The sequence below is a fragment of the Staurois parvus genome, unplaced genomic scaffold (assembly GCF_062004578.1).
Source record: "Staurois parvus isolate SC_StPar_1 unplaced genomic scaffold, SC_StPar_1.0 ptg002327l, whole genome shotgun sequence".
Classification (NCBI taxonomy): domain Eukaryota; kingdom Metazoa; phylum Chordata; class Amphibia; order Anura; family Ranidae; genus Staurois; species Staurois parvus.
In genome coordinates, this window is record NW_028320123.1 from 134,823 (window position 1) to 279,001 (window position 144,179).

The 144,179-nt window shown below is 54.8% G+C and overlaps 3 protein-coding genes across 4 annotated transcripts in view; all 3 read left to right on the top strand.

The window, feature by feature from the left end:
* Positions 1-18,461: 18,461 nt before the first annotated feature.
* On the top strand, positions 18,462-79,613 carry LOC149431250 (matrix metalloproteinase-21-like). The gene is made up of 9 exons (XM_089665755.1): positions 18,462-18,742; positions 58,128-58,159; positions 61,182-61,492; positions 63,797-64,511; positions 66,315-66,454; positions 66,993-67,134; positions 68,932-69,183; positions 70,460-70,632; positions 77,920-79,613. Exons 3-9 carry the CDS (start codon positions 61,343-61,345, stop codon positions 78,217-78,219), a joined length of 1,872 nt encoding a protein of 623 aa, XP_089521881.1. The 5' UTR covers positions 18,462-18,742; positions 58,128-58,159; positions 61,182-61,342; the 3' UTR covers positions 78,220-79,613.
* Positions 79,614-98,763: 19,150 nt separating this feature from the next.
* Positions 98,764-126,244, top strand: CCDC142 (coiled-coil domain containing 142). 2 transcript variants are annotated; one of them, XM_089665760.1, is made up of 10 exons: positions 98,764-98,857; positions 101,673-101,762; positions 104,281-105,579; positions 112,171-112,257; positions 114,350-114,723; positions 116,022-116,132; positions 117,391-117,505; positions 117,586-117,763; positions 124,137-124,345; positions 124,988-126,244. In XM_089665760.1, exons 2-10 carry the CDS (start codon positions 101,738-101,740, stop codon positions 125,212-125,214), a joined length of 2,625 nt encoding a protein of 874 aa, XP_089521886.1. In that variant the 5' UTR covers positions 98,764-98,857; positions 101,673-101,737; the 3' UTR covers positions 125,215-126,244. The 2 variants fall into 2 exon arrangements, with proteins under 2 accessions (XP_089521886.1, XP_089521887.1); XM_089665761.1 differs by lacking the exon at positions 98,764-98,857 and adding an exon at positions 101,467-101,600.
* A 4,768-nt stretch (positions 126,245-131,012) lies between these two features.
* TTC31 (tetratricopeptide repeat domain 31) overlaps positions 131,013-144,179 on the top strand; it is a 19,183-nt gene continuing 6,016 nt past the window's right edge. Inside the window, exon 1 of the mRNA XM_089665753.1 lies at positions 131,013-131,198. Within this exon, the coding sequence (XP_089521879.1) occupies positions 131,195-131,198 (4 nt within the window). The 5' untranslated portion in view covers positions 131,013-131,194. The remainder of the gene's footprint in view (positions 131,199-144,179) is intronic.

A 144,179-nucleotide genomic window follows, 5' to 3' on the forward strand; every position in this document is an offset into this window, starting at 1 on the left:
GAGCAGACCCGACCAGCAGAAACCACGGAGCAGACCCGACCAGCAGAAACCACGGAGCAGACCCGACTAGCAGAAACCACGGAGCAGACCCGACTAGCAGAACCCACGGAGCAGATCAGACTAGCAGAAACCCCGAAGCAGACCCGACTAGCAGAACCCACGGAGCAGATCAGACCAGCAGAACCCACGGAGCAGACCAGACCAGCAGAACCCACGGAGCAGACCAGACCAGCAGAACCCACGGAGCAGACCAGACCAGCAGAACCCACGGAGCAGACCAGACCAGCAGAACCCACGGAGCAGACCAGACCAGCAGAACCCACGGAGCAGACCCGACCAGCAGAACCCACGGAGCAGACCCGACTAGCAGAACCCACGGAGCAGACCCGACTAGCAGAACCCACGAAGCAGACCCGACTAGCAGAACCCACGAAGCAGACCCGACTAGCAGAACCCACGGAGCAGACCCGACTAGCAGAACCCACGGAGCAGACCCGACTAGCAGAACCCACGGAGCAGACCCGACTAGCAGAACCCACGGAGCAGACCCGACTAGCAGAACCCACGGAGCAGACCCGACCAGCAGAACCCACGGAGCAGACCCGACCAGCAGAACCCACGGAGCAGACCCGACCAGCAGAACCCACGGAGCAGACCCGACCAGCAGAACCCACGGAGCAGACCCGACCAGCAGAACCCACGGAGCAGAGCAGACCAGACCAGCAGAAACCACGGAGCAGACCCGACTAGCAGAACCCACGGAGCAGATCAGACCAGCAGAACCCACGGAGCAGACCAGACTAGCAGAAACCACGGAGCAGACCCGACCAGCAGAACCCACGGAGCAGACCCGACCAGCAGAAACCACGGAGCAGACCCGACCAGCAGAACCCACGGAGCAGATCAGACCAGCAGAAACCACGGAGCAGACCCGACTAGCAGAACCCACGGAGCAGATCAGACCAGCAGAACCCACGGAGCAGACCAGACCAGCAGAAACCACGGAGCAGACCCGACCAGCAGAAACCACGGAGCAGACCCGACCAGCAGAAACCACGGAGCAGACCCGACCAGCAGAAACCACGGAGCAGATCAGACTAGCAGAAACCCCGGAGCAGACCCAACTAGCAGAGACCACGGAGCAGATCAGACCAGCAGAAACCACGGAGCAGATCAGACCAGCAGAACCCACGGAGCAGATCAGACCAGCAGAACCCACGGAGCAGACCAGACCAGCAGAACCCACGGAGCAGACCAGACCAGCAGAACCCACGGAGCAGACCCGACCAGCAGAACCCACGGAGCAGACCAGACCAGCAGAACCCACGGAGCAGACCCGACCAGCAGAACCCACGGAGCAGATCAGACCAGCAGAAACCCCGGAGCAGACCCGACTAGCAGAACCCACGGAGCAGACCCAACTACCATAACCAACAGAGCAGCACCCACGGAGCAGACCCAAATAGCAGAACCCACGGAGAAGACCCAAATAGCAGAAACCATGGAGAAGACCCAACTACCAGAACCCACGGAGCAGACCCGACTAGCAGAACCGACTAGCAGACCCCACAGAGGAGACCCGACTAGCAGAACCGACTAGCAGAGCCCACGGAGCAGAACCGACTAGCAGAACCCACAAAGGAGAACCCTCGGGATTGCAGAGCCGTTCCCGACCCTCGGGGTGGCAGAGCCGTTCCCGACCCTCGGGTTGGCAGAGCCGTTCCCGACCCTCGGGTTGGCAGAGCCGTTCCCGACCCTCGGGATTGCAGAGCCGTTCCCAACCCTCGGGAGGGCAGAGCCGTTCCCGACCCTCAGGATGGCAGAGCCGTTCCTGACCCTCGGGATTGCAGAGCCACCTACAGAGCTCTCCTCATTCCAGGAGCAGCTGCTGGAAGATCTCATCATTCCTCCCACACCGCCCTTCCAGCATGACGGCCCCCACCTGACATCACTCATCGCTAATCACCTGCTGCCCTCTCACCCCGCCACAGCTACTGTGTGCATCACTCCACCCCAACATACATGTGTAATAATGATGGCGTGTGACTGCGGGGGAGGGGGCATTAGAGTGTCAGCTCCTCTGGTACAGAGACTGATGGGACTGCGGGGGAGGGGGCATTAGAGTGTCAGCTCCTCTGGTACAGAGACTGATGGGACTGCGGGGGAGGGGGCATTAGAGTGTTAGCTCCTCTGGTACAGAGACTGATGGGACTGCGGGGGAGGGGACATTAGAGTGTAAGCTCCTCTGTACAGAGACTGATGTGACTGTGGGGGAGGGGGGACATTAGAGCGTAAGCTCCTCTGTACAGAGACTGATGGGACTGTAGGGGAGGGGACATTAGAGTGTAAATTTTTTGTTTATTAAAATCTTGCAAACAAAAAACATCATAAAAATCATATTTACATATATACAGAATAAAAATATGTATTTTTAAACAAAACCAGCTTACTGCAGCAAAATAACAAATCCTGACCGTCACCTAAACCCCCCCTCAGGCTAAGAAACGATTAAACATTCACCCCATACATTCATCCCACACATTCATCCCACACATTCATCCCATACATCGATCCCACACATTGATCCCACACATTCATCCCATACATTGATCCCACACATTCATCCCATACATCGATCCCATGCATGCAGCCTTTCTTCAAAAATCTGATGTTACAAAATCTAGGGGACGTGAAAGGACAGAAAGAGAAGCCACGCCCCCAGAGACTGACAGACAGCAGCTACAGGGACCTGACATTCCTCCACGCCTTTGTCCAGGCTCCCGGCCGCCATCTGTCCTTCTCAAGACCCCGAATCTTCCCAACCTCACCCAGAATGTTGTTCACCACCACCTCGACAGGAAGGACTTTTTTGCGAATGGAAACCTGACACCGTGCATTCCACGTGTGGTAACGGACTACTATGCTAACTAGAAAAAGTGTCTCAAAATCAAAATCCCGGTGAGTCTGAAAGGCACCGTAAGACCACTCCGCGTAACTCAAGCGGGAAAGGAAAGGGATCCCCAGAGCCCCACCCACCCGCTTGTAGACTTCTATATTGAAGGGGCACTGAAGCAAGAAATGGTCCATCGTCTCCTCCACCCCACCGCACTCCACTCTTGGACAACCACGGTTCTCCGCAGAGCGATGCTTCAGGTTGCCCTTCACATAGAGTCTGCCATGGAACGAGAGCCAGGCCAAATCCCGAAACTTTAAAGGGATTCTCTCCAGATTCATCAAACGCAGACCCTCCCTCATAACCGGGCCTGGGCAATCCGTCCCTCATAACCGGGCCTGGGCAATCCGTCCCTCATAACCGGGCCTGGGCAATCCCTCAAGGCCAATGGCTCACTAAAGGCAGATTCAACAACCCTCCTCTCCAGGGCCTTCCTAGGAAGAGATTTAATTTCCTCCGCCGTCACTCGCCATTGCCGAAGCATTTTCAGACACGGGGCAACATAAGCCGGGAGCTTACCATGTTGGACCCTCAGGCTTTTCACTGGCCCACCATTCTCCCAGCTCCGTAGAAAAGGCCTAAACCAGGACTGAAAAATACCAACCCACCCAGGCGGTTCCTCTGCCAGCATGCTACCAAAATTATGTTTCAAAAACATCAGAGAAAAGAAAACCACCGGGTTGACCATACCTAGGCCACCCATCCGCCTGGGAAGGTAGGTTACAGACCTCTTAATGAGGTTCAGTTTGTGCCCCCATAACAGCTGGAAGAAACAACTGTAGATCCTCGCATAGAGAGACACTGGCAAAACACAGACAAAGCTGACATACAGAAATACCGGGATCAGGTAAGTTTTAATCAGGTCAATCCTTTCCCTGTAAGAGAGTTTCCAATCCTTCCAGCTGGCCACCTTGGCATCGGCATCTTGTAGCCTGCTTACCCAATGTGCCGTAATCACCGGGACCAAATCTGATGCCTAATACTTTAATTTCCTGCTGGGGCTCTGGGAAGGCGTCCGGAAGGGTAAAGCCTTCGCCTTCCTCTCCCATCCAGAAAACCTCCCTCTTATCCTGATTGATCTTTGAGCCAGATGCCTCAGCATACTGTTCCATCACCGAGACCACCTCCTCTGCCTCCTGCCTCAGCATGCTGTTCCATCACCAAGACCACCTCCTCTGCCTCCTGCCTCAGCATACTGTTCCATCACCGAGACCACCTCCTCCGCCTCCTGCCTCAGCATACTGTTCCATCACCGAGACCACCTCCTCCGCCTCCTGCCTCAGCATACTGTTCCATCACCGAGACCACCTCCTCCTCCTCCTGCCTCAGCATACTGTTCCATCACCGAGACCACCTCCTCCACCTCAGCATACTGTTCCATCACCGAGACCACCTCCTCCGCCTCCTGCGTCCCGGAGATGAAAACAGACACGTCATCAGCATAGGCCACGACCCTCAGAGGGGGCTCCCCAGGAATGCCCAAAGGAACTCCACACAACGGTCCGCTCTCTAACCTCCGAATGAAGGGATCGATTACAAACGCATATAGCAGAGGACTCAAAGGACACCCCTGACGCACACCTGAGCCAACCTCAAAGGGTCGTCCAATCCAACCATTCACAAGCATGAAGCTTTCAGCCCCTCTGTATAAGGTCTTTAGCCAATCGATAAAGCCCCCCTCCAGGCCATACTTGCCAAGAAGCAGCCATAGGTACTCATGATTGACTCGATCAAAAGCTTTGGCCTGATCCAATGCCAGCAGGAACTTTCCCCAGCCTGCAGCCCTGCACCGCTCCAGGGCCTCCCGGACAGCTAACACCGCTGAAAAAGTGCTTCTTCCCTGAACCGAACAGTGCTGATGGCGAGAAAGTAAATTGCCCGCAACAGACGATAAACGCCAGAAAATAATTTTTGCCAATATCTTCCTATCAACATTGAGAAGGCTAATGGGCCGCCAATTCTCAATTCTCGAGGAATCCTTACCCTTTGACAGAAGAATCACTGCAGATTGTCGCATGGAGGGAGAGAGCGAACCCTCTCTCAGACAGCCATTAAACACCTCCACCAAATATGGGGCCAGAGTCACCTTAAAGTGCTTATAAATCTCGGCTGTCAATCCGTCTGGCCCAGGCGACTTCTTCATGGCAAGCTGATCAATAGCTTTCACCACCTCATCTGCCGTGATGTCCTCTGTCAAACTCACAAGAGAACTGCCATTTCCCAATCCTGGAGTAGAGTCCAGAAAACCCATCATGCTCGCCCGATCGAGGTCCCTCCTACCCAGGAGGTCAGCATAATATGACCTGGAGGTTTCCAGGATCCCTGACTTGGACTTTGTCAGGGAACCCGTACTGTCAACCAGGCCTACAACTGACTTAACTGCTCTACCTTGTTTGCAGTTCTGGTAAGGGTCGGGTGAGTGATATTTCCCATAATCCCTTTCCAGAACCAAAGAGGCATGCCTGTCATATTGACACTGCCTGAGCAAGAGTTTGACCTCAGAGATCGCTTCTGGATCCCCATTATTCGAGACAAGCCGATCGAGCTTCCTCCGCAGACGCTGGTAGGTGACATACTTATCAAGCTGTTTATTCCTTCCTATGGCCTTGAACCCAACGATCCTTCGTTTTGTAAGCTCCCACCACTCGGACTTACTGCTGCAAACGTCCATGATGGATACCTGTGCCTGAAAAAAATCCTCAAAGGATTGACTCACCTTCTCATCGTCCAGGAGTGCCGAATTCAGCTTCCAGGTACCCCTCCCCTTAGGTGGTGTATCGGGGCCACTCAGAGTCACAGACAGAATACAGTGATCGGAAAACTCCACCGCCTGACACACTGGTGCCGAGAAGGCGGAGTTCCCCTTTAAAAAAAACCTATCTATTCTACTCTGACTGGAACCTCGCTGAAAAGTGAATCCCGTGTCGTCTGGGCAGCAATGAATGTGCACATCAACCAGACCTGCCTCTCTAGGCGTCACAGTCCAGCCTGACTCCGGTCCCTCTCCTGTCCTTAGTCCTAGTGACGGTGTTAAAGTCACCACCGAAGACAACTTGCTGGGCTGTAAAAAGGAAAGGCTTGATCTTCATGAAGAGGCATTTCCTGTCCCATTTTGTCTGGGGCCCATAGATGTTAATCAGGCGCAGGTCCTGCCCCCCCATGGAGACGTCTAAGACCATGCATCTCCCCATTTCTACCTCAATAATCCGCCGACAGGTTACCATGCCGGAAAAAAGTACCGCAACTCCAGTGTAAGGCTCGGCCGCAAGAGACCAGAAGGAGGGGCCGCGCCTCCACTCCTTCTTCGCCATATGAACATCCCCCAAACTGGACAACCTGGTCTCCTGCAAAAAGAAAATGTCAGCATCAAACCTGCTGAGCAAAAATAAGGCCATGTTACGAGCGCTTACTGATTTTATGCTGGCGACATTAATGGTCGCCACCTTCAAAGGAGTGGGAACCGCCATCAGGATGATCGAGGTACCCGTTTCTTAGCCTGCTTACCCCCCTCCCTACTTGGAGACCCTACACGCTTCATAGTCCTCTGTGTTTCCTCCTCCATGGAAACCAGAGACTCATCCCCTGAAGATCCCTCATCCTCCACCTCAGATAACACTTCAAACGTGTTTGACACCTCCACCCTCCCAGGGTCAGGTACAGGCACATCCTTCTTCCGCTTCTTCTTCCCAGACTTCCTTTTTGCCTCCAACCACTCCATATCATCATTTGATAAACCGGCCCGCAAAGCCCCCTCCCCTTCCCTTCCACCATCACCTGACATCATCCACCCCACTCTCTCCACTCACCACAGCAGTCCCCCCAACCTTCACCCCAACACCCCCACCATCATTCACTCCACCCCCCAGCGCCTCACGCGCTCTGACCCTCTGACGCCGGGGAGGGGGGGTCGGTGCAACCATACACATTGGTCCAGTTCCCTCCACAGCCCCCACTACCTCTGGGGAAACTGACACAGGAGGATCAGACACAACATCCACGGACACTGACTCAGGGGGCACAACACAAGGAGATGACACATTAGAGGGACCATCAGACACTGGGACCACAGGGACAGAGACATTGGGGACCCCTGGCACAGCCTCCCTCTCCTCTGCCTCCTCCATGTCCAGACGAAAAAACTCTTCCACCAAAGCTGACTGGTTGTGCATGGCCTCAGGGCACCGGTTGTACGAATGGCCAACCTTATCACACAGATTGCACCTGATGATATTACAATCCTTAGCCAGGTGCCCCAGATCCTGACATAGGGAGCACTTCATCTCTGGACATGAGGGGGCCAAGTGACCCCGAGAACCAGATGTCCCAGATCCTGACATAGGGAGCACTTCATCTCTGGACATGAGGGGGCCAAGTGACCCCGAGAACCAGATGCCCCAGATCCTGACATAGAGAGCACTTCATCTCTGGACATGAGGAGGCCAAGTGACCCCGAGAACCGCACTTATTGCAGAGCTTGGGCTGTCCAGGGTAGAACACCACAATCCTGTCCTTCCCAATGAAGGCTGAGGAGGGCAGATGCTGGACCACATTCCCACACACATACAACCTCATCTCCACCGACCACCCACCAGTCCATATCCCTCTCTCATCCACAATCTTCTTCAGGAGTGCAAGTAGCTCCCCAAACCTCCTCAGCCAGACAGCCAAGTCAGTCGAAGGAATGGACTCATTCCGTACTAGAATGGTGACCGTCTTCACTAGAGGTTGGCGTGAGACAACCTTTGGGACGAGTCCCCTCCACTCCGGCAGACCCCCATACATGTGTTCATACTTCTCCCAGAATATATCCAGAGACTCGGGGCGCACAAAGGACAGATCATATTCATAGGATCCTACAGGGCTGATCAAGGCGAAGATGTCATCCGCCCTAAACCCCATCTCCAAAATCCTGTCCACCACCGACATCCTGACCGGGGGAGCACCCCCACCTTCCCATCTGAGCTGCACCAAATTCCTCCTCCTGAAGGACAGGGGTGCAGATGGCAGACCTGCAGCAGACCTCCCCCCAGCGCTGACAACATGATGTGACCCCCTCCTCCCAGCCAGAGCCCCAGCATAGGTCTTATTTGCAGCATTAGATGTAGTGGACCTTAAAGCTGCACCCCGCCCATTGGTTGCAGGAACCTCAGAGCCCCCGCTCTGCAGACCACCATCAGAGGCAGCAGCAGTCCCTCCATCCACCAACACACAGGCATTCCCCTTTCCAGCATTGCAAGCACTCTTATCATCCATATGTTTCCTTTCACTCGTGGCACTACTGCTCCCAGCAGACCCACTCACACCAGATGCTCCTGTCTCCCCCTCCCCCAACATACTCCTCTTAGGCAAAAGCCTTCCACTCCTGGTCACTCTCCCCTGGGTTTCAGCAACACCTTTCAGAGTGCTGCTGACAATTTCCCTCCCACCATTTTCTGCTGCATTTGCAGCCATCAGCAGGGATTGTCCAGCAAGTGTGTCAGATCCCTCCTTTACCTTCCCCCCAGCAGAGTCCACAGTCACAGGGTTCCTGGTATCAGAGTCCACAGTCACAGGGTTCCTGGTATCAGAGTCCTCAGTCCCAGCAGAGTGCAGTCCTGCAGGCACAGCAGCCATCTTCCCTGCAGAGCTCTGTGCACACACAGGAGGATTTCCCTCCAAAACACTGCAGTGCACATGGCTGTCCACACTGGAGTCCAAAATGGCACTTTTAATAAAGCGTGGCTTTTCTGTTTTTTTCTCCTTTACAGGACCAGGTACAGAGTCCTCATCGTCATCCTCATCCTCAGAGTCCTCAGAAAAGCGGAAAGTTCTTCCAATTAGGGAAGACTCCAATTTCTCAATGTATTTTAGCAGCCCTCCGCCATATTCCTCTACCTCCTGTGCTGATCCTCCAGCTTGCTGTGGAGGGAGGGGGGCAGAGGCTGACATTTCCTCCAGGGAAGCAGATCCTGAGGTGGATGGGATAGCAGGGGCAGCATCCAGGACCCCCTCCTCACTCTCCACCCGTACTGCCACCGCCGATGCTGGATCCTTACCGGAGTCTCCCTTCATCTTCCTGAACCTTTCCTCATTCCGGAACTTTTCTCTGAAAGCTCCGCTCTTCTCCTTCAGCGTCTTTACCAGATTCTGCTGCTTCTTGATGGCGACCTCCAGACCCTTCATCTCCGGCTTCATACTCTGCCTCTTGCTGCTCCATGACGTCCTCCAAACCCTTCATCTCCGGCTTCATACTCTGCCTCTTGCTGCTCCATGACTTGTCATGGAGAACTTTCTTCTTCTTGTAGTCAGTTTTCAGACTCACCAACTTTTCCTCCTCCTTTGCGATTCTCACCAGATAATCAGCAACCCGCTCTCTGAAGACAGGGAGGGATTCCCCACTTTTAGGGCCACAGCCAAGGTCTTCAGGTGCTGGTAAAGTATGGGAAGGCAAGCTGGGTCCCTCAGGGGGAGCATGGTCTGAGCCTAGCCCAGAAGAGGCCATGTTTCTGGGGCCAGGCGAGCAGGCCTGGCCCCCTAGTGCCTGGAGAGGGAGAGCACCTGCAGCACAACCTCTCTGGTGCAGAGTGGAAGCTCCTCTGGTACAGAGACTGATGGGACCGTGGGGGAGGGGACATTAGAGTGTAAGCTCCTCTGGTACACAGACTGATGGGACTGTGGGGAAGGGGACATTAGAGTGTAAGCTCCTCTGGTACACAGAGTGATGGGACTGTGGGGGAGGGGACATTAGAGTGTAAGCTCCTCTGTACAGAGACTGATGTGACTGTGGGGGAGGGGGGACATTAGAGCGTAAGCTCCTCTGTACAGAGACTGATGGGACTGTAGGGGAGGGAACATTAGAGTGTAAGCTCCTCTGGAACAGAGACTGATGGGACTGCGGGGGAGGGGACATTAGAGCGTAAGCTCCTCTCTACAGAGACTGATGGGACTGTGGGGGAGGGGACATTAGAGTGTAAGCTCCTCTGTACAGAGACTGATGCACTAAATGGGCTACAGTGAGACAACCCCCAAAACAGGAATGGTTTCCCAGGTGGAGGCCACTGACATTTTTTCCCTCCGCATCTTTTTTGACTGTTTTTCAATGGTTTTGCATTTGGCTCGGGTCAGTGTCACTACTGGTAGCATGAGGCCATACCTGGACCCTACAGAGGTTGTACAGGCAGCCCAACTCCTCCAGGATGGATCAATACCTGCCATTACCAGAAGGTTTATTGTTCTCTTAGCACAGTCTCAAGAGCACGGAGGAGATTCCAGGAGACAAGAGCATGGAGGAGATTCCGGGAGACGAGAGCACGGAGGAGATTCCGGGAGACGAGAGCACGGAGGAGATTCCGGGAGACGAGAGCACGGAGGAGATTCCGGGAGACCAGCGCACGGAGGAGATTCCAGGAGACGAGCGCACGGAGGAGATTCCAGGAGACGAGAGCACGGAGGAGGTTCCAGGAGACAGGCAGTTCCTCTAGGAGGGCTGGACAGGGCCGTAGAAGGTCCTTAACCCATCAGCAGGACCGGTATCTGCTCCTTTGTGCAAAGAGGAAGAGGATGAGCCCTGCCAGAGCCCTACAAAATGACCTCCAGCAGGCCACTGGTGTGAATGTCTCTGACCAAACAATCAGAAACAGACTTCATGAGGGTGGCCTGAGGGCCCGACGTCCTCTAGTGGCCCTGTGCTCACTGCCCGGCACCATAGAGCTGGATTGGCATTGGCCACTGAACCCCAGAATTGGCAGGTCCACCACTGGCTCCCTGTGCTTTTCACAGATGAGAGCAGGTTCCCCCTGAGCACATGTGACAGACGTGAAAGGGTCTGGAGAAGCCGTGGAGAACGTTCTGCTACCTGGAACATGGTTCAGCATGACCGTTGTGGTGGTGGGTCAGTGATGGACTGGGGAGGCATATCCATGGAGGGACACACAGACCTCTACAGGCTAGACAATGGCACCCTGACTGCCATTAGGTATAGGCATGAAATCCTTGGACCCATTGTCAGACCCTACGCTGGTGCAGTGGGTCCTGGGTTCCTCCTGGTGCAGTGGGTCCTGGGTTCCTCCTTGTGCAGTGGGTCCTGGGTTCCTCCTGGTGCAGTGGGTCCTGGGTTCCTCCTGGTGCAATGGGTCCTGGGTTCCTCCTGGTGCAGTGGGTCCTGGGTTCCTCCTGGTGCAGTGGGTCCTGGGTTCCTCCTGGTGCAGTGGGTCCTGGGTTCCTCCTGGTGCAGTGGGTCCTGGGCTCCTTCTGGTGCAGCGGGTCCTGGGTTCCTCCTGGTACACGACAATGCCAGGTCTCATGTGGGGAGAGTATGGAGGCAGTTCCTGGAGGATGAAGGAATTGATACCATTGAATGCTCACCTGACCTAAATCCAATAGAACACCTCTGGGATGTCATGTTGTGGTCCATCCGACACTTCCAGGTTGCACCTCAGACTGTCCAGGAGCTCAGTGACACCCTGGTCCAGATCTGGGAGGAAATCCCCCAGGACACCATTTGTGGTCTCAATAGTAGCCTCCCCCGACGTTGTCAGGCATGCATACAAGCACGTGGGGGCCACACAGACTACTGTGGACCATTCTGAGTTGCTGCAATGACATTTCAGCCAAATGGACTCGCCTGCTGCATCATTCCTTCACTTTGATTTTCGGGGTGTCTCTGAATTCAGTCCTCTGTAGGTCGATCATTTTCATTTCCATCAAACGATGGGGCGTCCTTACGTTCCTCACCCATCCCCCGTCCATGTCAGGATAGAGATCCAGCAGGAGATTCCTCCCCATTGAGGTCTGATGGGTTCTCAGAGTCTTCCTTCCATTGTTGGAGCCGTGTGTTATTATATAGGATTTACTGTATATATCGCCGACAGTCTGCGCAGGGCTGTACAATATAAGGGGGGCGGTACAATTACAATACATTTCAGTACAGAGGGAATAGGAGGACCCGGCCCATGGAGTTTACAATCTAAAGGGTATAATAGATTAAAAGGCTGGAAAACTGCAAAATCCCGACTAGGAGGGGGGGGGGGGGGCGGAGCTACAAAAAGACTGAAAGTGAATATAAGAAGCTCCTTCTACAAACTTCGAGGGTGAATGATAGAGGTCAGGGGGGTCTTTGATAACCGTGCCATCCAGCCTAGATGAGGAGGCACAAGCCACTTTTTGTAAATAGAGCTCCAGCCCTCAGCAATGGGTAGGCTAGCATTGGCCAGTGGCCCCAGTTTATTGGCAGTGCCAACAGACCTAAATGAGCACACATAAGCCTCCAGGAACTGTGGTTATACAAGCCACCAAGAGTCTTTCTAAAAACATAAGGTCATGGGTGGCTGAGAATTTGGCCACATTTCTTGGCAGTATCACTATAACGATCAGCCATGAGCCTCCTCCATGTGCTGGCCAAGTGTCTGCAGTGCACACCTATACCCTAATCAAGAATGGTTAGACTGAATGCTGGGAGGTCTTTGCTTGGTCAACACGCTGTGTTGTCTATCTGACCGGCTGCCTTATGTTTGTCTTGCTTTCTGGATCTTGGTCCTCAAGCTTCTGTCTGCTGCTGGTCACTTGGCTGTCTGATCACTTTTCTGTCCTTTCCATTTGGTACTCTGCCCGGTTGTCCTTTATTGCTCCCATTACTTGCCTGGAACCTGAACATCAGCCTATTGACTCTACGACTGTCCGACAATTTGTCTGAGATTTCCCATCAAAGAGGGTCTACTGAAGCCAACAGGCCTGACTGCAGACAGAAGTCACAGGAAGAGTATGGGTGGTGTAGGAGGACAGGCTCATGGGATAAAGCTCCCAGGAACAGTCCAAGCAGTTTTTCCTGATTTTTTTTATTCATGGCAAGCAGTTTCTATGCAGGAGGGCTTCCTAGAACGATATAAAAAACAACAAACATCTGCTCAGGTCATCTCCTGCCTATCAGTGCTGGGGTCCCCCCACACAAACATGGCAGTGTACGTTATCAGTGATAGGGTCCCCCCACACAAACATGGCGGTGTACGTTATCAGTGATAGGGGCCCCCCACACAAACATGGCGGTGTACGTTATCAGTGATAGGGGCCCCCCACACAAACATGGCGGTGTACGTTATCAGTGATAGGGGCCCCCCACACAAACATGGCGGTGTACGTTATCAGTGATAAGCGGATTAGGTGGTTGGTGATCTGCTGAGTTCTTCTCCTGGTAGTTGGAAACTTGCCGGGATGTAAATCAGCAGAATAGACAGGAATATTTCATTCATTATATAATCGAGTAAATAGGACTCGTGACCTTCATATCTCGGGTGCCGTACATTCCCGCCCTGTATTGTCATGTGATGATGTGTAATTACCACCGACAGGCGCTCACAGTAATAATGGTAATAATGACGTTTTCAGTAACACGTTGGCGATGGATCAGTCTGGATCGTGTTATGATCACTCATCGGATTCATCTGTTGGAAGGAGTGACCCCATATCTTCTCCTTCTTTCATCTCCTTCTGCAGATTATAACATAAAGCTGCTATCTCTCCTTCATCCTCCATCCAGACCACCATCTTGGAGGTCTGTAGGGGAACCAAAGACCATTAACCCTTCAATTCCTGGATCACATGACCTGGGAGGGTGCCTTGTCTTTCCATTGAGGGCCACCAGATCCCTGACGTTTTTCCCACATTGGCAAGTACGTAGAATGAGGGTGAGGTCCTCACCCACGCTGCCCTTTTCACACCTGATTTACAGCGCGGCGTCTCGTGTTACTCACCTCGGAGGTGTGTCTGGAGAACATCGGAATCTCCAGCATAAACATCCAGTGGCATGTTCTATTTTAGGAGGAAGAAGTTTGTTATTGTGCTTCCTTCACAGAATTTCCTGGAGATATTCCGGGGATATCCTTCTAGAACCACCAGCTGCCATATAGATAATAGGATGTTTGCGCTCATCGTAATAATCCTTTTCTTCGAATTCATTGAGGGACACGGGAAGACTTAAACCTTCAGGCTATACTGCCGCCTACAGGAAATTGGACACTGGCAAACAAAAAAAAAAACTGTAGGCCAGCCCAGGATAACCCTGCCTACTACCAGCATGCAAAGCAGAACCTAGAGCATGATCATAAAGCCAAATAGTGGTCCAGTGTCCTCAATGGACTCCAAGAAATAGATTTTACTGTGAGTACATCAATTCTGTTTTCCTCATTCACTGAGGGACACATGAAAACTTAAACCTTCTGGAAGTTCAAAAGTAGTCCAACTCTGAGGTGGACAACAGCAACCAATGCTAACACAGCCAAGAAAACAACAAAGAACTGGGGACAGCATGCAGCTAAAAAAGTTGCCTGAAGGACCTTACACCCAAAGCTGGCATCAGACAAGGCCTGAACACCTACGTGGTAAAACTTAGGGAAGGTGTGAACAGAAGACCGGGTGGCAGCCTTGCAATTCAGGCAAACAGCAGCCTGATGGCGGAAAATCTAATAGGCACTCACAGACCTAGTAGAATGTGCCTTGACAAGGAAGGGTGGAATCCAATCCTTGAGACTGAAAGATTAGAGACTGGTCTGTCTGAGCCACCAATGGTAGAACGAAAGGCTGGTGCACCTGTAGGCAAATGGTAGTGTCCCCTTTTAGGTGTCTCCTCCCCTTGGCTGGAAGAATAGGCAGGTCCTAGGAGGGAGTAGGGCAGTTTGGGGAGGAAGAGGAAGAGGCAACCTCGTCTGCTGTTTTCCTGCTCCCCCCCCCATGGGAGAGGAAAGGGAGACCTGGGGCTCCCTGCCCGAGTTTTAGGAGAGAGCCAGGGAGCTGGTGTATCCCTCTGTTTCCCCCATCCTGGGTCAGGAAGAACATAGACCCATCTACTGTAGGGACAATGAAGCCATGTATAGATTGAGATTTTCAGTAAAAGGATGTTAACCACATCCAGCCTTTTAGTGCCTTTATTCGGTAAGAATGCTGCTCTGAGGAGTGAGTTCCGCTGGTGTCCCCTGGCTGTTGGACCTGTAGAAGGTGCCCAGTGTCTGGAACCCCTGGGAGTAAAGGAGATGAAGCCCACAGCCAGGAAGGTGGATTGGGGGTTGGTTTACGGCCACCACTCATAGATTGGGGGTGAGTTCTGTATTGCTTAGAATGTCAGTGTTATGTTGGTGGTCGGCTCAGCTGCTCGCTTAGGCCACACACAAGGCAGCCCACCACCCGGCAACACACCCCTACGGGTTCATGAGCAATAATGACAAGTCAGTCTATATGTGAATGAAGGAGTAGTTGACAGATGGGCCACCACAGCCCGAACTCCATCCATGCACTGAAGGGAAATCCACTTCTGGTGAACTGGGGTAAAGGGATGGATAAAAGATATCCTGATTAAGATGAAAGGCCTAAAAAGTACCCTAGGAAGGAAGGCAGTTCTGGACCTCAACATCACCTTGTCCTTGTATCAGACCAAAAGCAGTTCTTACAGGATAAGGCCACCAGCATTCTTCGGCTGTTTCCAATCTACATATAGGATGCCCCAATACAGTGAGGAAAGGCATCATTTTTGGTGGTCTTAGGCGCTTTAAAGTACACCAGACTAGGACCGACATTGGTGTAAGCAGTGGGCTACTCCTCGAACTTCAATGTGCTGTACATCAGGTCAATCAGAGCTGAAATGGTCTCCTACAGTTTTGGGGTGATGGAAGAACACTGTAAACCCTGGCAGCATGTTTATCCAGTAGGGACTGTAGAGACTCAACACTAGACAGAGTCTCAGAAGCTGATGGCTAACAGACCACCAATGCCCCAGGTAGATCTAATACCGAACTCTGTAGGGTAAGGCATGAAAGAGCCCTTGTGGCTTCTGTATTAAGTTTCAACAACTAAATGGGCAAAAAGTCAAACATGACTGAAGTAAAAACCTCCTTGGACAAGCAGAAGAGGCAGCCATGGCCAAGACTGCCAAGACTGCGAAGATGGCTCATACTCCCGGACCAGAGGGCAAGAAGATTCCAGACTGTAGATGTCAGGCAGATAAGCAGAAGTGCTACAAGTGTCACCAGAGCTGCTGGTAGAGTCTGAGACAGTCTGGAAGCAGATATGTTGCAACCATGTGGCAGTGAAGCAATGTAACTAATGGTTTCATTCAAGGCCTCAGATACCTCAGATCGCTTTAAAAAGTCCTGGATTCTTTCTTGGATACACAGAATATAACTGGATAGAACATTTATAGGGAAAGGTGATCCAGGGAATATCCGGTTGCCTCTCGAGGGGATCAGGAAGGATTTTTTTCCCCTGCAGGAGTAAATTGGATCATTCTTTGCCTTCCTCTGGATCAACTGTGGGTGTAGGATTATTAACTTTTTTTTTATGGTTGCACTGGATGGACTTTTGTCTTTTTTAAGCCAAACTAACTATGTAACCTATAAAACCCAACCGTTGGTAGTAGGTGAAGGTTGGATTGCTGAAGGTGACCATGCCACTGTAGCTGGGCAGTAGGAACGGAACAAATATTGGACTTCGATGCGGCTCTTGACAAAGCAGGAAGTTACTTTCTCAATGCTGCTTGGGAAAGAGAGTGAAGAGCAACAGTCCACCCAGCAGATGACATCCGTGCTAGATCCTTAGCATTAACCCCCATCACTGGATTTATGTCCATTCAGGTCACAAGCTTCAATAAGGAACATAATACCTTCATCCAAATCCAATTCCATCTGGACTTTTGTAACCCTCTGCTTCACCACATTCCACAAAGGAACATCTGATATCCAACCCATTCTCCCAAACTGGGCTATTGTAACCCCCATTCGGCCATTATACACATCTGTCATGTCCATCCCTTCCTCACACATACATTCACCAAAACCATAGAACAAGCTCTTATCACCTTACCTATTGTAACCAATACCCCCACTAAGGAACATTTATGACATCCATTCTTTCTGCATGGAATCATCTCCCTCCTGGACTACGTTACCCTGTCCTCAGCCCCTTTCTCATATATGAGGTTCTCCTAACTCCCACCTGGACTACTATAACCCTGCCATCAATCCCATTATCATATAGGAGGTTCTCCTGATCTCCCACCTGGACTACGTTACCCTGCCATCAATCCCTTTCTCATATATGAGGTTCTCCTCATCTCCCACCTGGCCTACTATAACCCTTTCCTCAGCCCCTTTCTCATATATGAGGGTCTCCTCATCTCCCACCTGGACTACTATAACCCTTTCCTCAGCCCCTTTCTTATATATGAGGTTCTCCTCATCTCCCACCTGGACTACGTTAACCCTGCCATCAATCCCTTTCTCATATGAGGTTCTCCTCATATCCCACCCGGACTACTATAACCCTGTCCTCAGCGCCTTTCTCATATATGAGGTTCTCCTCATCTCCCACCTGGACTACTATAACCCTTTCCTCAGCCCCTTTCTCATATATGAGGTTCTCCTCATCTCCCACCTGGCCTACTATAACCCTTTCCTCAGCCCCTTTCTTATATATGAGGTTCTCCTCATCTCCCACCTGGACTACGTTAACCCTGCCATCAATCCCTTTCTCATATATGAGGTTCTCCTCATATCCCACCCGGACTACTATAACCCTTTCCTCAGCCCCTTTCTCATATATGAGGTTCTCCTCATCTCCCACCTGGCCTACTATAACCCTTTCCTCAGCCCCTTTCTTATATATGAGGTTCTCCTCATCTCCCACCTGGACTACGTTAACCCTGCCCTCGGCCCAGTCCTCATATATGAGGTTCTCCTCATATCCCACCTGGACTACTATAACCCTGCCCTCGGCCCAGTCCTCATATATGATGTTCTCCTCATATCCCACCTGGACTACTATAACCCTGCCCTCGGCCCAGTCCTCATATATGAGGTTCTCCTCATATCCCACCTGGACTACTATAACCCTGCCCTCGGCCCAGTCCTCATATATGAGGTTCTCCTCATATCCCACCTGGACTACTATAACCCTGCCCTCGGCCCAGTCCTCATATATGAGGTTCTCCTCATCTCCCACCTGGACTACTATAACCCTTCCCTCGGCCCAGTCCTCATATATGACATTCTTCTCCACTTTCATGTAAACTTCTGTAAGGGTGCCCTCGGCCCAGTCCTCATATATGAGGTTCTCCTCATCTCCCACCTGGACTACCCTGGGTGCCCTCGGCCCAGTTCCTATTTAGGACCCTCTTCTCAACCCGTCTATAGTTATAGCCCCTCTGAGGTCTCGGGAGACGTTCTGGACCTGCTCATATCTGGTGGTCTTGTCCTGTATGAGGATAAAGTCTACAAAGGTATCAAGAGTTGAGTTCATACGCAAAATCCCAAATCTAAGAGAACCTGTCCTCACGTAGTGGGTGTGGTCAGGGCCTGAACGTTGCCTTGACATTGGAGGACATGGAGATGGTGAGATATCGCAGAATTCCTCTGTAAATGGGGCAGAAGAGACATTAAAGGACGATTTTCCCTCTTTGAAGAGAAGACATTGTGTTGTTGGCCGGATGTTTCTGCTGAACATTTCGATGATCTCCAGATGCCGCCGAGGTGAGTAACGCAGAACCCGCGCTGTAAATCCGGTATGAAAAGGGCAGCGTGGGTGAGAAGACGCCATCCTTCTACGTAATGCGGGGAAAGACGCGGCGTCAGCGAGACCCACCTGAGTCAGGTGATCTGGGAGTGAAAGTGTTAATGAGAGATAAGAAGATCCCAGATGATTGGACCAAGATCTCCGACCTCCTCCCTGGCACCACGTAAGAGACGATTTCCAGATGTGCCAAACCAGAGGAAAGAAGACTGCCCGAGACATACACGGCTCCGAGAGGGGGGCTACGAGACACCGCAGAGACAGGTGAGAGACTGCCGGGGGGCTACGAGACACCGCAGAGACAGGTGAGAGACTGCTGGGGGGCTACGAGACACCGTAGAGACAGGTGAGAGACTGCCGGGGGGCTACGAAACACCGCAGAGACAGGTGAGAGACTGCTGGGGGGGCTACGAGACACCGCAGAGACAGGTGAGAGACTGCTGGGGGGCTACGAGACACCGCAGAGACAAGTGAGAGACTGCTGGGGGGCTACGAGACACCGCAGAGACAGGTGAGAGACTGCTGGGGGGGCTACAAGACACCGCAGAGACAGGTGAGAGACTGCTGGGGGGCTACGAGACACCGCAGAGACAGGTGAGAGACTGCTGGGGGGCTACGAGACACCGCAGAGACAGGTGAGAGACTGCTGGGGGGCTACGAGACACCGCAGAGACAGGTGAGAGACTGCTGGGGGGCTACGAGACACCGCAGAGACAGGTGAGAGACTGCTGGGGGGCTACGAGACACCGCAGAGACAGGGCAGAGACTGCTGGGGGGGGCTACGAGACACCGCAGAGACAGGGCAGAGACTGCTGGGGGGGGCTACGAGACACCGCAGAGACAGGTGAGAGACTGCTGGGGGGGCTACGAGACACCGCAGAGACAGGTGAGAGACTGCTGGGGGGGCTACGAGACACCGCAGAGACAGGTGAGAGACTGCTGGGGGGGCTACGAGACACCGCAGAGACAGGTGAGAGACTGCTGGGGGGGCTACGAGACACCGCAGAGACAGGTGAGAGACTGCTGGGGGGCTACGAGACACCGCAGAGAAAGGTGAGAGACTGCTGGGGGGCTACGAGACACCGCAGAGACAGGTGAGAGACTGCTGGGGGGCTACGAGACACCGCAGAGACAGGTGAGAGACTGCTGGGGGGCTACGAGACACCGCAGAGACAGGTGAGAGACTGCTCGGGGGGGGCTACGAGACACCGCAGAGACAGGTGAGAGACTGCTGGGGGGGCTACGAGACACCGTAGAGAAAGGCGAGGGACTGCTGGGGGGCTACGAGACACCGCAGAGAAAGGTGAGGGACTGCTGGGGGGCTACAAGACACCGCAGAGACAGGTGAGAGACTGCTGGGGGCTACAAGACACCGCAGAGACAGGTGAGAGACTGCTGGGGGGCTACGAGACACCGCAGAGACAGGTGAGAGACTGCTGGGGGGGCTACGAGACACCGTAGAGAAAGGTGAGAGACTGCTGGGGGGCTACGAGACACCGCAGAGAAAGGTGAGGGACTGCTGGGGGGCTACGAGACACCGCAGAGAAAGGTGAGGGACTGCTGGGGGGCTACGAGACACCGCAGAGACAGGTGAGAGACTGCTGGGGGGCTACGAGACACCGCAGAGACAGGTGAGAGACTGCTGGGGGGCTACGAGACACCGCAGAGACAGGTGAGAGACTGCTGGGGGGGCTACGAGACACCGCAGAGACAGGTGAGAGACTGCTGGGGGGCTACGAGACACCGCAGAGACAGGTGAGACTGCTGGGGGGGCTACGAGACACCGCAGAGACAGGTGAGAGACTGCTGGGGGGCTACGAGACACCGCAGAGACAGGTGAGAGACTGCTGGGGGGGCTACGAGACACCGCAGAGACAGGTGAGAGACTGCTGGGGGGCTACGAGACACCACAGAGACAGGTGAGACTGCTGGGGGGGCTACGAGACACCGCAGAGACAGGTGAGAGACTGCTGGGGGGCTACGAGACACCGCAGAGACAGGGCAGAGACTGCTGGGGGGGGCTACGAGACACCGTAGAGAAAGGTGAGGGACTGCTGGGGGGCTACGAGACACCGCAGAGACAGGTGAGAGACTACTGGGGGACTACGAGACACCGCAGAGACAGGTGAGAGACTGCTGGGGGGGCTACGAGACACCGCAGAGACAGGTGAGAGACTGCTGGGGGGGCTACGAGACACCGCAGAGACAGGTGAGAGACTGCTGGGGGGGCTATGAGACACCGCAGAGACAGGTGAGACTGCTGGGGGGCTACGACCACCGCAGAGACAGGTGAGAGACTGCTGGGGGGCTACGAGACACCGCAGAGACAGGTGAGAGACTGCTGGGGGGCTACGAGACACCGCAGAGACAGGTGAGCGACTGCTGGGGGGGCTACGAGACACCGCAGAGACAGGTGAGAGACTGCTGGGGGGCTACGAGACACCGCAGAGACAGGTGAGAGACTGCTGGGGGGGCTACGAGACACCGCAGAGACAGGTGAGAGACTGCTGGGGGGCTACGAGACACCGCAGAGACAGGTGAGAGACTGCTGGGGGGCTACGAGACACCGCAGAGACAGGTGAGAGACTGCTGGGGGGGCTACGAGACACCGCAGAGACAGGTGAGAGACTGCTGGGGGGGCTACGAGACACCGCAGAGACAGGTGAGAGACTGCTCGGGGGCTACGAGACACCGCAGAGACAGGTGAGAGACTGCTGGGGGGCTACGAGACACCGCAGAGACAGGTGAGAGGCTGCTGGGGGGCTACGAGACACCGCAGAGATAGGTGAGAGACTGCTGGGGGGGCTACGAAACACCGCAGAGACAGGTGAGAGGCTGCTGGGGGGCTATGAGACACCGCAGAGACAGGTGAGAGACTGCTGGGGGGGCTACGAGACACCGCAGAGACAGGTGAGAGACTGCTGGGGGGGGGCTACGAGACACCGCAGAGACAGGTGAGAGACTGCTGGGGGGGGGCTACGAGACACCGCAGAGACAGGTGAGAGACTGCTGGGGGGCTACGAGACACCGCAGAGACAGGTGAGAGACTGCTGGGAGGGCTACGAGACACCGCAGAGACAGGTGAGAGACTGCTGGGGGGCTACGAGACACCGCAGAGACAGGTGAGAGACTGCTGGGAGGGCTACGAGACACCGCAGAGACAGGTGAGAGACTGCTGGGGGGCTACGAGACACCGCAGAGACAGGTGAGACTGCTGGGGGGGCTACGAGACACCTCAGAGACAGGTGAGAGACTGCTGGGGGGCTACGAGACACCGCAGAGACAGGTGAGACTGCTGGGGGGCTACGAGACACCGCAGAGACAGGTGAGAGACTGCTGGGGGGCTACGAGACACCGCAGAGACAGGTGAGAGACTGCTGGGGGGCTACGAGACACCGCAGAGACAGGTGAGGGACTGCTGGGGGGGCTACGAGACACCGCAGAGACAGGTGAGACTGCTGGGGGGCTACGAGACACCGCAGAGACAGGTGAGGGACTGCTGGGGGGGCTACGAGACACCGCAGAGACAGGTGAGGGACTGCTGGGGGGCTACGAGACACCGCAGAGACAGGTGAGAGACTGCTGGGGGGCTACGAGACACCGCAGAGACAGGTGAGAGACTGCTGGGGGGGCTACGAGACAACGCAGAGACAGGTGAGAGACTGCTGGGGGGCTACGAGACACCGCAGAGACAGGTGAGAGACTGCTGGGGGGCTACGAGACACCTCAGAGACAGGTGAGAGACTGCTGGGGGGGGCTACGAGACAACGCAGAGACAGGTGAGAGACTGCTGGGGGGCTACGAGACACCGCAGAGACAGGGGAGGGACTGCTGGGGGACTATGAGACACCGCAGAGATAGGTGAGAGACTGCTGGGGGGGGCTACGAGACACCGCAGAGACAGGTGAGAGACTGCTGGGGGGCTACGAAACACCGCAGAGACAGGTGAGACTGCTGGGGGGCTACGAGACACCTCAGAGACATGTGAGAGACTGCTGGGGGGCTACGAGACACCGCAGAGACAGGTGAGAGACTGCTGGGGGGGCTACGAGACACCGCAGAGACAGGTGAGAGACTGCTGGGGGGGCTACGAGACACCTCAGAGACAGGTGAGAGACTGCTGGGGGGCTATGAGACACCGCAGAGACAGGTGAGCGACTGCTGGGGGAGCTACGAGACACCGCAGAGACAGGTGAGAGACTGCTGGGGGGGCTACGAGACACCGCAGAGACAGGTGAGAGACTGCTGGGGGGGCTACGAGACACCGCAGAGACAGGTGAGACTGCTGGGGGGCTACGAGACACCGCAGAGACAGGTGAGGGACTGCTGGGGGGGCTACGAGACACCGCAGAGACAGGTGAGGGACTGCTGGGGGGCTACGAGACACCGCAGAGACAGGTGAGAGACTGCTGGGGGGCTACGAGACACCGCAGAGACAGGTGAGAGACTGCTTGGGGGGCTACGAGACACCGCAGAGACAGGTGAGAGACTGCTGGGGGGGCTACGAGACAACGCAGAGACAGGTGAGAGACTGCTGGGGGGCTACGAGACACCGCAGAGACAGGTGAGGGACTGCTGGGGGACTATGAGACACCGCAGAGATAGGTGAGAGACTGCTGGGGGGGGGCTACGAGACACCGCAGAGACAGGTGAGAGACTGCTGGGGGGCTACGAGACACCGCAGAGACAGGTGAGAGACTGCTGGGGGGCTACGAGACACCGCAGAGACAGGTGAGAGACTGCTGGGGGGGCTACGAGACACCGCAGAGACAGGTGAGAGACTGCTGGGGGGCTATGAGACACCGCAGAGACAGGTGAGCGACTGCTGGGGGAGCTACGAGACACCGCAGAGACAGGTGAGAGACTGCTGGGGGGGCTACGAGACACCGCAGAGACAGGTGAGAGACTGCTGGGGGGCTACGAGACACCGCAGAGACAGGTGAGAGACTGCTGGGGCGCTACGAGACACCGCAGAGACAGGTGAGAGACTGCTGGGGGGGGCTACGAGACACCGCAGAGACAGGTGAGAGACTGCTGGGGGGCTACGAGACACCGCAGAGACAGGTGAGAGACTGCTGGGGGGCTACGAGACACCGCAGAGACAGGTGAGAGACTGCTGGGGGGGCTACGAGACACCGCAGAGACAGGTGAGAGACTGCTGGGGGGCTATGAGACACCGCAGAGACAGGTGAGCGACTGCTGGGGGAGCTACGAGACACCGCAGAGACAGGTGAGAGACTGCTGGGGGGGCTACGAGACACCGCAGAGACAGGTGAGAGACTGCTGGGGGGGCTACGAGACACCGCAGAGACAGGTGAGAGACTGCTGGGGGGCTACGAGACACCGCAGAGACAGGTGAGAGACTGCTGGGGCGCTACGAGACACCGCAGAGACAGGTGAGAGACTGCTGGGGGGCTACGAGACACCGCAGAGACAGGTGAGAGACTGCTGGGGGGGCAGCAGTCTCACCTGGGGGGGGCTACGAGACACCGCAGAGACAGGTGAGAGACTGCTGGGGGGCTACGAGACACCGCAGAGACAGGGCAGAGACTGCTGGGGGGGCTACGAGACACCGTAGAGAAAGGTGAGGGACTGCTGGGGGGCTACGAGACACCGCAGAGACAGGTGAGAGACTACTGGGGGACTACGAGACACCGCAGAGACAGGTGAGAGACTGCTGGGGGGGCTACGAGACACCGCAGAGACAGGTGAGAGACTGCTGGGGGGGCTACGAGACACCGCAGAGACAGGTGAGAGACTGCTGGGGGGGCTATGAGACACCGCAGAGACAGGTGAGACTGCTGGGGGGCTACGACCACCGCAGAGACAGGTGAGAGACTGCTGGGGGGCTACGAGACACCGCAGAGACAGGTGAGAGACTGCTGGGGGGCTACGAGACACCGCAGAGACAGGTGAGCGACTGCTGGGGGGGCTACGAGACACCGCAGAGACAGGTGAGAGACTGCTGGGGGGCTACGAGACACCGCAGAGACAGGTGAGAGACTGCTGGGGGGGCTACGAGACACCGCAGAGACAGGTGAGAGACTGCTGGGGGGCTACGAGACACCGCAGAGACAGGTGAGAGACTGCTGGGGGGCTACGAGACACCGCAGAGACAGGTGAGAGACTGCTGGGGGGGCTACGAGACACCGCAGAGACAGGTGAGAGACTGCTGGGGGGGCTACGAGACACCGCAGAGACAGGTGAGAGACTGCTGGGGGGCTACGAGACACCGCAGAGACAGGTGAGAGACTGCTGGGGGGCTACGAGACACCGCAGAGACAGGTGAGAGGCTGCTGGGGGGCTACGAGACACCGCAGAGACAGGTGAGAGACTGCTGGGGGGGCTACGAAACACCGCAGAGACAGGTGAGAGACTGCTGGGGGGGGCTACGAGACACCGCAGAGACAGGTGAGAGGCTGCTGGGGGGCTATGAGACACCGCAGCGACAGGTGAGAGACTGCTGGGGGGGCTACGAGACACCGCAGAGACAGGTGAGAGACTGCTGGGGGGGCTACGAGACACCGCAGAGACAGGGCAGAGACTGCTGGGGGGGGGCTACGAGACACCGCAGAGACAGGTGAGACTGCTTGGGGGGCTACGAGACACCGCAGAGACAGGTGAGAGACTGCTGGGGGGGGGCTACGAGACACCGCAGAGACAGGTGAGAGACTGCTGGGGGGCTACGAGACACCACAGAGACAGGTGGGAGACTGCTGGGGGCTACGAGACACCGCAGAGACAGGTGAGAGACTGCTGGGAGGGCTACGAGACACCGCAGAGACAGGTGAGAGACTGCTGGGGGGCTACGAGACACCGCAGAGACAGGTGAGACTGCTGGGGGGGCTACGAGACACCTCAGAGACAGGTGAGAGACTGCTGGGGGGCTACGAGACACCGCAGAGACAGGTGAGACTGCTGGGGGGCTACGAGACACCGCAGAGACAGGTGAGAGACTGCTGGGGGGCTACGAGACACCGCAGAGACAGGTGAGAGACTGCTGGGGGGCTACGAGACACCGCAGAGACAGGTGAGGGACTGCTGGGGGGGCTACGAGACACCGCAGAGACAGGTGAGACTGCTGGGGGGCTACGAGACACCGCAGAGACAGGTGAGGGACTGCTGGGGGGGCTACGAGACACCGCAGAGACAGGTGAGGGACTGCTGGGGGGCTACGAGACACCGCAGAGATAGGTGAGAGACTGCTGGGGGGGGCTACGAGACACCGCAGAGACAGGTGAGAGACTGCTGGGGGGCTACGAAACACCGCAGAGACAGGTGAGACTGCTGGGGGGCTACGAGACACCTCAGAGACATGTGAGAGACTGCTGGGGGGCTACGAGACACCGCAGAGACAGGTGAGAGACTGCTGGGGGGGCTACGAGACACCGCAGAGACAGGTGAGAGACTGCTGGGGGGGCTACGAGACACCTCAGAGACAGGTGAGAGACTGCTGGGGGGCTATGAGACACCGCAGAGACAGGTGAGCGACTGCTGGGGGAGCTACGAGACACCGCAGAGACAGGTGAGAGACTGCTGGGGGGGCTACGAGACACCGCAGAGACAGGTGAGAGACTGCTGGGGGGGCTACGAGACACCGCAGAGACAGGTGAGACTGCTGGGGGGCTACGAGACACCGCAGAGACAGGTGAGGGACTGCTGGGGGGGCTACGAGACACCGCAGAGACAGGTGAGGGACTGCTGGGGGGCTACGAGACACCGCAGAGACAGGTGAGAGACTGCTGGGGGGCTACGAGACACCGCAGAGACAGGTGAGAGACTGCTTGGGGGGCTACGAGACACCGCAGAGACAGGTGAGAGACTGCTGGGGGGGCTACGAGACAACGCAGAGACAGGTGAGAGACTGCTGGGGGGCTACGAGACACCGCAGAGACAGGTGAGGGACTGCTGGGGGACTATGAGACACCGCAGAGATAGGTGAGAGACTGCTGGGGGGGGCTACGAGACACCGCAGAGACAGGTGAGAGACTGCTGGGGGGCTACGAGACACCGCAGAGACAGGTGAGAGACTGCTGGGGGGCTACGAGACACCGCAGAGACAGGTGAGAGACTGCTGGGGGGGCTACGAGACACCGCAGAGACAGGTGAGAGACTGCTGGGGGGCTATGAGACACCGCAGAGACAGGTGAGCGACTGCTGGGGGAGCTACGAGACACCGCAGAGACAGGTGAGAGACTGCTGGGGGGGCTACGAGACACCGCAGAGACAGGTGAGAGACTGCTGGGGGGGCTACGAGACACCGCAGAGACAGGTGAGAGACTGCTGGGGGGCTACGAGACACCGCACAGACAGGTGAGAGACTGCTGGGGCGCTACGAGACACCGCAGAGACAGGTGAGAGACTGCTGGGGGGGGCTACGAGACACCGCAGAGACAGGTGAGAGACTGCTGGGGGGCTACGAGACACCGCAGAGACAGGTGAGAGACTGCTGGGGGGCTACGAGACACCGCAGAGACAGGTGAGAGACTGCTGGGGGGGCTACGAGACACCGCAGAGACAGGTGAGAGACTGCTGGGGGGCTATGAGACACCGCAGAGACAGGTGAGCGACTGCTGGGGGAGCTACGAGACACCGCAGAGACAGGTGAGAGACTGCTGGGGGGGCTACGAGACACCGCAGAGACAGGTGAGAGACTGCTGGGGGGGCTACGAGACACCGCAGAGACAGGTGAGAGACTGCTGGGGGGCTACGAGACACCGCAGAGACAGGTGAGAGACTGCTGGGGCGCTACGAGACACCGCAGAGACAGGTGAGAGACTGCTGGGGGGCTACGAGACACCGCAGAGACAGGTGAGAGACTGCTGGGGGGGCAGCAGTCTCACCTGGGGGGGGCTACGAGACACCGCAGAGACAGGTGAGAGACTGCTGGGGCGCTACGAGACACCGCAGAGACAGGTGAGAGACTGCTGGGGGGCTACGAGACACCGCAGAGACAGGTGAGAGACTGCTGGGGGGGCAGCAGTCTCACCTGGGGGGGGCTACGAGACACCGCAGAGACAGGTGAGAGACTGCTGGGGGGCTATGAGACACCGCAGAGACAGGTGAGAGACTGCTGGGGGGCTACGAGACACCGCAGAGACAGGTGAGGGACTGCTGGGGGGGCTACGAGACACCGCAGAGACAGGTGAGACTGCTGGGGGGCTACGAGACACCGCAGAGACAGGTGAGGGACTGCTGGGGGGGCTACGAGACACCGCAGAGACAGGTGAGGGACTGCTGGGGGGCTACGAGACACCGCAGAGACAGGTGAGAGACTGCTGGGGGGCTACGAGACACCGCAGAGACAGGTGAGAGACTGCTGGGGGGGCTACGAGACAACGCAGAGACAGGTGAGAGACTGCTGGGGGGCTACGAGACACCGCAGAGACAGGGGAGGGACTGCTGGGGGACTATGAGACACCGCAGAGATAGGTGAGAGACTGCTGGGGGGGGCTACGAGACACCGCAGAGACAGGTGAGAGACTGCTGGGGGGCTACGAAACACCGCAGAGACAGGTGAGACTGCTGGGGGGCTACGAGACACCTCAGAGACATGTGAGAGACTGCTGGGGGGCTACGAGACACCGCAGAGACAGGTGAGAGACTGCTGGGGGGGCTACGAGACACCGCAGAGACAGGTGAGAGACTGCTGGGGGGGCTACGAGACACCTCAGAGACAGGTGAGAGACTGCTGGGGGGCTATGAGACACCGCAGAGACAGGTGAGCGACTGCTGGGGGAGCTACGAGACACCGCAGAGACAGGTGAGAGACTGCTGGGGGGGCTACGAGACACCGCAGAGACAGGTGAGAGACTGCTGGGGGGGCTACGAGACACCGCAGAGACAGGTGAGACTGCTGGGGGGCTACGAGACACCGCAGAGACAGGTGAGGGACTGCTGGGGGGGCTACGAGACACCGCAGAGACAGGTGAGGGACTGCTGGGGGGCTACGAGACACCGCAGAGACAGGTGAGAGACTGCTGGGGGGCTACGAGACACCGCAGAGACAGGTGAGGGACTGCTGGGGGGCTACGAGACACCGCAGAGACAGGTGAGAGACTGCTGGGGGGCTACGAGACACCGCAGAGACAGGTGAGAGACTGCTTGGGGGGCTACGAGACACCGCAGAGACAGGTGAGAGACTGCTGGGGGGGCTACGAGACAACGCAGAGACAGGTGAGAGACTGCTGGGGGGCTACGAGACACCGCAGAGACAGGTGAGGGACTGCTGGGGGACTATGAGACACCGCAGAGATAGGTGAGAGACTGCTGGGGGGGGCTACGAGACACCGCAGAGACAGGTGAGAGACTGCTGGGGGGCTACGAGACACCGCAGAGACAGGTGAGAGACTGCTGGGGGGCTACGAGACACCGCAGAGACAGGTGAGAGACTGCTGGGGGGGCTACGAGACACCGCAGAGACAGGTGAGAGACTGCTGGGGGGCTATGAGACACCGCAGAGACAGGTGAGCGACTGCTGGGGGAGCTACGAGACACCGCAGAGACAGGTGAGAGACTGCTGGGGGGGCTACGAGACACCGCAGAGACAGGTGAGAGACTGCTGGGGGGGCTACGAGACACCGCAGAGACAGGTGAGAGACTGCTGGGGGGCTACGAGACACCGCACAGACAGGTGAGAGACTGCTGGGGCGCTACGAGACACCGCAGAGACAGGTGAGAGACTGCTGGGGGGGGCTACGAGACACCGCAGAGACAGGTGAGAGACTGCTGGGGGGCTACGAGACACCGCAGAGACAGGTGAGAGACTGCTGGGGGGCTACGAGACACCGCAGAGACAGGTGAGAGACTGCTGGGGGGGCTACGAGACACCGCAGAGACAGGTGAGAGACTGCTGGGGGGCTATGAGACACCGCAGAGACAGGTGAGCGACTGCTGGGGGAGCTACGAGACACCGCAGAGACAGGTGAGAGACTGCTGGGGGGGCTACGAGACACCGCAGAGACAGGTGAGAGACTGCTGGGGGGGCTACGAGACACCGCAGAGACAGGTGAGAGACTGCTGGGGGGGCTACGAGACACCGCAGAGACAGGTGAGAGACTGCTGGGGCGCTACGAGACACCGCAGAGACAGGTGAGAGACTGCTGGGGGGCTACGAGACACCGCAGAGACAGGTGAGAGACTGCTGGGGGGGCAGCAGTCTCACCTGGGGGGGGCTACGAGACACCGCAGAGACAGGTGAGAGACTGCTGGGGGGCTACGAGACACCGCAGAGACAGGGCAGAGACTGCTGGGGGGGCTACGAGACACCGTAGAGAAAGGTGAGGGACTGCTGGGGGGCTACGAGACACCGCAGAGACAGGTGAGAGACTACTGGGGGACTACGAGACACCGCAGAGACAGGTGAGAGACTGCTGGGGGGGCTACGAGACACCGCAGAGACAGGTGAGAGACTGCTGGGGGGGCTACGAGACACCGCAGAGACAGGTGAGAGACTGCTGGGGGGGCTATGAGACACCGCAGAGACAGGTGAGACTGCTGGGGGGCTACGACCACCGCAGAGACAGGTGAGAGACTGCTGGGGGGCTACGAGACACCGCAGAGACAGGTGAGAGACTGCTGGGGGGCTACGAGACACCGCAGAGACAGGTGAGCGACTGCTGGGGGGGCTACGAGACACCGCAGAGACAGGTGAGAGACTGCTGGGGGGCTACGAGACACCGCAGAGACAGGTGAGAGACTGCTGGGGGGGCTACGAGACACCGCAGAGACAGGTGAGAGACTGCTGGGGGCTACGAGACACCGCAGAGACAGGTGAGAGACTGCTGGGGGGCTACGAGACACCGCAGAGACAGGTGAGAGACTGCTGGGGGGGCTACGAGACACCGCAGAGACAGGTGAGAGACTGCTGGGGGGGCTACGAGACACCGCAGAGACAGGTGAGAGACTGCTGGGGGGCTACGAGACACCGCAGAGACAGGTGAGAGACTGCTGGGGGGCTACGAGACACCGCAGAGACAGGTGAGAGGCTGCTGGGGGGCTACGAGACACCGCAGAGACAGGTGAGAGACTGCTGGGGGGGCTACGAAACACCGCAGAGACAGGTGAGAGGCTGCTGGGGGGCTATGAGACACCGCAGCGACAGGTGAGAGACTGCTGGGGGGGCTACGAGACACCGCAGAGACAGGTGAGAGACTGCTGGGGGGGCTACGAGACACCGCAGAGACAGGGCAGAGACTGCTGGGGGGGGGCTACGAGACACCGCAGAGACAGGTGAGACTGCTTGGGGGGCTACGAGACACCGCAGAGACAGGTGAGAGACTGCTGGGGGGGGGCTACGAGACACCGCAGAGACAGGTGAGAGACTGCTGGGGGGCTACGAGACACCACAGAGACAGGTGGGAGACTGCTGGGGGCTACGAGACACCGCAGAGACAGGTGAGAGACTGCTGGGAGGGCTACGAGACACCGCAGAGACAGGTGAGAGACTGCTGGGGGGCTACGAGACACCGCAGAGACAGGTGAGACTGCTGGGGGGGCTACGAGACACCTCAGAGACAGGTGAGAGACTGCTGGGGGGCTACGAGACACCGCAGAGACAGGTGAGACTGCTGGGGGGCTACGAGACACCGCAGAGACAGGTGAGAGACTGCTGGGGGGCTACGAGACACCGCAGAGACAGGTGAGAGACTGCTGGGGGGCTACGAGACACCGCAGAGACAGGTGAGGGACTGCTGGGGGGGCTACGAGACACCGCAGAGACAGGTGAGACTGCTGGGGGGCTACGAGACACCGCAGAGACAGGTGAGGGACTGCTGGGGGGGCTACGAGACACCGCAGAGACAGGTGAGGGACTGCTGGGGGGCTACGAGACACCGCAGAGACAGGTGAGAGACTGCTGGGGGGCTACGAGACACCGCAGAGACAGGTGAGAGACTGCTGGGGGGGCTACGAGACAACGCAGAGACAGGTGAGAGACTGCTGGGGGGCTACGAGACACCGCAGAGACAGGGGAGGGACTGCTGGGGGACTATGAGACACCGCAGAGATAGGTGAGAGACTGCTGGGGGGGGCTACGAGACACCGCAGAGACAGGTGAGAGACTGCTGGGGGGCTACGAAACACCGCAGAGACAGGTGAGACTGCTGGGGGGCTACGAGACACCTCAGAGACATGTGAGAGACTGCTGGGGGGCTACGAGACACCGCAGAGACAGGTGAGAGACTGCTGGGGGGGCTACGAGACACCGCAGAGACAGGTGAGAGACTGCTGGGGGGGCTACGAGACACCTCAGAGACAGGTGAGAGACTGCTGGGGGGCTATGAGACACCGCAGAGACAGGTGAGCGACTGCTGGGGGAGCTACGAGACACCGCAGAGACAGGTGAGAGACTGCTGGGGGGGCTACGAGACACCGCAGAGACAGGTGAGAGACTGCTGGGGGGGCTACGAGACACCGCAGAGACAGGTGAGACTGCTGGGGGGCTACGAGACACCGCAGAGACAGGTGAGGGACTGCTGGGGGGGCTACGAGACACCGCAGAGACAGGTGAGGGACTGCTGGGGGGCTACGAGACACCGCAGAGACAGGTGAGAGACTGCTGGGGGGCTACGAGACACCGCAGAGACAGGTGAGAGACTGCTTGGGGGGCTACGAGACACCGCAGAGACAGGTGAGAGACTGCTGGGGGGGCTACGAGACAACGCAGAGACAGGTGAGAGACTGCTGGGGGGCTACGAGACACCGCAGAGACAGGTGAGGGACTGCTGGGGGACTATGAGACACCGCAGAGATAGGTGAGAGACTGCTGGGGGGGGCTACGAGACACCGCAGAGACAGGTGAGAGACTGCTGGGGGGCTACGAGACACCGCAGAGACAGGTGAGAGACTGCTGGGGGGCTACGAGACACCGCAGAGACAGGTGAGAGACTGCTGGGGGGGCTACGAGACACCGCAGAGACAGGTGAGAGACTGCTGGGGGGCTATGAGACACCGCAGAGACAGGTGAGCGACTGCTGGGGGAGCTACGAGACACCGCAGAGACAGGTGAGAGACTGCTGGGGGGGCTACGAGACACCGCAGAGACAGGTGAGAGACTGCTGGGGGGGCTACGAGACACCGCAGAGACAGGTGAGAGACTGCTGGGGGGCTACGAGACACCGCACAGACAGGTGAGAGACTGCTGGGGCGCTACGAGACACCGCAGAGACAGGTGAGAGACTGCTGGGGGGGGCTACGAGACACCGCAGAGACAGGTGAGAGACTGCTGGGGGGCTACGAGACACCGCAGAGACAGGTGAGAGACTGCTGGGGGGCTACGAGACACCGCAGAGACAGGTGAGAGACTGCTGGGGGGGCTACGAGACACCGCAGAGACAGGTGAGAGACTGCTGGGGGGCTATGAGACACCGCAGAGACAGGTGAGCGACTGCTGGGGGAGCTACGAGACACCGCAGAGACAGGTGAGAGACTGCTGGGGGGGCTACGAGACACCGCAGAGACAGGTGAGAGACTGCTGGGGGGGCTACGAGACACCGCAGAGACAGGTGAGAGACTGCTGGGGGGCTACGAGACACCGCAGAGACAGGTGAGAGACTGCTGGGGCGCTACGAGACACCGCAGAGACAGGTGAGAGACTGCTGGGGGGCTACGAGACACCGCAGAGACAGGTGAGAGACTGCTGGGGGGGCAGCAGTCTCACCTGGGGGGGGCTACGAGACACCGCAGAGACAGGTGAGAGACTGCTGGGGCGCTACGAGACACCGCAGAGACAGGTGAGAGACTGCTGGGGGGCTACGAGACACCGCAGAGACAGGTGAGAGACTGCTGGGGGGGCAGCAGTCTCACCTGGGGGGGGCTACGAGACACCGCAGAGACAGGTGAGAGACTGCTGGGGGGCTACGAGACACCGCAGAGACAGGTGAGAGACTGCTGGGGGGCTACGAGACACCGCAGAGACAGGTGAGGGACTGCTGGGGGGGCTACGAGACACCGCAGAGACAGGTGAGACTGCTGGGGGGCTACGAGACACCGCAGAGACAGGTGAGGGACTGCTGGGGGGGCTACGAGACACCGCAGAGACAGGTGAGAGACTGCTGGGGGGCTACGAGACACCGCAGAGACAGGTCAGAGACTGCTGGGGGGCTACGAGACACCGCAGAGACAGGTGAGAGACTGCTGGGGGGGCTACGAGACAACGCAGAGACAGGTGAGAGACTGCTGGGGGGCTACGAGACACCGCAGAGACAGGGGAGGGACTGCTGGGGGACTATGAGACACCGCAGAGATAGGTGAGAGACTGCTGGGGGGGGCTACGAGACACCGCAGAGACAGGTGAGAGACTGCTGGGGGGCTACGAAACACCGCAGAGACAGGTGAGACTGCTGGGGGGCTACGAGACACCTCAGAGACATGTGAGAGACTGCTGGGGGGCTACGAGACACCGCAGAGACAGGTGAGAGACTGCTGGGGGGGCTACGAGACACCGCAGAGACAGGTGAGAGACTGCTGGGGGGGCTACGAGACACCTCAGAGACAGGTGAGAGACTGCTGGGGGGCTATGAGACACCGCAGAGACAGGTGAGCGACTGCTGGGGGAGCTACGAGACACCGCAGAGACAGGTGAGAGACTGCTGGGGGGGCTACGAGACACCGCAGAGACAGGTGAGAGACTGCTGGGGGGGCTACGAGACACCGCAGAGACAGGTGAGACTGCTGGGGGGCTACGAGACACCGCAGAGACAGGTGAGGGACTGCTGGGGGGGCTACGAGACACCGCAGAGACAGGTGAGGGACTGCTGGGGGGCTACGAGACACCGCAGAGACAGGTGAGAGACTGCTGGGGGGCTACGAGACACCGCAGAGACAGGTGAGAGACTGCTTGGGGGGCTACGAGACACCGCAGAGACAGGTGAGAGACTGCTGGGGGGGCTACGAGACAACGCAGAGACAGGTGAGAGACTGCTGGGGGGGCTACGAGACACCGCAGAGACAGGTGAGAGACTGCTGGGGGGGCTACGAGACACCGCAGAGACAGGTGAGAGACTGCTGGGGGGGCTACGAGACACCGCAGAGACAGGTGAGAGACTGCTGGGGGGCTACGAGACACCGCAGAGACAGGTGAGAGACTGCTGGGGGGCTACGAGACACCGCAGAGACAGGTGAGAGACTGCTGGGGGGGCTACGAGACACCGCAGAGACAGGTGAGAGACTGCTGGGGGGCTATGAGACACCGCAGAGACAGGTGAGCGACTGCTGGGGGAGCTACGAGACACCGCAGAGACAGGTGAGAGACTGCTGGGGGGGCTACGAGACACCGCAGAGACAGGTGAGAGACTGCTGGGGGGGCTACGAGACACCGCAGAGACAGGTGAGAGACTGCTGGGGGGCTACGAGACACCGCACAGACAGGTGAGAGACTGCTGGGGCGCTACGAGACACCGCAGAGACAGGTGAGAGACTGCTGGGGGGGGCTACGAGACACCGCAGAGACAGGTGAGAGACTGCTGGGGGGCTACGAGACACCGCAGAGACAGGTGAGAGACTGCTGGGGGGCTACGAGACACCGCAGAGACAGGTGAGAGACTGCTGGGGGGGCTACGAGACACCGCAGAGACAGGTGAGAGACTGCTGGGGGGCTATGAGACACCGCAGAGACAGGTGAGCGACTGCTGGGGGAGCTACGAGACACCGCAGAGACAGGTGAGAGACTGCTGGGGGGGCTACGAGACACCGCAGAGACAGGTGAGAGACTGCTGGGGGGGCTACGAGACACCGCAGAGACAGGTGAGAGACTGCTGGGGGGCTACGAGACACCGCAGAGACAGGTGAGAGACTGCTGGGGCGCTACGAGACACCGCAGAGACAGGTGAGAGACTGCTGGGGGGCTACGAGACACCGCAGAGACAGGTGAGAGACTGCTGGGGGGGCAGCAGTCTCACCTGGGGGGGGCTACGAGACACCGCAGAGACAGGTGAGAGACTGCTGGGGCGCTACGAGACACCGCAGAGACAGGTGAGAGACTGCTGGGGGGCTACGAGACACCGCAGAGACAGGTGAGAGACTGCTGGGGGGGCAGCAGTCTCACCTGGGGGGGGCTACGAGACACCGCAGAGACAGGTGAGAGACTGCTGGGGGGCTACGAGACACCGCAGAGACAGGTGAGAGACTGCTGGGGGGCTACGAGACACCGCAGAGACAGGTGAGGGACTGCTGGGGGGGCTACGAGACACCGCAGAGACAGGTGAGACTGCTGGGGGGCTACGAGACACCGCAGAGACAGGTGAGGGACTGCTGGGGGGGCTACGAGACACCGCAGAGACAGGTGAGGGACTGCTGGGGGGCTACGAGACACCGCAGAGACAGGTGAGAGACTGCTGGGGGGCTACGAGACACCGCAGAGACAGGTGAGAGACTGCTGGGGGGGTACGAGACAACGCAGAGACAGGTGAGAGACTGCTGGGGGGCTACGAGACACCGCAGAGACAGGGGAGGGACTGCTGGGGGACTATGAGACACCGCAGAGATAGGTGAGAGACTGCTGGGGGGGGCTACGAGACACCGCAGAGACAGGTGAGAGACTGCTGGGGGGCTACGAAACACCGCAGAGACAGGTGAGACTGCTGGGGGGCTACGAGACACCTCAGAGACATGTGAGAGACTGCTGGGGGGCTACGAGACACCGCAGAGACAGGTGAGAGACTGCTGGGGGGGCTACGAGACACCGCAGAGACAGGTGAGAGACTGCTGGGGGGGCTACGAGACACCTCAGAGACAGGTGAGAGACTGCTGGGGGGCTATGAGACACCGCAGAGACAGGTGAGCGACTGCTGGGGGAGCTACGAGACACCGCAGAGACAGGTGAGAGACTGCTGGGGGGGCTACGAGACACCGCAGAGACAGGTGAGAGACTGCTGGGGGGGCTACGAGACACCGCAGAGACAGGTGAGACTGCTGGGGGGCTACGAGACACCGCAGAGACAGGTGAGGGACTGCTGGGGGGGCTACGAGACACCGCAGAGACAGGTGAGGGACTGCTGGGGGGCTACGAGACACCGCAGAGACAGGTGAGAGACTGCTGGGGGGCTACGAGACACCGCAGAGACAGGTGAGAGACTGCTTGGGGGGCTACGAGACACCGCAGAGACAGGTGAGAGACTGCTGGGGGGGCTACGAGACAACGCAGAGACAGGTGAGAGACTGCTGGGGGGCTACGAGACACCGCAGAGACAGGTGAGGGACTGCTGGGGGACTATGAGACACCGCAGAGATAGGTGAGAGACTGCTGGGGGGGGCTACGAGACACCGCAGAGACAGGTGAGAGACTGCTGGGGGGCTACGAGACACCGCAGAGACAGGTGAGAGACTGCTGGGGGGCTACGAGACACCGCAGAGACAGGTGAGAGACTGCTGGGGGGGCTACGAGACACCGCAGAGACAGGTGAGAGACTGCTGGGGGGCTATGAGACACCGCAGAGACAGGTGAGCGACTGCTGGGGGAGCTACGAGACACCGCAGAGACAGGTGAGAGACTGCTGGGGGGGCTACGAGACACCGCAGAGACAGGTGAGAGACTGCTGGGGGGGCTACGAGACACCGCAGAGACAGGTGAGAGACTGCTGGGGGGCTACGAGACACCGCACAGACAGGTGAGAGACTGCTGGGGCGCTACGAGACACCGCAGAGACAGGTGAGAGACTGCTGGGGGGGGCTACGAGACACCGCAGAGACAGGTGAGAGACTGCTGGGGGGCTACGAGACACCGCAGAGACAGGTGAGAGACTGCTGGGGGGCTACGAGACACCGCAGAGACAGGTGAGAGACTGCTGGGGGGGCTACGAGACACCGCAGAGACAGGTGAGAGACTGCTGGGGGGCTATGAGACACCGCAGAGACAGGTGAGCGACTGCTGGGGGAGCTACGAGACACCGCAGAGACAGGTGAGAGACTGCTGGGGGGGCTACGAGACACCGCAGAGACAGGTGAGAGACTGCTGGGGGGGCTACGAGACACCGCAGAGACAGGTGAGAGACTGCTGGGGGGCTACGAGACACCGCAGAGACAGGTGAGAGACTGCTGGGGCGCTACGAGACACCGCAGAGACAGGTGAGAGACTGCTGGGGGGCTACGAGACACCGCAGAGACAGGTGAGAGACTGCTGGGGGGGCAGCAGTCTCACCTGGGGGGGGCTACGAGACACCGCAGAGACAGGTGAGAGACTGCTGGGGGGCTACGAGACACCGCAGAGACAGGGCAGAGACTGCTGGGGGGGCTACGAGACACCGTAGAGAAAGGTGAGGGACTGCTGGGGGGCTACGAGACACCGCAGAGACAGGTGAGAGACTACTGGGGGACTACGAGACACCGCAGAGACAGGTGAGAGACTGCTGGGGGGGCTACGAGACACCGCAGAGACAGGTGAGAGACTGCTGGGGGGGCTACGAGACACCGCAGAGACAGGTGAGAGACTGCTGGGGGGGCTATGAGACACCGCAGAGACAGGTGAGACTGCTGGGGGGCTACGACCACCGCAGAGACAGGTGAGAGACTGCTGGGGGGCTACGAGACACCGCAGAGACAGGTGAGAGACTGCTGGGGGGCTACGAGACACCGCAGAGACAGGTGAGCGACTGCTGGGGGGGCTACGAGACACCGCAGAGACAGGTGAGAGACTGCTGGGGGGCTACGAGACACCGCAGAGACAGGTGAGAGACTGCTGGGGGGGCTACGAGACACCGCAGAGACAGGTGAGAGACTGCTGGGGGGCTACGAGACACCGCAGAGACAGGTGAGAGACTGCTGGGGGGCTACGAGACACCGCAGAGACAGGTGAGAGACTGCTGGGGGGGCTACGAGACACCGCAGAGACAGGTGAGAGACTGCTGGGGGGGCTACGAGACACCGCAGAGACAGGTGAGAGACTGCTGGGGGGCTACGAGACACCGCAGAGACAGGTGAGAGACTGCTGGGGGGCTACGAGACACCGCAGAGACAGGTGAGAGGCTGCTGGGGGGCTACGAGACACCGCAGAGACAGGTGAGAGACTGCTGGGGGGGCTACGAAACACCGCAGAGACAGGTGAGAGGCTGCTGGGGGGCTATGAGACACCGCAGCGACAGGTGAGAGACTGCTGGGGGGGCTACGAGACACCGCAGAGACAGGTGAGAGACTGCTGGGGGGGCTACGAGACACCGCAGAGACAGGGCAGAGACTGCTGGGGGGGGGCTACGAGACACCGCAGAGACAGGTGAGACTGCTTGGGGGGCTACGAGACACCGCAGAGACAGGTGAGAGACTGCTGGGGGGGGGCTACGAGACACCGCAGAGACAGGTGAGAGACTGCTGGGGGGCTACGAGACACCACAGAGACAGGTGGGAGACTGCTGGGGGCTACGAGACACCGCAGAGACAGGTGAGAGACTGCTGGGAGGGCTACGAGACACCGCAGAGACAGGTGAGAGACTGCTGGGGGGCTACGAGACACCGCAGAGACAGGTGAGACTGCTGGGGGGGCTACGAGACACCTCAGAGACAGGTGAGAGACTGCTGGGGGGCTACGAGACACCGCAGAGACAGGTGAGACTGCTGGGGGGCTACGAGACACCGCAGAGACAGGTGAGAGACTGCTGGGGGGCTACGAGACACCGCAGAGACAGGTGAGAGACTGCTGGGGGGCTACGAGACACCGCAGAGACAGGTGAGGGACTGCTGGGGGGGCTACGAGACACCGCAGAGACAGGTGAGACTGCTGGGGGGCTACGAGACACCGCAGAGACAGGTGAGGGACTGCTGGGGGGGCTACGAGACACCGCAGAGACAGGTGAGGGACTGCTGGGGGGCTACGAGACACCGCAGAGACAGGTGAGAGACTGCTGGGGGGCTACGAGACACCGCAGAGACAGGTGAGAGACTGCTGGGGGGGCTACGAGACAACGCAGAGACAGGTGAGAGACTGCTGGGGGGCTACGAGACACCGCAGAGACAGGGGAGGGACTGCTGGGGGACTATGAGACACCGCAGAGATAGGTGAGAGACTGCTGGGGGGGGCTACGAGACACCGCAGAGACAGGTGAGAGACTGCTGGGGGGCTACGAAACACCGCAGAGACAGGTGAGACTGCTGGGGGGCTACGAGACACCTCAGAGACATGTGAGAGACTGCTGGGGGGCTACGAGACACCGCAGAGACAGGTGAGAGACTGCTGGGGGGGCTACGAGACACCGCAGAGACAGGTGAGAGACTGCTGGGGGGGCTACGAGACACCTCAGAGACAGGTGAGAGACTGCTGGGGGGCTATGAGACACCGCAGAGACAGGTGAGCGACTGCTGGGGGAGCTACGAGACACCGCAGAGACAGGTGAGAGACTGCTGGGGGGGCTACGAGACACCGCAGAGACAGGTGAGAGACTGCTGGGGGGGCTACGAGACACCGCAGAGACAGGTGAGACTGCTGGGGGGCTACGAGACACCGCAGAGACAGGTGAGGGACTGCTGGGGGGGCTACGAGACACCGCAGAGACAGGTGAGGGACTGCTGGGGGGCTACGAGACACCGCAGAGACAGGTGAGAGACTGCTGGGGGGCTACGAGACACCGCAGAGACAGGTGAGAGACTGCTTGGGGGGCTACGAGACACCGCAGAGACAGGTGAGAGACTGCTGGGGGGGCTACGAGACAACGCAGAGACAGGTGAGAGACTGCTGGGGGGCTACGAGACACCGCAGAGACAGGTGAGGGACTGCTGGGGGACTATGAGACACCGCAGAGATAGGTGAGAGACTGCTGGGGGGGGCTACGAGACACCGCAGAGACAGGTGAGAGACTGCTGGGGGGCTACGAGACACCGCAGAGACAGGTGAGAGACTGCTGGGGGGCTACGAGACACCGCAGAGACAGGTGAGAGACTGCTGGGGGGGCTACGAGACACCGCAGAGACAGGTGAGAGACTGCTGGGGGGCTATGAGACACCGCAGAGACAGGTGAGCGACTGCTGGGGGAGCTACGAGACACCGCAGAGACAGGTGAGAGACTGCTGGGGGGGCTACGAGACACCGCAGAGACAGGTGAGAGACTGCTGGGGGGGCTACGAGACACCGCAGAGACAGGTGAGAGACTGCTGGGGGGCTACGAGACACCGCACAGACAGGTGAGAGACTGCTGGGGCGCTACGAGACACCGCAGAGACAGGTGAGAGACTGCTGGGGGGGGCTACGAGACACCGCAGAGACAGGTGAGAGACTGCTGGGGGGCTACGAGACACCGCAGAGACAGGTGAGAGACTGCTGGGGGGCTACGAGACACCGCAGAGACAGGTGAGAGACTGCTGGGGGGGCTACGAGACACCGCAGAGACAGGTGAGAGACTGCTGGGGGGCTATGAGACACCGCAGAGACAGGTGAGCGACTGCTGGGGGAGCTACGAGACACCGCAGAGACAGGTGAGAGACTGCTGGGGGGGCTACGAGACACCGCAGAGACAGGTGAGAGACTGCTGGGGGGGCTACGAGACACCGCAGAGACAGGTGAGAGACTGCTGGGGGGCTACGAGACACCGCAGAGACAGGTGAGAGACTGCTGGGGCGCTACGAGACACCGCAGAGACAGGTGAGAGACTGCTGGGGGGCTACGAGACACCGCAGAGACAGGTGAGAGACTGCTGGGGGGGCAGCAGTCTCACCTGGGGGGGGCTACGAGACACCGCAGAGACAGGTGAGAGACTGCTGGGGCGCTACGAGACACCGCAGAGACAGGTGAGAGACTGCTGGGGGGCTACGAGACACCGCAGAGACAGGTGAGAGACTGCTGGGGGGGCAGCAGTCTCACCTGGGGGGGGCTACGAGACACCGCAGAGACAGGTGAGAGACTGCTGGGGGGCTACGAGACACCGCAGAGACAGGTGAGAGACTGCTGGGGGGCTACGAGACACCGCAGAGACAGGTGAGGGACTGCTGGGGGGGCTACGAGACACCGCAGAGACAGGTGAGACTGCTGGGGGGCTACGAGACACCGCAGAGACAGGTGAGGGACTGCTGGGGGGGCTACGAGACACCGCAGAGACAGGTGAGAGACTGCTGGGGGGCTACGAGACACCGCAGAGACAGGTCAGAGACTGCTGGGGGGCTACGAGACACCGCAGAGACAGGTGAGAGACTGCTGGGGGGGCTACGAGACAACGCAGAGACAGGTGAGAGACTGCTGGGGGGCTACGAGACACCGCAGAGACAGGGGAGGGACTGCTGGGGGACTATGAGACACCGCAGAGATAGGTGAGAGACTGCTGGGGGGGGCTACGAGACACCGCAGAGACAGGTGAGAGACTGCTGGGGGGCTACGAAACACCGCAGAGACAGGTGAGACTGCTGGGGGGCTACGAGACACCTCAGAGACATGTGAGAGACTGCTGGGGGGCTACGAGACACCGCAGAGACAGGTGAGAGACTGCTGGGGGGGCTACGAGACACCGCAGAGACAGGTGAGAGACTGCTGGGGGGGCTACGAGACACCTCAGAGACAGGTGAGAGACTGCTGGGGGGCTATGAGACACCGCAGAGACAGGTGAGCGACTGCTGGGGGAGCTACGAGACACCGCAGAGACAGGTGAGAGACTGCTGGGGGGGCTACGAGACACCGCAGAGACAGGTGAGAGACTGCTGGGGGGGCTACGAGACACCGCAGAGACAGGTGAGACTGCTGGGGGGCTACGAGACACCGCAGAGACAGGTGAGGGACTGCTGGGGGGGCTACGAGACACCGCAGAGACAGGTGAGGGACTGCTGGGGGGCTACGAGACACCGCAGAGACAGGTGAGAGACTGCTGGGGGGCTACGAGACACCGCAGAGACAGGTGAGAGACTGCTTGGGGGGCTACGAGACACCGCAGAGACAGGTGAGAGACTGCTGGGGGGGCTACGAGACAACGCAGAGACAGGTGAGAGACTGCTGGGGGGGCTACGAGACACCGCAGAGACAGGTGAGAGACTGCTGGGGGGGCTACGAGACACCGCAGAGACAGGTGAGAGACTGCTGGGGGGGCTACGAGACACCGCAGAGACAGGTGAGAGACTGCTGGGGGGCTACGAGACACCGCAGAGACAGGTGAGAGACTGCTGGGGGGCTACGAGACACCGCAGAGACAGGTGAGAGACTGCTGGGGGGGCTACGAGACACCGCAGAGACAGGTGAGAGACTGCTGGGGGGCTATGAGACACCGCAGAGACAGGTGAGCGACTGCTGGGGGAGCTACGAGACACCGCAGAGACAGGTGAGAGACTGCTGGGGGGGCTACGAGACACCGCAGAGACAGGTGAGAGACTGCTGGGGGGGCTACGAGACACCGCAGAGACAGGTGAGAGACTGCTGGGGGGCTACGAGACACCGCACAGACAGGTGAGAGACTGCTGGGGCGCTACGAGACACCGCAGAGACAGGTGAGAGACTGCTGGGGGGGGCTACGAGACACCGCAGAGACAGGTGAGAGACTGCTGGGGGGCTACGAGACACCGCAGAGACAGGTGAGAGACTGCTGGGGGGCTACGAGACACCGCAGAGACAGGTGAGAGACTGCTGGGGGGGCTACGAGACACCGCAGAGACAGGTGAGAGACTGCTGGGGGGCTATGAGACACCGCAGAGACAGGTGAGCGACTGCTGGGGGAGCTACGAGACACCGCAGAGACAGGTGAGAGACTGCTGGGGGGGCTACGAGACACCGCAGAGACAGGTGAGAGACTGCTGGGGGGGCTACGAGACACCGCAGAGACAGGTGAGAGACTGCTGGGGGGCTACGAGACACCGCAGAGACAGGTGAGAGACTGCTGGGGCGCTACGAGACACCGCAGAGACAGGTGAGAGACTGCTGGGGGGCTACGAGACACCGCAGAGACAGGTGAGAGACTGCTGGGGGGGCAGCAGTCTCACCTGGGGGGGGCTACGAGACACCGCAGAGACAGGTGAGAGACTGCTGGGGCGCTACGAGACACCGCAGAGACAGGTGAGAGACTGCTGGGGGGCTACGAGACACCGCAGAGACAGGTGAGAGACTGCTGGGGGGGCAGCAGTCTCACCTGGGGGGGGCTACGAGACACCGCAGAGACAGGTGAGAGACTGCTGGGGGGCTACGAGACACCGCAGAGACAGGTGAGAGACTGCTGGGGGGCTACGAGACACCGCAGAGACAGGTGAGGGACTGCTGGGGGGGCTACGAGACACCGCAGAGACAGGTGAGACTGCTGGGGGGCTACGAGACACCGCAGAGACAGGTGAGGGACTGCTGGGGGGGCTACGAGACACCGCAGAGACAGGTGAGGGACTGCTGGGGGGCTACGAGACACCGCAGAGACAGGTGAGAGACTGCTGGGGGGCTACGAGACACCGCAGAGACAGGTGAGAGACTGCTGGGGGGGTACGAGACAACGCAGAGACAGGTGAGAGACTGCTGGGGGGCTACGAGACACCGCAGAGACAGGGGAGGGACTGCTGGGGGACTATGAGACACCGCAGAGATAGGTGAGAGACTGCTGGGGGGGGCTACGAGACACCGCAGAGACAGGTGAGAGACTGCTGGGGGGCTACGAAACACCGCAGAGACAGGTGAGACTGCTGGGGGGCTACGAGACACCTCAGAGACATGTGAGAGACTGCTGGGGGGCTACGAGACACCGCAGAGACAGGTGAGAGACTGCTGGGGGGGCTACGAGACACCGCAGAGACAGGTGAGAGACTGCTGGGGGGGCTACGAGACACCTCAGAGACAGGTGAGAGACTGCTGGGGGGCTATGAGACACCGCAGAGACAGGTGAGCGACTGCTGGGGGAGCTACGAGACACCGCAGAGACAGGTGAGAGACTGCTGGGGGGGCTACGAGACACCGCAGAGACAGGTGAGAGACTGCTGGGGGGGCTACGAGACACCGCAGAGACAGGTGAGACTGCTGGGGGGCTACGAGACACCGCAGAGACAGGTGAGGGACTGCTGGGGGGGCTACGAGACACCGCAGAGACAGGTGAGGGACTGCTGGGGGGCTACGAGACACCGCAGAGACAGGTGAGAGACTGCTGGGGGGCTACGAGACACCGCAGAGACAGGTGAGAGACTGCTTGGGGGGCTACGAGACACCGCAGAGACAGGTGAGAGACTGCTGGGGGGGCTACGAGACAACGCAGAGACAGGTGAGAGACTGCTGGGGGGCTACGAGACACCGCAGAGACAGGTGAGGGACTGCTGGGGGACTATGAGACACCGCAGAGATAGGTGAGAGACTGCTGGGGGGGGCTACGAGACACCGCAGAGACAGGTGAGAGACTGCTGGGGGGCTACGAGACACCGCAGAGACAGGTGAGAGACTGCTGGGGGGCTACGAGACACCGCAGAGACAGGTGAGAGACTGCTGGGGGGGCTACGAGACACCGCAGAGACAGGTGAGAGACTGCTGGGGGGCTATGAGACACCGCAGAGACAGGTGAGCGACTGCTGGGGGAGCTACGAGACACCGCAGAGACAGGTGAGAGACTGCTGGGGGGGCTACGAGACACCGCAGAGACAGGTGAGAGACTGCTGGGGGGGCTACGAGACACCGCAGAGACAGGTGAGAGACTGCTGGGGGGCTACGAGACACCGCACAGACAGGTGAGAGACTGCTGGGGCGCTACGAGACACCGCAGAGACAGGTGAGAGACTGCTGGGGGGGGCTACGAGACACCGCAGAGACAGGTGAGAGACTGCTGGGGGGCTACGAGACACCGCAGAGACAGGTGAGAGACTGCTGGGGGGCTACGAGACACCGCAGAGACAGGTGAGAGACTGCTGGGGGGGCTACGAGACACCGCAGAGACAGGTGAGAGACTGCTGGGGGGCTATGAGACACCGCAGAGACAGGTGAGCGACTGCTGGGGGAGCTACGAGACACCGCAGAGACAGGTGAGAGACTGCTGGGGGGGCTACGAGACACCGCAGAGACAGGTGAGAGACTGCTGGGGGGGCTACGAGACACCGCAGAGACAGGTGAGAGACTGCTGGGGGGCTACGAGACACCGCAGAGACAGGTGAGAGACTGCTGGGGCGCTACGAGACACCGCAGAGACAGGTGAGAGACTGCTGGGGGGCTACGAGACACCGCAGAGACAGGTGAGAGACTGCTGGGGGGGCAGCAGTCTCACCTGGGGGGGGCTACGAGACACCGCAGAGACAGGTGAGAGACTGCTGGGGGGCTACGAGACACCGCAGAGACAGGGCAGAGACTGCTGGGGGGGCTACGAGACACCGTAGAGAAAGGTGAGGGACTGCTGGGGGGCTACGAGACACCGCAGAGACAGGTGAGAGACTACTGGGGGACTACGAGACACCGCAGAGACAGGTGAGAGACTGCTGGGGGGGCTACGAGACACCGCAGAGACAGGTGAGAGACTGCTGGGGGGGCTACGAGACACCGCAGAGACAGGTGAGAGACTGCTGGGGGGGCTATGAGACACCGCAGAGACAGGTGAGACTGCTGGGGGGCTACGACCACCGCAGAGACAGGTGAGAGACTGCTGGGGGGCTACGAGACACCGCAGAGACAGGTGAGAGACTGCTGGGGGGCTACGAGACACCGCAGAGACAGGTGAGCGACTGCTGGGGGGGCTACGAGACACCGCAGAGACAGGTGAGAGACTGCTGGGGGGCTACGAGACACCGCAGAGACAGGTGAGAGACTGCTGGGGGGGCTACGAGACACCGCAGAGACAGGTGAGAGACTGCTGGGGGGCTACGAGACACCGCAGAGACAGGTGAGAGACTGCTGGGGGGCTACGAGACACCGCAGAGACAGGTGAGAGACTGCTGGGGGGGCTACGAGACACCGCAGAGACAGGTGAGAGACTGCTGGGGGGGCTACGAGACACCGCAGAGACAGGTGAGAGACTGCTGGGGGGCTACGAGACACCGCAGAGACAGGTGAGAGACTGCTGGGGGGCTACGAGACACCGCAGAGACAGGTGAGAGGCTGCTGGGGGGCTACGAGACACCGCAGAGACAGGTGAGAGACTGCTGGGGGGGCTACGAAACACCGCAGAGACAGGTGAGAGGCTGCTGGGGGGCTATGAGACACCGCAGCGACAGGTGAGAGACTGCTGGGGGGGCTACGAGACACCGCAGAGACAGGTGAGAGACTGCTGGGGGGGCTACGAGACACCGCAGAGACAGGGCAGAGACTGCTGGGGGGGGGCTACGAGACACCGCAGAGACAGGTGAGACTGCTTGGGGGGCTACGAGACACCGCAGAGACAGGTGAGAGACTGCTGGGGGGGGGCTACGAGACACCGCAGAGACAGGTGAGAGACTGCTGGGGGGCTACGAGACACCACAGAGACAGGTGGGAGACTGCTGGGGGCTACGAGACACCGCAGAGACAGGTGAGAGACTGCTGGGAGGGCTACGAGACACCGCAGAGACAGGTGAGAGACTGCTGGGGGGCTACGAGACACCGCAGAGACAGGTGAGACTGCTGGGGGGGCTACGAGACACCTCAGAGACAGGTGAGAGACTGCTGGGGGGCTACGAGACACCGCAGAGACAGGTGAGACTGCTGGGGGGCTACGAGACACCGCAGAGACAGGTGAGAGACTGCTGGGGGGCTACGAGACACCGCAGAGACAGGTGAGAGACTGCTGGGGGGCTACGAGACACCGCAGAGACAGGTGAGGGACTGCTGGGGGGGCTACGAGACACCGCAGAGACAGGTGAGACTGCTGGGGGGCTACGAGACACCGCAGAGACAGGTGAGGGACTGCTGGGGGGGCTACGAGACACCGCAGAGACAGGTGAGGGACTGCTGGGGGGCTACGAGACACCGCAGAGACAGGTGAGAGACTGCTGGGGGGCTACGAGACACCGCAGAGACAGGTGAGAGACTGCTGGGGGGGCTACGAGACAACGCAGAGACAGGTGAGAGACTGCTGGGGGGCTACGAGACACCGCAGAGACAGGGGAGGGACTGCTGGGGGACTATGAGACACCGCAGAGATAGGTGAGAGACTGCTGGGGGGGGCTACGAGACACCGCAGAGACAGGTGAGAGACTGCTGGGGGGCTACGAAACACCGCAGAGACAGGTGAGACTGCTGGGGGGCTACGAGACACCTCAGAGACATGTGAGAGACTGCTGGGGGGCTACGAGACACCGCAGAGACAGGTGAGAGACTGCTGGGGGGGCTACGAGACACCGCAGAGACAGGTGAGAGACTGCTGGGGGGGCTACGAGACACCTCAGAGACAGGTGAGAGACTGCTGGGGGGCTATGAGACACCGCAGAGACAGGTGAGCGACTGCTGGGGGAGCTACGAGACACCGCAGAGACAGGTGAGAGACTGCTGGGGGGGCTACGAGACACCGCAGAGACAGGTGAGAGACTGCTGGGGGGGCTACGAGACACCGCAGAGACAGGTGAGAGACTGCTGGGGGGGCTACGAGACACCGCAGAGACAGGTGAGAGACTGCTGGGGGGCTACGAGACACCGCACAGACAGGTGAGAGACTGCTGGGGCGCTACGAGACACCGCAGAGACAGGTGAGAGACTGCTGGGGGGGGCTACGAGACACCGCAGAGACAGGTGAGAGACTGCTGGGGGGCTACGAGACACCGCAGAGACAGGTGAGAGACTGCTGGGGGGCTACGAGACACCGCAGAGACAGGTGAGAGACTGCTGGGGGGGCTACGAGACACCGCAGAGACAGGTGAGAGACTGCTGGGGGGCTAGGAGACACCGCAGAGACAGGTGAGCGACTGCTGGGGGAGCTACGAGACACCGCAGAGACAGGTGAGAGACTGCTGGGGGGGCTACGAGACACCGCAGAGACAGGTGAGAGACTGCTGGGGGGGCTACGAGACACCGCAGAGACAGGTGAGAGACTGCTGGGGGGCTACGAGACACCGCAGAGACAGGTGAGAGACTGCTGGGGCGCTACGAGACACCGCAGAGACAGGTGAGAGACTGCTGGGGGGCTACGAGACACCGCAGAGACAGGTGAGAGACTGCTGGGGGGGCAGCAGTCTCACCTGGGGGGGGCTACGAGACACCGCAGAGACAGGTGAGAGACTGCTGGGGCGCTACGAGACACCGCAGAGACAGGTGAGAGACTGCTGGGGGGCTACGAGACACCGCAGAGACAGGTGAGAGACTGCTGGGGGGGCAGCAGTCTCACCTGGGGGGGGCTACGAGACACCGCAGAGACAGGTGAGAGACTGCTGGGGGGCTACGAGACACCGCAGAGACAGGTGAGAGACTGCTGGGGGGCTACGAGACACCGCAGAGACAGGTGAGGGACTGCTGGGGGGGCTACGAGACACCGCAGAGACAGGTGAGACTGCTGGGGGGCTACGAGACACCGCAGAGACAGGTGAGGGACTGCTGGGGGGGCTACGAGACACCGCAGAGACAGGTGAGGGACTGCTGGGGGGCTACGAGACACCGCAGAGACAGGTGAGAGACTGCTGGGGGGCTACGAGACACCGCAGAGACAGGTGAGAGACTGCTGGGGGGGCTACGAGACACCGCAGAGACAGGTGAGAGACTGCTGGGGGGGCTACGAGACACCGCAGAGACAGGTGAGAGACTGCTGGGGGGCTACGAGACACCGCAGAGACAGGGGAGGGACTGCTGGGGGACTATGAGACACCGCAGAGATAGGTGAGAGACTGCTGGGGGGGGCTACGAGACACCGCAGAGACAGGTGAGAGACTGCTGGGGGGCTACGAAACACCGCAGAGACAGGTGAGACTGCTGGGGGGCTACGAGACACCTCAGAGACATGTGAGAGACTGCTGGGGGGCTACGAGACACCGCAGAGACAGGTGAGAGACTGCTGGGGGGGCTACGAGACACCGCAGAGACAGGTGAGAGACTGCTGGGGGGGCTACGAGACACCTCAGAGACAGGTGAGAGACTGCTGGGGGGCTATGAGACACCGCAGAGACAGGTGAGCGACTGCTGGGGGAGCTACGAGACACCGCAGAGACAGGTGAGAGACTGCTGGGGGGGCTACGAGACACCGCAGAGACAGGTGAGAGACTGCTGGGGGGGCTACGAGACACCGCAGAGACAGGTGAGACTGCTGGGGGGCTACGAGACACCGCAGAGACAGGTGAGGGACTGCTGGGGGGGCTACGAGACACCGCAGAGACAGGTGAGGGACTGCTGGGGGGCTACGAGACACCGCAGAGACAGGTGAGAGACTGCTGGGGGGCTACGAGACACCGCAGAGACAGGTGAGAGACTGCTTGGGGGGCTACGAGACACCGCAGAGACAGGTGAGAGACTGCTGGGGGGGCTACGAGACAACGCAGAGACAGGTGAGAGACTGCTGGGGGGCTACGAGACACCGCAGAGACAGGTGAGGGACTGCTGGGGGACTATGAGACACCGCAGAGATAGGTGAGAGACTGCTGGGGGGGGCTACGAGACACCGCAGAGACAGGTGAGAGACTGCTGGGGGGCTACGAGACACCGCAGAGACAGGTGAGAGACTGCTGGGGGGCTACGAGACACCGCAGAGACAGGTGAGAGACTGCTGGGGGGGCTACGAGACACCGCAGAGACAGGTGAGAGACTGCTGGGGGGCTATGAGACACCGCAGAGACAGGTGAGCGACTGCTGGGGGAGCTACGAGACACCGCAGAGACAGGTGAGAGACTGCTGGGGGGGCTACGAGACACCGCAGAGACAGGTGAGAGACTGCTGGGGGGGCTACGAGACACCGCAGAGACAGGTGAGAGACTGCTGGGGGGCTACGAGACACCGCACAGACAGGTGAGAGACTGCTGGGGCGCTACGAGACACCGCAGAGACAGGTGAGAGACTGCTGGGGGGGGCTACGAGACACCGCAGAGACAGGTGAGAGACTGCTGGGGGGCTACGAGACACCGCAGAGACAGGTGAGAGACTGCTGGGGGGGCTACGAGACACCGCAGAGACAGGTGAGAGACTGCTGGGGGGCTATGAGACACCGCAGAGACAGGTGAGCGACTGCTGGGGGAGCTACGAGACACCGCAGAGACAGGTGAGAGACTGCTGGGGGGGCTACGAGACACCGCAGAGACAGGTGAGAGACTGCTGGGGGGGCTACGAGACACCGCAGAGACAGGTGAGAGACTGCTGGGGGGCTACGAGACACCGCAGAGACAGGTGAGAGACTGCTGGGGCGCTACGAGACACCGCAGAGACAGGTGAGAGACTGCTGGGGGGCTACGAGACACCGCAGAGACAGGTGAGAGACTGCTGGGGGGGCAGCAGTCTCACCTGGGGGGGGCTACGAGACACCGCAGAGACAGGTGAGAGACTGCTGGGGCGCTACGAGACACCGCAGAGACAGGTGAGAGACTGCTGGGGGGCTACGAGACACCGCAGAGACAGGTGAGAGACTGCTGGGGGGGCAGCAGTCTCACCTGGGGGGGGCTACGAGACACCGCAGAGACAGGTGAGAGACTGCTGGGGGGCTACGAGACACCGCAGAGACAGGTGAGAGACTGCTGGGGGGCTACGAGACACCGCAGAGACAGGTGAGGGACTGCTGGGGGGGCTACGAGACACCGCAGAGACAGGTGAGACTGCTGGGGGGCTACGAGACACCGCAGAGACAGGTGAGGGACTGCTGGGGGGGCTACGAGACACCGCAGAGACAGGTGAGGGACTGCTGGGGGGCTACGAGACACCGCAGAGACAGGTGAGAGACTGCTGGGGGGCTACGAGACACCGCAGAGACAGGTGAGAGACTGCTGGGGGGGTACGAGACAACGCAGAGACAGGTGAGAGACTGCTGGGGGGCTACGAGACACCGCAGAGACAGGGGAGGGACTGCTGGGGGACTATGAGACACCGCAGAGATAGGTGAGAGACTGCTGGGGGGGGCTACGAGACACCGCAGAGACAGGTGAGAGACTGCTGGGGGGCTACGAAACACCGCAGAGACAGGTGAGACTGCTGGGGGGCTACGAGACACCTCAGAGACATGTGAGAGACTGCTGGGGGGCTACGAGACACCGCAGAGACAGGTGAGAGACTGCTGGGGGGGCTACGAGACACCGCAGAGACAGGTGAGAGACTGCTGGGGGGGCTACGAGACACCTCAGAGACAGGTGAGAGACTGCTGGGGGGCTATGAGACACCGCAGAGACAGGTGAGCGACTGCTGGGGGAGCTACGAGACACCGCAGAGACAGGTGAGAGACTGCTGGGGGGGCTACGAGACACCGCAGAGACAGGTGAGAGACTGCTGGGGGGGCTACGAGACACCGCAGAGACAGGTGAGACTGCTGGGGGGCTACGAGACACCGCAGAGACAGGTGAGGGACTGCTGGGGGGGCTACGAGACACCGCAGAGACAGGTGAGGGACTGCTGGGGGGCTACGAGACACCGCAGAGACAGGTGAGAGACTGCTGGGGGGCTACGAGACACCGCAGAGACAGGTGAGAGACTGCTTGGGGGGCTACGAGACACCGCAGAGACAGGTGAGAGACTGCTGGGGGGGCTACGAGACAACGCAGAGACAGGTGAGAGACTGCTGGGGGGCTACGAGACACCGCAGAGACAGGTGAGGGACTGCTGGGGGACTATGAGACACCGCAGAGATAGGTGAGAGACTGCTGGGGGGGGCTACGAGACACCGCAGAGACAGGTGAGAGACTGCTGGGGGGCTACGAGACACCGCAGAGACAGGTGAGAGACTGCTGGGGGGCTACGAGACACCGCAGAGACAGGTGAGAGACTGCTGGGGGGGCTACGAGACACCGCAGAGACAGGTGAGAGACTGCTGGGGGGCTATGAGACACCGCAGAGACAGGTGAGCGACTGCTGGGGGAGCTACGAGACACCGCAGAGACAGGTGAGAGACTGCTGGGGGGGCTACGAGACACCGCAGAGACAGGTGAGAGACTGCTGGGGGGGCTACGAGACACCGCAGAGACAGGTGAGAGACTGCTGGGGGGCTACGAGACACCGCACAGACAGGTGAGAGACTGCTGGGGCGCTACGAGACACCGCAGAGACAGGTGAGAGACTGCTGGGGGGGGCTACGAGACACCGCAGAGACAGGTGAGAGACTGCTGGGGGGCTACGAGACACCGCAGAGACAGGTGAGAGACTGCTGGGGGGCTACGAGACACCGCAGAGACAGGTGAGAGACTGCTGGGGGGGCTACGAGACACCGCAGAGACAGGTGAGAGACTGCTGGGGGGCTATGAGACACCGCAGAGACAGGTGAGCGACTGCTGGGGGAGCTACGAGACACCGCAGAGACAGGTGAGAGACTGCTGGGGGGGCTACGAGACACCGCAGAGACAGGTGAGAGACTGCTGGGGGGGCTACGAGACACCGCAGAGACAGGTGAGAGACTGCTGGGGGGCTACGAGACACCGCAGAGACAGGTGAGAGACTGCTGGGGCGCTACGAGACACCGCAGAGACAGGTGAGAGACTGCTGGGGGGCTACGAGACACCGCAGAGACAGGTGAGAGACTGCTGGGGGGGCAGCAGTCTCACCTGGGGGGGGCTACGAGACACCGCAGAGACAGGTGAGAGACTGCTGGGGGGCTACGAGACACCGCAGAGACAGGGCAGAGACTGCTGGGGGGGCTACGAGACACCGTAGAGAAAGGTGAGGGACTGCTGGGGGGCTACGAGACACCGCAGAGACAGGTGAGAGACTACTGGGGGACTACGAGACACCGCAGAGACAGGTGAGAGACTGCTGGGGGGGCTACGAGACACCGCAGAGACAGGTGAGAGACTGCTGGGGGGGCTACGAGACACCGCAGAGACAGGTGAGAGACTGCTGGGGGGGCTATGAGACACCGCAGAGACAGGTGAGACTGCTGGGGGGCTACGACCACCGCAGAGACAGGTGAGAGACTGCTGGGGGGCTACGAGACACCGCAGAGACAGGTGAGAGACTGCTGGGGGGCTACGAGACACCGCAGAGACAGGTGAGCGACTGCTGGGGGGGCTACGAGACACCGCAGAGACAGGTGAGAGACTGCTGGGGGGCTACGAGACACCGCAGAGACAGGTGAGAGACTGCTGGGGGGGCTACGAGACACCGCAGAGACAGGTGAGAGACTGCTGGGGGGCTACGAGACACCGCAGAGACAGGTGAGAGACTGCTGGGGGGCTACGAGACACCGCAGAGACAGGTGAGAGACTGCTGGGGGGGCTACGAGACACCGCAGAGACAGGTGAGAGACTGCTGGGGGGGCTACGAGACACCGCAGAGACAGGTGAGAGACTGCTGGGGGGCTACGAGACACCGCAGAGACAGGTGAGAGACTGCTGGGGGGCTACGAGACACCGCAGAGACAGGTGAGAGGCTGCTGGGGGGCTACGAGACACCGCAGAGACAGGTGAGAGACTGCTGGGGGGGCTACGAAACACCGCAGAGACAGGTGAGAGGCTGCTGGGGGGCTATGAGACACCGCAGCGACAGGTGAGAGACTGCTGGGGGGGCTACGAGACACCGCAGAGACAGGTGAGAGACTGCTGGGGGGGCTACGAGACACCGCAGAGACAGGGCAGAGACTGCTGGGGGGGGGCTACGAGACACCGCAGAGACAGGTGAGACTGCTTGGGGGGCTACGAGACACCGCAGAGACAGGTGAGAGACTGCTGGGGGGGGGCTACGAGACACCGCAGAGACAGGTGAGAGACTGCTGGGGGGCTACGAGACACCACAGAGACAGGTGGGAGACTGCTGGGGGCTACGAGACACCGCAGAGACAGGTGAGAGACTGCTGGGAGGGCTACGAGACACCGCAGAGACAGGTGAGAGACTGCTGGGGGGCTACGAGACACCGCAGAGACAGGTGAGACTGCTGGGGGGGCTACGAGACACCTCAGAGACAGGTGAGAGACTGCTGGGGGGCTACGAGACACCGCAGAGACAGGTGAGACTGCTGGGGGGCTACGAGACACCGCAGAGACAGGTGAGAGACTGCTGGGGGGCTACGAGACACCGCAGAGACAGGTGAGAGACTGCTGGGGGGCTACGAGACACCGCAGAGACAGGTGAGGGACTGCTGGGGGGGCTACGAGACACCGCAGAGACAGGTGAGACTGCTGGGGGGCTACGAGACACCGCAGAGACAGGTGAGGGACTGCTGGGGGGGCTACGAGACACCGCAGAGACAGGTGAGGGACTGCTGGGGGGCTACGAGACACCGCAGAGACAGGTGAGAGACTGCTGGGGGGCTACGAGACACCGCAGAGACAGGTGAGAGACTGCTGGGGGGGCTACGAGACAACGCAGAGACAGGTGAGAGACTGCTGGGGGGCTACGAGACACCGCAGAGACAGGGGAGGGACTGCTGGGGGACTATGAGACACCGCAGAGATAGGTGAGAGACTGCTGGGGGGGGCTACGAGACACCGCAGAGACAGGTGAGAGACTGCTGGGGGGCTACGAAACACCGCAGAGACAGGTGAGACTGCTGGGGGGCTACGAGACACCTCAGAGACATGTGAGAGACTGCTGGGGGGCTACGAGACACCGCAGAGACAGGTGAGAGACTGCTGGGGGGGCTACGAGACACCGCAGAGACAGGTGAGAGACTGCTGGGGGGGCTACGAGACACCTCAGAGACAGGTGAGAGACTGCTGGGGGGCTATGAGACACCGCAGAGACAGGTGAGCGACTGCTGGGGGAGCTACGAGACACCGCAGAGACAGGTGAGAGACTGCTGGGGGGGCTACGAGACACCGCAGAGACAGGTGAGAGACTGCTGGGGGGGCTACGAGACACCGCAGAGACAGGTGAGAGACTGCTGGGGGGGCTACGAGACACCGCAGAGACAGGTGAGAGACTGCTGGGGGGCTACGAGACACCGCACAGACAGGTGAGAGACTGCTGGGGCGCTACGAGACACCGCAGAGACAGGTGAGAGACTGCTGGGGGGGGCTACGAGACACCGCAGAGACAGGTGAGAGACTGCTGGGGGGCTACGAGACACCGCAGAGACAGGTGAGAGACTGCTGGGGGGCTACGAGACACCGCAGAGACAGGTGAGAGACTGCTGGGGGGGCTACGAGACACCGCAGAGACAGGTGAGAGACTGCTGGGGGGCTAGGAGACACCGCAGAGACAGGTGAGCGACTGCTGGGGGAGCTACGAGACACCGCAGAGACAGGTGAGAGACTGCTGGGGGGGCTACGAGACACCGCAGAGACAGGTGAGAGACTGCTGGGGGGGCTACGAGACACCGCAGAGACAGGTGAGAGACTGCTGGGGGGCTACGAGACACCGCAGAGACAGGTGAGAGACTGCTGGGGCGCTACGAGACACCGCAGAGACAGGTGAGAGACTGCTGGGGGGCTACGAGACACCGCAGAGACAGGTGAGAGACTGCTGGGGGGGCAGCAGTCTCACCTGGGGGGGGCTACGAGACACCGCAGAGACAGGTGAGAGACTGCTGGGGCGCTACGAGACACCGCAGAGACAGGTGAGAGACTGCTGGGGGGCTACGAGACACCGCAGAGACAGGTGAGAGACTGCTGGGGGGGCAGCAGTCTCACCTGGGGGGGGCTACGAGACACCGCAGAGACAGGTGAGAGACTGCTGGGGGGCTACGAGACACCGCAGAGACAGGTGAGAGACTGCTGGGGGGCTACGAGACACCGCAGAGACAGGTGAGGGACTGCTGGGGGGGCTACGAGACACCGCAGAGACAGGTGAGACTGCTGGGGGGCTACGAGACACCGCAGAGACAGGTGAGGGACTGCTGGGGGGGCTACGAGACACCGCAGAGACAGGTGAGGGACTGCTGGGGGGCTACGAGACACCGCAGAGACAGGTGAGAGACTGCTGGGGGGCTACGAGACACCGCAGAGACAGGTGAGAGACTGCTGGGGGGGCTACGAGACACCGCAGAGACAGGTGAGAGACTGCTGGGGGGGCTACGAGACACCGCAGAGACAGGTGAGAGACTGCTGGGGGGCTACGAGACACCGCAGAGACAGGGGAGGGACTGCTGGGGGACTATGAGACACCGCAGAGATAGGTGAGAGACTGCTGGGGGGGGCTACGAGACACCGCAGAGACAGGTGAGAGACTGCTGGGGGGCTACGAAACACCGCAGAGACAGGTGAGACTGCTGGGGGGCTACGAGACACCTCAGAGACATGTGAGAGACTGCTGGGGGGCTACGAGACACCGCAGAGACAGGTGAGAGACTGCTGGGGGGGCTACGAGACACCGCAGAGACAGGTGAGAGACTGCTGGGGGGGCTACGAGACACCTCAGAGACAGGTGAGAGACTGCTGGGGGGCTATGAGACACCGCAGAGACAGGTGAGCGACTGCTGGGGGAGCTACGAGACACCGCAGAGACAGGTGAGAGACTGCTGGGGGGGCTACGAGACACCGCAGAGACAGGTGAGAGACTGCTGGGGGGGCTACGAGACACCGCAGAGACAGGTGAGACTGCTGGGGGGCTACGAGACACCGCAGAGACAGGTGAGGGACTGCTGGGGGGGCTACGAGACACCGCAGAGACAGGTGAGGGACTGCTGGGGGGCTACGAGACACCGCAGAGACAGGTGAGAGACTGCTGGGGGGCTACGAGACACCGCAGAGACAGGTGAGAGACTGCTTGGGGGGCTACGAGACACCGCAGAGACAGGTGAGAGACTGCTGGGGGGGCTACGAGACAACGCAGAGACAGGTGAGAGACTGCTGGGGGGCTACGAGACACCGCAGAGACAGGTGAGGGACTGCTGGGGGACTATGAGACACCGCAGAGATAGGTGAGAGACTGCTGGGGGGGGCTACGAGACACCGCAGAGACAGGTGAGAGACTGCTGGGGGGCTACGAGACACCGCAGAGACAGGTGAGAGACTGCTGGGGGGCTACGAGACACCGCAGAGACAGGTGAGAGACTGCTGGGGGGGCTACGAGACACCGCAGAGACAGGTGAGAGACTGCTGGGGGGCTATGAGACACCGCAGAGACAGGTGAGCGACTGCTGGGGGAGCTACGAGACACCGCAGAGACAGGTGAGAGACTGCTGGGGGGGCTACGAGACACCGCAGAGACAGGTGAGAGACTGCTGGGGGGGCTACGAGACACCGCAGAGACAGGTGAGAGACTGCTGGGGGGCTACGAGACACCGCACAGACAGGTGAGAGACTGCTGGGGCGCTACGAGACACCGCAGAGACAGGTGAGAGACTGCTGGGGGGGGCTACGAGACACCGCAGAGACAGGTGAGAGACTGCTGGGGGGCTACGAGACACCGCAGAGACAGGTGAGAGACTGCTGGGGGGGCTACGAGACACCGCAGAGACAGGTGAGAGACTGCTGGGGGGCTATGAGACACCGCAGAGACAGGTGAGCGACTGCTGGGGGAGCTACGAGACACCGCAGAGACAGGTGAGAGACTGCTGGGGGGGCTACGAGACACCGCAGAGACAGGTGAGAGACTGCTGGGGGGGCTACGAGACACCGCAGAGACAGGTGAGAGACTGCTGGGGGGCTACGAGACACCGCAGAGACAGGTGAGAGACTGCTGGGGCGCTACGAGACACCGCAGAGACAGGTGAGAGACTGCTGGGGGGCTACGAGACACCGCAGAGACAGGTGAGAGACTGCTGGGGGGGCAGCAGTCTCACCTGGGGGGGGCTACGAGACACCGCAGAGACAGGGGGGGAAGTAGTTCCCTTTTATATGTCATGTTTTCTTCCCTCAGATCTGCTACGAACAGAAACTGAACAAAAGACGGTGAGAACCGACCTAATGCAACCATCCATCCATCCATATCCATCCATCCATATCCATCCATCATATCCATCCATCATATCCATCCATCATATCCATCCATCCATCATATCCATCCATCCATCCATCCATCATATCCATCCATCCATCATATCCATCCATCATATCTATCCATCCATCCATCCATCATATCCATCCATCCATCCATCCATATGTATCCATCCATCCATCATATCTATCCATCCATCCATCCATCATATCTATCCATCCATCCATCATATCTATCCATCCATCCATCATATCTATCCATCCATCCATCCATCATATCTATCCATCCATCCATCCATCATATCTATCCATCCATCCATCATATCTATCCATCCATCCATCCATCATATCTATCCATCCATCCATCATATCTATCCATCCATCCATCATATCTATCCATCCATCCATCCATCATATCTATCCATCCATCATATCCATCCATCCATCATATCCATCCATCCATCCATCATATCCATCCATCCATATGTATCCATCCATCCATCATATCCATCCATCCATCATATCCATCCATCCATCATATCCATCCATCCATCATATCCATCCATCATATCCATCCATCCATCATATCCATCCATACATCCATCCATATGTATCCATCCATCCATCATATCCATCCATCCATCCATCCATCATATCCATCCATCATATCCATCCATCATATCCATCCATCCATCATATCCATCCATCCATCCATCCATCATATCCATCCATACATCCATCCATATGTATCCATCCATCCATCATATCCATCCATCCATCATATCCATCCATCCATATGTATCCATCCATCCATCATATCCATCCATCCATCATATCCATCCATCATATCCATCCATCCATCCATCCATCATATCTATCCATCCATCCATCCATCCATCATATGTATCCATCCATCCATTATATGTTACTATATCTATCTATCCATGTACCAGCCATGACCTCCATGTGCTCCTCACACAATCCCCATTGTACCAGCCATGACCTCCATGTGCTCCACACACAATCACCATTGTACCAGCCATGACCTCCATGTGCTCCTCACAATCACCATTGTACCAGCCATGACCTCCATGTGCTCCACACACAATCACCATTGTACCGGCCATGACCTCCATGTGCTCCACACACAATCACCATTGTACCGGCCATGACCTCCATGTGCTCCTCACACAATCACCATTGTACCGGCCATGACCTCCATGTGCTCCTCACACAATCACCATTGTACCGGCCATGACCTCCATGTGCTCCTCACACAATCACCATTGTACCGGCCATGACCTCCATGTGCTCCTCACACAATCACCATTGTACCGGCCATGACCTCCATGTGCTCCTCACAATCACCATTGTACCGGCCATGACCTCCATGTGCTCCTCACAATCGCCACTGTACCGGCCATGACCTCCATGTGCTCCACACACAATCACCATTGTACCGGCCATGACCTCCATGTGCTCCACACACAATCCCCATTGTACCAGCCATGACCTCCATGTGCTCCACACACAATCCCCATTGTACCGGCCATGACCTCCATGTGCTCCTCACACAATCCCCATTGTACCGGCCATGACCTCCATGTGCTCCTCACACAATCCCCATTGTACCGGCCATGACCTCCATGTGCTCCTCACACAATCCCCATTGTACCGGCCATGACCTCCATGTGCTCCACACACAATCACCATTGTACCGGCCATGACCTCCATGTGCTCCTCACACAATCACCATTGTACCGGCCATGACCTCCATGTGCTCCTCACACAATCACCATTGTACCGGCCATGACCTCCATGTGCTCCTCACACAATCACCATTGTACCGGCCATGACCTCCATGTGCTCCTCACACAATCACCATTGTACCGGCCATGACCTCCATGTGTTCCTCACAATCACCATTGTACCGGCCATGACCTCCATGTGCTCCTCACAATCGCCACTGTACCGGCCATGACCTCCATGTGCTCCTCACACAATCCCCATTGTACCGGCCATGACCTCCATGTGCTCCTCATACAATCCCCATTGTACCGGCCATGACCTCCATGTGCTCCTCACACAATCCCCATTGTACCGGCCATGACCTCCATGTGCTCCACACACAATCCCCATTGTACCGGCCATGACCTCCATGTGCTCCTCACACAATCCCCATTGTACCGGCCATGACCTCCATGTGCTCCACACACAATCCCCATTGTACCAGCCATGACCTCCATGTGCTCCTCACACAATCCCCATTGTACCGGCCATGACCTCCATGTGCTCCTCACACAATCCCCATTGTACCGGCCATGACCTCCATGTGCTCCACACAATCCCCATTGTACCGGCCATGACCTCCATGTGCTCCTCACAATCATCATTGTACCAGCCATGACCTCCATGTGCTCCACACACAATCACCATTGTACCAGCCATGACCTCCATGTGCTCCACACACAATCACCATTGTACCAGCCATGACCTCCATGTGCTCCACACACAATCCCCATTGTACCGGCCATGACCTCCATGTGCTCCTCACAATCATCATTGTACCGGCCATGACCTCCATGTGCTCCTCACACAATTCCCATTGTACCGGCCATGACCTCCATGTGCTCCTCACACAATCACCACTGTACCGGCCATGACCTCCATGTGCTCCACACACAATCACCATTGTACCAGCCATGACCTCCATGTGCTCCACACACAATCCCCATTGTACCGGCCATGACCTCCTTGTGCTCCTCACACAATTCCCATTGTACCGGCCATGACCTCCTTGTGCTCCTCACAATCACCATTGTAGCAGCCATGACCTCCATGTGCTCCTCACAATCACCATTGTACCAGCCATGACCTCCATGTGCTCCACACACAATCACCATTGTACCAGCCATGACCTCCATGTGCTCCTCACAATCGTCATTGTATAGTGTATGACCCATTTCCTTTCTTCTAGAGCCTGAAAACGAAGCCCTCCAAGGGGCAGAACAAGAGAAAAAATCAGAGGAAAAGCTGTGATTTACCAACCAATAACTTCTCTGACGAAGCCTCCAAAGAACAGACAGAAAACTCCACCCACAAAGAACTGGAGCCTTGCCTCTGAGGAGCAGAATTGCCATGGCAGTACCAAGGACTTTCCTGATCCTCCTTGTCACAGAGCTGACACTCATCTCTTCAGAAAGGCTTTTCCATGCCCGGGATCGCTCTGATATCCAGACGAGGCCAAGGGATAAAGCCGACTCCATCCTTACAAGAGAATATGCTCAGGTATCCGTCTATCCATATCTCTAAATGTAGGTGTGAGTCTGCTGGAGACCTATCCAGGTACTTTGTATCCATTAAAGGACGACCCTACTCCTAACACCCCCCCCCCCTCCTACCGGGGGCACCAATCATATAAAACTAATGCCACCAGTCACAAGAAGCCAGGATTTTCCTGTGTCCACCATAGTACACCCAGAGCAGCCATCTTGTATGTCTCTAGTAGGTGATGGAAATGTAGAACAATTCATCTGATCAGTGATACTCAAGCTATAGAGCCCATCATATACCCAACAAGGCAGACCTAGGTAAGCTATCCTGCAGGCCCTCCATCTAGTGAGCGATATCTTCTGAAGGAGGAAACATGCCCGGGTCTATAAGCTGTGCTGAAGGCCCTTCATCTAGTGAGGGATGTCTTCTGCAGGAGGAAACATGCCCTGGACTATAAGCTGTCCTGCAGACCCTCCATCTAATGAGGGATATCTTCTGCAGGAGGAAACATGCCCTGGACTATGAGCTGTCCTGCAGGCCCTCCATCTAGTGAGGGATATCTTCTGCAGGAGGAAACATGCCCTGGACTATGAGCTGTCCTGCAGGCCCTCCATCTAGTGAGCGATATCTTCTCAGGAGGAAACATGCCCGGGTCTATAAGCTGTGCTGCAGGCCCTCCATCTAGTGAGGGATATCTTCTGCAGGAGGAAACATGCCCGGGTCTATAAGCTGTGCTGCAGGCCCTTCATCTAGTGAGGGATGTCTTCTGCAGGAGGAAACATGCCCTGGACTATGAGCTGTCCTGCAGACCCTCCATCTAGTGAGGGATATCTTCTGCAGCAGGAAACATGCCCTGGTCTATAAGCTGTCCTGCAGGCCTTCCATCTAGTGAGGGATATCTTCTGCAGCAGGAAACATGCCCTGGACTATTATCTGCCCTGCAGACCCTCCATCTAGTGAGGGATATCTTCTGCAGCAGGAAACACTCCCTGGTCTATAAGCTGTCCTGCAGGCCCTCCATCTAGTGAGGGATATCTTCTGCAGCAGGAAACACTCCCTGGTCTATAAGCTGTCCTGCAGGCCCTCCATCTAGTGAGGGATATCTTCTGCAGGAGGAAACATGCCCTGGTCTATAAGCTGTCCTGCAGACTCTCCATCTAGTGAGGGATATCTTCTGCAGCAGGAAACATGCCCTGGACTATAAGAATCCCAAAACTCCTGAGGGACTCTTTCTGGCTTCACCTTTCTGCCTTATAACGTATATATCATTTCCTAAAACCCATCTCCACAGCTCTGAGCTCCTACTGGAAGGATTTCACTCTTCCATGTTCCAGGCACCCCCTCATCCCGCTCCTTTGTGGAACTCCAACCTGAACATTCTTTAGTTTTGGATGGAGAGGCAAGAAGGTTGGAAGCTCTGTCCGGGTCCCTGCTAGGGGGATTTTCTCTTACTTCTTGCTTCAGTCACACCTCGTACAAGGTCAGGAAGTGAGAGGAAAACTACCTGCTGGGCAAACCAAAAGCACTAAGGATCTAACCCAGCTTTTCTCAATTTTTTAATCCACAGGAGCCCTCAAAATAATTTTCCAGGTCTTGGGGAACCTTTGCTAAATACCAAAGAATTAGTGGTCAATGGGAACATGTACAATGGTGGACAAAGTGCCACCAGGGCTGGGACAAGGTAGAAGCAGGATGGGCGGCTGCCCCTGGCGCACTGAACTCATGTGGGGGAGGGGGTACCACAGGGCGAGTTCTCACCACTACAGCGGGGGGGGATTTGGGGGAGGTTGATTTGTTCTAGGAGGGGGGATTGGGGGTAGAGGGTTTGTGCTGGAGGGAGAATTGGGGGTTTTGTGCTAAGAGGGGGGATTTGTGGGGGAAGAAATGTGCTAGGAATGGGATTAGGGGGAGCAAATGTGTTGGGAGGAGTGATTTTTAGGGGGGGGGGGGGGAGTTGTGCTAAAAGGGGGTGGGGCCGGGCGTGAATTTGAGCTGGAAGGCGTGGATTAAGAGGCAAAGATTTGGGCTGGTAGAGGGATTTCTAGTGGGGGAGAACTTTGGCTTGAAAGGAATTTATATTTAGGGGATGATCGTGCGGTGTAGTGTTGGGTGTTTTCTGGGGTGGAGGGAGGGTATTTTCCCTGAGACATGATGCTCACACAATGGGGGCGGGGTGGGGCACAGTTTATAATCTTAGTATATAACTCTCCTCCACACGGGGTGAAATCCATAGTAATTGATGATTATGAGCGGATTCCTCATCCTAGTCCCCCTCAGGTCACACTGACGTTTTCAGTCTCTTCTCATATTTCTCTACAGAACTATCTCTGGAAATATGGCTGGATTGAACCAGTCCTCTGGGACTCTTTGCCATTCCGTGGAGTTCCAGCAGCTTCAGAGGAGAATGTTGCCCCTCCAGATATTTCCACCCTTCTGAGTGAAGGACAATCACCATCTGCCCAGCCAGAGACTCATCGAGGTCCAGAACCAACACTAAACCCAAGATTTGTCGGAGCATTGCAAAGATTCCAGGAGGCCAATGGGCTGAGAGTAACGGGGGAGCTGGATGATGCCACGCGGGAGGCCATGAACGCTCCCCGCTGCGGGGTTCCTGACCGCAAGGTCACAGATGTAGAAAAATTAGATAAAGTCAACAGACTCAACAATGACCCCTCAAAGGATGAGGCTGAAGACCCAAATCTAACCAACATAGCTTCCACCATCTCTACTAATGAACTTAAGACACAAGTTCTTCCACAGGAAGAAAATAACCTGGACCTCCGACTGTCACAACATGTCAGGAAAAAGCGGAGTCACCTCCCAAAATCTGGGAAAAAAAAGGGGGCCTTTTCAAAGCCAACGATAAAGTGGAGGCTCCTGGGTGAAGGCTACAGCGTGTGGCTAACTATCGACCAGCAACGTTCCATATTAATGCGTGCATTCCGAATCTGGAGTGAGGTGGTTCCCCTCAACTTCGAAGAGGACCTGACCTCTCCGGCCCATCTTATCGACATCAAGTTGGGTTTTGGGACCCGTGAGTATTTTTCAGTTATATCTCATTACTTATACAGGGGAGGATGGCTGGGCGCACTATAGGTCAGTTGCCATTAAAGGGACAGTTTGTAAAAGTTGAAATTACTATTTTGCCATATTTTATGTCTCTTTTGCAGTTTGCCATCATAACTTTCCATATTCAATGTCAATAGAGGGACAAAAAAAAACCCAAAATGGTCAACGGCGACCATACTTTGGAAACGTTTATATATTAATAAATGGTCAACCTTTCCTGCTTTGGAGAGATGTCTGCCATACTGCCCTTGAGACAAGCCAGTCTTGGTGTCCTGGGGTCAAGCCCTGGATAAAGTCATTGTGTCCTGGGGACAAGTCATGGATGATGTCATAGTGTCCTGGGGTCAAGCCCTGGAGGAAGTCATAGTGTCATGGGGTCAAGCCTTGGAGGAAGTCATAGTGTCATGGGGTCAAGCCCTGGAGGAAGTCAGTGTCCTGGGGAGGAAGTCATAGTGTCCTGGGGAGGAAGTCATAGTGTCCTGGGGACAAGTCATAGATAATGTAATAGTGTCCTGGGGTCAAGCCCTGGAGGAAGACATAGTGTCCTGGGGAGGAAGTCATAGTGTCCTGGGGACAAGTCATAGATAATGTAATAGTGTCCTGGGGTCAAGCCCTGGAGGAAGACATAGTGTCCTGGGGAGGAAGTCATAGTGTCCTGGGGAGGAAGTCATAGTGTCCTGGGGACAAGTCATGGATGTAGTCACAGTGTCCTGGGGACAAGTCATGGATGTAGTCATAATGTCCTGGAGATAAGTCATGGATGGATGAAGTCAGTGTCCTGGAGACAAGTCATGGATGATGTCATAGTGTCATGGGGTCAATCCCTGGATGATGTCATAGTGTCATGGGGTCAAGCCCTGGATAAAGTCCTAGTGTCCTGGGGTCAAGTCATGGATAAAGTCCTAGTGTCCTGGGGACAAGTCATGGATAAAGTCCTAGTGTCCTGGGGACAGGTCATGGATGTAGTCACAGTGTCCTGGGGACAAAGCATGGATGACGTCTGTCCTGGGGACAAGACATGGATGTAGTCACAGTGTCCTGGGGACAAGACATGGATGAAGTCATAGTTTCCTGGGGACAAGTCATGGATGTAGTCATAGTGTCATGGGGTCAAGCCCTGGATAAAGTCATAGTGTCCTGGGGACAAGTAATGGATAAAATCATAGTGTCCTGGGGTCAAGCCCTGGAGGAAGACATAGTGTCTTGGGGAGGAAGTCATAGTGTCCTGCGGTCAAGCCCTGGAGGAAGTCATAGTGTCCTGGGGACAGGTCATGGATGTAGTCACAATGTCCTGGGGACAAGTCATGTATGACGTCTGTCCTGGGGACAAGTCATGGATGAAGTCATAGTGTCCTGGGGACAAGTCATGGATGAAGTCAGTGTCCTGGGGACAAGTCAGGGATGAAGTCATAGTGTCCTGGGGACAAGTCATGGATGAAGTCATAGTGTCCAGGGGACAAGTCATGGATGTAGTCATAGTGTCCTGGGGACAAGTTATGGATGTAGTCATGGTATGATGGGGACAAGTCATGGATGAAGTCAGTGTCCAGGGGACAAGTCAGGGATGAAGTCATAGTGTCCAGGGGACAAGTCAGGGATATAGTTAGTGTCATACACAGCCTCATGTTATTGTCAGATCTGATCCATCCGGTTCATTGATACAATAAAACACATCAGGTCCATTGAACTCCCATGATGGCTGAAATTCCACAAGCTGCAGATTTCTTGACGCTCAATGATATTGTCTTCCCTCTCATTTGTCCTTCAGGCCGCCATCTTGGCTGCTCTCAGCTCTTTGATGGGATGGGCAGGGAGTTCGCACACGCCTGGCAACTTGGTGACATCCACTTTGATGATGATGAACATTTTGTGCCCCCGAACAGTGAGCAGGGGATCAGTCTCCTGAAGGTGAGAGGAGCACAATGATCGTATTGCTGGTTATAGGTCCTAATGCACACACACGAGGACTGGGCAGAGATCGGGATAGTTGTAGGACAAATAAGAATCATTAGTAACCCCCAACAGCTGCCTCCATAACTGACCTTTACAAGAAGGCAATTCCTATATCTAAAGGCTTCGTCCACCCAAGAATGGCCTTTCACTTGGAGGTGGAGCATAATGGGTTTGGTCTTTCTATGGCTTCTTTTTGTCTTGTAGCCTTCAGTGATTAGATCTCCTCAGAATAGATTTATTTTCTTGGTTTCTTGAGGTATTCCATGAGATTCATGATAAGTCCAGCCGGCAGATTTGGACACCTTCACAATGGTCACAGCGGGGTTGCAGTCCTGAGGGTTTTGGAATCTCACCACTGGAGCCAATATTGGGTCTACATTAGTCATGAAAACACAGGAAGACCATAATCCGGTCATTGGCCAATGCCACATATATTGCATGCTTGGAGGGTCCTCCCTTCCTGTGGTGTTCAGTTCATGCGTGTCTCATGCAGGTGGCGGTACACGAGATCGGACATGTCCTGGGCCTCAGTCACATGAACGAGATGATGTCAGTTATGCAGCCAAGCTACATCCCAGCCAATAATAAGATGGAGCTGGACATGGTGGACCGCAGAGCCATTCAGAAGATTTATGGTGAGTGATGAGCCTATACAATAAAAAAAAATACAGCTCCCACTGGATCATATTCATCGTAGATTGGAGCTTCACAGATCCCACCAGATCACCTTCAGCAGAGTCTGCAGACTTACAGATCCCACCAGATCACCTTCAGCAGAGTCTGCAGACTTACAGATCCCACCAGATCACCTTCACCAGAGTCTTCAGACTTACAGATCCCACCAGATCACCTTCAGCAGACTTACAGATCCCACCAGATCACCTTCAGCAGTTTGCAGACTTACAGATCCCACCAGATAACCTTCACCAGAGTCTTCAGACTTACAGATCCCACCAGATCACCTTCAGCAGAGTCTGCAGACTTACAGATCCCACCAGATCACCTTCAGCAGAGTCTTCAGACTTACAGATCCCACCAGATCACCTTCACCAGAGTCTTCAGACTTACAGATCCCACCAGATCACCTTCAGCAGTTTGCAGGCTTACAGATCCCACCAGATCATCTTCACCATAGTCTGCAGACTTACAGATCCCACCAGATCACCTTCACCATAGTCTGCAGACTTACAGATCCCACCAGATCACCTTCCTCAGTCTGCAGACTTACAGATCCCACCAGATCATAGTCATCATAGTCTTCAGTCTTACATATCCCACCAGATCATAGCCATCATACTTTGCAGATATACAGATTCCACCAGACCATATTTACCACAATCTGCCGACTTACAGATCACCTTCCACATAGTTTGCAGACTTATTGATCCCACCAGATCGTCACCATAGTCTGCAGAGATCCTACCAGAACACAACCACCACAGCCAGCAGATCTACAGATTCCTTTAGATCAGCTCCACACTAACCTGTAGGTTAAAAGATCTCATCAGATCACCTTCACCATATTCTTCAGGCCCTCAGCTCCCACCAGTTCACCTGCATCACAGTCTGAAGACCTAAAGATCCCACCAGATCATCATCATCGTCTGCATACATATAGATCCCACCAGATCATCTTCATCATAGTCCATAGATTCACAGATGCCACCAGATCTCCATCATAGTCTGAAGACCTAAAGATTTCACCAGATCATCATCATAGTCTTCATACATATAGATCCCACCAGATCATCATCATAGTCCAGAGATTTACAGATGCCATTAGAATACCTTCAACACAGTCTAAATAGTTACAAATCCTGCCAGATCACCTTCACCATGGTCTGAAGATATGTAGATCCCACCAGATCATCTTCACCATAGTCTGCAGATATACAGATCCCACCAGGTCATCTTCACCATAGTCTGCAGATATACAGATCCCACCAGGTCATCTTAACCACAGTCTGCAGGTTTATGGATCTCAGCAGATCACCTTCACCATAGTCTGCAGGTTTATAGATACTACCAGATCTTCTTCACCACAGTCTGCAGGTTTATGGATCTCAGCAGATCTTCTTCACCATAGTCTGCAGATATACAGATCCCACCTGATCTTCTTCACCACAGTCTGCAGGTTTATGGATCTCAGCAGATCACCTTCACCATAGTCTGCAGATATATAGATCCCACCTGATCTTCTTCACCACAGTCTGCAGGTTTATGGATCTCAGCAGATCACCTTCACCATAGTCTGCAGATATACAGATCCCACCTGATCTTCTTCACCATAGTCTGCAGATATACAGATCCCACCTGATCTTCTTCACCACAGTCTGCAGGTTTATGGATCTCAGCAGATCACACTCTCCATATTTGTGCTTTATGGTTTACGTGTCATGTGATCACGTGTGTGATTTTGTTTTTTCACACAGGTCGCTGCTCTGGTCGGTTCAGCACGGTGTTTGATTGGGTGCACCAGGACCGCGGCACTCCGGGTAGTTGGGTTTTCCAGACATTTTTCTTCAGGAAAGGCTGGTATTGGATGTATGAAAATCGCAGTAACCGGACGCGGTACAGAGACCCCCGGAAACTGGCCAACGGCTGGAAAGGGATCCCCTCTGCTGACATTGATGCCTTCATTCATATCTGGACCCGGGAAAAGGATCTGACACTCTTTTTTAAAGGTAGGAGGATTTTACTCTTAATGCAGATTTTCGGTTAAAGATGGAGTCTAGAAAGTCTCCACTGGTTTCCAGGATCTCTTGGTGACTTCACGCTGAGACTTCTACATCTGACTCTGGTATCCACCAATCTTGGAGCTTTGTGTGTTCCCACCGACCTTGGGGTGTTCCCACTTCTCCTGATGCACTTTCCATCTCAGGGATGGTGGAGGCTTCTTGTAGTGGCATCACCAAGTGCTTAGGCCTGGAAATTCAAAGATGGGTTTTGATGCTAAAGGCAAAGGTTGACTGGAACTTAACCGTAATGCTCTACCTAACCCTACAGCCCAGCCCTGACCCTGCAACCCGGACCCTGGAACCATAACCATACAGCCCTAACCCGGACCCTGCAACCATAGCCATACAGCCCTAACCCGGACCCTGCAACCATAGCCATACAGCCCTAACCCGGAGCCTGCAACCATAACCATACAGCCCTAACCCGGACCCTGCAACCATAGCCATACAGCCCTAACCCGGACCCTGCAACCATAGCCATACAGCCCTAACCCGAAGCCTGCAACCATAACCATACAGCCCTAACCCGGAGCCTGCAACCATAACCATACAGCCCGGACCCGGCAACCATAACCATACAGCCCTAACCCGGACCCTGCAACCATAACCATACAGCCCTAACCCGGACCCTGCAACCATAACCATACAGCCCCAACCCGGAGCCTGCAACCATAGCCATACAGCCCTAACCCGGACCCTGCAACCATAGCCATACAGCCCTAACCCGGACCCTGCAACCATAACCATAACCATACAGCCCTAACCCTGACCCTGCAACCATAGCCATACAGCCCTAACCCTGACCCTGCAACCATAACCATAGCCATACAGCCCTAACCCGGACCCTGCAACCATACAGCCCTAACCCGGACCCTGCAACCATAACCATACAGCCCTAACCCGGACCCTGCAACCATAACCATAGCCATACAGCCCTAACCCGGACCCTGCAACCATAGCCATAGCCATGCAGCCCTAACCTGGACCCTGAAACCATACCTATAACCCAACAGCCCCTAACCTGGACCCAATAGACCTAGCCCCAATCCTACAGCCATAATCACAACCCAACAGCCCCTAACCTGGACCCTGCAACCATAACCATACAGCCCTAATTAGTGTAACACTGCATGTTCAGCTCCTTTGTAGATGACAAGTTCTCACTGATTTTGATTGTACATTTACTGGTTTTCATTTTCTCCGATCATATTCTCTTCTTCAGGTACTCAGTACTGGCGCTATGACAACGAGAATGACCGGGCTTATGTACAGGACCCCGAGGGAATAACTTACCCCCAACTCATCTCCGAAGGCTTCCCTGGCATCACTGGCCCCATTGACACAGCATTTTATGACCGCAGGGATAAAAATGTCTATTTTTTCCGAGGTAGAAATGTGAGTAAACTCTCCAAACATACTGAAAGCCTAATGACCCCACCATAATGCCTTTCATCCCTTTCCTTTACCACCCCCCCTTAGTCAATTCAAGAACACAAACTGAATAAACTTCAAACTTCTTCATAAGGACTAGGCTTCACTGAGCTGGACCACAAAGCCAGACTTCCTAATCCAAAACCTATACCCAACTCTGAGTCTACATAGTTGGTGAGACAGTTCAACTTGTGATGGTGTGTGTCTATACCTCTTCCTAAAACCATACCTTTGACCCAACAGCCCTAAGCCTGACCTCAAATCCCTAACCACAACCAAGCAGTCCTAACGATAACCCTACAGCCTTAACCTTGACCCAACAGCCCTAAGCCTGACCTCAAATCCCTAACCACAACCAAGCAGTGCTAACGATAACCCTACAGCCTTAACCTTGACCCAACAGCCCTAACTTTATCAATATCTCCCAGCTGTAAACATAACTCTGCAACCACAATCTGACCCACAATCCTGACCTAACAGCCACAAATCTGACCCACAACCCTGACCTAACAGCCACAACCTGACCCACAATCCTGACCTAACAGCCACAACCTGACCCACAACCCTGACCTAACAGCCACAACCTGACCCACAATCCTGACCTAACAGCCGTAATCCTGACCCACAATCCTGACCTAACAGCCACAAATCTGACCCACAATCCTGACCTAACAGCCACAACCTGACCCACAACCCTGACCTAACAGCCGTAATCCTGACCATAACCCAACCCTGCAATCCAAGCCATGACACTACAGGCCTAACCACAACCTGACCCACAATCCTGACCTAACAGCCACAACCCTGACCCACAACCCTGACCTAACAGCCACAAATCTGACCCACAACCCTGACCTAACAGCCACAAATCTGACCCACAACCCTGACCTAACAGCCACAAATCTGACCCACAACCCTGACCTAACAGCCGTAATCCTGACCATAACCCAACCCTGCAATCCAAGCCATGACACTAGACGCCTAACCATGACCTAACGGCCACGACCCTGACCTACAATCCTGACCATAATCCAACCCTGCAATCCAAGCCATGACACTACAGGCCTAACCATGACCTAACAGCCACAACCCTGACCTACAATCCTGACCTAACAGCCACAACCCTGACCCACAATCCTGACCTAACAGCCACAACCCTGACCCACAACCCTGACCTAACAGCCACAAATCTGACCCACAACCCTGACCTAACAGCTGTAATCCTGACCATAACCCAACCCTGCAATCCAAGCCATGACACTAGACGCCTAACCATGACCTAACGGCCACAACCCTGACCCACAACCCTGACCTAACAGCCACAACCCTGACCCACAATCCTGACCTAACAGCCACAACCCTGACCCACAATCCTGACCTAACAGCCACAACCCTGACCCACAATCCTGACCTAACAGCCACAACCCTGACCCACAACCCTGACCTAACAGCCACAACCCTGACCTACAATTCTGACCATAATCCAACCCTGCAATCCAAGCCATGACACTACAGGCCTAACCATGACCTAACAGCCACAACCCTGACCATAACCCAACAGCCCTAATGCTATAGCCCTTATTTTAACCCCACAGCTCTAACCCAACCCTGCAATCCAAGCCACTACAGGCCCTAACAATAAATTTACAGCCCTAACCATAACCCTGTACATACAACCCTAGCCGAATCCCAACAGACCTAATGCTACTTAATTCAACCCAAGAACTCTAATCCTGACCCTACAGCCCAAACCCTGTCATTAGAACCCTAACCCTAATTTTACAGTCCTAACCCTAGAGCCATAATGCTGACCTTACAACCCTAACCTTAACCCAACAGCTCTAAATATAACTTTACAGCCCCAACATGACTTTACAGCGCTAACCCTGACCCAAAAGCCCTAACCCTGACCATACAACCCTAACGATAACCCTACATCTCTAATCATAACCCTCCAGCTCCAACTATAACCCTACAGCCCTAATCCTGACCTTACAGACCTAACCATAACCCTACAGCCCCAACTCCAATGCTACAGGTCTAACCCTGACCCTACAGCCCTAACCATAACGCTACAGTCCAAACCATGGCCTTACAGACCTAACCATAACCCTAAAGCCATAACTCTGACCCAACAATCATAACCCTGACCCTAAAGCCCTAATCCTGACCTGACAGCATTAACCATAACCCTACAGCCCTCATAACCCTACAGCCCTGATCCTAACTCAACAAACCTAACACTGACTTTCCAACCCAACAGCCCTAACCAGAACACTATATCCCTACAGCTCTAACCCTGACCTTACAGTCCTAACCATAACTCTACAACATCAAATTTGACCCTACATGCCTAACCATTGCCCAGCAGCCCTAACTGTACAATAGCTTTACAGCCTTAACCATAAGCCTAACAATAACTCTACAGCTTTAATCTTGGCACTAAAGCCTCAACCCTACTGCTCTATCTCTGACCTTTTGTTTACCTCAACTCTTACCAAAAGTTTAGAGCCTTACCAATGCCATAACGATAGAGCCTAAAACTGACTCTAATGCCCTAACCTTACAAACTTTCTCCCTGACCCCATAGCCCCTACCCTGTGCTTATGCTTGGCTCTACAGTGCTAATCCTATCCCTACAGCCATGGCACTTACTGCTTTCTCACGGCTCCTCAGCAAGTTCACAATCATATAATTTATAAGGCCCTAGGCTGTTCTAGGAGTCATCTTCACTAAATGTAATGCTAAAGCCTGATATAAATCAAAGCCTGTATCTAACCTTGACCCTCTCACTACAGTCCTAACCCCATCATGGCCACCCTACAGCTCTACCCATTATTCTTACCCTCTCACTACAGTCCTAACCCTATCATGACCACCCTACAGCTCTACCCATTATCCTTACCCTCTCACTACATTCCTAACCCCATCATGGCCACCCTACAGCTATACCCATTATCCTTACCCTCTCACTACAGTCCTAACCCCATCATGACCACCCTACAGCTCTACCCATGACCCTGACCCTCTCACTACAGTCCTAACCCCATCATGACCACTCTACAGCTCTACCCATTATCCTTACCCTCTCACTACAGCCCTAACCTCATCATGGCCACCCTACAGCTCTACCCATGACCCTGACCCTCTCACTACAGTCCTAACCCCATCATGACCACCCTACAGCTCTACCCATTATCCTTACCCTCTCACTACAGTCCTAACCCCATCATGACCACTCTACAGCTATACCCATTATCCTTACCCTCTCACTACAGTCCTAACCCCATCATGACCACTCTACAGCTATACCCATTATCCTTACCCTCTCACTACAGTCCTAACCCCATCATGACCACTCTACAGCTCTACCCATTATCCTTACCCTCTCACTACAGTCCTAACCCCATCATGACCACCCTACAGCTCTACCCATGACCCTGACCCTCTCACTACAGTCCTAACCCCATCATGACCACCCTACAGCTCTAACCATCACCCTGACCCTCTCACTACAGTCCTAACCCCATCATGACCACCCTACAGCTCTACCCATTATCATGACCCTTACACTATAGTCCTAACCCCATCATGACCACCCTACAGCTCTAACCATCACCCTGACCCTCTCACTACAGCCCTAACCCCTTCTTGACCACTCTACAGCTCTAACCATTACCCTAACACTTACATTATACCTATAACCCTGACATGACCAACCTACAGCTCTATGACCCTGACCCTTACACTATAGTCCTAACCCCATCATGACCATCTTACAGCTCTAACCATGACTCTGACCCTTACACTGTAGTCCTAACCCCATCATGACCACCCTACAGCTCTAACCATGACCTTAACCCCTACACCATACCTCTAATCCTGACATGACCACCCTACAGCTTTAACCATGACCCTGACCATAACTATAGCTCTAACCCCATCATGACCACCCTACAGCTCTAACCATGACCCTAACCCCTACATCATACCTCTAATCCTGACATGACCACCCTACAGCTTTAACCATGACCCTGACCATAACTATAGCTCTAACCCCATCATGACCACCCTACAGCTCTAACCATGACCCTAACCCCTACACCATACCTCTAATCCTGACATGACCACCCTACAGCTTTAACCATGACCCTGACCATAACTATAGCTCTAACCCCATCATGACCACCCTACAGCTCTAACCATGACCCTAACCCCTACACCATACCTCTAATCCTGACATGACCACCCTACAGCTTTAACCATGACCCTGACCATAACTATAGCTCTAACCCCATCATGACCACCCTACAGCTCTAACCATGACCCTAACCCCTACACCATACCTCTAATCCTGACATGACCACCCTACAGCTTTAACCATGACCCTGACCATAACTATGGCTCTAACCCCATCATGACCACCCTACAGCTCTAACCATGACCCTAACCCCTACACTAGACCTCTAACCCTGACATGACCACCCTATAGCTTTAACCATGACCCTGACCCTCTCACTACAGCCCTAGCTCTAACATGACCACCCTATAGCTCCAACCATCACCCTGACCCTCTCACTACAGCCCTAGCTCTAACATGACCACCCTATAGCTCCAACCATGACCCTGACCCTCTCACTACAGCCCTAGCTCTAACATGACCACCCTACAGCTCTAACCATCACCCTGATAATTACACTATAGCCCTAACCCTGACATGACCACCCTACAGCTCTAACCATGACTCTGACCCTTACAATGTAGTCCTAACTCCATCATGACCACCCTATAGCTCTACCCATGACCCTTACACTATAGTCCTAACCCCATCATGACCACTCTACAGCTCTAACCATCACCCTGCCATGACCACCCCCCAGCTCTAACCACGACCCTGACCCATTGCTGAACACTAACTGTAACCCATAAATAGATCAACATGACAGCCAGAAAAATACAGGAATTAAAATACATGTCAAATCATTTTATTAGATCATTGGGGCAGACAGGTTCTGCATACACAGAAAGGTTACATGAGTTCTATATGTGAAGTAAATACAGTATGTCTATAAACCACAATATGGGGGTGGTCTACCTGACGGTGCTCGCTAGTCCTACCTCTGCATGAGGACCAGAGGTGGGGTTGTTGATGGTCAGAAGTTGGATTGAGGGTCAGAGGTGGGGTTGATGGTCAGGAGTGGGATGGAGGGTCAGAGGTGGGGTTGATGGCCAGCAGTGATATTGAGGGTCAGGAGAGAGACTGAGGGTCAGAGGTGGGGTTGATGACCAGGAGTGATATTGAGGGTCAGGAGAGAGAACTGAGGGTCAGAGGTGGGGTTGATGGCCAGGAGTGATATTCAGGGTCAGGAGAGAGACTGAGGGTCAGAGGTGGGGTTGATGGCCAGGAGTGATATTCAGGGTCAGGAGAGAGACTGAGGGTCAGAGGTGGGGTTGATGGCCAGGAGTGATATTCAGGGTCAGGCGAGAGACTGAGGGTCAGAGGTGGGGTTGATGGCCAGGAGTGATATTCAGGGTCAGGCGAGAGACTGAGGGTCAGAGGTGGGGTTGATGGCCAGGAGTGATATTCAGGGTCAGGAGAGAGACTGAGGGTCAGAGGTGGGGTTGATGGCCAGGAGTGATATTGACAACCAGAAGTGGGGTTGTTTATGATTAGGAGTGAGGTTGAGGGTCAGCGGTGGGGTCGATAATCAGGAATGAGATTAAGGTTCAAAGGTGGAGTTGATAATCAGGAGTAGGATTGAGGATCAGGAGATAGATTGAGGGTCAGCGGTGGGATTGTTAATGGTCAGGAATGGGATTGAGGGTCAGAGGTGGGGTTGTTGATGGTCATGAGTTGGATTGAGGGTCAGAGGTGGGTTTGATGGCCAGGAATTATGTTGAGGCACAGGAGAGATACTGAGGGTTGGAGGTGGGGTTGATGGCCAGGAGTGATATTAAGGACCAGAAGTGGGGTTTTTTATGATCAGGAGTGAGCTGAGGGTCAGAGGTGGGGTTAATAATCAAGAGTAGGATTGAGGGTCAGAGGTGGGGTTAATAATCAAGAGTAGGATTGAGGGTCAGGAGAGAGATTGAGGGTCAGAGATGGGGTTGTTGATGGTCAGGAGTGGGTTGAAGTTCAGAGGTGGAGTTGATAATCAGAATTGAGACTGAGGGTCAGAGGTGGGGTTGATAATCAGGAGTGAGATTTAGGGTCAGAGGTGGGGTTGAAAATCAGAATTGGGATTGAGGGTCAGAGGTGGAGATGTTGATGGTCAGGAGTGGGATTGAGGGTCAGAGGTGGGTTTGCCAGCCAGGAATTATGTTGAGGCTCAGGAGAGAGACTGAGGGTCCGAGGTGGGGTTGATGGCCAGGAGTGATATTGAGGACCAGAGCTGGGGTTGTTTATGGTCAAGAGTGAGATTGATCAGGAGTGATATTGAGGTTCAGGAATGAGATTGAGGGTCAGAGGTGGGGTTGATAATCAGGAGTGGGATTGAGGGTCAGGAGAGAGATTGAGGGTCAGAGGTAGGGTTGATGGTCTGGAGTGATATTCAGGGCCAGAGGTTGGGTTGATGGCCAGGAGTAATATTGAGGACCAGAAAGTGGAGTTGTTTATGGTAAGGAGTAAGATTGAGGGTCAAAGTGGTGTATGATGGTCAGTTGTGATATTGAGGGTCAGGAATGAAATTGAGGGTCAGCGATTAAGTTGAGGATCAGCTATGTGGGCAATGGGCAAGGTTGCGGGCAGGAGTAAGGTTGAGGGTCACAGCTTAATTTGGGAGCAAGGGTAGGAGTCAGAGGTTGAAGTGAGAATTAGGGTAAATTACTTGGCATTTAGTTCTGCAGGGTTTGGGTGAGGCTGACCATCAGTTGTGGAAAGTCCGAGGATCAGCTGAGGGTCAGGAGTGAGAGAGGGTCAGAGGCGTCAGAAGTTAAATTGAGGATTAGGGTAAAATATTTGCCATTTGACTCTGAAGTAATTATTGGCACCCCAAGGTGTCTCAAGGGAGGCTGCAATGCCTCCACAGATGTATCCTCATACAGCATTTTCTATGATAGTAAGGGTGTCCACTGATGAAACATACAAGGCCTCCCTCTGGCTGCTCATGGCACCATGTGTGTACTTCACAGTCCAGTAGCTGCTCCAAGTCTATGTTCTTTATTTCCACCACGATGCCCTATCAGAACATATTCTGGACAATGGTGTCTCAAAAGTGTAAGGTTTGACCTTGTTCTCTGTCTCACCTACAGGTGACTGCGTTCAGTTTGGCCAATCACAAGGTTGTCCCTGGCTACCCCAAGGCCATCATTGATGTCTTCCCTTCATGGATCCCTGGAGACCACCCCCTGAGTGACCTGGATGCCGTGTACTTCTCCTTCTCCCACCAGACCGTGTTCTTTATCAAGGACACCTATGTGTGGAGGTTGGCCAGAAGCAAAGAGAACCCGGACGTTCCCCATAATACATTGCTCCCACGACTCCCCATCAACGAGCTGTGGTTTGATATCTGTGATGTTCATCCCTCAATGCTTACAGTCCCAAGAAGATAAACTCTGACTAATGGACCAATAATATGGAGATGACATGAGATTCAGAGGCCCCCCTCTTCTCCACAATAATATTGAGCCAGCACAAGATTCCAAGGGCCCCTGTTCTCCACAAGAACACAAACACAAGATTCCAAGGGTCCCTGTTCTCCACAATAATATTGAGCCAGCACAAGTTTCTGGGGGTCCCTGTTCTCCACAATACCACAAACAAAAGATTCCAAGGGCCCCTGCTCTCCACAATAACACCAACACCAGTTTCTGGGGGTCCCTGTTCTCCACAATAAAACTGAGCCAGCACAAGATTCTGAGTTCCCCTGTTCTCCACACTAATACTGAGCCAGCACAAGAGTCTGAGGGCCCCCGTTCACAATAACACCAACACAAGATTCTGAGGGCCCCCGTTCACAATAACACCAACACAAGATTCTGAGGGCCCCGTTCACAATAACACCAACACAAGATTCTGAGGGCCCCGTTCACAATAACACCAACACAAGATTCTGAGGGCCCCGTTCACAATAACACCAACACAAGATTCTGAGGGCCCCTGTTCTCCACAATAACACAAACACAAGATTCTGAGGGCCCCTGTTCTCCACAATAACACCAACACAAGATTCTGAGGGACCTGTTCTCCACACTAATACTGAGCCAGATTTTGAGGGCTCCGTGTTCTCCATGCAAAGGTCACAATGACACCATGGACTAAGCCAAGGGTTTTATCTGTAGATGGGGCTTTATCTGGTTTACAGTATTTTGTTTTCCAGAGAATGACTGACAATCTTGGTGCCGGGGCTGTTATAACCCTGAACACCTCTGGGGGGCTCCGCAGGCTGAAATGATGGCCTAGCATGTTGCTTCCATGTCTCCTCCACACTCATCTTCCATGCCCATCTATCCTCTCTTTCCATCCCCTCCCCCATTAGCACTTTATAATGTCTGATGGAATTCAGTAGTATAGGAACCCACCAGACACTTGGTGTTGGGTGCAGGATTCTGGTGTCTGATAGGAAGCATCCAGTATATATCGTGCCAATTGCAAGAACTGGGGTAAAATCTCAGATATGCTCTACTCCTGTAGATGTTAGAGGGCCCAGCCAGTCATTGGGTCCTCTAGGGGTGGCAGCAGCAGATCTGAGATCTGCCCTAGACTGAGGAACACCACCGAGAGCTACCACACCTACTGTTCCACCAGAACTATATATACTAGAAGAGTTCCCCTTGTAGCCAGGCTCTTACTGATTTCATCCTAGACGTGGGCCCCTGCGTGAAATCCTCAGCATGGTGAGCTCTAGATATGTAATATGTACTACCTGAGTATGACGTTCCTTCATTTTAGGAAGAACTCCGACAAGGCAATGTTTTACCGCTGCAATAAATTATCATGTTAATAACGCTTGTGTCATTACTGATCTTTGTGTATAAAGTGTAAAGCTATAAGAGCAGCGCCCCACCCAGGAGAAAACTGGTATTTCAGTCATAACTGTCTGATGGATCCAGTCATGTGTTGGCTTCTTATACCTCGATGTCTCCAGCACTCTGTAGTTACTGTTCTGTTTCCACTTACACTGGAGTGTATCTGCCCACCTTCGGATATGCCCATCCATCGGTATATCTGCCCACCTTCGGATATGCCCATCCATCGGTATATCTGCCCACCTTGGGGTGTGCCCATCCATCGGTATATCTGCCCACCTTGGGACGTGCCCATCCATCGGTATATCTGCCCACCTTGGGGTGTGCCCATCCATCGGTATATCTGCCCACCTTGGGGTGTGCCCATCCATCGGTATATCTGCCCACCTTGGGGTGTGCCCATCCATCGGTATATCTGCCCACCTTGGGGTGTGCCCATCCATCGGTATATCTGCCCACCTTGGGGTGTGCCCATCCATCGGTATATCTACCCACCTTGGGGTGTGCCCATCCATCGGTATATCTGCCCACCTTGGGATGTGCCCATCCATCGGTATATCTACCCACCTTGGGGTGTGCCCATCCATCGGTATATCTACCCACCTTGGTGTGTGCCCATCCATCGGTATATCTGCCCACCTTGGTGTGTGCCCATCCATCGGTATATCTGCCCACCTTGGTGTGTGCCCATCCATCGGTATATCTGCCCACCTTGGGGTATGCCCATCCATCGGTATATCTGCCCACCTTGGTGTGTGCCCATCCATCGGTATATCTGCCCATCTTCGGATGTGCTCATCCATCGGTATATCTACCCACCTTGGGGTATGCCCATCCATCGGTATATCTACCCACCTTGGGATATGCCCATCCATCGGTATATCTGCCCACCTTGGTGTGTGCCCATCCATCGGTATATCTGCCCACCTTCGGATGTGCTCATCCATCGGTATATCTACCCACCTTGGGATATGCCCATCCATCGGTATATCTGCCCACCTTGGTGTGTGCCCATCCATCGGTATATCTGCCCACCTTCGGATGTGCTCATCCATCGGTATATCTGCCCACCTTCGGATGTGCTCATCCATCGGTATATCTGCCCACCTTCGGATGTGCTCATCCATCGGTATATCTGCCCACCTTGGGGCGTGCCCATCCATCGGTATATCTGCCCACCTTGGGGCGTGCCCATCCATCGGTATATCTGCCCACCTTGGGGCGTGCCAATCCATCGGTATATCTGCCCACCTTGGGGCGTGCCCATCCATCGGTATATCTGCCCACCTTGGGGCGTACCCATCCATCGGTATATCTGCCCACCTTGGGGCGTACCCATCCATCGGTATATCTGCCCACCTTGGGGCGTACCCATCCATCGGTATATCTGCCCACCTTGGGGCGTACCCATCCATCGGTATATCTGCCCACCTTGGGGCGTACCCATCCATCGGTATATCTGCCCACCTTGGGGCGTACCCATCCATCGGTATATCTGCCCACCTTGGGGCGTACCCATCCATCGGTATATCTGCCCACCTTGGGGCGTGCCCATCCATCGGTATATCTGCCCACCTTGGGGCGTGCCCATCCATCGGTATATCTGCCCACCTTGGGGCGTGCCCATCCATCGGTATATCTGCCCACCTTGGGGTATGCCCATCCATCGGTATATCTGCCCACCTTGGGGTATGCCCATCCATCGGTATATCTGCCCACCTTGGGGTGTGCCCATCCATCGGTATATCTGCCCACCTTGGGGTGTACCCATCCATCGGTATATCTGCCCACCTTGGGGTGTACCCATCCATCGGTATATCTGCCCACCTTGGGGTGTACCCATCCATCGGTATATCTGCCCACCTTGGGGTGTGCCCATCCATCGGTATATCTGCCCACCTCTGGGTGTGCCCATCCATCGGTATATCTGCCCACCTTGGGGTGTGCCCATCCATCGGTATATCTGCCCACCTTGGGGTGTGCCCATCCATCGGTATATCTACCCACCTTGGGGTATAACCTTCCAATGGTATTTCTTCTCACCTTGGCAATTTTTTTTGCTGACCTTCTGGTGTCCCCACCCATCACAGTGTGTATCTTCCAACATCCATCCATTCCTCCTCAGCAGTCTATGGTGGCGTCAGGCTGTAGGAACATTGAATTCCCAGATGGTGACGGCACTCCTAATGACACTGAAGGTGGCACCATCCCTACGAGTGTGACCTCTGTAGATGAGTGACGTCATCCATCCTGGAGGAGGACATCATCCCCCCTCCTGTAATATTTCTACATAACACAGGAGATAAGACAATCCTTCAGGAATCTTATTTTACCCAAAACACACCCAGAGAGATGCCAGAACCCCACCGAACCAGAAATGTATCCGCCAAACAGAAGACTTGGAGAAGACACAATGTAGAAGCAGCTGAATCCACAAAAACAGAGGAGCTCCTTCCTCCCTCTGATCCAATCACCGCCATTGTTGTTTTGTTGGATTTGGTGTACATACAAAGGGGTGCAGGTAGGTGTGGATTCAGGTAGGTGTGGGTTCAGGTAGGTGTGGGTTCAGGTAGGTGTGGGTTCAGGTAGGTGTGGGTTCAGGTAGGTGTGGGTTCAGGTAGGTGTGGGTTCAGGTAGGTGTGGGTTCAGGTAGGTGTGGGTTCAGGTAGGTGTGGGTTCAGGTAGGTGTGGATTCAGGTAGGTGTGGGTTCAGGTAGGTGTGGGTTCAGGTAGGTGTGGATTCAGGTAGGTGTGGATTCAGGTAGGTGTGGATTCAGGTAGGTGTGGGTTCAGGTAGGTGTGGGTTCAGGTAGGTGTGGGTTCAGGTAGGTGTGGGTTCAGGTAGGTGTGGATTCATGTAGGTGTGGCTTTGGATACGGTCATTACCGGTAAATGTAGATTCAGGTAGAGTAGGTGTGCATTTACAAAGGAGTGGATTCAGGTAGGTTCGTGTTCAGGTAGGTGTGGGTTCAGGTAGGTTCGTGTTCAGGTAGGTGTGGATTCAGGTAGGTTCGTGTTCAGGTAGGTGTGGACTCAGGTTACATAGTCAGTCCGGCTAAAAAAACAAAAGTCCATCCAGTTCAACCATTAAAAAAAAAAAAATATTATAATCCTCCACCCACAGGTGATCCAGAGGTAGGAAGAAACCCAGCAAAGCATGAACCGATCTCCTCCTGCAGGGGAAAAGATTCCTTCCTGATCCCCCGAGAGGCAATCGGATATTCCCGGGATCAATAATCGGATATTCCCGGGATCAATAATCGGATATTCCCGGGATCAATAATCGGATATTCCCGGGATCAATAATCGGATATTCCCGGGATCAATAATCGGATATTCCCTGGATCACCTTCCCCTATAAATGTTCTATCCAGTTATATTCTGTGTATCCGAGAAAGGATCCAGGACTTTCCTACAGCAATCCACTGAGCTGGCCACACCCACCTCTGGAGGGAGTCTATTCCACATTCTCACAGCTCTTACTGTGAAGAAACCTTTCCGTGTTTGGAGATGACATTTTTTTTCCTCCAGATGTAAAGAGCGTCCCCTTGTCCTCTGTGATGACCTCAGAGGGAATAACTACACCGAGTTCACTATATGGACCACCGATGTATTATACATGGAGATCATATCTCCCCCTTATGTATTATACATGGAGATCATATCCCCCCTTATGTATTATACATGGAGATCATATCCCCCCCTTATGTATTATACATGGAGATCATATCCCCCTTATGTATTATACATGGAGATCATATCCCCCCCTTATGTATTATACATGGAGATCATATCCCCCCCTTATGTATTATACATGGAGATCATATCCCCCTTATGTATTATACATGGAGATCATATCCCCCCTTATGTATTATACATAGAGATCATATCCCCCCCTTATGTATTATACATGGAGATCATATCCCCCCTTATGTATTATACATGGAGATCAGATCCCCCCTTATTATACATGGAGATCATATCCCCCCTTATGTATTATACATGGAGATCATATCCCCCCTTATGTATTATACATGGTGATCATATCCCCCCTTATGTATTATACATGGTGATCATATCCCCCCTTATGTATTATACATGGAGATCATATCCCCCCTTATGTATTATACATGGAGATCATACCCCCTTATGTATTATACATGGAGATCATATCCCTCCCTTATGTATTATACATGGAGATCATATCCCCCCTTATGTATTATACATGGAGATCATATCCCCCTTATGTATTATACATGGAGATCATATCCCCCCCTTATGTATTATACATGGAGATCATATCCCCCCTTATGTATTATACATGGAGATCATATCCCCCTTATGTATTATACATGGAGATCATATCCCCCCTTATGTATTATACATGGAGATCATATCCCCCCCTTATGTATTATACATGGAGATCATATCCCCCCTTATGTATTATACATGGAGATCATATCCCCCCTTATGTATTATACATGGAGATCATATCCCCCCCTTATGTATTATACATGGAGATCATATCCCCCCTTATGTATTATACATGGAGATCATATCCCCCTTATGTATTATACATGGAGATCATATCCCCCTTATGTATTATACATGGAGATCATATCCCCCCTTATGTATTATACATGGAGATCATACCCCCCCTTATGTATTATACATGGAGATCATATCCCCCTTATGTATTATACATGGAGATCATATCCCCCCTTATGTATTATACATGGAGATCATATCCCCCCCCCCTTATGTATTATACATGGAGATCATATCCCCCCTTATGTATTATACATGGAGATCATATCCCCCCCCCCTTATGTATTATACATCGAGATCATATCCCCCCTTATGTATTATACATGGAGATCATATCCCCCCCTTATGTATTATACATGGTGATCATATCCCCCCTTATGTATTATACATGGAGATCATATCCCCCCTTATGTATTATACATGGAGATCATATCCCCCCTTATGTATTATACATGGAGATCATATCCCCCCTTATGTATTATACATGGAGATCATATCCCCCTTATGTATTATACATGGAGATCATATCCCCCTTATGTATTATACATGGAGATCATATCCCTCCCTTATGTATTATACATGGAGATCATATCCCCCTTATGTATTATACATGGAGATCATATCCCCCTTATGTATTATACATGGAGATCATATCCCCCCTTATGTATTATACATGGAGATCATATCCCCCCCTTATGTATTATACATGGAGATCATATCCCCCCTTATGTATTATACATGGAGATCATATCCCCCCTTATGTATTATACATGGAGATCATATCCCCCCTTATGTATTATACATGGAGATCATATCCCCCCTTATGTATTATACATGGAGATCATACCCCCCCTTATGTATTATACATGGAGATCATATCCCCCTTATGTATTATACATGGAGATCATATCCCCCCTTATGTATTATACATGGAGATCATATCCCCCCTTATGTATTATACATGGAGATCATATCCCCCTTATGTATTATACATGGAGATCATACCCCCCCTTATGTATTATACATGGAGATCATATCCCCCTTATGTATTATACATGGAGATCATATCCCCCCTTATGTATTATACATGGAGATCATATCCCCCCTTATGTATTATACATGGAGATCATATCCCCCCCCTTATGTATTATACATGGTGATCATATCCCCCTTATGTATTATACATGGAGATCATATCCCCCCTTATGTATTATACATGGAGATCATATCCCCCCCTTATGTATTATACATGGAGATCATATCCCCCCCTTATGTATTATACATGGAGATCATATCCCCCTTATGTATTATACATGGAGATCATATCCCCCCCTTATGTATTATACATGGAGATCATACCCCCCCTTATGTATTATACATGGAGATCATATCCCCCCTTATGTATTATACATGGAGATCATACCCCCCTTATGTATTATACATGGTGATCATATCCCCCCCCTTATGTATTATACATGGAGATCATATCCCCCCTTATGTATTATACATGGAGATCATATCCCCCCTTATGTATTATACATGGAGATCATATCCCCCCTTATGTATTATACATGGAGATCATATCCCCCCTTATGTATTATACATGGAGATCATATCCCCCCTTATGTATTATACATGGAGATCATATCCCCCCCTTATGTATTATACATGGAGATCATATCCCCCCTTATGTATTATACATGGAGATCATATCCCCCCTTATGTATTATACATGGAGATCATATCCCCCCCTTATGTATTATACATGGAGATCATATCCCCCCCCCCTTATGTATTATACATGGAGATCATATCCCCCTTATGTATTATACATGGAGATCATATCCCCCCTTATGTATTATACATGGAGATCATATCCCCCCCTTATGTATTATACATGGAGATCATATCCCCCCCTTATGTATTATACATGGAGATCATATCCCCCCCCCCTTATGTATTATACATGGAGATCATATCCCCCCCCCTTATGTATTATACATGGAGATCATATCCCCCCCTTATGTATTATACATGGAGATCATATCCCCCCTTATGTATTATACATGGAGATCATATCCCCCCCCCCCTTATGTATTATACATGGAGATCATATCCCCCCTTATGTATTATACATGGTGATCATATCCCCCCTTATGTATTATACATGGAGATCATATCCCCCCTTATGTATTATACATGGAGATCATATCCCCCCTTATGTATTATACATGGAGATCATATCCCCCCCCCATTATGTATTATACATGGAGGTCATATCCCCCTTATGTATTATACATGGAGATCATATCCCCCTTATGTATTATACATGGAGATCATATCCCCCTTATGTATTATACATGGAGATCATACCCCCTTATGTATTATACATGGAGATCATATCCCTCCCTTATGTATTATACATGGAGATCATATCCCCCCTTATGTATTATACATGGAGATCATATCCCCCTTATGTATTATACATGGAGATCATATCCCCCCCTTATGTATTATACATGGAGATCATATCCCCCCTTATGTATTATACATGGAGATCATATCCCCCCTTATGTATTATACATGGAGATCATATCCCCCCCTTATGTATTATACATGGAGATCATATCCCCCCTTATGTATTATACATGGAGATCATATCCCCCCTTATGTATTATACATGGAGATCATACCCCCCCTTATGTATTATACATGGAGATCATATCCCCCTTATGTATTATACATGGAGATCATATCCCCCCTTATGTATTATATAGAGATGAGCGAATCGAACTAGGCGAACCGGAATTCGAGTCGAATTTCAGGAAATATTCGATTCGTGTCGAAACCGAAATTTTGCCTACTTCGGGTGCGCGAATCGAACATTTCCCGATCAGCCGGCAAAAGTGTCCCTGCAGTGAGCTCCGCTATTTCTGACAGTTCTCTGACAGAAGGAACACATGTTTAGCGGTTGAAACATTGTATCTATTAGTTTACATTTAGGATACAGATGTTTCAACCGCTGTACATGTGAAGAAGCTGTGAGAGAACTGTCAGAAATAGAGGAACTCTGCACATACACTTTTTGCCGGCTTGGAATTATTCTTCTTTTCATTCTTCTTCTTCTTCCTCATCCTCATCCTCATCCTCATCCTCTTCTTCTGAGGATGAGGATGAAGAAGAAGAAGAAGAAGAAGTAGGATGAAAAGAAGAATAATTCCAAGCCGGCAAAAAGTGTATGTGCAGAGTTCCTCTATTCTGCAGATACACTTAGAGGAGCTCTGCACATACACTTTTTGCCGGCTTGGAATTAATCTTATTTTCATCCTACTTCTTCTTCTTCTTCTTCTTCTTCTTCATCCTCATCCTCAGAAGAAGAAGAGGATGAGGATGAGGATGAAGAAGAAGAAGAAGAAGTAGGATGAAAATAAGAATAATTCCAAACCGGAAAAAAGTGTATGTGCAGAGCTCCTCTAAGTGTATCTGCAGAGCTCCTCTAAGTGTATCTGCAGAATAGAGGAACTCTGCACATACACTTTTTGCCGGAAACCGCTGTATGGAGTGAATGTCCCAGAACTGTCAGAAATAGACTATTTATGACAGTTCTGGGACATTCACTGCATACAGCTGTTTTAACCGCTGTATGGAGGGAATGTCATGGAACTGTCAGAAATAGACTATTAATGACAGTTCTGGGACTGTCCTTCAATGCAGCGGTTGAAACATTGTATGTATTTGTTTCCATAAATGGATCCATTTATGGAAACAAATACATACAATGTTTCAACCGCTGCATGGAAGGACAGTCCCAGAACTGTCATTAATAGTCTATTTCTGACAGTTCCATGACATTCCCTCCATACAGCGGTTAAAACAGCTGTATGGAGTGAATGTCCCAGATCTATCAGAAATAGACTATTTATGACAGTTCTGGGACATTCACTGCATACAGCTGTTTTAACCGCTGTATGGAGGGAATGTCATGGAACTGTCAGAAATAGACTATTAATGACAGTTCTGGGACTGTCCTTCAATGCAGCGGTTGAAACATTGTATGTATTTGTTTCCATAAATGGATCCATTTATGGAAACAAATACATACAATGTTTCAACCGCTGCATGGAAGGACAGTCCCAGAACTGTCATTAATAGTCTATTTCTGACAGTTCTATGACATTCCCTCCATACAGCGGTTGAAACCGCTGTATGGAGTGAATGTCCCAGAACTGTCAGAAATAGACAGAAACTGTCACAGAACTGTCCTTCTTCTCATCCTTCTCCTTCTTCTCATCCTTCTTCTCATCCTTCTTCTCATCCTTCTCCTTCTTCTCATCCTTCTCCTTCTTCTCATCCTTCTCCTTCTGCTCATCCTTCTTCTCATCCTTCTCCTTCTTCTCATCCTTCTCCTTCTCCTTCTTCTCATCCTTCTCCTTCTCCTTCTTCTCATCCTTCTCCTTCTCATCCTTCTCCTTCTCCTTCTCATCCTTCTCCTTCTTCTCATCCTTCTTCTTCTTCTCATCCTTCTCCTTCTCCTTCTTCTCATCCTTCTCCTTCTCCTTCTCATCCTTCTCCTTCTTCTCATCCTTCTCCTTCTCCTCATCCTTTTTCTTCTCATCCTTCTCCTTCTCCTTCTTCTCATCCTTCTCCTTCTTCTCATCCTTCTCCTTCTTCTCATCCTTCTCCTTCTTCTCCTTCTTCTCATCATTCTCCTTCTTCTCATCCTTCTCCTTCTTCTCATCCTTCTCATCCTTCTTCTCATCCTTCTTCTTCTCATCCTTCTCCTTCTTCTCATCCTTCTCCTTCTCCTTCTTCTCATCCTTCTCCTTCTTCTCATCCTTCTCCTTCTTCTCATCCTTCTCCTTCTCATCCTTCTCCTTCTCCTTCTTCTCTTCCTTCTCCTTCTTCTCATCCTTCTCCTTCTTCTCATCCTTCTTCTTCTCATCCTTCTCCTCCTTCTTCTCATCCTTCTTCTCATCCTTCTTCTTCTCATCCTTCTCCTTCTTCTCATCCTTCTCCTTCTCCTTCTTCTCATCCTTCTCCTTCTTCTCATCCTTCTCCTTCTTCTCATCCTTCTCCTTCTTCTCATCCTTCTCCTTCTTCTCATCCTTCTCCTTCTCCTTCTTCTCTTCCTTCTCCTTCTTATCATCCTTCTCCTTCTTCTCATCATTCTCCTTCTTCTCATCCTTCTCCTTCTTCTCATCCTTCTTCTTCTCATCCTTTTCCTTCTTCTCATCCTTCTTCTCATCCTTCTTCTTCTCATCCTTCTCCTTCTCATCCTTCTCTTTCTTCTCATCCTTCTCCTTCTCCTTCTTCTCATCCTTCTCCTTCTTCTCATCCTTCTCCTTCTCCTTCTTCTCATCCTTCTCCTTATTCTCAGCCTTCTTCTTCTCATCCTTCTCCTTCTCATCCTTCTCCTTCTCATCCTTCTCCTTCTTCTCATCCTTCTCCTTCTCATCCTTCTCCTTCTCCTTCTTCTCATCCTTCTCCTTCTCCTTCTTCTCATCCTTCTCCTTCTCCTTCTTCTCATCCTTCTCCTTCTTCTCATCCTTCTCCTTCTTCTCATCCTTCTCCTTCTCCTTCTTCTCATCCTTCTCCTTCTCCTCATCCTTTTTCTTCTCATCCTTCTCCTTCTCCTTCTTCTCATCCTTCTCCTTCTTCTCATCCTTCTCCTTCTTCTCATCCTTCTCCTTCTTCTCATCCTTCTCCTTCTCCTTCTTCTCTTCCTTCTCCTTCTTATCATCCTTCTCCTTCTTCTCATCATTCTCCTTCTTCTCATCCTTCTTCTTCTCATCCTTCTTCTTCTCATCCTTTTCCTTCTTCTCATCCTTCTTCTTCTCATCCTTCTTCTTCTCATCCTTCTCCTTCTCATCCTTCTCTTTCTTCTCATCCTTCTCCTTCTCCTTCTTCTCATCCTTCTCCTTCTTCTCATCCTTCTCCTTCTTCTCATCCTTCTCCTTATTCTCAGCCTTCTTCTTCTCATCCTTCTCCTTCTCCTTCTCATCCTTCTCCTTCTTCTCATCCTTCTCCTTCTTCTCATCCTTCTCCTTCTCCTTCTTCTCATCCTTCTCCTTCTCCTTCTTCTCATCCTTCTCCTTCTCCTTCTTCTCATCCTTCTCCTTCTTCTCATCCTTCTCCTTCTTCTCATCCTTCTCCTTCTCCTTCTTCTCATCCTTCTCCTTCTCCTCATCCTTTTTCTTCTCATCCTTCTCCTTCTCCTTCTTCTCATCCTTCTCCTTCTTCTCATCCTTCTCCTTCTTCTCATCCTTCTCCTTCTTCTCATCCTTCTCCTTCTTCTCCTTCTTCTCATCATTCTCCTTCTTCTCATCCTTCTCCTTCTTCTCATCCTTCTCATCCTTCTTCTCATCCTTCTTCTTCTCATCCTTCTCCTTCTTCTCATCCTTCTCCTTCTCCTTCTTCTCATCCTTCTCCTTCTTCTCATCCTTCTCCTTCTCATCCTTCTCCTTCTCCTTCTTCTCTTCCTTCTCCTTCTTCTCATCCTTCTCCTTCTTCTCATCCTTCTTCTTCTCATCCTTCTCCTCCTTCTTCTCATCCTTCTTCTCATCCTTCTTCTTCTCATCCTTCTCCTTCTTCTCATCCTTCTCCTTCTTCTCATCCTTCTCCTTCTTCTCATCCTTCTCCTTCTTCTCATCCTTCTCCTTCTTCTCATCCTTCTCCTTCTTCTCATCCTTCTCCTTCTCCTTCTTCTCTTCCTTGTCCTTCTTATCATCCTTCTCCTTCTTCTCATCATTCTCCTTCTTCTCATCCTTCTCCTTCTTCTCATCCTTCTTCTTCTCATCCTTTTCCTTCTTCTCATCCTTCTTCTTCTCATCCTTCTTCTTCTCATCCTTCTCCTTCTCATCCTTCTCTTTCTTCTCATCCTTCTCCTTCTCCTTCTTCTCATCCTTCTCCTTCTTCTCATCCTTCTCCTTCTCCTTCTTCTCATCCTTCTCCTTATTCTCAGCCTTCTTCTTCTCATCCTTCTCCTTCTCATCCTTCTCCTTCTCATCCTTCTCCTTCTTCTCATCCTTCTCCTTCTTCTCATCCTTCTCCTTCTCCTTCTTCTCATCCTTCTCCTTCTCCTTCTTCTCATCCTTCTCCTTCTCCTTCTTCTCATCCTTCTCCTTCTTCTCATCCTTCTCCTTCTTCTCACCCTTCTCCTTCTCCTTCTTCTCATCCTTCTCCTTCTCCTTCTTCTCATCCTTCTCCTTCTCCTTCTCCTTCCTCATCTCCAAGGGCATTTAAATTAAAGGTACAGTGTTCTGCACTAATTTAAAGGCTCTCTGAAGCCTAGAAACCCTTTAAATAAGTCATCTTCGTAGCGGAGAAATTCGCATCGAATCGAATTTCACACTGGAATTCGCCGAATCAGCCGAATCGAATTTTTCATTTCTTCGCTCATCTCTAGTATTATACATGGAGATCATATCCCCCTTATGTATTATACATGGAGATCATATCCCCCTTATGTATTATACATGGAGATCATATCCCCCTTATGTATTATACATGGAGATCATATCCCTCCCTTATGTATTATACATGGAGATCATATCCCCCCTTATGTATTATACATGGAGATCATATCCCCCTTATGTATTATACATGGAGATCATATCCCCCCTTATGTATTATACATGGAGATCATATCCCCCCCTTATGTATTATACATGGAGATCATATCCCCCCTTATGTATTATACATGGAGATCATATCCCCCCCTTATGTATTATACATGGAGATCATATCCCCCCTTATGTATTATACATGGAGATCATATCCCCCCCTTATGTATTATACATGGAGATCATATCCCCCCTTATGTATTATACATGGAGATCATATCCCCCCTTATGTATTATACATGGAGATCATACCCCCCCTTATGTATTATACATGGAGATCATATCCCCCTTATGTATTATACATGGAGATCATATCCCCCCTTATGTATTATACATGGAGATCATATCCCCCCTTATGTATTATACATGGAGATCATATCCCCCCTTATGTATTATACATGGAGATCATACCCCCCCTTATGTATTATACATGGAGATCATATCCCCCTTATGTATTATACATGGAGATCATATCCCCCCTTATGTATTATACATGGAGATCATATCCCCCCTTATGTATTATACATGGAGATCATATCCCCCCTTATGTATTATACATGGAGATCATATCCCCCCCCTTATGTATTATACATGGTGATCATATCCCCCTTATGTATTATACATGGAGATCATATCCCCCCTTATGTATTATACATGGAGATCATATCCCCCCCTTATGTATTATACATGGAGATCATATCCCCCCCTTATGTATTATACATGGAGATCATATCCCCCTTATGTATTATACATGGAGATCATATCCCCCCCTTATGTATTATACATGGAGATCATACCCCCCCTTATGTATTATACATGGAGATCATATCCCCCCTTATGTATTATACATGGAGATCATACCCCCCTTATGTATTATACATGGTGATCATATCCCCCCCCCTTATGTATTATACATGGAGATCATATCCCCCCTTATGTATTATACATGGAGATCATATCCCCCCTTATGTATTATACATGGAGATCATATCCCCCCTTATGTATTATACATGGAGATCATATCCCCCCCTTATGTATTATACATGGAGATCATATCCCCCCTTATGTATTATACATGGAGATCATATCCCCCCCTTATGTATTATACATGGAGATCATATCCCCCCTTATGTATTATACATGGAGATCATATCCCCCCTTATGTATTATACATGGAGATCATATCCCCCCCTTATGTATTATACATGGAGATCATATCCCCCCCCCCTTATGTATTATACATGGAGATCATATCCCCCTTATGTATTATACATGGAGATCATATCCCCCCTTATGTATTATACATGGAGATCATATCCCCCCCTTATGTATTATACATGGAGATCATATCCCCCCCTTATGTATTATACATGGAGATCATATCCCCCCCCCTTATGTATTATACATGGAGATCATATCCCCCCCCCTTATGTATTATACATGGAGATCATATCCCCCCCTTATGTATTATACATGGAGATCATATCCCCCCTTATGTATTATACATGGAGATCATATCCCCCCCCCCCTTATGTATTATACATGGAGATCATATCCCCCCTTATGTATTATACATGGTGATCATATCCCCCCTTATGTATTATACATGGAGATCATATCCCCCCTTATGTATTATACATGGAGATCATATCCCCCCTTATGTATTATACATGGAGATCATATCCCCCCCCCATTATGTATTATACATGGAGGTCATATCCCCCCTTATGTATTATACATGGAGATCATATCCCCCCCTTATGTATTATACATGGAGATCATATCCCCCCTTATGTATTATACATGGTGATCATATCCCCCCTTATGTATTATACATGGAGATCATATCCCCCCTTATGTATTATACATGGAGATCATATCCCCCCCTTATGTATTATACATGGAGATCATATCCCCCCTTATGTATTATACATGGAGATCATATCCCTTTTATGTATTATACAATATTATGTATAATACATATGGGGGGATATAATCTCCATGTATAATACATAAGGGGGGGATATGATCTCCATGTATAATACATAAGGGGGGATATGATCTCCATGTATAATACATAAGGGGGGGATATGATCTCCATGTATAATACATAAGGGGGGATATGATCTCCATGTATAATACATAAGGGGGGATATGATCTCCATGTATAATACATAAGGGGGGGATATGATCTCCATGTATAATACATAAGGGGGGATATGACCTCCATGTATAATACATAATGGGGGGGGGATATGATCTCCATGTATAATACATAAGGGGGGATATGATCTCCATGTATAATACATAAGGGGGGATATGATCTCCATGTATAATACATAAGGGGGGATATGATCACCATGTATAATACATAAGGGGGGATATGATCTCCATGTATAATACATAAGGGGGGATATGATCACCATGTATAATACATAAGGGGGGATATGATCTCCATGTATAATACATAAGGGGGGGATATGATCTCCATGTATAATACATAAGGGGGGATATGACCTCCATGTATAATACATAATGGGGGGGGATATGATCTCCATGTATAATACATAAGGGGGGATATGATCTCCATGTATAATACATAAGGGGGGATATGATCTCCATGTATAATACATAAGGGGGGGATATGATCTCCATGTATAATACATAAGGGGGGGATATGATCACCATGTATAATACATAAGGGGGGATATGACCTCCATGTATAATACATAATGGGGGGGGGATATGATCTCCATGTATAATACATAAGGGGGGATATGATCTCCATGTATAATACATAAGGGGGGGATATGATCTCCATGTATAATACATAAGGGGGGGGGATATGATCTCCATGTATAATACATAAGGAGGGATATGATCTCCATGTATAATACATAAGGGGGATATGATCTCCATGTATAATACATAAGGGGGGGGATATGATCTCCATGTATAATAAGGGGGGGGGATATGATCTCCATGTATAATACATAAGGGGGGATATGATCTCCATGTATAATAAGGGGGGGGGGATATGATCTCCATGTATAATAAGGGGGGGGGATATGATCTCCATGTATAATACATAAGGGGGGGATATGATCTCCATGTATAATACATAAGGGGGATATGATCTCCATGTATAATACATAAGGGGGGGATATGATCTCCATGTATAATACATAAGGGGGGATATGATCTCCATGTATAATACATAAGAGGGATATGATCTCCATGTATAATACATAAGGGGGGATATGATCTCCATGTATAATACATAAGGGGGGGATATGATCTCCATGTATAATACATAAGGGGGGGATATGATCTCCATGTATAATACATAAGGGGGGGATATGATCTCCATGTATAATACATAAGGGGGGATATGATCTCCATGTATAATACATAAGGGGGGGATATGATCACCATGTATAATACATAAGGGGGGATATGACCTCCATGTATAATACATAATGGGGGGGGGATATGATCTCCATGTATAATACATAAGGGGGGGATATGATCTCCATGTATAATACATAAGGGGGGGGATATGATCTCCATGTATAATACATAAGGAGGGATATGATCTCCATGTATAATACATAAGGGGGATATGATCTCCATGTATAATACATAAGGGGGATATGATCTCCATGTATAATACATAAGGGGGGGATATGATCTCCATGTATAATACATAAGGGGGGGATATGATCTCCATGTATAATACATAAGGGGGGGATATGATCTCCATGTATAATATATAAGGGGGGATATGATCTCCATGTATAATACATAAGGGGGGGATATGATCTCCATGTATAATACATAAGGGGGATATGATCTCCATGTATAATACATAAGGGGGATATGATCTCCATGTATAATACATAAGGGGGGATATGATCTCCATGTATAATACATAAGGGGGATATGATCTCCATGTATAATACATAAGGGGGATATGATCTCCATGTATAATACATAAGGGGGATATGATCTCCATGTATAATACATAAGGGGGATATGATCTCCATGTATAATACATAAGGGGGGATATGATCTCCATGTATAATACATAAGGGGGGATATGATCTCCATGTATAATACATAAGGGGGGATATGATCTCCATGTATAATACATAAGGGGGGATATGATCTCCATGTATAATACATAAGGGGGGATATGATCTCCATGTATAATACATAAGGGGGATATGATCTCCATGTATAATACATAAGGGGGATATGATCTCCATGTATAATACATAAGGGGGATATGATCTCCATGTATAATACATAAGGGGGATATGATCTCCATGTATAATACATAAGGGGGGGATATGATCTCCATGTATAATACATAAGGGGGGATATGATCTCCATGTATAATACATAAGGGGGGGATATGATCTCCATGTATAATACATAAGGGGGATATGATCTCCATGTATAATACATAAGGGGGGATATGATCTCCATGTATAATACATAAGGGGGGATATGATCTCCATGTATAATACATAAGGGGGGATATGATCTCCATGTATAATACATAAGGGGGGATATGATCTCCATGTATAATACATAAGGGGGGGATATGATCTCCATGTATAATACATAAGGGGGGATATGATCTCCATGTATAATACATAAGGGGGATATGATCTCCATGTATAATACATAAGGGGGGATATGATCTCCATGTATAATACATAAGGGGGGATATGATCTCCATGTATAATACATAAGGGGGGATATGATCTCCATGTATAATACATAAGGGGGGATATGATCTCCATGTATAATACATAAGGGGGGGATATGATCTCCATGTATAATACATAAGGGGGGGATATGATCTCCATGTATAATACATAAGGGGGGATATGATCTCCATGTATAATACATAAGGGGGGGGGGGATATGATCTCCATGTATAATACATCAGTGGTTCATATAGTGAACTCGGTGTAGTTATTCCCTCTGAGGTCATCACAGAGGACAAGGGGGCGCTCTTTACATCTGGAGGAAAAGAAATGTCATCTCCAAACACGGAAAGGTTTCTTCACAGTAAGAGCTGTGAGAATGTGGAATAGACTCCCTCCAGAGGTGGGTGTGGCCAGCTCAGTGGATTGCTGTAGGAAAGTCCTGGATCCTTTCTTGGATACACAGAATATAACTGGATAGAACATTTATAGGGAAAGGTGATCCCGGGAATATCCGATTATTGATCCCGGGAATATCCGATTATTGATCCCGGGAATATCCGATTATTGATCCAGGGAATATCCGATTATTGATCCAGGGAATATCCGATTATTGATCCCGGGAATATCCGATTATTGATCCAGGGAATATCCGATTATTGATCCAGGGAATATCCGATTATTGATCCAGGGAATATCCGATTATGGCAGTTGAAGCCGTGAGAGTGTATCAGTTTGCCGAGGGAGGAGGTGTAGATGGAGAAGAGAAGGGGCCCGAGGACAGAGCCTTGAGGGACCCCAACAGAGAGGGGGAGGGAGGGGGAGATGGTAGCATTATAGGTAACGCTGAAGGAGCGTTGTGACAGGTAGGATGAGAGCCAGGAGAGGGCGGAGTCTCTGAGGCCACGGGAGTGTATACATATACATGGAGATCATATCCCCCCCCTCGTGTCCCCCACTGACACCCCCAGACCATGCAGAGTATGAAGCATTACCCACTACTCTCTGAATACCATCTTTCAGCCAGTTTTCTATCCATTTACATTCAGATTTTTCCAGCCCATAGACTTCACCTTACAGATTAGCCATGTGTGGGGAACTGTGTCCAAGTATACCACGTCCACCGCCACCCCTCTGTCCGAGTATACCACGTCCACCGCCACCCCTCTGTCCGAGTATACCACGTCCACCGCCACCCCTCTGTCCGAGTATACCACGTCCACCACCACCCCTCTGTCCAAGTATACAGCGTCCACCACCACCCCTCTGTCCAAGTATACCGCGTCCACCACCACCCCTCTGTCCAAGTATACCACGTCCACAGCCACCCCTCTGTCCAAGTATACCACGTCCACAGCCACCCCTCTGTCCAAGTATACCACGTCCACCACCACCCCTCTGTCCAAGTATACCACGTCCACCACCACCCCTCTGTCCAAGTATACCGCGTCCACCACCACCCCTCTGTCCAAGTATACCACGTCCACAGCCACCCCTCTGTCCAAGTATACCACGTCCACCGCCACCCCTCTGTCCAAGTATACCGCGTCCCCCGCCACCCCTCTGTCCAAGTATACCGCGTCCACCACCACCCCTCTGTCCAAGTATACCACGTCCACCACCACCCCTCTGTCCAAGTATACCGCGTCCACCGCCACCCCTCTGTCCAAGTATACCACGTCCACCACCACCCCTCTGTCCAAGTATACCACGTCCATCGCCACCCCCCTGTCCAAGTATACCACGTCCACCACCACCCCCCTGTCCAAGTATACCACGTCCACCGCCACCCCTCTGTCCAAATACACCACAGCCACCCCTCTGTCCAAGTGTACCACGTCCACCAGGCGTGGCTGCACAGGGGAGGGGTATGAGGACAGCAAGTAGGTGTGGTCTCCCCTCACATCCTGTACACCTATGAGTTATATAACTGATATTATCCATGAATCCACCTTCCTGATAGGTTGTGCCATGACACCATCCTCATACTTCTGCTCCTGGTGGTCACCCACCTCAGAGTGAAATTCCCGCCCCTTACTAAGCATCACTTCCGGGTCACAGAGCCACACACGTGTCAGTGGGCGGGGACATGGTCACGGGAGAGCGTCAGCAACTTCACTAATCTGAACCTCGCCCATTTCTCTACTGAGACCACGCCCACCGCGTGGCCATTTAATGCTCCGTCCCCAAACGGCCCGCCCCTCAGTATAAAAGGCCCCGCCTCTCCTAATGTTGAATCCCCGGCAGGCTTTGCGCCGGCCCCGCCCCTTCCGGTCCTGGTTGCTGTGGAGACGGTTGAGGAGTCCTGGGAGCGGAGATGACGGGCGGAGCGGGGTGAGTGTCCGATCTCCTCGTAGTGAGGGGAGTCATGTGACCCCCGGGAAGGGGGCGGGGTCCTGACACAGGGGGGAGGGGGCGAACATTAACCCTTCCAGTCCGGCATCCCTCCCCGTCATGGAGAGACGACTGTGACCCCCCCACGTGATATACCCGGCAGGACGGAGGGGGCGCTGTGTGCGGCATAGACTGCAGACCCCCGAGGGGCCCCATCCCTTCACCACACCCCCTGGGGCTCCCCGAAGGCTCCCGTCCCTTCACCACACCCCCTGGGGCCCCCCGAAGGCTCCCGTCCCTTCACACCCCCTGGGGCCCCCCAAAGGGTCCCATCCCTTCACCACACCCCCCAAAGGGTCCCATCCCTTCACACCCCCTGGGGCCCCCCGAAGGCACCCATCCCTTCACCACACCCCCCAAAGGGTCCCATCCCTTCACCACACCCCCTGGGGCCCCCCAAAGGGTCCCATCCCTTCACCACACCCCCCTGGGGCCCCATCCCTTCACCACACCCCCCTGGGGCCCCCCAAGGGTCCCATCCCTTCACCACACCCCCCAAAGGGTCCCATCCCTTCACACCCCCTTGGGGCTCCCCGAAGGGCCCCATCCCTTCACCACACCCCCTGGGGCCCCCCGAAGGCTCCCATCCCTTCACCACACCCCCTGGGGCCCCATCCCTTCACCACACCCCCCTGGGGCCCCATCCCTTCACCACACCCCCCTGGGGCCCCATCCCTTCACCACACCCCCCTGGGGCCCCCCAAGGGTCCCATCCCTTCACCACACCCCCCAAAGGGTCCCATCCCTTCACACCCCCTGGCGCCCCCCAAAGGGTCCCATTCCTTCACCACACCCCCTTGGGGCTCCCCGAAGGGTCCCATCCCTTCACCACACCCCCTGGGGCCCCCAAGGGTCCCATCCCTTCACCACACCCCCTGGGGCCCCCCGAAGGCTCCCATCCCTTCAGCACACCCCCTGGGGCCCCCCATACGGCGACCCCTCCTCTACGGCGACCCTTCTTCTGCGGCGTTTCCTCCTCTACAGCGGCGACTCCTCTTGCGACCCTTCTACCGCGACCCCTCCTCTACGGAGACCCTTCCTCTACGGCGACCCCTCCTCTACGGAGACCCTTCCTCTACGGCGACCCCTTCCTCTACGGAGACCCTTCCTCTACGGAGACCCCTTCCTCTACGGCGACCCCTTCCTCTACGGAGACCCTTCCTCTACGGAGACCCCTTCCTCTACGGAGACCCCTTCCTCTACGGAGACCCCTTCCTCTACGGAGACCCCTTCCTCTACCGCGATCCCTCCTCTACGGAGACCCCTTCCTCTACGGAGACCCCTTCCTCTACGGAGACCCTTCCTCTACGGAGACCCCTTCCTCTACGGAGACCCTTCCTCTACGGAGACCCCTTCCTCTACGGCGACCCTTCCTCTACGGCGACCCTTCCTCTACGGCGACCCTTCCTCTACGGAGACCCCTCCTCTACGGAGACCCCTTCCTCTACGGAGACCCCTTCCTCTACGGAGACCCCTTCCTCTACCGCGATCCCTCCTCTACGGAGACCCCTTCCTCTACGGAGACCCCTTCCTCTACGGAGACCCCTTCCTCTACGGCGACCCTTCCTCTACGGAGACCCTTCTTCTACGGCGACCCCTTCCTCTACGGAGACCCCTTCCTCTACGGAGACCCTTCTTCTACGGCGATCTTTCCTCTACGGAGACCCCTTCCTCTACGGCGACCCTTCCTCTACGGAGACCCCTTCCTCTACGGAGACCCCTTCCTCTACGGCGACCCCTTCCTCTACGGCGACCCCTTCCTCTACGGAGACCCCTTCCTCTACGGAGACCCCTTCCTCTACGGAGACCCCTTCCTCTACCGCGATCCCTCCTCTACGGAGACCCCTTCCTCTACGGAGACCCCTTCCTCTACGGAGACCCCTTCCTCTACGGAGACCCCTTCCTCTACGGCGACCCTTCCTCTACGGAGACCCCTTCCTCTACGGAGACCCTTCTTCTACGGCGACCCTTCCTCTACGGAGACCCCTTCCTCTACGGAGACCCCTTCCTCTACGGAGACCCTTCTTCTACGGCGATCTTTCCTCTACGGAGACCCCTTCCTCTACGGCGACCCTTCCTCTACGGAGACCCTTCCTCTACGGAGACCCCTTCCTCTACGGAGACCCCTTCCTCTACGGCGACCCCTTCCTCTACGGCGACCCCTTCCTCTACGGCGACCCTTCCTCTACGACGACCCCTTCCTCTACGACGACCCCTTCCTCTACGGAGACCCCTTCCTCTACGGCGACCCCTTCCTCTACGGAGACCCCTTCCTCTACGGAGACCCCTTCCTCTACGGAGACCCTTCCTCTACGGCGACCCCTTCCTCTACGGCGACCCCTTCCTCTACGGAGACCCCTTCCTCTACGGAGACCCCCTCCTCTACGGAGACCCCTTCCTCTACGGAGACCCCTTCCTCTACGGAGACCCCTTCCTCTACGGAGACCCCTTCCTCTACGGAGACCCCTTCCTCTACGGCGACCCCTTCCTCTACGGAGACCCCTTCCTCTACGGAGACCCTTCCTCTACGGTGTACCCCCCACCATTCCCATTACCCTCCATACACACACAGGCAGATCTACCCCGACAATGGGACTCTGGTCTCTGTGGGGGTCGTCAGTGTACCCCGTGTTTCCATGCCCCTCCCCCCAGTGGGCGTATCAGGGGTATATTATGAGGACAGGTCTGTGTGACACAACTGACAGAGTTTGTACTTTGATGGATTATAACCAATGAATGCTTTGTGTCCTTCCAGATGAACAATGAGATGGATCGCTCTGCACCACAGGCCCCGCCCCTCTTATCTCTCCTCCAATAGACATGTCACACCCTGCTGACATCAAATGTAAGGACAGTCTATAATTGTACTGCATGGCTCCTCCCACTTCAGTATCATTTTCTTTTTTCCCTGTCACATGACTTCTTCCAGTGTGCTGACTTGTCCCATACCTTCTGCCGTGTGAGCCCTCCTACCGCCATGCGACCCCCACCTACCGCCATGCGACCCCCACCTACCGCCATGCGACCCCCCCCCCTCCTACCGCCATGCGACCCCCCCCCTCCCACCGCCATGCGACCCCCCCCCCTCCCACCGCCATGCGACCCCCCCCCTCCCACCGCCATGCGACCCCCCCCTCCCACCGCCATGCGACCCCCCCCTCCCACCGCCATGCGACCCCCCCCTCCCACCGCCATGCGACCCCCACCTACCGCCATGCGACCCCCACCTACCGCCATGCGAATCCCTCCTACCGCCATGCGACCCCCACCTACCGCCATGCGACCCCCACCTACCGCCATGCGACCCCCTCCCACCGCCATGCGACCCCCCCACCGCCATGCATCCCCCTCCTACCGCCATGCGACCCCCCCCCACCGCCATGCGACCCCCTCCTACCGCCATGCGACCCCCCCACCGCCATGCATCCCCCTCCTACCGCCATGCGACCCCCCCCCCCACCGCCATGCGACCCCCCCCCCCACCGCCATGCGACCCCCTCCTACCGCCATGCGACCCCCCCACCGCCATGCATCCCCCTCCTACCGCCATGCGACCCCCCCCCACCGCCATGCGACCCCCTCCTACCGCCATGCGACCCCCTCCTACCGCCATGCGACCCCCACCTACCGCCATGCGACCCCCTCCTACCGCCATGCGACCCCCCCCTCCTACCGCCATGCGACCCCCCCCCCCCCACCGCCATGCGACCCCCCCCCCCCACCGCCATGCGACCCCCTCCCACCGCCATGCGACCCCCTCCCACCGCCATGCGACCCCCACCTACCGCCATGCGACCCCCCCCTCTCACCGCCATGCGACCCCCCCCTCCCACCGCCATGCAACCCCCCCTCCCACCGCCATGCGACCCCCTCCCACCGCCATGCGACCCCCTCCCACCGCCATGCGACCCCACCTACCGCCATGCGACCCCCTCCCACCGCCATGCGACCCCCTCCCACCGCCATGCGACCCCACCTACCGCCATGCAACCCCCCCCTCCCACCGCCATGCGACCCCCTCCCACCGCCATGCGACCCCCACCTACCGCCATGCGACCCCACCTACCGCCATGCAACCCCCCCTCCCACCGCCATGCGACCCCCTCCCACCGCCATGCGAACCCCTCCTACCGCCATGCGACCCCACCTACCGCCATGCAACCCCCCCCCCCCTCCTACCGTCATGCGACCCCACCTACCGCCATGCAACCCTCTCCTATCGCCATGCGACCCCCTTCCACCGCCATGCGACCCCACCTACCGCCATGCAACCCCCCCTCCCACCGCCATGCGACCCCCTCCCACCGCCATGCGACCCCACCTACCGCCATGTGACCCCCTCCCACCGCCATGCGACCCCCTCCCACCGCCATGCGACCCCACCTACCGCCATGCAACCCCCTCCCACCGCCATGCGACCCCCTCCCACCGCCATGCGACCCCCTCCCACCGCCATGCGACCCCCTCCCACCGCCATGCGACCCCACCTACCGCCATGCAACCCCCCCCCCCTCCTACCGCCATGCGACCCCACCTACCGCCATGCAACCCCCTCCTATCACCATGCGACCCCCTTCCACCGCCATGCGACCCCACCTACCGCCATGCAACCCCCCCCCCCTCCTACCGCCATGCGACCCCACCTACCGCCATGCAACCCCCTCCTACCGCCATGCGAACCCCTCCTACCGCCATGCGAACCCCTCCTACCGCCATGCGAACCCCTCCTACCGCCATGCGACCCCACCTACCGCTATGCAACCCCCCCCCCTCCTATCGCCATGCGACCCCCTCCTATCGCCATGCAACCCCCTCCTATCGCCATGCGACCCCTCCCACCATGCAACCCCTCCTACCGCCATGCGATTTCTACCACCATGCAACCCCCTCCTACCACCATGTGACTTACCGCTATGCGACCGCTTCCTACCACCATGCGACCCCTCCTACCACCATGCGACCCCTCCTACCACCATGCGACCCCTCCTACCACCATGTCACATTTTCTGTTCCTTTCATGTGACTGCATCCACTGTGCTGACTTGTTCTATATCAGTGGACTCCTCCCACTATCATGTGACTCCTAGCTGGCTTGGTCTATATCAGTGAACTCCTCCCACTATCATGTGACTCCTCCTACTATCATGCAAATACCGCCTCTGTGCTGACTTGTTCCATTCAGTTGGGCTCCTCCCACAATCATGTGACTCCCCCACTGTGTCTCTTGCTCTCCTGATTGCGCCCACTGTGCTGACGCACCATGTCATGTGATTCCTCCCTCTGTCCCGCCTCTGCCATGTAATCTCCTCCCATTGCTGTCCCATCCTTTTATCTCAAATCATTGTTGTCACTTCTTCTCTCAGGGTCTGGACCTCCTCCATGTTCTCCAGTTTTGTTGCAGAGGGCGGAGTCTCAGTATGATGTCATCGATGCAGCCCTACCCCCACCAGCAGGGGCCACCCAGGCCCTCCTCGAGGGCATGTACACAGAGTTGTCACGCAGACATGGTGGTTGTCAGCAGCTGGTTCTCCTGACCCGCCAGCGCCATCTTCTGACCCTGACCCGCCAGTTTGTTGTCCATCAGATGAACCTCATGAATTACATGAATAGCATGTGTGAGCTGTCACAGCAGAGTCCCCCGATACCGGCCCTCCTGTCTGCCATGTGCCTGAGGCTGCGTGACGTCACCTCTCACAGCGTGTTACTGCACAGAAGACTTCGGGATGACCCCTGCCTGTACCCCATCCCCTCCCCCTCCATGCAGGACACTATCAGGAATATACCCAGTGTCCTGCTCCTCATGGTGGTTAAAGCCACCCTCCTCACAGAGCAGTTTATCCTCCGTGTGCTGCGCAGGGTGGCACAAGTCCCAGCTGAGGTGACTCCAGACCTGTGCCGGTCTCTGACATTGTACAACCAGGTGGTGGACGACTTATCCAAGCGAGCACGACCATTGGCAGAACTGCGGCCATTTTGTCTGAGCCGGACATTGGAGATATTGGCAGAAGGGAGAAGCCGAGTGATGGCGGTGGAGTTGTGTCGGATGTGGTCTCGGTGTGGTCTGGAAGACACGTTGAGGAGAGAGATGGAGACCGATATGAACCAAGCAGCTGATCCTGATCTTAATACATCCTATAGTCTGCAGAAGAAGAGTCAGGGGGTCCCAGGTCAGAGATCACCCAGCAGAATGGGAGTCCTTGTCCAAGAGCACAGGAGTCAGGTAGTCCCAGGTCAGAGGTCACTCAACAGTCTGGGGGTCCTTGTCCAGGAGGACAGGAGAGAGATAGAGTCCCACATGAACCAAGCTACAGATCCTGTTCTTAGTCCATCCAATAGTCTGCAGAAGAAGAGCCAGGTGGTCCCAGGCCAGAGATCAACCAGCAGTTTTGGGGTTCTTGTCCAGGAGGACAGGAGTCAGGTGACCCCGGTTCTACAGATCCTGGTGAGCTTGGATCTGAAGATGTGGAATCAAGTCCCGAGTACCTCACAACCTGCTATGTATAGTCAGTACTGTGCCTGCCTGTGGCCAGCCCTCTGTTCCCATGTCTTCCATGCTGTCTGTCTGGGGATGAGGGGACCGAGGGCACTACCAGCTCTGCTGTCACTTCCTGAGGGGTTGTGTGCATCCGCTGTCCACGTACTGCGGGATACATTCATGTCAGGTATGCAATGAATGAAACAAGGGTCATATATGTACAGTCTGTCTGGTCATTACTACTGGGGGAAGTGGGCGGGTCTATCTGGTCATTACTAATGGAGAAGGTGGGTGGGTGGGTCTGGTTGGGTATTACTAATGGTGGAGGTGGGTGGGTTTGTCTGGTCATTACTAATATTGGAGGTGGACAGGTCTGTCTGGTGACTACTAATGATGGAGGTAGGTGGGTCTATCAGCTCATTACGAATGATGGAGTTTGTCTGGTCATTACTAATGATGGAGGTGGGTGGGTCTATCGGCTCATTACGAATGATGGAGTTTGTCTGGTCATTACTAATGGTGGAGGTGGGTGGGTCTATCGGCTCATTACGAATGATGGAGTTTGTCTGGTCATTACTAATGGTGGAGGTGGGTGGGTTTGTCTGGTCATTACTAAGGGAGAAGGTGGGTGGGTCTGGTTGGGTATTACTAATGGTGGAGGTGGGTGGGTTTGTCTGGTCATTACTAAGGGAGAAGGTGGGTGGGTCTGGTTGGGTATTACTAATGGTGGAGGTGGGTGGGTTTGTCTGGTCATTACTAATGTTTGAGGTGGACAGGTCTGTCTGGTGACTACTAATGATGGAGGTAGGTGGGTCTATCGGCTCATTACGAATGATGGAGTTTGGCGGGTTTGTCTGGTCATTACTAATGATGGAGGTGGGTGGTTCTATATGGTCAATACTAATGGTGGAGGTGGGCGGATCTGTCTGGTCATTACTAATGATGGAGGTGGGTGGTTCTATATGGTCAATACTAATGGTGGAGGTGGGCGGATCTGTCTGGTCATTACTAATGATGGAGGTGGGTGGTTCTATATGGTCAATACTAATGGTGGAGGTGGGCGGATCTGTCTGGTCATTACTAATGATGGAGGTGGGTGGTTCTATATGGTCAATACTAATGGTGGAGGTGGGCGGATCTGTCTGGTCATTACTAATGATGGAGGTGGGTGGTTCTATATGGTCAATACTAATGGTGGAGGTGGGCGGATCTGTCTGGTCATTACTAATGATGGAGGTGGGTGGTTCTATATGGTCAATACTAATGGTGGAGGTGAGCGGATCTGTTTGGTCATTTCTAATGGTGGGTGGGTTTGTCTGGACATTACTAATGATGGAGGTAGGAGTTGACGAGAGTTGAGAACATTGCTGGATTATCCATGGAAAGGGGGGGGGGGAGGGGGGGTTTGCTGATATTTTCAGATTGTCAGATTCTCCATGGATGGGGAGGAGTTGGGGATATTGTCGGATTCTCCATGGATGGGGAGGAGTTGGGGATATTGTCGGATTCTCCATGGATGAGGAGGAGTTGGGGATATTGTCGGATTCTCAATGGATGGGGAGGAGTTGGGGTTATTGTTGGATTCTCAATGGATGAGGAGGAGTTGGGGATATTGTTGGATTCTCAATGGATGGGGAGGAGTTGGGGATATTGTCGGATTCTCCATGGATGGGGAGGAGTTGGGGATATTGTTGGATTCTCAATGGATGAGGAGGAGTTGGGGATATTGTCGGATTCTCCATGGATGGGGAGGAGTTGGGGATATTGTCGGATTCTCCATGGATGGGGAGGAGTTGGGGATATTGTTGGATTCTCAATGGATGGGGAGGAGTTGGGGATATTGTCGGATTCTCCATGGATGGGGAGGAGATGGGGATATTGTTGGATTCTCCATGGATGGGGAGGAGTTGGGGATATTGTTGGATTCTCCATGGATGGGGAGGAGTTGGGGGTATTGTTGGATTCTCCATGGATGGGGAGGAGTTGGGGATATTGTTGGATTCTCCATGGATGGGGAGCAGTTGGGGATATTGTCGGATTCTCCATGGATGGGGAGGAGATGGGGATATTGTTGGATTCTCAATGGATGAGGAGGAGTTGGGGATATTGTTGGATTCTCCATGGATGGGGAGGAGATGGGGATATTGTCGGATTCTCCATGGATGGGGAGGAGTTGGGGATATTGTTGGATTCTCAATGGATGGGGAGGAGTTGGGGATATTGTCGGATTCTCCATGGATGGGGAGGAGATGGGGATATTGTTGGATTCTCCATGGATGGGGAGGAGTTGGGGATATTGTTGGATTCTCCATGGATGGGGAGGAGTTGGGGGTATTGTTGGATTCTCCATGGATGGGGAGGAGTTGGGGATATTGTTGGATTCTCCATGGATGGGGAGGAGTTGGGGATATTGTCGGATTCTCCATGGATGGGGAGGAGATGGGGATATTGTCGGATTCTCCATGGATGAGGAGGAGTTGGGGGATATTGTTGGATTCTCCATGGATGGGGAGGAGTTGGGGATATTGTCAGGGTCTCCATGGATGGGGAGGAGTTGGGGATATTGTCGGATTCTCAATGGATGGGGAGGAGTTGGGGTTATTGTCGGATTCTCCATGGATGAGGAGGAGTTGGGGATATTGTCGGATTCTCCATGGATGGGGAGGAGATGGGGATATTGTCGGATTCTCCATGGATGGGGAGGAGTTGGGGATATTGTCGGGGTCTCCATGGATGGGGAGGAGTTGGGGATATTGTCGGATTCTCCATGGATGGGGAGGAGATGGGGATATTGTCGGGGTCTCCATGGATGGGGAGGAGTTGGGGGTATTGTCGGATTCTTCATGGATGGGGAGAAGTTGGGGATATTGTCGGATTCTCCATGGATGAGTAGGAGTTGGGGATATTGTCGGGGTCTCCATGGATGGGGAGGAGATGGGGATATTGTCGGATTCTCCATGGATGGGGAGGAGATGGGGATATTGTTGGATTCTCCATGGATGAGGAGGAGTTGGGGATATTGTCGGATTCTCCATGGATGGGGAGGAGATGGGGATATTGTCGGGGTCTCCATGGATGGGGAGGAGATGGGGATATTGTCGGATTCTTCATGGATGGGGAGAAGTTGGGGATATTGTCGGATTCTCCATGGATGAGTAGGAGTTGGGGATATTGTCGGGGTCTCCATGGATGGGGAGGAGATGGGGATATTGTCGGATTCTTCATGGATGGGGAGAAGTTGGGGATATTGTCGGATTCTCCATGGATGAGGAGAAGTTGGGGATATTGTCGGATTCTCCATGGATGAGTAGGAGTTGGGGATATTGTCGGATTCTCCATGGATGGGGAGGAGATGGGGATATTGTTGGATTCTCCATGGATGAGGAGGAGTTGGGGATATTGTCGGATTCTCCATGGATGGGGAGGAGATGGGTATATTGTTGGATTCTCCATGGATGGGGAGGAGTTGGGGATATTGTCGGGGTCTCCATGGATGGGGAGGAGTTGCGGATATTGTCGGATTCTCCATGGATGGGGAGGAGATGGGGATATTGTCGGGGTCTCCATGGATGGGGAGGAGTTGGGGGCATTGTCGGATTCTTCATGGATGGGGAGAAGTTGGGGATATTGTCGGATTCTCCATGGATGAGTAGGAGTTGGGGATATTGTCGGGGTCTCCATGGATGGGGAGGAGATGGGGATATTGTCGGGGTCTCCATGGATGGGGAGGAGATGGGGATATTGTCGGATTCTCCATGGATGGGGAGGAGATGGGGATATTGTTGGATTCTCCATGGATGGGGAGGAGTTGGGGATATTGTCGGATTCTCCATGGATGGGGAGGAGTTGTTGATATTGTCGGGGTCTCCATGGATGGGGAGGAGATGGGGATATTGTTGGATTCTCCATGGATGGGGAGGAGTTGGGGATATTGTCGGGTTCTCCATGGATGGGGAGGAGTTGGGGGTATTGTCGGATTCTCCATGGATGGGGAGGAGTTGTTGATATTGTCTGGGTCTCCATGGATGGGGAGGAGTTGGGGATATTGTCGGATTCTCCATGGATGGGGAGGAGTTGGGGATATTGTCGGGGTCTCCATGGATGGGGAGGAGTTGGGGATATTGTCGGGTTCTCCATGGATGGGGAGGAGTTGGGGATATTGTCGGGGTCTCCATGGATGGGGAGGAGTTGGGGTTATTGTCGGATTCTCCATGGATGAGGAGGAGTTGGGGATATTGTCGGATTCTCCATGGATGGGGAGGAGATGGGGATATTGTCGGATTCTCCATGGATGGGGAGGAGTTGGGGATATTGTCGGGGTCTCCATGGATGGGGAGGAGTTGGGGATATTGTCGGATTCTCCATGGATGGGGAGGAGATGGGGATATTGTCGGGGTCTCCATGGATGGGGAGGAGTTGGGGGTATTGTCGGATTCTTCATGGATGGGGAGAAGTTGGGGATATTGTCGGATTCTCCATGGATGAGTAGGAGTTGGGGATATTGTCGGGGTCTCCATGGATGGGGAGGAGATGGGGATATTGTCGGATTCTCCATGGATGGGGAGGAGATGGGGATATTGTTGGATTCTCCATGGATGAGGAGGAGTTGGGGATATTGTCGGATTCTCCATGGATGGGGAGGAGATGGGGATATTGTCGGGGTCTCCATGGATGGGGAGGAGATGGGGATATTGTCGGATTCTTCATGGATGGGGAGAAGTTGGGGATATTGTCGGATTCTCCATGGATGAGGAGAAGTTGGGGATATTGTCGGATTCTCCATGGATGAGTAGGAGTTGGGGATATTGTCGGATTCTCCATGGATGGGGAGGAGATGGGGATATTGTTGGATTCTCCATGGATGAGGAGGAGTTGGGGATATTGTCGGATTCTCCATGGATGGGGAGGAGATGGGGATATTGTTGGATTCTCCATGGATGGGGAGGAGTTGGGGATATTGTCGGGGTCTCCATGGATGGGGAGGAGTTGGGGATATTGTCGGATTCTCCATGGATGGGGAGGAGATGGGGATATTGTCGGGGTCTCCATGGATGGGGAGGAGTTGGGGGCATTGTCGGATTCTTCATGGATGGGGAGAAGTTGGGGATATTGTCGGATTCTCCATGGATGAGTAGGAGTTGGGGATATTGTCGGGGTCTCCATGGATGGGGAGGAGATGGGGATATTGTCGGATTCTCCATGGATGGGGAGGAGATGGGGATATTGTCGGATTCTCCATGGATGGGGAGGAGATGGGGATATTGTTGGATTCTCCATGGATGGGGAGGAGTTGGGGATATTGTCGGATTCTCCATGGATGGGGAGGAGTTGTTGATATTGTCGGGGTCTCCATGGATGGGGAGGAGATGGGGATATTGTTGGATTCTCCATGGATGGGGAGGAGTTGAGGATATTGTCGGGTTCTCCATGGATGGGGAGGAGTTGGGGGTATTGTCGGATTCTCCATGGATGGGGAGGAGTTGTTGATATTGTCTGGGTCTCCATGGATGGGGAGGAGTTGGGGATATTGTCGGATTCTCCATGGATGGGGAGGAGTTGGGGATATTGTCGGGGTCTCCATGGATGGGGAGGAGTTGGGGATATTGTCGGGTTCTCCATGGATGGGGAGGAGTTGGGGATATTGTCGGGGTCTCCATGGATGGGGAGGAGTTGGGGATATTGTCGGATTCTCCATGGATGGGGAGGAGTTGTTGACATTGTCTGGGTCTCCATGGATGGGGAGGAGTTGGGGATATTGTCGGATTCTCCATGGATGGGGAGGAGTTGGGGATATTGTCGGGGTCTCCATGGATGGGGAGGAGTTGGGGATATTGTCGGATTCTCCATGGATGGGGAGGAGTTGGGGATATTGTTGGATTCTCCATGGATGCCGAGAACTTGGTGATATTGTCGGGGTCTCCATGGATGAGGAGGGGTTGGTGATATTGTTGGATTCTCCATGGATGAGGAGGAGTTGGGGATATTGTCGGGGTCTCCATGGATGGGGAGGAGTTGGGGATATTGTCGGGGTCTCCATGGATGGGGAGGAGTTGGGGATATTGTCGGGTTCTCCATGGATGGGGAGGAGTTGGGGATATTGTTGGATTCTCCATGGATGGGGAGGAGTTGGGGATATTGTCGGGGTCTCCATGGATGGGGAGGAGTTGGGGATATTGTCGGGGTCTCCATGGATGGGGAGGAGTTGGGGATATTGTCGGATTCTCCATGGATGGGGAGGAGTTGGGGATATTGTTGGATTCTCCATGGATGCCGAGAACTTGGTGATATTGTCGGGGTCTCCATGGATGGGGAGGAGATGGGGATATTGTCGGATTCTCCATGGATGGGGAGGAGATGGGGATATTGTCGGATTCTCCATGGATGAGGAGGAGTTGGGGGATATTGTTGGATTCTCCATGGATGGGGAGGAGATGGGGATATTGTCGGATTCTCCATGGATGAGGAGGGGTTGGTGATATTGTTGGATTCTCCATGGATGAGGAGGAGTTGGGGATATTGTCGGGGTCTCCATGGATGAGTAGGAGTTGGGGATATTGTTGGATTCTCCATGGATGGGGAGGAGTTGGTGATATTGTTGGGGTCTCCATGGATGGGGAGGGGTTGGGGATATTGTTGGATTCTCCATGGATGGGGAGGAGTTGGTGATATTGTTGGGGTCTCCATGGATGAGGAGGGGTTGGGGATGTGTTGATGGATTTGGATATATCGGGGGGGTCTGTGTATTTCCGGCGGTCTGATCTCTAATGTCTTCTCTCAGAGGATCTCCCGGAGTCTTGTGTCTCGCTGGGCCGCAGCCTCTGTCAGAACCTTCTTGGTGTCCGGAGTCTCATCGCCTGGGACAACAGTAAGTGAAGGTCGTCCATTGGAAGGCCACCACCCGGTCTTATGTTTTTCTGTATATTAAGTTTTATTAGCCAGATATTTAGGCCTCGTCTGGTGCCAGCTTTGGGTCCTTCAGGTGGCACTTTGTGTCATTGTTACCTGATCCCTCCATGAGGAAGAATCCTACAAACCCCACATATGAGTGTGAATGTCATTGTCACCTGATCCCTCCACGAGGAAGAGTCCTACAACCCCCACATATGAGTGTGAATGTCATTGTCACCTGACCCCTCCACGAGGAAGAGTCCTACAACCCCCACATATGAGTGTGAATATCATTGTCACCTGATCCCTCCACGAGGAAGAGTCCTACAACCCCCACATATGAGTATGAATGTCACTGTGACCTGATCCCTCCACGAGGAAGAGTCCTACAACCCCCACATATGAGTATGAATGTCACTGTGACCTGATCCCTCCACGAGGAAGAGTCCTACAACCCCCACATATGAGTATGAATGTCACTGTGACCTGATCCCTCCACGAGGAAGAGTCCTACAACCCCCACATATGAGTATGAATGTCATTGTCACCTGATCCCTCCACGAGGAAGAGTCCTACAACCCCCACATATGAGTATGAATGTCATTGTCACCTGATCCCTCCACGAGGAAGAGTCCTACAACCCCCACATATGAGTGTGAATGTCATTGTCACCTGACCCCTCCACGAGGAAGAGTCCTACAACCCCCACATATGAGTGTGAATGTCATTGTCACCTGATCCCTCCACGAGGAAGAGTCCTACAACCCCCACATGAGTGTGAATGTCATTGTCACCTGACCCCTCCACGAGGAAGAGTCCTACAACCCCCACATATGAGTGTGAATGTCATTGTCACCTGATCCCTCCACGAGGAAGAGTCCTACAACCCCCACATATGAGTATGAATGTCACTGTGACCTGATCCCTCCACGAGGAAGAGTCCTACAACCCCCACATATGAGTGTGAATGTCATTGTCACCTGATCCCTCCACGAGGAAGAGTCCTACAACCCCCACATATGAGTATGAATGTCATTGTCACCTGATCCCTCCACGAGGAAGAGTCCTACAACCCCCACATATGAGTGTGAATGTCATTGTCACCTGATCCCTCCACGAGGAAGAGTCCTACAACCCCCACATATGAGTGTGAATGTCATTGTCACCTGATCCCTCCACGAGGAAGAGTCCTACAACCCCCACATATGAGTGTGAATGTCATTGTCACCTGACCCCTCCACGAGGAAGAGTCCTACAACCCCCACATATGAGTGTGAATGTCATTGTCACCTGATCCCTCCACGAGGAAGAGTCCTACAACCCCCACATATGAGTATGAATGTCATTGTCACCTGATCCCTCCACGAGGAAGAGTCCTACAACCCCCACATATGAGTGTGAATGTCATTGTCACCTGATCCCTCCACGAGGAAGAGTCCTACAACCCCCACATATGAGTGTGAATGTCATTGTCACCTGATCCCTCCACGAGGAAGAGTCCTACAACCCCCACATATGAGTGTGAATGTCATTGTCACCTGATCCCTCCACGAGGAAGAGTCCTACAACCCCCACATATGAGTGTGAATGTCATTGTCACCTGATCCCTCCACGAGGAAGAGTCCTACAACCCCCACATATGAGTGTGAATGTCATTGTCACCTGACCCCTCCACGAGGAAGAGTCCTACAACCCCCACATATGAGTATGAATGTCATTGTCACCTGATCCCTCCACGAGGAAGAGTCCTACAACCCCCACATATGAGTGTGAATGTCATTGTCACCTGACCCCTCCACGAGGAAGAATCCTACAACCCCCACATATGAGTGTGAATGTCATTGTCACCTGATCCCTCCACGAGGAAGAGTCCTACAACCCCCACATATGAGTATGAATGTCATTGTCACCTGATCCCTCCACGCCCCGTGGGCCAGTGGTGTGGTTGTTAGTCTCTCCCCAGTTTTTGTGTTCATACTTAAAGAGAACAGACGAGAAGACTGACGTTACAGGCAGTTGGAGATCGGTACAACCCCCACCCACACACCTCTTCTCTCTCCTCTGTACAGCAGTGTGCCAGGCGCTAAGCTCCGCCCTAACAGATAAGTGTTCAGCCTCCACGTCGGGTAGTGGAGATCTGGTCTCTGGGAATCACAGCAGAACCTGCAGGATTTTGGTGACTTTGTGCCAACACCTATCTGCTTTACTGGTTACACCGAACTCCAGCCACCAATCGCCTTCCCAGGAACCCCGGAATCTGGGCGAGCACCTCTTCTCTCCTCCATGGTCTGAGCTGTGTGCAGTCATCCACCAGCAGGGGGTGCTGAGCCGCTGCACTCTCACCCTCCACCTGTGTGACATGTGGTTACGAAGCCACGCCCAGATCTTCATGTCCTCCGGGTCACTCGGTCAGCTGGTGCTCATCACACACGGTGACCTGCCGGTAAGGAGCTCCTCGCCAAGCCGTTCATTCATTTACAGATCAGCTCATTAACTACTTTTAATATTCTTAGATTTTATTTTATATTCTATTTTTTTATATTATATTTCATTTAATTCTTTTTTTTATTTTAGATTTCATATTATATTATATTTTGTTATATTTTTAGATTGTAATATAGATTTTATTTTATTATATTTTATGAGATTTTACTGTACTTTATATTTTATTATTAAAACTGTAAAAAAACCTAAGAATTAGTGCTAGTCCCAGTAGTCCCATGTACCTTTGTGTAGACCATCGTACGCAGAGTTCCATGTCCAGGTTGCCCCGCCCTTTGTGGATATCAGCACCCCAGCCTGGAGTAGGTCATGTGACCTAGGGTCAGAGGGCAGTCACTGATCACGGCTGCTAGACAAGTTCATAGACACTTTCATATCCATACTTAATGTATTAAAACAGCTTTGCTCCCCTCCCCCCATGCCCTAGATCAGAGCAGATCTCAGTCCTCTCCAGCCCTCCTTGATGGGGCAGAGGTGTGGAGTGGGGGGGGGGGGGGAGTGGGGAGGCAGAGATGTGGAGTGGGGGAGGCAGAGATGTGGAGGGGTGGGGGAGGCAGAGATGTGGAGGGGTGGGGGAGGCAGAGATGTGGAGGGGAGGGGGGAGGCAGAGATGTGGAGTGGAGGGGGGAGGCAGAGATGTGGAGTGGAGGGGGGAGGCAGAGATGTGGAGTGGAGGGGGGAGGCAGAGATGTGGAGTGGAGGGGGGAGGCAGAGATGTGGAGTGGAGGGGGGAGGCAGAGATGTGGAGTGGAGGGGGGAGGCAGAGATGTGGAGGGGAGGGGAGGGGAGGCAGAGATGTGGAGGGGAGGCAGAGATGTGGAAGGGAGGGGAGGGGAGGCAGAGATGTGGAGGGGAGGGGAGGCAGAGATGTGGAGGGGAGGGGAGGCAGAGATGTGGAGGGGAGGGGAGGCAGAGATGTGGAGGGGAGGGGAGGCAGAGATGTGGAGGGGAGGGGGGCAGAGATGTGGAGTGGAGTGGAGGGGAGGGGAGGCAGAGATGTGGAGTGGAGGGGAGGGGAGGCAGAGATGTGGAGTGGAGGGGAGGGGAGGCAGAGATGTGGAGTGGAGGGGGGGAGGCAGAGATGTGGAGTGGAGGGGGGGAGGCAGAGATGTGGAGTGGAGGGGGGGAGGCAGAGATGTGGATTCAGTGATCGGTGATCTATTCGCACTCCTGGATTCTGTACTCCCGACTTCTAATATCTCTCCTGCTGTTTCTGGGATTGTGCCGCTCTCTCTGCAGGTGATAAAGGCGGAGTGTCGCTCTCTGGTGGTGGGAGCAGAGAATGCGGATTGGTTTCCTTTCTCCCAAAGCTCAGGGTTGAAGATGAAGAGGAGCCGGGATGTGGTGGAGGTGAGTCGGAGTTCCTCCTCCCTGTACACCCTTCTGCTGGGGGGTGTGTGCAGTGCAAGGGTTAATCATGCACTACTAACTGGGATCTCATATGCTGGCAGTGTAAGGGTCCACTCATGCTCTTCTGGCAATGAAAGCATTGCATGTGCTTCCTGATCCTTCTCTCTCCACTCAGAAGCAGCTACACAGCACATGTCCCAGTCCTGCAGCCTTCTCTCTCCAGCAGCTACACGGCACGTTTCAGTCCTGCAGCCTTCTCTCTCCACTCAGAAGCAGCTACACAGCACATGTCCCAGTCCTGCAGCCTTCTCTCCCCACTCTCTCCAGCAGCTACACAGCACATGTTCCAGTCCTGCAGCCTTCTCTCTCCAGCAGCTACACAGCACATGTTCCAGTCCTGATCCTTCTCTCTCCAGCAGCTACACAGCACATGTTCCAGTCCTGCAGCCTTCTCTCTCCACTCAGAAGCAGCTACACAGCACATGTCCCAGTCCTGCAGCCTTCTCTCTCCACTCTCTCCAGCAGCTACACAGCACATGTCCCAGACCTGCAGCCTTCTCTCTCCAGCAGCTACACAGCACATGTTCCAGTCCTGATCCTTCTCTCTCCAGCAGCTACACAGCACATGTTCCAGTCCTGATTCTTCTCTCTCCAGCAGCTACACAGCACATGTTCCAGTCCTGATTCTTCTCTCTCCAGCAGCTACACAGCTCATGTTCCAGTCCTGATCCTTCTCTCTCCAGCAGCTACACAGCACATGTTCCAGTCCTGATTCTTCTCTCTCCAGCAGCTACACAGCTCATGTTCCAGTCCTGCAGCCTTCTCTCACAATAGCACACCTGTGGCAAGGAGTGATTAACTTCGGGGCTGGCCACACCCCCTCCTCGAGTTCCGCCCAATCGCTGCGAGCCTCATAGCAGGCTTCACCTCGGGGTTGGGGAGGAGTAGGACAATGGGGAGCCGGCTGATCTCCGCTGTGGGAGAAGGTACTGATCTGTCCATCACTGCCACCTTTATCAGCCGGAAGAATCGCTGGCTAGTCGCTGGGGACAGCCCACGGGAGGGCGGCTCTAACCCCCTACTGGTTGCCCGCAGCAGGGCTAAATGTAAAAATGTAACTTCTTGCCCAGCGCCCGGAGCTTCATGTCCCGGACGTCGGGTGATAGGAATTCAAAATCCCTGCCTTGCTTTCTGAACTTTCCCTCCCCCGTGAGAGAGTCCCCGCCTCCAGAGGTAACCTGTCGTCTCCTCCCTGCAGGGGCTGGTGGTCTCTTTGCCGCATGTTCTGGGCTCTGTGTGTTCCCGGAAGGCCCAGGGCCTCTTCCAGCACTTGATGCCAGCAGGGCGGCACTGGAGAGGGAAGCTGGTGACAGGTAAGGGGCGGAGCCTTGGGGTGTAATGTTGGAAACTCCTCCTCCTGTCATATGATACACTGAAATCTGTCTCCGCCCAGGCCCAGATCTGGCAGCCAGTGAGTACGCCCAGGCTGCAGTCAGCGCGGTGCTGGTCCCGGTCCTGGACGGGGTGGTCTCGCTATGTTTGGAGGACCAGGTGGCGGCACTGTGCGTGGCTGTTGGCGTGTTTATGGAAGCCTGGATGGGACATATCCTGCGGGAGAAGATCAAGTTCAGGTGAGATACGGACTGGGGGGGACCAGGCATGAAGTTAGGGACAATCTGTACCAGAGACTTTTAAATGGGCAACTAGAAGGGCGCATGGAGTCTGCAACCTTCAGGCCTACAAGAATAATGGGCACTGGCAAACAAACAATAGCCCCTCCCACTCCCAGCATGCCCCAGTTACTAGTGTCCTAGGAGGATGGACATCAATTCTACATCTCTGCTGTGGTGAAGCTTTTGTTTTCTAGAACCTTCTTTGGTATTCTTTATTTTTTTCTTTCATCGACTTGCCTCTGTGACTCCTAGAGCTTTGCCTCTCGAGTGTCTTCTTCTGCAGCCTGGCTTTGGACCCCATTGTACCATAACTGGACCCCCGGGGGCTGGGAGCTGTGGGAACGGCCTGGCAGTGACCTCTGGGCTCTATGTGGGGCGATGTACAGACTCCTGGCATTCGAGTACTATAACTGGACCCCCGGGGGCTGGGAGCTGTGGGAACGGCCTGGCAGTGACCTCTGGGCTCTACGTGGGGCGATGTACAGACTCCTGGCATTGGAGTACCATAACTGGACCCCGGGGGCTGGGAACTGTGGGAACGGCCTGGCAGTGACCTCTGGGCTCTATGTGGGGCGATGTACAGACTCCTGGCATTGGAGTACCATAACTGGACCCCGGGGGCTGGGAGCTGTGGGAATGGCCCTGGCAGTGACTTCTGGGCTCTATGTGGGGCGATGTACAGACTCCTGGCATTGGAGTACCATAACTGGACCCCGGGGGCTGGGAGCTGTGGGAATGGCCCTGGCAGTGACTTCTGGGCTCTATGTGGGGCGATGTACAGACTCGTGGCATTGGAGTACCATAACTGGACCCCCGGGGGCTGGGAGCTGTGGGAACGGCCTGGCAGTGACCTCTGGGCTCTATGTGGGGCGATGTACAGACTCCTGGCATTGGAGTACCATAACTGGACCCCCGGGGGGCTGGGAACTGTGGGAACGGCCTGGCAGTGACCTCTGGGCTCTATGTGGGGCGATGTACAGACTCCTGGCATTTGAGTACCATAACTGGACCCCCGGGGGCTGGGAGCTGTGGGAACGGCCTGGCAGTGACCTCTGGGCTCTATGTGGGGCGATGTACAGACTCGTGGCATTGGAGTACCATAACTGGACCCCGGGGGCTGGGAGCTGTGGGAACGGCCTGGCAGTGACCTCTGGGCTCTATGTGGGGCGATGTACAGACTCGTGGCATTGGAGTACCATAACTGGACCCCGGGGGCTGGGAACTGTGGGAACGGCCTGGCAGTGACCTCTGGGCTCTATGTGGGGCGATGTACAGACTCCTGGCATTGGAGTACCATAACTGGACCCCCGGGGGGCTGGGAACTGTGGGAACGGCCTGGCAGTGACCTCTGGGCTCTATGTGGGGCGATGTACAGACTCCTGGCATTTGAGTACCATAACTGGACCCCCGGGGGCTGGGAGCTGTGGGAACGGCCTGGCAGTGACCTCTGGGCTCTATGTGGGGCGATGTACAGACTCCTGGCATTCACACAACCCTGGTATTGCCTCTGCTCGTTCTTGGTCACCAAAGACTTGGTCATTGAGGAGGTTGGTCAGGCTGACCACGTGTGTAGGTCCCTGGGCGCCTCTTCCCAAGGGGTTACAATGGAAGTCCAGGCTAAGCCTCAACTTGCTCTCACCCCTCATATAACACCTATTCTAATTGCCCCGTGAAAGGAAGATGTGTGTACTTACCCATTCTGAGGGTACTCAGGTCCAATCATGTGATCTCCAGCAGCCGGCTTCAGGGGAGAGAATGCCAACAACGGCTGCAATGTCTGCGTGATGACGTCACCCACACTGTAGGCTTACTATGGGGCATTTGTTGTCGGCTGTCCTTCCTCTCCCATGAAGTGGGCACTGGGAGCTGATCATGTGACTGGAGCACCGAGAATAGGTATGTATGCGCCTCTTCCTTTCACAGCTTCATTAGAATAGGACTTGGAAGGGGGGTGGGGTGTAGGTGTAGGCTTAGTCAGGGCAAGCCTGGACTTCTACTGTAATGCCAAGGACGTGTGTGCTGGCGTTGTCTGTGCTCTGTCCTGCCGTAAACTGTCGAGGAAGCACCTCCCTGCTGCTGTTCTTGCTTCCAAAGAGCCTCCGATCCATTCCTGCCACCCACTTACAATGACTTTGTTCATCAATGGCCGTCCAACTCCCACTTGCCAACAGCCTTCAGGGTTTCATGAGTTCCCAAGGCCTTGCCTCCTGTGCTGAACCTATACGTTGTCTTACCACCAGGCGGTCATAATGCCTCTGATTGTAGACACGGGGGAGGGGAGAGGACAGTCCTGCTGTACTGGGTGCCTTCAGCTCACATTCTAGCAGGAGCTCCATGGGGCTTGCTGGTGGAGCCGACATCTACCACTGGAATCTTTCCTCTGACCCGAGAGTCTGTTCCATCCTCAGACTCTCCTCTGTAGGGTGGGACCACCTTCTCTGTCCTTTTCAAGGAGACTTCAGTCTTGCATGACTTTATGGGCCAAAATCCATGATTTCCTGACTGACTACAGAGGCCACAAGCCCACTCCCACATCCTTCCCTTTCAGATCTGCTTGCAGCCGTAGTAGCCTTTGAGACACCAGCTGCTGGGACCATCTGATTCTGAGTCTCTCTGGTCCATACTGGATGAACTTGCCTCTGAGGAGTCGAATTCATTTATTACTCCCAAAGAGGCGGCTTCAGCTCTTACTGACATTGTACCCACCGCTAAAGCCAAAGGATATAGCTTCTACCAGTGCAGTTCCCAGTCTGGGGTCCTTCAGAGCTCTTAGGACCACCATGGTTTTCCCACCGGGAATGTCTTCCTCTAAGGAGATTGCCTCACTCAAGGGCTTAAAAGCCTTGTACCCATTTGAAGAAGACTTTGTTAAAAAGTGGTATGCCCCCTCTGTGGATCTAGCAGGGTCCTGCATCATCATCATTCCAATGGAAGCTGCATGTGGTAGGAGGAGTTCTCTAGAACACTGTTGTCACTAGCAGGTCTTGCATTCATCATCATTCCAATGGAAGATGCACCTGGTAGGAGGAGCACTCCAGAACACTGCTGTCACTAGCAGGTCCAGCTCTTCATCATGATTCCAGTGGAAGCCACACCTGGTAGGAGGAGCACTCCAGGACACTGTTGTCACTAGCAGGTCTTGCATTCATCACCATTCCAATGGAAGCTGCACCTGGTAGGAGGAGTTCTCTAGGACACTGGTGTCACTAGCAGGTTTTGCATTCATCATGATTCCAATGGAAGCCGCACCTGGTAGGAAGAGCACTTCAGGACACTGTTGTCACTAGCAGGTCTTGCACTTCATCATCATTCCAATGGAAGCCGCACCTGGTAGGAGGAGCACTTCAGGACACTGTTGTCACTAGCAGGTCTTGCACTTCATCATTGTTCCAATGGAAGCCGCACCTGGTAGGAGGAGCACTTCAGGACGACACTGTTGTCACTAGCAGGTCTTGCACTTCATCATCGTTCCAATGGAAGCCGCACCTGGTAGGAGGAGCACTTCAGGACACTGTTGTCACTAGCAGGTCTTGCACTTCATCATCGTTCCAATGGAAGCCGCACCTGGTAGGAGGAGCACTTCAGGACACTGTTGTCACTAGCAGGTCTTGCACTTCATCATCGTTCCAATGGAAGCCGCACCTGGTAGGAGGAGCACTTCAGGACACTGTTGTCACTAGCAGGTCTTGCACTTCATCATCGTTCCAATGGAAGCCGCACCTGGTAGGAGGAGCACTTCAGGACACTGTTGTCACTAGCAGGTCTTGCACTTCATCATCGTTCCAATGGAAGCCGCACCTGGTAGGAGGAGCACTCTAGGACACTGTTGTCACTAGCAGGTCTTGCACTTCATCATCATTCCAATGGAAGCCGCACCTGGTAGGAAGAGCACTTCAGGACACTGTTGTCACTAGCAGGTCTTGCATTCATCATCATTCCAATGGAAGCCGCACCTGGTAGGAGGAGCACTTCAGGACACTGTTGTCACTAGCAGGTCTTGCATTCATCATTCCAATGGAAGCCGCACCTGGTAGGGGGAGCACTTCAGGACACTGTTGTCACTAGCAGGTCTTGCTCTTCATCATGATTCCAATGGAAGCCGCACCTGGTAGGAAGAGCACTTCAGGACACTGTTGTCACTAGCAGGTCTTGCTCTTCATCATCATTCCAATGGAAGCCGCACCTGGTAGGAGGAGCTCTCCAGAACACTGTTGTCACTAGCAGGTCTTGCATTCATCATTCCAATGGAAGCCGCACCTGGTAGGAGGAGCACTTCAGGACACTGTTGTCACTAGCAGGTCTTGCTCTTCATCATCATTCCAATGGAAGCCGCACCTGGTAGGAGGAGCACTTCAGGACACTGTTGTCACTAGCAGGTCTTGCACTTCATCATCGTTCCAATGGAAGCCGCACCTGGTAGGAGGAGCACTTCAGGACGACACTGTTGTCACTAGCAGGTCTTGCACTTCATCATCGTTCCAATGGAAGCCGCACCTGGTAGGAGGAGCACTTCAGGACACTGTTGTCACTAGCAGGTCCAGCTCTTCATCTTGTCTTCTGGCTGATTGGTTGAAGGCTATTAGAAGGAATGGTGTCACTATGGTCCTCGTCAGGGTGCTCCAGCTTTTGGCTCCACCATCTCTAGCTGGTCCAGAAAGACCATCATCCAAGGTTATGGCCTAACCCTCTCAGGCTCCTCCTTTTCTGTCAGGGTCACGCTAGATTTACACGGTTGCCCTCTGGTCTTCTGTTCACATGTTCTCCAGTTTTCATCAGGTGGACTTTCAGGACTCCTCTGACGCCAGCTTCGGGCAGAAGGTCCTTCAGAGGGCTCTTTGAGCTGCAGGCTTTCCTCCCTTCTGTTTTCTTGGACCTCTTAGTGTTTTATTGGTTCTGCTGCCCATCCCTTCGTGGAGCTGCCATTGGCCGTCCTGACAGCTATTGACCTTTGCTTGAAGTGGAAGACACAGGTTCACGCCCCCTCCCTGTGTTTATGATCATGTTCTTCATCCTGCTTTGCTGTAAAACTGAAGCATGCTGGGAGTAGGAGGGGCTATCCTAAGCAGGCCTACAGATTATTTTTCTTTTCCCAATGTCCTCCTGTAATTGGCAGTTTAGACTGAAGTGGTCTCTGTATGTCATGTGATCTCTGTGTGTCTCGCTCCGCCCCCTTGTCTCTGTATGTCATGTGATCTCGGTGTGTCTGTTGCTCCGCCCCCTTGTCTCTGTATGTCATGTGATCTCGGTGTGTCTGTCGCTCCGCCCCCTTGTCTCTGTATGTCATGTGATCTCTGTGTCTGTTGCTCCGCCCCCTTGTCTGTCATGTGATCTCTGTGTCTGGTGCTCCGCCCCCTTGTCTCTGTATGTCATGTGATCTGTGTGTCTGTTGCTCCGCCCCCTTGTCTCTATGTCATGTGATCTCGGTGTGTCTCTTGCTCCGCCCCCTTGTCTCTGTATGTCGTGTGATCTCGGTGTCTCTCGCTCCGCCCCCTTGTCTCTGTATGTCATGTGATCTCGGTGTCTCTCGCTCCGCCCCCTTGTCTCTGTGTGTCATGTGATCTTGGTGTGTCTCTCGCTCCGCCCCCTGTCTCTGTATGTCATGTGATCTTGGTGTGTTTGTCGCTCCACCCCCTTGTCTCTGTATGTCATGTGATCTTGGTGTGTCTCTCGCTCCGTCCCCCTGTCTCGGTATGTCATGTGATCTCGGTGTGTCTGTTGCTCCACCCCCTTGTCTCTGTATGTCATGTGATCTTGGTGTGTCTCTCGCTCCGCCCCTTGTCTCTGTATGTCATGTGATCTCGGTGTGTCTGTTGCTCCGCCCCCTTGTCTCTGTATGTCATGTGATCTCGGTGTGTCTGTCGCTCCGCCCCCCGTCTCTGTATGTCATGTGATCTCGGTGTGTCTGTCGCTCCGCCCCCTTGTCTCTGTATGTCATGTGATCTCGGTGTGTCTGTCGCTCCGCCCCCTTGTCTCTGTATGTCATGTGATCTCGGTGTGTCTCTCGCTCCGCCCCCTTTTCTCTGAATGTCATGTGATCTCGGTGTGTCTTGCTCCGCCCCCTCGTCTCTGTATGTCATGTGATCTCGGTGTGTCTCTCGCTCCGCCCCCTCGTCTCTGTATGTCATGTGATCTCGGTGTGTCTCTCGCTCCGCCCCCTTGTCTGTGTCATGTGATCTCAGTGTGTCTCTCGCTCCGACCTCTTGTCTCTGTGTCATGTGATCTTGGTGTATCTCTCGCTCCGCCCTCTTGTCTCTGTGTCATGTGATCTCGGTGTGTCTCTCGCTCCGCCCCCTTGTCTTTGTATGTCATGTGATCTCGGTGTGTCTCTCAGTTTGCAGGGGACTCTCCAGCTCAGACGTGACTTTGAGAGTGTGCGGGATGTGCTGCGGTCTCGGGAGTCCATGTTGTCTCCGGATGTGGTCCAGGCCGCTCTGGCTCTCCCAGTCTTCGCTCAGGCTGACAACGCCATCGTGTGTCTCTTGCAGCAACCGACTCGCAAGACATACCTTCAGTCTGGGAGCTGCGTGTTCTTCCCGTGTTGTGAGTGATGTTCATGTGTTCCTCTCTGCTGTCTCCACCCACTCATCTCCTTTGACCTGCTCAGTCTTCTAATCTCCCCTCCCCCACTCTCCTGGTGTCTTCCCTCCACTCTCCTGGTGTCCCCGCACTCTAATCTTCCCTCCCCTCCCCCACTCTCCTGGTGTCCCCGCCTTCTAATCTCCCCTCCCCCCACTCTCCTGGTGTCTTCCCTCCACTCTCCTGGTGTCCCCACCCTCTAATCTTCCCTCCACTCTCCTGGTGTCCCCGCACTCTAATCTTCCCTCCCCTCCCCCACTCTCCTGGTGTCCCCGCCTTCTAATCTTCCCTCCCCCACTCTCCTGGTGTCCCCGCCCTCTAATCTTCCCTCCACTCTCCTGGTGTCCCCGCCCTCTAATCTTCCCTCCACTCTCCTGGTGTCCCCGCCCTCTAATCTTCCCTCCACTCTCCTGGTGTCCCCGCCCTCTAATCTTCCCTCCACTCTCCTGGTGTCCCCGCACTCTAATCTTCCCTCCCCTCCCCCACTCTCCTGGTGTCCCCGCCCTCTAATCTTCCCTCCCCTCCCCCTCTGAGTTCTCATCCAATGAGCACTGTTCATGTGTTCTTCTGGTGTCTCCGCCCTCTAATCTTCCCTCCCCTGCTCAGGTCCTCCTCTGTGCCGGGTGGCCGTGGACAGCATGTCGGACAGTCTGCAGAGTCTGGACAGCCTAGAGAGGAGAGTGTGGGACGGGGACATCTCCAGAGGCGTACCACGACACAGCCACGATTCTTATCTGCCGCACAATCAGCGCCAGTGGCTTTCCCTACGTGTCCACAAGACCTGGAATGGACTGAGTCTTCCCTGGGAGGGCCGAGAAGTGTCAGAAGGATGAGGGGCCCCTTGGGTGGTTCCTACAATACCTGGAATGGACTGAGTCTTCCCTGGGCCGGCCGAGAAGTATCAGAAGGATAAGTGTTCCCTGGGAGGGCCGAGAAGTGTCAGAAGGATAAGGGGCCCCTTGGGTGGTTCCTACAAGACCTGGAATGGACTGAGTCTTCCCTGGGAGGGCCGAGAAGTGTCAGAAGGATAAGGGGCCCCTTGGGTGGTTCCTACAATACCTGGAATGGACTGAGTCTTTCCTGGGCCGGCCGAGAAGTGTCAGAAGGATGAGTGTTCCCTGGTAGGGCCAAGAAACATCAGAAGGATGAGGGGCCCCTTGGGTGGTTCCTACAATATTTGGAATAGACTGAGCCTTCCCTGGGAGGGCTGAGAGGTGTCAGAAGGATGAGTGTTGCCTGGGAGGGCCAAGAACTGTCAGAAGTTTGAGGTGGCCCTCGTGTAGTTCCCTACAAGATTTGCAATAGCCTGAGCCCACCTTGGGAGAGCCAAGTAGTGTTAGAAGGATGAGGGACCCCTCAGGTGAGGTCCACTGATGACGCCCCCAACCTCAGGACAAGATGGGGGGTGAACCTTCGAAGCAATGTCCTTCCAGAGCCATCCTGGGCCCAGGCAACTTCAAGTGCCAAGTAATCTTCTGCAACCTATAGCCACCCCTTTCCTGGGCACAGGGACTGGCTATATGGGCCCCTTCTCTCTACCGTAACTGCCCATCTGAGCTCTTCTTCTCCCTTGCCTCGTGGCTTTCTCTTCGCAGCCCAGGAACTGGTATACCACCTCCCAGCCGGCCTCCTCTCCCAGGCAGAGGGACTAACCCAGACATGGCTCACCACCCTGACCAAGCACTGGCTCCTCCTTCTCCTGGGCACAGGGATTGCCCTTTCGGCCTCCTCCCAGGTGGTGGTCACGCTCAAGTTCACCTACACCCGCTGGGCCTGATATTCTGAGTAGAATCCGCTCTATTTAATATATTTGATATTTATTTCATACAGAGATTTATTTTAATAAAGATTTGTAATATTGAACCCGCTGCCTCTTTTTTTTTTTTTTTTCATGTTGGGATTTTATTCCTCCTCTGGGAGGTGATGTGCTTGGAGTTGGCCAGGAAACCATCGCACACAATGAGATTCTCCTCTCTGGCATTATGGCAGATCAAAGGGTGGTGTCAGCAGTAAATGGGTGGGGCCTAATCCCTGTATAATAATAGCTCCACCTACCACAGATCAAACAGCTGGTGACACCAGTAAGTGGGCAGGTTAATTGCCCAATCCTCTATCCATCTTTGTAAATATAAGGATCTGTCCTATGCCCCTGTCCCATTGGCTGCTAGGAATGGTGAATGCCCAGGCATTCGGTAGTTTGGGTCCAATCAGATCTCTGCACACATAGGCATGGTTGTGTTAATGGGGACTGCTGCCATATTGCCGGGCCGGTATCCAAGCTGGTTCTATTATTGACTGCACAGATCTTTGTTTACATCATAACTAGTTCACATTTTTAGACCAACTTTATTTACAGATTATTGGCACAGCGATGGGTGCAAATTCTCCCCGCTGTGCCAACTGAACGATGGGCCTTTGGGGAAAACAGTACGTATGGTCGAATCATCCTTTTGGCAGATATATCGACGATATTTTATTGATTTGGGATGGTGGTCTCGACGAGTGGGTACTTCGTGTGGGGTGAATGAATGTCGGAACTTCGTGTAGGGTGAATAAATGCTTTATTGAACACAACTCAACTTATACAGCACATCCTGGCAGTAATCCCTGCCCCCCTCCACCCCCACCAGTCTGGCACCTGGTTCCCCACCCACACCCAAAACTCTACAGTACAATACAGCAGTAATCAGCACAGTATGAACTCTAGAGAAGGGAAGGACTACAAGTCCCCATTATCCTAAACAGTGCAGAATGTCTGTCTACATAACAGCTGCTAACACATACAGCTTTACAAAGGGGAGAATGGGGAGACGGCTTACCGAGGGGAGAACGGGGAGACGGCTTACCGAGGGGAGAATGGGGAGACGGCTTACCGAGGGGAGACGGCTTACCGAGGGGAGAATGGGGAGACGGCTTACCGAGGGGAGACGGCTTACCGAGGGGAGACGGCTTACCGAGGGGAGACGGCTTACCGAGGGGAGAACGGGGAGACGGCTTACCGAGGGGAGAAGGCTTACCGAGGGGAGAACGGGGAGACCGCTTACCGAGGGGAGAACGGGGAGACCGCTTACCGAGGGGAGAACGGGGAGACGGCTTACCGAGGGGAGAACGGGGAGACGGCTTACCGAGGGGAGAACGGGGAGACGGCTTACCGAGGGGAGAACGGGGAGACGGCTTACCGAGGGGAGACGGCTTACCGAGGGGAGACGGCTTACCGAGGGGAGAACGGGGAGACGGCTTACCGAGGGGAGACGGCTTACCGAGGGGAGACGGCTTACCGAGGGGAGACGGCTTACCGAGGGGAGAACGGGGAGACTGCTTACCGAGGGGAGAACGGGGAGACCGCTTACCGAGGGGAGAACGGGGAGACGGCTTACCGAGGGGAGAACGGGAAGACGGCTTACCGAGGGGAGACGGGAAGACGGCTTACCGAGGGGAGAACGGGAAGACCGCTTACCGAGGGGAGAACGGGAAGACGGCTTACCGAGGGGAGAACGGGAAGACCGCTTACCGAGGGGAGAACGGGAAGACGGCTTACCGAGGGGAGAACGGGAAGACCGCTTACCGAGGGGAGAACGGGGAGACCGCTTACCCAGGGGAGAACGGGGAGGCCGCTTACCGAGGGGAGAACGGGAAGACCGCTTACCCAGGGGAGAACGGGGAGGCCGCTTACCGAGGGGAGAACGGGGAGACCGCTTACCCAGGGGAGAACGGGGAGGCCGCTTACCGAGGGGAGAAAACCGGAACAGAAAGGGCAAAATGTTATCACAAAGGGACGGTTCTTCACAACCAGACCTCAGAGGATCCATTACCTCAGAGACTCCAGAACCATCACCAGAGAGACCCATACACACCGGACCTCAGAGGATCCATTACACCAGAGAGTCCAGAACCATCACCAGAGATATCCGTACACACTGGACTCCACACTGCCTGCAGAAGATTGAGGAGTCCATTGTTGGCCGGGGGATCTGAACTTTGTATGTTTTCATATATCAGAGGGATTATGTCACATAAAAGGTATTGGTGTGGGGGATGGACGTGATCTCTGACGGTACACATTGCGAGCTGTGTGCAGATATACATGGGGGTGTCCGGGTTGTACAGAACCTCCGATGGACAGACACAATGGTGGTATGGATTCCACCTGCTCCACCCCGTAAGACGCTTGGCCTGGTTGTGATCAGGATGAGGTGTTCATGTCTGAAATCCCAACCTGACCCAACTATCAGAACTGGATTGTCTGGTCCATATGACCCATGACCACTTCAAAAAGGCAGAACCCTCCTCCTGGCAGGTAAGGTGACACCCCCAGGTGATTGGTCAAAGATTAGAGTCCCTCCCACATCTATAACTCATTAGTAAAAACTTTGTAATTATAGGACAACTAGCGTTCTCATAATAATTGTCCAGCCTGCTGGTCATTTTGGAGGATGTGTGATGGAGGGCAATACCTCATGTATGGATCTACCTCCCCCATCCCCCCATCTATAGTCCCCTATGATAGTGGAGATCAATGGTTTGTTCTTTTTTAAATGTATCTTCTTTCTCCGATCTTCTGGAAGATTTCACCATAATGTTCCCTCCACCCAGACATATCCTGGGTGCTCAGAGCTCAGTCCTCCCACATCGAGCTATCCCATGTGACCTGCAGGGGGTGATGAGCAGAGATTTGTGGGATCATAGAGAGGAGATATATGTATACAGAGGAGAGAGATCAATATTCAGCAATCATATCGCTGGAAGCCCAGGAACTGCCCAGAGCAACACCCAGACTATACAAAGATGGCGGACTAAGAGGGACTACAGAAAGATGGCGGACTAAGAGAGACTACAGAAAGATGGCGGACTAAGGGAGACTACAGAAAGATGGTGGACTAAGAGAGACTACAGAAAGATGGCGGACTAAGAGAGACTACAGAAAGATGGCGGACTAAGAGAGACTACAGAAAGATGGCGGACTAAGGGAGACTACAGAAAGATGGCGGACTAAGAGAGACTACAGAAAGATGGCGGACTAAGGGAGACTACAGAAAGATGGCGGACTAAGGGAGACTACAGAAAGATGGCGGACTAAGAGGGACTACAGAAAGATGGCAGACTAAGAGGGACTACAGAAAGATGGCGGACTAAGAGAGACTACAGAAAGATGGCGGACTAAGGGAGACTACAGAAAGATGGCGGACTAAGAGGGACTACAGAAAGATGGCGGACTAAGGGAGACTACAGAAAGATGGCGGACTAAGGGAGACTACAGAAAGATGGCGGACTAAGGGGGACTACAGAAAGATGGCGGACTAAGAGGGACTACAGAAAGATGGCGGACTGAGAGACTACAGAAAGATGGCGGACTAAAGGAGACTACAGAAAGATGGCGGACTAAAGGAGACTACAGAAAGATGGCGGACTAAGAGACTACAGAAAGATGGCGGACTAAGAGGGACTACAGAAAGATGGCGGACTAAGAGACTACAGAAAGATGGCGGACTAAAGGAGACTACAGAAAGATGGCGGACTAAAGGAGACTACAGAAAGATGGCGGACTAAAGGAGACTACAGAAAGATGGCGGACTAAAGGAGACTACAGAAAGATGGCGGACTAAAGGAGACTACAGAAAGATGGCGGACTAAAGGAGACTACAGAAAGATGGCGGACTAAAGGAGACTACAGAAAGATGGCGGACTAAAGGAGACTACAGAAAGATGGCGGACTAAGAGAGACTACAGAAAGATGGCGGACTAAGGGAGACTACAGAAAGATGGCGGACTAAGGGAGACTACAGAAAGATGGCGGACTAAGAGGGACTACAGAAAGATGGCGGACTAAGAGGGACTACAGAAAGATGGCGGACTAAAGGAGACTACAGAAAGATGGTGGACTAAAGGAGACTACAGAAAGATGGCGGACTAAGAGGGACTACAGAAAGATGGCGGACTAAGAGGGACTACAGAAAGATGGCGGACTAAGAGGGACTACAGAAAGATGGCGGACTAAGGGAGACTACAGAAAGATGGCGGACTAAGAGGGACTACAGAAAGATGGCGGACTAAGAGGGACTACAGAAAGATGGCGGACTAAGAGGGACTACAGAAAGATGGCGGACTAAGAGGGACTACAGAAAGATGGCGGACTAAGGGAGACTACAGAAAGATGGCGGACTAAGAGGGACTACAGAAAGATGGCGGACTGAGAGACTACAGAAAGATGGCGGACTAAAGGAGACTACAGAAAGATGGCGGACTAAGAGACTACAGAAAGATGGCGGACTAACGGAGACTACAGAAAGATGGCGGACTAAAGGAGACTACAGAAAGATGGCGGACTAAGAGGGACTACAGAAAGATGGCGGACTAAGGGAGGCTACAGAAAGATGGCGGACTAAGAGGGACTACAGAAAGATGGCGGACCAGGGTGAAGACTGCAGAAAAAAAGGCGGACCCGGTAGAAGACTGCAGAAAGGCGGCGGACCCGGTAGAAGACTGCAGAAAGATGCCGCAGCGATAAAGGTAACGATTACACGATGATGGCAACTGAGATAAAGGCGAAGCTGATTCGTACTACGCAATCATGGAGGCAGATGGACTCCGGGAAAATGGCGGATGGTGACGAGTACTTCCGGTCGCTGGGTTGCATTTTCGGTGTAGATAGTTGGTCCGGAAGGGAGCTGGGTGTAGGAAGATGGCGGCTGCCCGGTGGCCGGCCATATGGAGGGGTGTATAGAGGGAGCTGAGATTCTATCGCCCCCGTAGACCGTCACCTCGTACACTATAGGATGATCGGTGATGTGATGGGCGAAGATCTATGACTTCAGGATGGGTGAGTGTCACCCTATAGGGGGCGGGGTCATGTTTCTTGCTGTATAGTGGGCGGGGTCAGTGGCTCCTCCGCTTCTACCGATAACCAATCATATTCCATCTTGCTGATCCTTCCATGTGGCGTCTGCATTCGTCTTCTCGCCGGGTGATCCAGCCAGAAAGTCTGGTGTTTTGCAGCAGAACAAGCTGCCCTGCAGAGGTAGCAGTTAGAGGGTTGGGGCAAACCATTTCCCACTGGCAGGGGGGCTGTGGTGTTAGTGTATGTAAATCTGCCAGTCCATCCAACACTCCCCTCCCCCCAGACTGACAGTGCTGCTGTGCCCCCTGTGCTCCTTCCTCCAGAGTGATACAGATCACCGGGTGAGAAGAGGGAGGAACCAAGGCAGCCGCCACATCCAATGATGGGTGGGGGAGGTGATGACCTCTGTGGGAGGAGCCCAGGCGCGGAGGATGAAGGCACACCGGAGGTCCAAACGTCACAAAGTGAGATCTGTCCAATCACAGTGCGGATGTGTCCCAAATATCCCAAACAAGCTACACCCTGGATTCACATAGTTCAGTCCGGATCCCAGTATAGCAGGCAGTCTGGTGACGTGCCGACAGGAAGATTGCACACTCACCTGAAGCGCATTATATAGAAACAGCCAGAAGTCCCCCTCTGTAATGGAACAGAATGCAGCCTGGTATGGATAACCTCCTCCATGGATCTGGGCGGGTGGTGTCACTCAGGAGGTCCCTCCTCTATGGATCTGGGCGGGTGGTGTCACTCAAGAGGTCCCTCCTCTATGGATCTGGGCGGGTGGTGTCACTCAGGAGATCCCTCCTCTATGGATCTGGGCGGTAGGGTGTCACTCAGGAGGTCCCTCCTCTATGGATCTGGGTGGGTGGTGTCACTCAGGAGGTCCCTCCTCTATGGATCTGGGCGGTAGGGTGTCACTCAGGAGATCTCTCCTCTATGGATCTGGGCGGTAGGGTGTCACTCAGGAAGTCCCTCCTCTATGGATCTGGGTGGTAGGGTGTCACTCAGGAGGTCCCTCCTCTACGGATCTGGGTGGGTGGTGTCACTCAGGAGGTCCCTCCTCTATGGATCTGGGTGGGTGGTGTCACTCAGGAGGTCCCTCCTCTATGGATCTGGGTGGGTGGTGTCACTCAGGAGGTCCCTCCTCTATGGATCTGGGTGGGTGGTGTCACTCAGGAGGTCCCTCCTCTATGGATCTGGGCGGTAGGGTGTCACTCAGGAGGTCCCTCCTCTACGGATCTGGGCGGTAGGGTGTCACTCAGGAGGTCCCTCCTCTACGGATCTGGGCGGGTGGTGTCACTCAGGAGGTCCCCCCTCTATGGATCTGGGCGGGTGGTGTCTTTCAGGAGGTCCCTCCTCTATGGATCTGGGCGGGTGGTGTCACTCAGGAGGTCCCTCCTCTATGGATCTGGGTGGGTGGTGTCACTCAGGAGGTCCCTCCTCTATGGATCTGGGCGGTAGGGTGTCACTCAGGAGGTCCCTCCTCTACGGATCTGGGCGGTAGGGTGTCACTCAGGAGGTCCCTCCTCTACGGATCTGGGCGGGTGGTGTCACTCAGGAGGTCCCCCCTCTATGGATCTGGGCGGGTGGTGTCTTTCAGGAGGTCCCTCCTCTATGGATCTGGGCGGGTGGTGTCACTCAGGAGGTCCCCCCTCTATGGATCTGGGCGGTAGGGTGTCACTCAGGAGGTCCCTCCTCTATGGATCTGGGTGGGTGGTGTCACTCAGGAGGTCCCTCCTCTACGGATCTGGGTGGGTGGTGTCACTCAGGAGGTCCCTCCTCTATGGATCTGGGTGGGTGGTGTCACTCAGGAGGTCCCTCCTCTATGGATCTGGGCGGGTGGTGTCACTCAGGAGGTCCCTCCTCTATGGATCTGGGCGGTAGGGTGTCACTCAGGAGATCCCTCCTCTATGGATCTGGGCGGTAGGGTGTCACTCAGGAGGTCCCTCCTCTATGGATCTGGGCGGGTGGTGTCACTCAGGAGGTCCCTCCTCTATGGATCTGAGCGGTAGGGTGTCACTCAGGAGGTCCCTCCTCTATGGATCTGGGCGGGTGGTGTCACTCAGGAGGTCCCTCCTCTATGGATCTGGGCGGGTGGTGTCACTCAGGAGGTCCCCCCTCTATGGATCTGGGCGGTAGGGTGTCACTCAGGAGGTCCCTCCTCTACGGATCTGGGTGGGTGGTGTCACTCAGGAGGTCCCTCCTCTATGGATCTGGGTGGGTGGTGTCACTCAGGAGGTCCCTCCTCTATGGATCTGGGCGGGTGGTGTCACTCAGAAGGTCCCTCCTCTATGGATCTGGGCGGGTGGTGTCACTCAGGAGGTCCCTCCTCTATGGATCTGGGCGGTAGGGTGTCACTCAGGAGGTCCCTCCTCTATGGATCTGGGCGGTAGGGTGTCACTCAGGAGGTCCCTCCTCTACGGATCTGGGCGGTAGGGTGTCACTCAGGAGATCCCTCCTCTACGGATCTGGGCGGTAGGGTGTCACTCAGGAGGTCCCTCCTCTACGGATCTGGGCGGTAGGGTGTCACTCAGGAGATCCCTCCTCTATGGATCTGGGCGGTAGGGTGTCACTCAGGAGGTCCCTCCTCTACGGATCTGGGCGGGTGGTGTCACTCAGGAGGTCCCTCCTCTATGGATCTGGGCGGTAGGGTGTCACTCAGGAGATCCCTCCTCTATGGATCTGGGCGGTAGGGTGTCACTCAGGAGGTCCCTCCTCTACGGATCTGGGCGGTAGGTGTCACTCAGGAGGTCCCTCCTCTATGGATCTGGGCGGGTGGTGTCTTTCAGGAGGTCCCTCCTCTATGGATCTGGGCGGTGGTGTCACTCAGGAGGTCCCTCCTCTATGGATCTGGGCCGTAGGGTGTCACTCAGGAGGTCCCTCCTCTATGGATCTGGGCGGGTGGTGTCACTCAGGAGGTCCCTCCTCTATGGATCTGGGCGGGTGGTGTCACTCAGGAGGTCCCCCCTCTATGGATCTGGGCGGTAGGGTGTCACTCAGGAGGTCCCTCCTCTACGGATCTGGGTGGGTGGTGTCACTCAGGAGGTCCCTCCTCTATGGATCTGGGTGGGTGGTGTCACTCAGGAGGTCCCTCCTCTATGGATCTGGACGGGTGGTGTCACTCAGAAGGTCCCTCCTCTATGGATCTGGGCGGGTGGTGTCACTCAGGAGGTCCCTCCTCTATGGATCTGGGCGGTAGGGTGTCACTCAGGAGGTCCCTCCTCTATGGATCTGGGCGGTAGGGTGTCACTCAGGAGGTCCCTCCTCTACGGATCTGGGCGGTAGGGTGTCACTCAGGAGATCCCTCCTCTATGGATCTGGGCGGTAGGGTGTCACTCAGGAGGTCCCTCCTCTATGGATCTGGGCGGGTGGTGTCACTCAGAAGGTCCCTCCTCTATGGATCTGGGCGGGTGGTGTCACTCAGGAGGTCCCTCCTCTATGGATCTGGGCGGTAGGGTGTCACTCAGGAGGTCCCTCCTCTATGGATCTGGGCGGTAGGGTGTCACTCAGGAGGTCCCTCCTCTACGGATCTGGGCGGTAGGGTGTCACTCAGGAGATCCCTCCTCTATGGATCTGGGCGGTAGGGTGTCACTCAGGAGGTCCCTCCTCTACGGATCTGGGCGGTAGGGTGTCACTCAGGAGATCCCTCCTCTATGGATCTGGGCGGTAGGGTGTCACTCAGGAGGTCCCTCCTCTACGGATCTGGGCGGGTGGTGTCACTCAGGAGGTCCCTCCTCTATGGATCTGGGCGGTAGGGTGTCACTCAGGAGATCCCTCCTCTATGGATCTGGGCGGTAGGGTGTCACTCAGGAGGTCCCTCCTCTACGGATCTGGGCGGTAGGTGTCACTCAGGAGGTCCCTCCTCTATGGATCTGGGCGGTAGGGTGTCACTCAGGAGGTCCCTCCTCTACGGATCTGGGCGGTAGGTGTCACTCAGGAGGTCCCTCCTCTATGGATCTGGGCGGGTGGTGTCTTTCAGGAGGTCCCTCCTCTATGGATCTGGGCGGTGGTGTCACTCAGGAGGTCCCTCCTCTATGGATCTGGGCCGTAGGGTGTCACTCAGGAGGTCCCTCCTCTATGGATCTGGGCGGGTGGTGTCACTCAGGAGGTCCCTCCTCTATGGATCTGGGTGGGTGGTGTCACTCAGGAGGTCCCTCCTCTACGGATCTGGGTGGGTGGTGTCACTCAGGAGGTCCCTCCTCTATGGATCTGGGTGGGTGGTGTCACTCAGGAGGTCCCTCCTCTATGGATCTGGGCGGGTGGTGTCACTCAGAAGGTCCCTCCTCTATGGATCTGGGCGGGTGGTGTCACTCAGGAGGTCCCTCCTCTATGGATCTGGGCGGTAGGGTGTCACTCAGGAGGTCCCTCCTCTATGGATCTGGGCGGTAGGGTGTCACTCAGGAGGTCCCTCCTCTACGGATCTGGGCGGTAGGGTGTCACTCAGGAGATCCCTCCTCTATGGATCTGGGCGGTAGGGTGTCACTCAGGAGGTCCCTCCTCTACGGATCTGGGCGGTAGGGTGTCACTCAGGAAGTCCCTCCTCTATGGATCTGGGTGGGTGGTGTCACTCAGGAGGTCCCTCCTCTATGGATCTGGGCGGGTGGTGTCACTCAGGAGGTCCCTCCTCTATGGATCTGGGCGGTAGGGTGTCACTCAGGAGGTCCCTCCTCTATGGATCTGGGCGGGTGGTGTCACTCAGGAGGTCCCTCCTCTATGGATCTGGGCGGGTGGTGTCACTCAGGAGGTCCCCCCTCTATGGATCTGGGCGGTAGGGTGTCACTCAGGAGGTCCCTCCTCTATGGATCTGGGTGGGTTGTGTCACTCAGGAGGTCCCTCCTCTATGGATCTGTGTGGGTGGTGTCACTCAGGAGGTCCCTCCTCTATGGATCTGGGCGGGTGGTGTCACTCAGGAGGTCCCTCCTCTATGGATCTGGGTGGGTGGTGTCACTCAGGAGGTCCCTCCTCTATGGATCTGGGCGGGTGGTGTCACTCAGGAGGTCCCTCCTCTATGGATCTGGGTGGGTGGTGTCACTCAGGAGGTCCCTCCTCTATGGATCTGGGCGGGTGGTGTCACTCAGGAGGTCCCCCCTGTATGGATCTGGGCGGTAGGGTGTCACTCAGGAGATCCCTCCTCTATGGATCTGGGCGGTAGGGTGTCACTCAGGAGATCCCTCCTCTATGGATCTGGGCGGTAGGGTGTCACTCAGGAGGTCCCTCCTCTACGGATCTGGGTGGGTGGTGTCACTCAGGAGGTCCCTCCTCTATGGATCTGGGCGGGTGGTGTCACTCAGGAGGTCCCTCCTCTATGGATCTGGGCGGTAGGGTGTCACTCAGGAGGTTCCTCCTCTACGGATCTGGGCGGTAGGGTGTCACTCAGGAGGTCCCTCCTCTACGGATCTGGGCGGGTGGTGTCACTCAGGAGGTCCCCCCTCTATGGATCTGGGCGGGTGGTGTCACTCAGGAGGTCCCTCCTCTATGGATCTGGGCGGTAGGGTGTCACTCAGGAGGTCCCTCCTCTACGGATCTGGGCGGTAGGGTGTCACTCAGGAGATCCCTCCTCTATGGATCTGGGCGGTAGGGTGTCACTCAGGAGGTCCCTCCTCTACAGATCTGGGCGGTAGGGTGTCACTCAGGAGATCCCTCCTCTATGGATCTGGGCGGTAGGGTGTCACTCAGGAGGTCCCTCCTCTACGGATCTGGGCGGTAGGGTGTCACTCAGGAAGTCCCTCCTCTATGGATCTGGGTGGGTGGTGTCACTCAGGAGGTCCCTCCTCTATGGATCTGGGCGGGTGGTGTCACTCAGGAGGTCCCTCCTCTATGGATCTGGGCGGTAGGGTGTCACTCAGGAGGTCCCTCCTCTATGGATCTGGGCGGGTGGTGTCACTCAGGAGGTCCCTCCTCTATGGATCTGGGCGGGTGGTGTCACTCAGGAGGTCCCCCCTCTATGGATCTGGGCGGTAGGGTGTCACTCAGGAGGTCCCTCCTCTATGGATCTGGGCGGGTGGTGTCACTCAGGAGGTCCCTCCTCTATGGATCTGGGCGGGTGGTGTCACTCAGGAGGTCCCTCCTCTATGGATCTGGGCGGGTGGTGTCACTCAGGAGGTCCCTCCTCTATGGATCTGGGCGGGTGGTGTCACTCAGGAGGTCCCTCCTCTATGGATCTGGGTGGGTGGTGTCACTCAGGAGGTCCCTCCTCTATGGATCTGGGCGGGTGGTGTCACTCAGGAGGTCCCCCCTGTATGGATCTGGGCGGTAGGGTGTCACTCAGGAGATCCCTCCTCTATGGATCTGGGCGGTAGGGTGTCACTCAGGAGGTCCCTCCTCTACGGATCTGGGTGGGTGGTGTCACTCAGGAGGTCCCTCCTATATGGATCTGGGCGGGTGGTGTCACTCAGGAGGTCCCCTTACAGATAAGCTGTGATGGGGTGTGATATGGATCTCTCTCCTCTTGGCCCTGGGATTGGTCACACGGGGCCCGGGGGGATTAGATGCTCGGTGGGGCCCGGGGGGATTGGATGCTCGGTGGGGCCCGGGGGGATTGGATGCTCGGTGGGGCCCGGGGGGGATTGGATGCTCGGTGGGGCCCGGGGGGATTGGATGCTCGGTGGGGCCCGGGGGGATTGGATGCTCGGTGGGGCCCGGGGGGGATTGGATGCTCGGTGGGGCCCGGGGGGGATTGGATGCTCGGTGGGGCCCGGGGGGATTGGATGCTCGGTGGGGCCCGGGGGGGATTGGATGCTCGGTGGGGCCCGGGGGGGATTGGATGCTCGGTGGGGCCCGGGGGGGATTGGATGCTCGGTGGGGCCCGGGGGGATTGGATGCTCGGTGGGGCCCGGGGGGGATTGGATGCTCGGTGGAGCCCGGGGGGGATTGGATGCTCGGTGGGGCCCGGGGGGGATTGGATGCTCGGTGGGGCCCGGGGGGGATTGGATGCTCGGTGGGGCCCATAGTGAAGTATTTCATAGAAGATGTCCTCCAAGGGGAAATGACGCAGCATAAAGCTGACCAGCTGGTTACTCAAGATGGCCGCCGGACCCCCGTGATCTGGCGGCGTGACGTCACAACGTGCGGGGCTCCCCCTTAATGCGTTTCGTACCAAATGTACATTATCAAAAGGGGCCGGACGTCACTGCTCTCCTCTATGTAGCTGTGGAATGTGCGGGCGCCATCTTGCCGACCATCCATGTGTGCTGCGCAGGAAGCGCGGATTGTGATGTATATACACAGAGAACACACAATGAAGCACAGAACGTATGGGCCAGCATCGAACTGGAATGAATCTGTACATCTATTATCAATACTACCAGATAACAACACAGACGTGGAAACATCAATTTCACATTTATTATTTATTACAGATCCTTCTATATCGCCATCAGTGTACTCCGCGCTCCATTCCCATCAGGCCCCGCCCCCGAGGAGCGTATAGGTGCGATGTATGGATGGCAGATATTAGAAATAGAATCTCCCTGAAATGGATTCATATTAATAATGGATGTTCCTTAACCCCTTCCATACTGCCCACTTCCCCCCCCTCCCCCCCTTCCATACCGCCCACTTCCCCCCCCTCCCCCCCTTCCATACCGCCCACTTCCCCCCCCTCCCCCCCTTCCATACCGCCCACTTCCCCCCCCTCCCCCCCTTCCATACCGCCCACTTCCCCCCCCTCCCCCCCTTCCATACCGCCCACTTCCCCCCCCTCCCCCCCTTCCATACCGCCCACTTCCCCCCCCTCCCCCCCTTCCATACTGCCCACTTCCCCCCCCTCCCCCCCTTCCATACCGCCCACTTCCCCCCCTCCCCCTCTTCCATACCGCCCACTTCCCCCCTCCCCCCCTTCCATACTGCCCACTTCCCCCCTTCCATACTGCCCACTTCCCCCCCCTCCCCCCCTTCCATACCGCGCACTCCCCCCCTTCCATACTGCCCACTTCCCCCCCCTCCCCCCCTTCCATACCGCGCACTTCCCCCCCAGGCCAGTTTTCAGGTCTCAGCGCTCTCACACCTTGAATGACAATTGCGCGGTCATACAACATTGTACCCAAACTAAGATTTTATCATTTTCTTCACACAACTAGAGCTTTCTTTTGGTGGTATTTAATCATCTCTGGGGTTTTTTATTTTTTGCTAAATTAAAAAAAAAGACCAAAAATTTTGAAAAAAAAAAGTTTTTCTTTGTTTCTGTTATAAAAGTTTACAAATAAATAATTGTTCTTCATAAATTTAGGCCGAGATGTATTCTGCTCCATGTCTTTGGGGAAATAACCCAAATTAGGATGTATTATTTATCTGTAGGAAAGTTATAGAGTTCACAAACTATGGGATAGATCTGAAAGCCGATCAATCCTGAAGTACTGACAGTCAATCTCATTTCTTGAGGTCCAAGAATGTCAGAATAGTACAGATATCCCCCAAATGTCAGGACGGTACAGATATCCCCCAAATGTCAGGACAGTACAGATATCCCCCAAATGTCAGGACAGTACAGATATCCCCCAAATGTCAGGACGGGACAGATATCCCCCAAATGTCAGGACAGTACAGATATCCCCCAAATGTCAGGACAGTACAGATATCCCCCAAATGTCAGGACGGTACAGATATCCCCCAAATGTCAGGACAGTACAGATATCCCCCAAATGTCAGAATAGTACAGATATCCCCCAAATGTCAGGACGGTACAGATACCCCCCAAATGTCAGGACGGTACAGATATCCCCCAAATGTCAGAATAGTACAGATATCCCCCAAATGTCAGGACGGTACAGATACCCCCCAAATGTCAGGACGGTACAGATATCCCCCAAATGTCAGAATAGTACAGATATCCCCCAAATGTCAGGACGGTACAGATACCCCCCAAATGTCAGGACGGTACAGATATCCCCCAAATGTCAGGACGGTACAGATATCCCCCAAATGTCAGGACGGTACAGATATCCCCCAAATGTCAGGACGGTACAGATATCCCCCAAATGTCAGGACAGTACAAATCCCCCCAAATGTCAGGACAGTACAAATCCCCCCAAATGTCAGGACGGTACAGATATCCCCCAAATGTCAGGACGGTACAGATATCCCCCCAAATGTCAGGACAGTACAGATATCCCCCAAATGTCAGGACGGTACAGATATCCCCCAAATGTCAGGACGGTACAAACCCCCCCAAATGTCAGGAAGGTACAAATCCCCCCAAATGTCAGGACAGTACAGATATCCCCCAAATGTCAGGACAGTACAGATATCCCCCAAATGTCAGGAAGGTACAAATCCCCCCAAATGTCAGGACAGTACAGATATCCCCCAAATGTCAGGATGGTACAAATCCACCCAAATGTCAGGAAGGTACAAATCCCCCCAAATGTCAGGACGGTACAGATACCCCCCAAATGTCAGGACGGTACAGATATCCCCCAAATGTCAGAATAGTACAGATATCCCCCAAATGTCAGGACGGTACAGATACCCCCCAAATGTCAGGACAGTACAGATACCCCCCAAATGTCAGGACGGTACAGATATCCCCCAAATGTCAGGACGGTACAGATATCCCCCAAATGTCAGGACGGTACAGATATCCCCCAAATGTCAGGACGGTACAGATATCCCCCAAATGTCAGGACGGTACAGATATCCCCCAAATGTCAGAACAGTACAGATATCCCCCAAATGTCAGGACGGTACAGATATCCCCCAAATGTCAGGACGGTACAGATATCCCCCAAATGTCAGGACAGTACAAATCCCCCCAAATGTCAGGACAGTACAAATCCCCCCAAATGTCAGGACGGTACAGATATCCCCCAAATGTCAGGACGGTACAGATATCCCCCAAATGTCAGGACGGTACAGATATCCCCCAAATGTCAGGACAGTACAAATCCCCCCAAATGTCAGGACAGTACAAATCCCCCCAAATGTCAGGACAGTACAAATCCCCCCAAATGTCAGGACGGTACAGATATCCCCCAAATGTCAGGACGGTACAGATATCCCCCAAATGTCAGGACGGTACAAACCCCCCCAAATGTCAGGAAGGTACAAATCCCCCCAAATGTCAGGACAGGACAGATATCCCCCAAATGTCAGGACGGTACAGATATCCCCCAAATGTCAGAACAGTACAGATATCCCCCCAAATGTCAGGACGGTACAGATATCCCCCAAATGTCAGAACAGTACAGATATCCCCCCAAATGTCAGGACGGTACAGATATCCCCCAAATGTCAGAACAGTACAGATATCCCCCAAATGTCAGGACGGTACAGATATCCCCCAAATGTCAGGACGGTACAGATATCCCCCCAAATGTCAGGACAGTACAGATATCCCCCAAATGACCCCTTTTTGCAGAGTAGACAGTCCGACGTACTTCATAAGAGGAATGGCGAGTTTTTTGAAGTTGTATTTTTTTTGTCATAATTTTTTGGAAAATTAAAAAATGATTTTCACTGTTTGTTTTCCATCCTGTCCCCAGTGCAGTGCAGCGTCGTCATGTAACTGGCATGGCGGTGATCAGGGACACTGACTGGTGAGGGGGGGGGGGGGGGATCCGTGTCGGTTTGTTTACACAATTTCCTTCTTTCAAAGAATGACTTCTAAGCAATCATTTACCTGAATGACATCCATCCATTCAGGGGTTTGTGCTTAGCTGTGATTGGCCCAGCTTGTGCATGTGATCTCTGTGACCAATCACAGCTAGACACACTAGTATACAATGGATGGCATGAAAGGAAGCCATGCATTGTATACAACTGTCATGTGACCTGCTGTGATTGGTCGATCGGGCCGGTACACAGATCTGTCATGGGGCGTGTCCGAGGCACATGGCCAGTGACAGACGGCTCTGCGGGGGGCAAACTGCGCATGTCTGAAAGGACGCCATATGGCTTCCACCCGGAGGGACGAGGGCCCCACCGAGCATCCAATCCCCCCCGGGCCCCACCGAGCATCCAATCCCACCGAGCACCTAATCCCCCCAGTCCCCACCGAGCATCTAACCCCCCCCCAGGCCCCACCGAGCATCCAATCCCACCGAGCATCCAATCCCCCCGGGCCCCACCAAGCATCTAACCCCCCCGGGCCCCACCGAGCATCTAATCCCCCCGGGCCCCACCGAGCATCCAATCCCACCGAGCACCTAATCCCCCCAGTCCCCACCGAGCATCTAACCCCCCCCCAGGCCCCACCGAGCATCTAACCCCCCCGGGCCCCACCAAGCATCTAATCCCACCGAGCACCTAATCCCCCCGGGCCCCACCGAGCACCTAATCCCCCCGGGCCCCACCGAGCACCTAATCCCCCCGGGCCCCACCGAGCATCTAATCCCCCCGGGCCCCACCGAGCACTTAATCCCCCCGGTCCCCACCGAGCACCTAATCCCCCCGGGCCCCACCGAGCATCCAATCCCCCCGGGCGACCAATCCCAGGGCCCAGAGGAGAGAGATCCATATCACACCCCATCACAGCTTATCTGTAAGGGGACCTCCTGAGTGACACCACCCGCCCAGATCCATAGAGGAGGGACCTCCTGAGTGACACCACCCGCCCAGATCCATAGAGGAGGGACCTCCTGAGTGACACCCTACCGCCCAGATCCATAGAGGAGGGACCTCCTGAGTGACACCACCCGCCCAGATCCATAGAGGAGGGACCTCCTGAGTGACACCCTACCGCCCAGATCCATATAGGAGGGACCTCCTGAGTGACACCACCCTCCCAGATCCATAGAGGAGGGACCTCCTGAGTGACACCCTACCGCCCAGATCCATAGAGGAGGGACCTCCTGAGTGACACCCTACCGCCCAGATCCATAGAGGAGGGACCTCCTGAGTGACACCACCCGCCCAGATCCATAGAGGAGGGACCTCCTGAGTGACACCCTACCGCCCAGATCCATAGAGGAGGGACCTCCTGAGTGACACAATACCACCCAGATCCATAGAGGAGGGGCCTCCTGAGTGACACCACCCGCCCAGATCCATGGAGGAGGTTATCCATACCAGGCTGCATCCTGTTCCATTACAGAGGGAACCTCCTGAGTGACACCCTACCGCCCAGATCTGTAGAGGAGGTTATCCATACCAGGCTGCATTCCATTACAGAGGGGGACTTCTGGCTGTTTCTATATAATGCGCTTCAGGTGAGTGTGCAATCTTCCTGTCGGCACGTCACCAGACTGCCTGCTATACTGGGACCATTACTCACCGATCCGGACTGAACTATGTGAATCCAGGGTGTAGCTTGTTTGGGATATTTGGGACACATCCGCACTGTGATTGGACATTCATGTTCTGCAGATCTCAGTGCTTTCAGCAGCAGTTTGTGACATTTGGACCTCCGGCGTGCCTTCATCCTCCGCGCTGCACTACGTCAGATATGTTTGGATTTTAGGGGGTGACATACAGCCAGCAGAGGGCGGATCATTCCTCATAATCCTGAGGGGGGAGGAGCTCTCTCCGAGTCTGGACTCTTCCATTGGGTGGTCCTGTAGGGATGAAATGTTCTATGGGGGATGAAGGGTCCTAAAGGGATAAAAGGTCCTATGGGGATAAAGAGTTCTGTAGGGGATGAAGGGTTCTGTAGGGGGACGAAGGGTCCTGTAGGGGGACGAAGGGTCCTGTGAGGGGATGAAGGGTCCTGTGAGGGGATGAAGGGTCCTATGGAGATGAAAGGTCCTATGGGGATGAAGAGTTCTGTAGGGGATAAAGAGTTCTGTAGGGAATGAAGGGTCCTATGGAGATGAAGGTTCTTGTAGGGGAATGAAGGGTCCTATGCGGATGAAGGGTCCTGTAGGGGAATGAAGGGTCCTATGGGGATGAAGGGTCCTGTAGGGGATGAAAGGTCCTATGGAGATGAAGGTTCTTGTAGGGGAATGAAGGGTCCTGTAAGGAATGAAGGGTCCTATGGGGATGAAGGGTCCTGTAGGGGATGAAGGGTTCTATAGGAATAAAAGGTCCTAT

Coding starts and splice junctions, on each gene's coding strand:
- CCDC142 (XM_089665760.1), top strand. CDS start 101,738: ATGTCACACCCTGCTGACATCAAAT. Junction 105,580..112,170: donor GCGGGATACATTCATGTCAG/GTATGCAATGAA, acceptor GTCTTCTCTCAG/AGGATCTCCCGGAGTCTTGT. Junction 116,133..117,390: donor GGAGCCGGGATGTGGTGGAG/GTGAGTCGGAGT, acceptor TCCTCCCTGCAG/GGGCTGGTGGTCTCTTTGCC.
- LOC149431250 (XM_089665755.1), top strand. CDS start 61,343: ATGGCAGTACCAAGGACTTTCCTGATCCTCCTTGTCACAGAGCTGACA. Junction 64,512..66,314: donor CAAGTTGGGTTTTGGGACCC/GTGAGTATTTTT, acceptor TTTGTCCTTCAG/GCCGCCATCTTGGCTGCTCT. Junction 67,135..68,931: donor AGCCATTCAGAAGATTTATG/GTGAGTGATGAG, acceptor TTTTTCACACAG/GTCGCTGCTCTGGTCGGTTC.